General features: G+C 58.0%; 5 protein-coding genes across 26 annotated transcripts; 2 read left to right on the forward strand and 3 right to left on the reverse strand.

Annotated features, from left to right (window-relative positions):
• Positions 1–8,835: 8,835 nt before the first annotated feature.
• NFKBIE (NFKB inhibitor epsilon) lies at positions 8,836–22,277 on the forward strand. Its single transcript, XM_075089163.1, has 6 exons — positions 8,836–9,236; positions 19,807–19,909; positions 20,458–20,689; positions 20,860–20,948; positions 21,219–21,467; positions 21,780–22,277. Exons 1-6 carry the CDS (start codon positions 8,905–8,907, stop codon positions 21,843–21,845), a joined length of 1,071 nt encoding a protein of 356 aa, XP_074945264.1. The 5' UTR covers positions 8,836–8,904; the 3' UTR covers positions 21,846–22,277.
• Positions 22,278–26,685: 4,408 nt separating this feature from the next.
• Positions 26,686–30,789, forward strand: SLC35B2 (solute carrier family 35 member B2). Of its 2 annotated transcripts, XM_075089164.1 has the most exons (4): positions 26,686–26,902; positions 27,005–27,100; positions 27,194–27,354; positions 28,660–30,789. In XM_075089164.1, exons 1-4 carry the CDS (start codon positions 26,746–26,748, stop codon positions 29,596–29,598), a joined length of 1,353 nt encoding a protein of 450 aa, XP_074945265.1. In that variant the 5' UTR covers positions 26,686–26,745; the 3' UTR covers positions 29,599–30,789. The 2 variants fall into 2 exon arrangements, with proteins under 2 accessions (XP_074945265.1, XP_074945266.1); XM_075089165.1 differs by lacking the exon at positions 27,005–27,100.
• A 2,085-nt stretch (positions 30,790–32,874) lies between these two features.
• On the reverse strand, positions 32,875–39,601 carry HSP90AB1 (heat shock protein 90 alpha family class B member 1). Of its 3 annotated transcripts, none has more exons than XR_012659904.1 (12): positions 38,718–38,981; positions 38,339–38,545; positions 37,895–38,054; positions 37,579–37,712; positions 36,755–37,066; positions 36,185–36,350; positions 35,800–35,990; positions 35,370–35,517; positions 34,809–35,077; positions 34,621–34,691; positions 34,027–34,360; positions 32,875–33,499 (listed from the first exon to the last, which is right to left on the reverse strand). XR_012659904.1 is itself a non-coding variant. In XM_075089167.1 (12 exons), the coding sequence occupies exons 2-12, from the start codon at positions 38,865–38,867 to the stop codon at positions 33,390–33,392; spliced, it is 2,181 nt and encodes a 726-aa protein (XP_074945268.1). In that variant the 5' UTR covers positions 39,139–39,601; the 3' UTR covers positions 32,875–33,389. The 3 variants fall into 3 exon arrangements, 2 of the variants coding, with proteins under 2 accessions (XP_074945268.1, XP_074945267.1); XM_075089167.1 differs by lacking the exon at positions 34,621–34,691 and adding an exon at positions 39,139–39,601 and having other exon boundaries at positions 38,718–38,867; XM_075089166.1 differs by lacking the exon at positions 34,621–34,691 and having other exon boundaries at positions 38,718–38,867; positions 38,943–39,007.
• A 634-nt stretch (positions 39,602–40,235) lies between these two features.
• On the reverse strand, positions 40,236–74,087 carry SLC29A1 (solute carrier family 29 member 1 (Augustine blood group)). Of its 9 annotated transcripts, XM_075089169.1 has the most exons (16): positions 73,876–73,994; positions 73,019–73,145; positions 71,259–71,393; positions 67,342–67,507; positions 47,280–47,362; positions 46,713–46,794; positions 46,051–46,217; positions 45,685–45,824; positions 45,342–45,476; positions 45,073–45,170; positions 44,608–44,698; positions 44,388–44,479; positions 44,138–44,246; positions 43,786–43,871; positions 41,855–42,054; positions 40,236–41,219 (listed from the first exon to the last, which is right to left on the reverse strand). In XM_075089169.1, exons 5-16 carry the CDS (start codon positions 47,306–47,308, stop codon positions 41,108–41,110), a joined length of 1,341 nt encoding a protein of 446 aa, XP_074945270.1. In that variant the 5' UTR covers positions 47,309–47,362; positions 67,342–67,507; positions 71,259–71,393; positions 73,019–73,145; positions 73,876–73,994; the 3' UTR covers positions 40,236–41,107. The 9 variants fall into 9 exon arrangements, with proteins under 9 accessions (XP_074945270.1, XP_074945273.1, XP_074945272.1 ...); XM_075089172.1 differs by lacking the exon at positions 67,342–67,507 and having other exon boundaries at positions 73,876–74,087; XM_075089171.1 differs by lacking the exons at positions 73,019–73,145; positions 73,876–73,994 and adding an exon at positions 71,905–72,046.
• A 1,512-nt stretch (positions 74,088–75,599) lies between these two features.
• On the reverse strand, positions 75,600–95,815 carry LOC142055349 (uncharacterized). 11 transcript variants are annotated; one of them, XR_012659905.1, is made up of 33 exons: positions 95,088–95,815; positions 91,822–91,929; positions 90,281–90,436; positions 89,429–89,560; positions 89,121–89,312; positions 88,956–89,039; positions 88,686–88,804; positions 88,417–88,531; positions 88,071–88,142; positions 87,635–87,750; positions 87,312–87,456; positions 86,984–87,090; positions 86,789–86,870; positions 86,505–86,618; positions 86,296–86,427; positions 85,769–86,025; positions 85,444–85,567; positions 85,084–85,278; positions 84,620–84,775; positions 83,818–84,038; positions 83,309–83,486; positions 82,886–83,032; positions 82,258–82,656; positions 81,781–81,900; positions 79,586–80,612; positions 78,579–78,659; positions 78,263–78,349; positions 78,023–78,114; positions 77,728–77,813; positions 77,073–77,139; positions 76,796–76,959; positions 76,360–76,494; positions 75,600–76,166 (listed from the first exon to the last, which is right to left on the reverse strand). XR_012659905.1 is itself a non-coding variant. In XM_075089181.1 (33 exons), the coding sequence occupies exons 1-33, from the start codon at positions 95,514–95,516 to the stop codon at positions 75,931–75,933; spliced, it is 6,336 nt and encodes a 2,111-aa protein (XP_074945282.1). In that variant the 5' UTR covers positions 95,517–95,807; the 3' UTR covers positions 75,600–75,930. The 11 variants fall into 11 exon arrangements, 10 of the variants coding, with proteins under 10 accessions (XP_074945282.1, XP_074945279.1, XP_074945280.1 ...); XM_075089181.1 differs by having other exon boundaries at positions 79,071–80,612; positions 85,084–85,224; positions 95,088–95,807; XM_075089178.1 differs by having other exon boundaries at positions 79,071–80,612; positions 95,088–95,805.
• Between the last annotated feature and the right edge of the window lie 5,673 nt (positions 95,816–101,488).

A 101,488-nucleotide genomic window follows, 5' to 3' on the forward strand; every position in this document is an offset into this window, starting at 1 on the left:
ACTTTTTCCAAGCTCTGCAGCTCAGCCTTGGGGTTGGGATGAGCAGCTTGCTCTTGCCCACTCTGTTGCCTGGGATAGGGAAGGAATGATCTGTAGGCCTGGTGGTCTTGCTCAAGGAGACGCAGCCGAGGGGAATTGCCAGCCACTGCTTTCTATGGGAATAGGTGTGGCAGCCGGGGGTGCTGCTGAAGGAGCTAATCTTCAAAAGAGGCTGGGGATGCGTTTCCTCTCGCCTTTCCCCCGTTTCCATGGGAACAGCAGCAAGCAGGAGCAGCCTGCTCTGAATTTCACTGCCTACCACTCAGTCACCCCCTGCCTAATTGTCTAGGCAGACTTTGGCTCTCGAGGGTTTCAGACCCATCCTCATGTGATGGATCCCATGACTCCAAGGAGAGCTCACCAGTGGCAGAGCAAGGCAAAAAGGCACAAGCCTAGAGCTGCCAGGATTTCTGTAGCAGCACTGTATGCCATTGCACGCACACTAATAGACAGTTGCAAATAGTTTGCATATGTACATGTATTTCTGCATTTTATAGTGCTAGGCACTCCTGGAGGAAGTGACCTCAGCTAGACCAAAAGGGCCCTGGGGGATGAGAACCCTCCAGGAACAGCTCTGGTTTTCTCTCAAAGACAGGAATGTCACCCAAAAAGAGAAAAGCAGAAGGGTGGAGAGGGAAGAAAGGTGATATGAGTTTATGTCTTTATATTTAATAGCCCATGGTGGCTTCTTCTCCAGAGAATTTGACTATTCACTTTTGAATTCATGTTAACTTTGGACTTGTAGATGCTGAGTGCATTCTGTGTCAAGGAGTTCTGCAGCACACCCACAGACTCAAGGAGCAGCTTCCTTTGGTGTGCCCATTTTGGGCTTGTTATCCACTAGGATTAACCTTTGGGAAGCAGGTTGTGCCATCTTTGTGTAGCCACCCACACAGAGCCCTGCAATTTATCCTCCACCACTGATTCAGTAGCTACTGGTGAGCCAGAAGTAGAGGGGGTTTTATCAGGCATCTCGGGCGCTGGGCCTGGTAGCAGGTTTTCTGTGTCTTGGAGACAACACTGCCCCAAACACATCACCACTGTACTATATTTGAGCTGAGAAGTCACAAAGGGGTCCTGTACCCTGCTCTGTCCAAACTGAAGTTGTACAAGTTCTCGGCCACTTTCTGCGGGAGACAGGCACGTGGCAGGTTTTGACCCTCAGATAGGAACCAGAGCGCATGGCTAATAACATGTTACAAGGAACACAGGGACCCCCGAGAATGGGAGAAATAAGGCTATATGATGCATAGGCCTTTTGGAAATTGAAGCAAGACAGCCAATGTCCAAACTGTGTTCTGTGTCACCTTCAGAGTGAGAACCCAGCAGTCCTAATTATAACACACTGCCCAACCACTCAGCCCTCCTTCTCTTGAGGGCAAGAGACAAAAATATCTTTTCTCTAATATGTCCAAATCCCCCTCAGTTTTTCCTGCAGTATTTGGGATGCTCTACTGGAAGATCATGTTGGAGAGCAGGACATCTGGTAGGGGGGCATTTCTGAGGTGAAAAAATGGCTGAAAGAAGCAGGGAGGCTTTTAAGAAGAGATGGCAACTGAAATAGTGGTGGTTCCCTTACTGGGATATCAATAGGTTTGCTCTCCAGATACCCTGTATCTGCCACCCTGCAGAAACACTCATATCTGTCCCAAGCAGACATAAAGCGCTAGGTCATATTAGCAGTATTTGTTCACTTTCCATAATGCATCAAGCCAGAAAAGGTGTCAGACTTCTGCCTCTGGTAATTACAGAAAATAGCCTTTTCATTCCTGTAAGTGTTTTTAGTTGTTACCCGTGCAGTAAATTTGCATTCAATTTCTGGAAAAATTTTGACAGAGGCTGCATTTTAAACCAGTGGCCATAGATACCTATCCTGTGCTGGTATTTGTAGCCTAAATATAAAACTGGATTTTTCAGCATCATGTGTATATATACATATATATGTTATATGTACATATAAAATAACTTGGGTTTAGGTTTATTTTGTCCAATAGGCCAAGTGTGATCAAAACTTAGTCTTTTGTTCCAAAGCAATCAATGATTCCTAGCAGTCTGCTGCTTTTTGTCTCTTAAGAAGATGTATAGCAGAGAATCCCCTTGTGTTAATTTTTTCTAAGCAGGATTTTCTAAGCTTGGAAACTAACGCCTATTAAATTTAGAAATTTCAAGGATATTTTGTGCTGGCTGCCTGAGCCTTCCAGAATGCATCACTCAGTTAAATTGCTTCTCATTAATGCAACAAGGCGAGAGTGGGTGAAGGAACGTGCCTCTTGCTCTAGTTAAACAACATCCCTTTGCCACTGCTGGTCGGCGGTGTTGACTGCGTGAGTGCCGTTTACCTCCACAATCATTGTCCTCAAGAAAATCTGTGCCATTAGTTACGTTTTCCTCTGCTACACTCAGACTTCACGTCTATTGGGAGGAGATCCAGGTGTGCCCTTTTTTATTGTGGGAAGGAAACCCGTAGGGGTCACTAATTTGTGACTGGGGCACTAGTTTCTGTTTAGCATCAATAGACAGGGGTTGACACCTCCATGGGCAGGATGCCAGCGGTCCACAAACACACAAAGTCTGAAACCTCATGAAGTAGGTGGGTTTGTAGCTCCTGCTCTGGGGTGTGTTTCACAGATGGGAATTGCTGTTGTTGGAAACTCTTTGATCCCTGCTCTCATCCTTCCCTTTCCAACAGGCTGCCAGCGTGCTGTTTGCTTATTTTCCATCCAGCCCCATGAGAGTCTATTTCTTCATCAGCACAATTATTTGTGAAGCTCCGCAGAGGTTTCTGGCTTGGATTAAATTGCTTTCCTCTCTGCAGCAGCCCAGCAGGCTACCCAGGGCCCTCCCTCACACCCCACCTAGAAATGAAAAGTGGATTCAGAGCTACCCAGATGCTGTTTGACAGTCCTCAGGACATCTTGTCTGATATAACTCTGGAGCAGCAGCGACCACCCCAAGTGCCTGGAAACTGAGCCAAATCCTCCCTTGGTTCTGCCTGAGCTTTTTGACCCTTCACCCCAGAAAAGAATAAGGCACAGAAACAAAGAGCTCACAGAATTTAGCCTATCCCTAGTTACAGTCCAGGGAGTCACCTCCCTAACAGCGGAAAGTAGGTTTCTGTTGCAATTTGCCTTCCCCACGCTGAGCAGTTGGAGCTGAGACATCCCAGTCTGGGGGAGCATCCCCTCATCACCCAACTCTCCCTACACACCCAGGCAGGTGGGGGAAATGAAGTCGTTCTGGGGAAGGGGCTAAAAGCCCACTGCACAACTGTCTGCATTACTTAGGGGCCGTCAGCCAGGCCGGGGCTGGTGGTAAGGACAATGTGGCTGTGATCCCACTTTGAGGAATGGCTGCAATCCCAACTTCAGTGCATTCAGTGCACCAGGAGCAGCTGTTACCTGGGCAACACAGACTCATTCATCATTTATTCACTGCACCGGGGCTCCTCTGTCCCCAGGAATGGCTACCTGCCCTCTGTGTGCCCTGTGCTCCTGCTCAGCACCTGAATATTTCAGACAGCTTGCTCACCCCTGGCTCCCCTCCCTACCACCCAGAGCCAGCCATCCTGCGCAGCCCTCTCTCCTAACCCCTACCTGGGCTCCTCACTTGCTTTACAGTAGTGTGGCTTCACCAGGCCTGTTCCCAAATCACTCTGATGCAAGCGTGGGGAGACACAAACTCTAATTCAGTCTGGCAGCTGGGAGGTTTAACTCTCCTGAGAGCAGAGCTGAGCTTGCATGAGTAATACCTCTGGCAGCACTGCACAGCTTGTTAGGCACCAGCAGAGTACCCACTCGGAGCACTGTTAGGAGGCTAGTGGGGGGCTGCAGGGCTACAGTGAGAGGCTGGGGTGAAGCAGGAAGCAACTCAAGCAGAAGCAACTCAAAAATGGAAGTTAACCCATCCTCCTTTCTAATGGCCATCAGGTCCAGAGTGCTGATGCTGAAGCCCTGGATGCAGCGTTACCAGCATCTGTCCTGTGCTCTCTGGCAAGGTGAGCTGGAGGACAGTTGGGTGAGTTGAAGTTTTTGTTCTGTCTTGCATAGTGCTTCCAGATAAACTGTACTTAGGGAGTCATGAATAAATGATTGCCCGACGATGGAGCACGGCCTTCCACAGCTATTCCATGGGGCGGGAGGAGTGCTCTTCGTTAAAGTGGCGTGGCCAGACAGAGGTTATCAGAGCTACCCTCTGGAAGTAAGTCTGCCTCTCCACTAGCTATAAAGGGAGCCCCAGGTGACAAGATTTGTCACCTAGGGCACAGTTTCACCATCTATTTAAGCATGGTTTTATTATCAGTTCTCCAAGGCCATCTGCCATCCCCTCCCCATTCATAACCACATCTGCCATCTCCTTTGGGAGAGCTCTGAGCACACACAGCTGCACACACAGAGACACACACGCATAAATAAATGCATACTGAGGCCTTATCAGCCATGCATTTGCCCAGATGCGAGCAGAGAGCATTGCTGCTGCAGCCATTGAGCTGACAGGGGCTACACAGGGAGGATCTAATTTAGAATAAAATTTTGTTAAAATATCTGGGGGTTTTGTTCGTTTTATAAGTTTTATTTTATAAGCTGAGGATTTTTAGTACATCTTTATATTGATCACGTTTTGTTTGTGGAAGTGAAAGCTGTGGCCAAGAGCGGAGTGAGTTAGGTGTATCCCCACTCAAAGAAATAATTAATCCTCCTTTTCCGACTTCCTACACATCATACACACATATACACACAGCAAATGACAGAAGGAGCTAGAAACTGCCCTGTCCACCGTGGACTCTGGACAACAGTGAGAAATGCATGTCCTTCTCAGAGAGGGCATTAGCTGGGCAACTTGCCGACCACCTACCACTATAGTTTTGTCTATACAAATCCGCTCTGCTCCAGGTTGTGTCACCATATTGACACGATGGGTCCCGCAATGTTAGGGAAGTGCACAGCAGAAGGACGAGAGGCATCCAACATGGCCTGCAAGGAGGAAAACTCCAACTGGGAATAAGCCTTTGCTGCAAAAGCAAGCAGGTGCCTGGAGTAGCATCCTTGGAGAGGTTCCAAGCGACCCTGTGATTTCAGCCAGACTTACCACAAGAGGGCAGCCAGCGTTTTCTGTGCCTTTTACCCCAGAAAACGGGTACCCAGGGACGACTCGCTTTGCACTGGTCTGTTAGAAAGCTCAGCCTCGCTTCTGGGCACGCTCCCAGCACACGTGGCTTCTGGGCTGAGCTCCCTGAGCTGGACTGAAGTCCCAGGCAGAGGTCTGGGTTACTGCTGGGGTGCCCAGAGACATCTCTGGGGTGGAAAATGAAGTTGACGCTTACTCAGATGGCAGTCTGGCACCTTTTTGCTGGGCTCGGGACTCCTGCTGCCGGGGACAGAGGGGAAAGGACAGCCTCCTCAGAAACTGGGCAGCCCAGTGCTTGCGTGTGACCAAAGCTGTGCGGTGAACAGTCTGCATGGGGGAAATCCAGCACTGGTCACATTGTCTGGTGTGAATTACTATGGCAATAACTGCTTTTAACAATTTCAGGTAACCTATGTTGCTTAAACGTGGAGGACCACATCTGGCAATCAAAGTGCCATTATTTTTCCTCAGTGCAGGTACAGACTGGGCATAATCTCCCTTTCTCCACCTCTCTTAGCCTCATTTCACTTATCTCACCCATTTAACAGCTTGAGGAACAGTGGAGAAGATGCTGGTGCCAGGCCCAGGCTGCAATTGATGTAGGCAGAGCTTGGGTTCAAGAAGTTGGGTACAGAGACCTGGGATTCACTTAGGAAATTAGAGGGGGCCGTACCTGGGGACAGGATATTATCAGGAACAGTACCGGGGGTCATGGGTTGCCTGGGGAGTCCTTCCCATGTCCATGCTCTGCTCTGATGCTCTTGGTGCCCAACGTGGTAGGAGAGCCTTTCTGAGCCAAGCTTCTTGCCAGAGAGCTTATTTTGAGCAGCTCTGGGTGCCTCCGAGTGGCATGTGTTGACACTGACCTCTAGTGGGAATAGATCCCTGTCTCTATTTTCCCCTGCAATTTTAACCATTTTAAGTGACACATCCTAAAGAGTACTGCAGAAGGCCCAGAATTAGAGTTTCAATTTTAAAATTCTCAAAAGCAAGTCAAACATCAAGATTGGCTTCACATTATATTTAAATTTTTTTACTCCCTCCACCACTTCGTTCCAATTCATTATATATATAATATATATAAAAAATATATGCATGTGCATGTGTATATGTGTATGCTTATGTATATGTAGATGTACAACCCTGTATTTAAAGCCTCTGAAAATAATGTAAGTCCAATACCCACATGGCTAGGCAGAAAAGCTCTCCGACAGGAAGACAGCATGAAATGGAGCCCAAGCCTCGTTGCATGAGCAACAGAAGGCAAATAACAAAGTAGAGTGGCCAAGTTCATCTTGCAGACTTTCCAGCCAAATTGTCTGAAGGGGTAGTAGAAGTACACCCAGCCAGAAGAGACATGGCATGGAGGTGGTGCCTGAGCTGGGTATTAGTGGGTGTAGTTGGAAGGTCAGAGTGCAGAGTGGCTGGGTCTCGGTGCCTGGGTGGCATAGCTGATTTTAATGGGGAGTGCCTGGTCTCCACAGGTCAGCTGCAGCCAACTGCTTCAACACAGCCCTGGGAGAACATGAGCCAGATCAAGAAAGTTCAAGGCTCACCTCAGGGAAGCTGCAAGATCACTAGGTCCAGCTCAGTGCACATAAGCAGCAGAGGAAGGCCACCTCCAGGGGATGCCTGGCAGCCAGATGTGTAGGCAGCTTGCTGTGGACTGGACTGTAGAGTCCCAAGTGGTGGAGCTTGAGTTGCCTCCCTGCAGAGCTGGTCCAGGGCTGATTAGCTCAGGCTCTGTGCTTTGGCTGAACCACTCTTGGACCTGTGCTAGTCCTGGAAGCAGGCTCCACACCTGTGCCACAACTGGAACAGGATGTCACAAGGCAATCAAGGGGTGACTGCCACGTGCTGCAAAGCCAAGCAGCAGCTAGTTCACAGAAAAGTGAAATCTTTGTGCATCACCACACAGGTTTGTGCTGTTTTGATCAACATGGATTTCTCCCAATACCTGATTTCATCCACGCAAACGTCTATAGGAAATCTTTCCATGATGGAGCTGCATCTATAGCACCATCTAGTATGTTACTAAAGAAAACGGCAAAGGCAGTTGGGAAGATATTTGATAGGTAACCTAGCAGCAGTTGGGTACAGAAAGCTGAAAGTGTAAAATTCTGGGTGGGGTTCAGGAACATCAGCTGCAGATGCACATGGAGCTGGGATGCAGCCACCATAAGGGTGTGAGAGGGAGTTACACGAATATATGGCCCAGATCCCTGCCCTGTGTTGGACAGAGCTGATAAGATGTAGGAGAAGCTCCTTTCCCTTAGCAATTGTAGTCTTGCAGCCAGGCAGTGCTAGGGACACAATTGGAGATACAGAAACAGATCCTGAGCGTAGGAGGAAAAACTTGTGACTGGAAGTTGTTGATGCCAACAGACTTCCCCTGCCTGCCTCCTGCTGCCCTCTCACCCCAAAACCTTTCTTCCTGCCTGGTCAGAAGCACTTTTCGTGGGTAACTTGCCTGCAGCAAGTCTGTGGTTAAAGGCCTGGCGGCCAGTGCTGAGGAGTGACGCAAACCCGAAGCGGCAGCTGCAGCGCAGGAGGGGGAAGTCATTGGCGCTTTGCATGTGGTTTGTGTGAACTTGGCCCCATACCCACCACCACGCTCTGCCCAGGTGAGCTCCCTTGCAAATGTGTGGCACCAAGAGATCCTTCCCCTCCTGCTGGGCTGAACTGGAAAGAAGGGTGCCCTGAGGAGGCAGAGAGGCACATCAAGCAATAAAAGCAACAAGTGAAACTGATTTTAAAGGTTCAGAACTATCTAGGTTGTCTTCTGAGGAAAGCCCACTGCTTGGGACACTGGAAAGTAACTAGATAAAGTCTCCACAGATCCATGAGAAACACAACTGGATAGTTTTGATGTTGGAAGGAGAGCACTGAAATGCAGCCTGGTTGGTCATTCAAAGGCTGGGCCTTCGTTTGAACTTCTGTGTTCAGTTTTGATCTCTGTGTCCTGGCTGCTCTTGTGCAAGCCGCGGCAGCTACTTAGGAAGGTGGTGGGAAGTGGCTGGACCGAGTGACTTGCACAGCCAACTGTAGCGACCGCCTGGCCTTTCCCATACAGGCCAGACAAGGCAGGACCGACAAGAAGGTTTCTCAGTGGGTGAGACAGGTTAAACCATGCACACGGGAAAAGCAAAGGTCTTGTTCACACCTATCTCTGCCACCAGTAAGTGACATCCACCATATCATTTCTCATAGAGCCTGCAGCATCGGCAAGCACCTGCACACCGCCTGGGTTGACACGGTCCCTCTCCCACCCCTGGCAAACCTTCCTGCTATTTAAAGAACCCAGACAAACAGGGCAGGGGAGGAGGATGGTCTGGGACACACCGGCAGGTACTGCCCCGGCTTAGGGAAACACGGTGCGGCCACCTTCCCCCGCGCACCCCAGGGTGCCGGCCTTCGCCCACGCGTGGCGTGCCCACGGGTGGGTTTTCTCCCTCCTAGTCCTCCTGCGAACAAAGCGGGCGGGGAGAGGAAGCCCTCCGTTTCGGGGTGCCGGGGCGGGGCGGCGGCGGGGGGAATCCCGGGCAGGCGGAGTCGGGCGCGGCTGAGTCAGTGCGGGCAGGGGCAGGAGGAGGAGGAGGAGGAGGAGGGGCTGCCGCCGCGGCGCCTTAGCCTCCGCGCCGGCCGCCGCTCGCTGGCTTTCCGGCCATGAGCCCGCCGGGGCCGGGGCCGGGGTCCGGGTCGGGGTCGGGGCCGGGGCGGGCGGGCGGCGGGCGCTGAGCGATGTCGCGGGCGGCGGGCGGCGAGTGCCGCAAGGAGGCGGCGGGCTGGGAGGGCGAGGACGGGCAGTGCGACTCGGGCATCGAGTCGCTGCGCTCGCTGCCGGGCGGGAGGGAGACCCCCGCTACCGCCACCGAGGTCTCCCCGGCCGCCGAGACCCTTGCCGAGACCGCCGCCGCCGAGGAGCGGCTCGACTCCAGCTACGGCTCCGGCGCCCTTCCCGAGTCTCTGCCAGGGCTGCCGGCCGCCTGCCGCCCCGAGGAGCCGCCGCCGCCCGAGGGGCTCAGCCGGCAGCAGCTGGAGGCGCTCACCTACCTTTCGGAGGACGGAGACACGTGAGTGACGGCAGCCCCTGCCCTCCCCGGGGGGCGGCTTGCGAGCGCCGGGCCCCCCACCCCACCCCACCCCTCTGGCCCCGGGCTTGGCCTCTGGCTGTGTGCCGGTGGCGCGGAGCCGGAGCCGGGAGATAAGCCGGTCTTTACCTTCAGTGGTCCCTAGCCCTGTCCTGAAAAGCACACGTTCAGCCCGGCTGTGAAGGACTCCTGGATCCCTTGCCCTGAGAGCCTCCCGCCTTGCTTTGCTGCACACGGATGCTTGGCACCCTGGCATGGGTTTGGGTGGGTGACTAGTGGGGCAGCTGAGCCAGCTCCAGCAGAGTGAGCACAGAGAGGTACCTGGGCAACATGGCATAGAACAGGCCCGCTGTAGGAAGCCAACTTCCACTGGCTACAGGGCTGCTAGCAACTATGTGGTGTTTTGGGGCGCAAATCAAGCCCCCCCCCCCCCCCGGCTGTCTCTTCCCCAGAGAATGCAACATTTCCTCCCCGATGGGGAAGGCTCGGCTGCGTGAGATAGTGCGTAAGCAAGACCCGAAATGAGATTGGCTACGCAGGGCAAGACCTTGAGACGGCAGTGTTAGAGCCACAGATGCTGCTCAACTGAGCAACCCAAGAACTCTTTGTTCTCAGGTGGAAATTGCCTTGCTTTGCCAGCCTGCCTGTACAGTTGCAGCTTTCAGCACACTTGTGACGCACGCCCCACTACGCTACGGGGCTGCCCTCCTAAGCCTCTGTGATAGAGATGAGTGTTTCTCTTAATGGGGGGGGGGGGGGCTTCCCACATCTGTAATGCCATCTCAAGGGCAGAGGCATCACACCGGAGGTATTTGGTTTGGCTTCTGGTAACTGCCTTCAGCTAATCACAGCTCTTTCCTGTTGTATGTTCCTTCAATGGAAGGTTTTCACTGTGAGCACACAGGCAGAGCATGAGCAAAGCGTGCCTGCAGCTGAGAAAGGCAAAGCTTTGCCCCAAACCCAGGCTGGAGTTTAATACTGAGTAATGGTGCAAGAGGAAGAGAAACTAAGAGACGCTAACACGAGCAAGTAAATTTCTTCAGTAGTGGGAGCAGCAAGGAGGCTCTGTCCTTGCCTGGCAGAGCACATCTGGTCCTGAGGCTGAAGAACAGCTGGGAGCCAGCCCAAGTGTTTACTTCCCAGTTAGGAAGGAGCCTGTGCATCTGCTAATTAGTTCATTAACGCTCACTGTGGGATCTGCTCTGAGGATTGGCTGGAAGTCTAGCGGCAAGCAAGGTTAGACTACACACAGCCTCCCACATGCCCCAGCTGGGCGTGTGGGTAGTACTTTCTAGTCCTGTCCTATCTACAGGCGCTCTGGGGTTCCTCCGCATGGAGGAGCTTCACTACCTTTACCAACTGTAACACTAGAGCCAAGGTGCCCACAGAGAGAACCAGGGGTCTTTTAAGCAGAGCTGTGGAAGTAATGCCTCAGAAAAGCCCCCTGGACTAGTCCGTTGCAGTGTGCCCAGGGTTCCCTGCTTGCTTTTCTTTAGTGAGTCCAGTAGATGCAGCTGCTTGGAGATGCTTTTGCTGCTTGCGGCTGTCTTGTAAGGTGGCTGAGCTCTCTGCTTGTCAGACTTGCTTGGCCAGAGCCTAACACAAGCATCTCATTAACTAGGGAAACATTAAGCGGTGGTGCCTTGGTTACTGTAGGCAGGAGAGCGCTCCAAATGGTTGCAGTTGCTATTCTGTTTTCTCTCACTCACAGTGCAGTTCAGAACAGGAAATCTGTAAAGAGCGAGGGAGGGTGAAAAAACTCTGCAGATGCTGCAGCTCATACAGCTCCAGGCTGGCCACGTCTGTGCAGGAGCTGGCTTTCCTGGGATCCGCTCCCAGCACTGGGAAAAAACCCTGTTCTTGTGGTTAGAGTGGTGAGGCTGTGGATTTCTGCCTTTGCTATTCCTATCTCTCCTCCTGACCTTGCTGGAGAGGTAGGCGGCATTTATATTTAGAGATGCTGAACATCCACCACTCAGTCAATGCAAATGGGGACTGCTGGGGACTTCGAGGGCACAGCGACTCATTGAACTGCCATCGGTTTTGCATGCAAAAACAAGATGGGGCTGATAGTAATGCTAAAGTCTATGGAGCAATTGCTCATCTGGTGACAGAAGGTCCCCAGAGAAAAGGGATCAGATGGCCACAGGCTTCATCCCTTTCATCCAGCCAGACAAACCCATCCACTTTTTTCATCTCCATCAGTGGCACATTTTCTTGTGTGCCTTGCTTGACTGTCTGCCACAAAACAGCTCCAGGCTGAGAATTAAAATTACACTACCATTGTATTTCAGAAGACTTGGGCAACAACATTTTCCTGTAATTGTAATTCTGAAAATACAAAGAGCTGAGGGGTTTTGGCCAAGTACTTCCTATTTCCCCATATGCCCCGGCTGGTACCGAGTAGAGAGGAGCACTGGGCTCATATAGAGATAGCTGGCAAAAGTCTTGGCTGTCCATCTGCCAGAAGTCTTGGCTGTCTGTAGCTCCCCTGGGCTTGCCCACCCGAGCTGCCTCAAGGTGCATCTGTGAGGGGGCTGTGTTTGTCAGCCTGCTGCTTGGGGAAGTGTATGAGGTGGAGACAGAGGTGAGGAGCATGTGCTTGGGCGATTGGAGCATCAGCAGGATCTTCCTTGAATACCTTCCTGCCTGCCTCTGTGGGAGACGAGCGTTAACGCAGGCAGGGTGAAGCAAGGAGGCTAAAACTGGCTCTTCCCATGCTCAAAATGAGAAGGGGTCCCGCTGCTTGAGGAAGGAAATTGTCCAACAGGGGAGTGTGGGTGTGACAGCCAGTGAAATGTGTGGGTGCCATCTTCCAAGAATCATTTGCCCAAGCATCAGCTCCCTCCACACCTCCTCAGTGCCGCTGGCAGTCCCTCTGCTTTGAGGAAGTCAGAGCTGCAGTAATCAGGCACCGGTACATCAGTCCCCAAGAGAGAACGGCAGAGCTGGCATGGCAGGAGAGGTCAAGGATGAGGAACAAGGTGACAGGCAGAAGATAGTGGGTGCACTTAGGGCAGTGATATGTATCCTGCTTATTCTGCAGCCAGGTAGAGAACAAGCCCTGTGTGCTCAAGCATTCTTCTCTAAGCATCCATGTTTGCCTTGTGAACCAAGCAGTCTCTTCCATGTAAACCAGCTCCTTTTCTGCTGAATTGAGTCCTGATGGGACTAGTCAGCATGGAAGTGAAGAGTGGGGCTTTCCAGCTGCAGACATGGCTAGCTCTGAGCAGGCTGCAGGCAGCTTTATCACTGTGGCCCAACCTCTGGACAAGCTCAGCCTTTGTTAGGATTCACTGAGGGAACTCCCTCCTTCCCTGCCTTGCCAGGCATATGCATGAGTCCAGTGTCCTGGGAAAGGGGTGGGTGTGGGACTAGCTCCTTCGAGGTGGGATGAGGTGTGATGGGATCACCCCTTGTGTACCAGCATAAGGGAAAACCTCCTCATTTGCTTGGACTTATGGCAGTAGTTGGAGGCGCTCACCTACCAGAGCTGGACTCTGCCAACTCTGGAGAGGCAGGGTTGATTCATCAGTGTGAGAAATTAGGCTGAGCTTCCTCTTCCTAGGACTACATATTGTGTCCTAAACTTAAAAACATGTTTCCCTTTCTGCCCATGCTGGCCCTTGGGCCACACAGTTTATGCTGTCAGTACCTGATGTCATGATGATGGGCCCCTGGGGCAGCTGTGCAGTCTTGCTCTGGGCCCTCTGGCTGTGCCGTGCTGGGCTGCGAAAGTCTGGGGGCTGCGCCTCCGCAGGAGGCCGTCTTCTGCACGGGGCTCCATATGCAAAGCAGCGTGGCTACTCTGCGGGGGTGAAGGTCAGGGGTCCCCGGCTCAATCATGGGAGAGATATCTTGGCCTCCTTCAGATGGAAAATGGGACTGAGCAGTTTTGGTTGGGTGCGTGTTTCAAGGAGGGAGGGGAGCGGAGGAAGCCTGACTTCCTCCTTCCACCAGAGACAAGTGCTGCCCTGTCTGCTGATAAGAAATCACGTGTCAGTGAGTTGTGGGCTGAAATGCCTTAACAAGGGCTCAGGGACAGTTAATCGAGTAATAATGGGGCCCCATGGGAGCTGATGTTCTGAGCCTTGCTCTGTGTGATGGTAGCAAAGGGGCCTTCCCTGCTGAGTCCTTGCCTGTGTGGGTAGGCATTGAGCGTGAAGGCTTATCTAGCTGCTTCTAACCATTCACTGGCATGTGCCAGTCGTAACCCTCCCATCTAGTGTAGCCCTGTACTAGAGATCTTTCCTGTGCAGGGGAACAGAGGTTGTCCCCATTGAGGCTGCCTGCTCCGGTGTGGCTGCTTGCTTGGTGCTGCTGAATGGGGTGTTGCTGAACCCCCGTACCTCTGGATCCCAGCACTTGTGCCTGGGGGAATGCTCAGTGTGTGACAGCAACGGGAAACCACCGTGAAAGAAGAAAAAAGAAGCAGAGGACTGGAGAGACACAGTTTTAGAAGAAGGATTAAAGAAGTCCGATGCAGAGAGCACACTTGGTTGCTGGTTGGGCTGGCTGCCCAGCAGTGGGATGGCTATAGTTAATGGGAAGCAGGGATGCCCTTGGTTTTTCCAGGGGGTCTTTGGAAAGCTTCTTGCCCAATTGCCAGTGGAGTTCAAGTCCATCCTGGGTTGCTCCCTAGCACATTGCCATTGTGGAGCACAGAAGAAAATGAGTCCTAATGTGGGGCTGGCCAGGGGGAGCAGGGAACCTGCTGTGTCCAGCTCCCCCTGCCTGGACTCTCAGCTCTTTCTCTGTATATGCTCGGGAGTTTGGTGAGCAGAGGAGGCTTGGTGCCCCTCCAAGCGAGGGCAGGCAGCTCTGCACAGGCTCCTTTAAGATGCTCCAGAAGTTGCTGGCTGCCACAGGGGTCACACATGTACAACTTTAGTGTGAGGTGGGTAAGTCCTGGCAGCCCTCTGAGATTGTGCAGGCAAGAAGAGATGATTTTTTTTTCTCCCCTTGTTTGGATGACTTCAGCCTGGTCTGGAGGAAGTTTCTTCAGACTTTCCGCCTGCACAGGTTTGCCTTGGAGCTGGGGAGAGGCACAGGGGACTTCAGCACAGAGGAAGGGAAAGAATGGCTGGAAATTTCCATGTCCTGGAATGCAGAAGCCTGATGCCTGGCTGTAACAGATGAGTTGAGGTGGGGTGGGCTTCAAGTCCTTGCACCCTGCAGGCAGGCTTGGCTGCTGCTGGGAAAGGGTTGAGCTCAGCTGAGTTAACAAAGTAAGTTTTGATTTTTGTTGGTTTGGGTTTTTTTAATGCAATGTGGATAAAAGACGAGTCAGATGTGACTGTAGGAAGAGATGCTGTGGGGTCTGAGCTATGAGAGTGGTTACTGGGCACCTCTCCGTGAGCTGCACAGGATGTTCTCTGCACCCCAGAGATGGGAAGCCCCTCTGACTGGGGCAGCCCTCAGACAGGGCTGAAGGGAGGCCGCGAGACATCCTAAACCTATGGCTGGTGCTTCATTAAAAGAAAATCATGAGGCAGGAAGGATATGTGTGTGGAGCTGTAAATGATTGTTAGGGTGTGTTGTACTGGCTCTGGCAAAGTCCAGTCACTGTCCTCTTGCAAAAGGGTGCTCTGACCTAAAGATATCTCTGTCTGTCCGGAAACTGTAGAATGTATTTTCCTCTTCATGAGCAAGAATGGGAATTTGCTCCATTTGAAATGGAGTTGCCATGGCCAATGGACCTTTCAGGATGTTTTCTGCTTTTATTGCAATCATTCACCTGGCTTCTTGGCCTGTGTCTGTGAAACAGCTCCATCTGCCTGGGATGGGCTGACCTGCTTTCAGGCTTGGCTCACCCCTGCAGTGATGGTAGTGCAGGACAGACGCCTTGTTTTGCAGGAGGGAGTCCACATGCATCTGATATGTAGCGTTTCTGCAATCTAGGACCCACTGCCTGCTCAGAAATGGAGCACAATGCTCAAACGTTTGGGTGCGGGGTCTAGCCAATGTAAGGCCAGGGGTGCAGTACATGGGTGAATGGGAGCACTTTTACCTCCCCACCTCCTTTTCCCCCACCTCACTGAAAAATGAGGAGCCTGCAGCCCTCTCACAATGCCTCCATTGCCAGTCAGCCTCCAGCAGGCTTGATCCACCAGCACCTGTACCAGACCCTCTACAGAGCACCACAGGAAGGATGGAGGCTGTCTCCCCTGCTTGCCCATCACTTCCCACCCCTCCCTTTGGCCACAGGAGCAGCAGGCTGGGAAGCAGCTGCTGCCCAGGCTGGAGATCAGGGAGGCTGAACCCAATGGCTGAAGGGGCTTTGCCCAGGGAAGGGGAGGAGAAACCTGTCAAACAGGAGACCCAGGAGAGGAGCAGAGGATATAGGGATGAATCCTCAGCTGGCTGGGATCTACTGCTACCCTGGAGCTGCCAGAGGGCAGCTGGCACAGTTTTATGGAGTTGGGCAGCATCACGTTGGTATGCGGGGAAGAAGGGAGCCAGGCTGGGCTGGCAGAAGGCTCCAGGGCAGGACAGAGCTGTGCTTGCTGAGCCTGCTGGCAGAGGTTCATGCTGATGGCTGAGGAAGCGGTTAGCAGTGCAGGTTATGGGGCTGGAACAGGAGAGCACAGTAAGTGTGGAATTCCCCTGCTGTTTTCCTCCTCCCTCGCTCTCCTCTCTTGCTGCTGGGGCCATTTCCTCCCCTGAACAAGTTTCTCTTGTGTGAATTGTTTGCATGATTTCCTACTGCTCTGCTCGGCCAAAATCAGGAGCCAGGAGCAAACTGTTCCTGCTACAGACAGGGACCTTATCTAGAGAGGGAGAAAAATTTGTCAAAGCAAATTCTACTGAACACTGGACCGCTTGTCCTAGGTGCTTCTGGGGTGAGATGGTGAAGGGAGAGGCTGCTTTGAGGACAAGGTGTCTTGCTCCATAGATGGGGCATCTGCATGTAGAATAAAAGGGGCATCAGCCGCTTTTCTACAGGGAGGGAAAAGGGTGGCTGGAGAAATGGTGGGCTTCATCAGTTCTGCTTGTGTGTCAGAGCTGTGTGTCACCCTCAACCGCACTCCTTGCCTCCAGTTGCAGGCATCCTCAGGCACGGACGCTTTTCCTACCAGGCACTTGAGGTCACTCGGAAGCCTGGGAGATGGACAGCACTGTGGAAACGGGTATTCTTCCGTGCCTAAACTAGGACTGCCTTGGGCATGGCAGCGCTGTGTGTTCAGATGCGGTGACATCCCCAGGGTTGGCCCTGACCCTTCTGCTCCAGGATTGTTATCTCTCTGGTGATAGGTAGACCACCCTGTGCCAGGGATACCCTGTGCCTGTGGCACCTTTGCAGTTCAGAGTACTAATGAGTTCCCTTGTGCCAGGATGGAGCTGGTGAGCAAATGGAGAAGCTGAGAATGAGCCTGGTAGTCTGTCCTACTAGGCTGGCCACAATTCCCCTCCCCAGAGGTCCTCCATCCCCTACCCTTTCCAAAAGTCCCTGCTGAGAACCATTCCCGTGGCTGCAGGCAGGAGCATGGGGAGGAGGGAGCAGGGAAGCAGGGTAAGGCAGAGGAAAGGCGTACAGACAGCTGAGGGAAGAGCAAGGGTGCGAGTGTGGCAGGGTGGAGGGCTTGTTCTGGCAAAGGTATGGGGCTGTGGCTGGCTGAGGAGGGGTGGCTGGCAGCCAGTGGGTATCTCTCCGTCACCATGCCCTGGCTCAGCTGTGAGTGCTGCGTGCCAGCGTGCAGCAGCCTGTTGGCAGCTGGACCGCATGGCTGCCATGGCAGAGAGAGAGGTGTGCTTGTAGCCTTGGCGGAAGAAAGCAGAGATTGGCACGATATCTGCACCTCAGGTCTCCTGGGTGTAGGAGGTTTCCCAGGTTAACAGGAGGCAATCCCAATTCCTGGTTGGCATCGCTGCCTGTGGCACAGAGTGCCTCCGTGCGCATGCACTCTTGGTAGGTTTGTCCCAGCCCAGTGGCCTCCCCATGATTCCTCTGAGTAGCTTAAGGCTCTTGCAGCCATTTCAGGAAGTTGAGGGCTGGCAATGAGGAAAGGGGGGAACGAATGCAGAAATGAAAGCACAGGAGGAGGAGGGTGGAGAAGAGGGAGGGGGAGAAAGCAATCCTTCAATATGGGCACATCCCATCTTCAATGTGAAAGTCTGCGCTCCAGCCAGGTAGGGATGGTCACCCCCATCACCTCTGCAGCATAGCTGCCCAAACTTGTTCAGCATCAGCTGAGCCCAGTGTGGCTCCACTGCCTCATTGAGCTGCAAAGCCACCCAAGCCAGGAAGAGCAAGGTGCTGGTGGCGGCAGAGGGCTGCCCTGGGGTTTCCACCTCCCCTGGGTGACTGCCCCACTTGCCCCCCGCGTGACAGTGTGGCATGGCGTGGGTTGTGGCAGGGGGGCTAGGGGGATTCCTGGGGCCGTGGTGGCTGGCTGCGGGGGGCATGACTGCGGGTGCTGCTCTCTCCCCTGGGAGCCCACCAAGACTCTGGAAAGTGAAAGCAGCAGAGGTTTAAAGTTCAAGCTGAATTGCCTTGGAAAGTCCCCTGTCTGTGCAGTCTTATCTCTGCTGTACCTGAAAAAGGCAGATCCTGTGGCCTCCTCCTGTATGTGGCGCCTGGGAGTAGGTCTGGAGAAACAGGGGCTGTCCCTGCAAGTGGGCAAAGGACACCTCGGTGCAGGTGCCTGCCGGAGGGACTGGGGTTCTGGCGCAAAACCCAGCAGGGAATCTCCCTGCCCACATCATACCCGGGCTGGGGCCAGCAAGAGCCTGCCAAGGGGAGGGGTATTCTTCTTGCAGCTGGTCCCCCAGCTCTGCCCCTTGCTCCTGCCCCCAGCTAGCCTGGCTGGGGCCCCTTGGCTGTGCCCATGCCCTGTGGTCCCTGAGGGCTATTGGACCCTGCCCGTGGAGCCACTTGGCCCCAGCTTGCAGCCCCCTCCCCTGCTCCAGGGGGCACCCCATGGCTGTGCAGAGGCAAATGTAGGTGGCCTCTCCTTCCAGCGGGGAATTCCCTGCCACGTAGTGACCTGGGGCTTCCCCAGGGATGCAGCCTCTCCTGTCAGCCTCTCCCCTAGCGGCATGGCAGAGAGGAACCAGCCTTCTTTTGCCACCAAAAATGGGGCTCATCTGAGGGTACCTGGGGTCCCAGGTGCTGGCTTCACCCTCAGGCAGTGCTTGGCAGGAGGCAAAGAAAGGACATTTTGGGGGCTGGCCTCTGGGCTCCTCGGTGCACCTGTGTTGTCCTGCTTCCCCCAGCAAGAAGTCAGCCCCAGCCCTGCTTCTTTGCTGCAATACTTTAGGGCCAGGTCTTGCCTTCCTGCCTGCAGAGGAACGCTGTCCATCCCCCACATGGCAGGTGGCATCCCAAAGCTGGGCTGTCTGGCAAGCAGGTTGTCTTTCCAAGGCTGGCACAGCTCTCACTCTCCATCCCTTGTCCTTGCCTGCCTCCGCCAAGCAGTGTAGGCGGCAAGAGCCCACTTAGAGCCCAGCCTTTGGTTCAAAGCTGATCTCTGGTGGAGATAAAAGCCACCCAGGGGCCCCAGCATGGGTGGCGAGGAGGTAGCAGGAGGCTCAGCATGCTCTGCAGAGCACGAGCTGCTGCTTGCTCCTTGCTGCTGCCTGCCATGGCCGGGGCTGCCCTGCAGCAGGGGGCTGATCCCTCTGCACAGGGGGGCCCCGGGGCACAGCAGGTCGGTGGAGGGGACTGGAAATTCCCCCTCGGCTCTGCCTCCATCGTGCTCTCACTTCTGTTCTGACTGCACCAGGGACCGGCATCAGACACATCTGGAAATAAAACCTCTCCTTAGGCAGCCTGGAGTCCCCCAGCCTGGCCACCCCATGGCCATGGGGGCCATGGTCCTGAGGATGTGGGCTCCCTGCTGGTCACCAAGCTCCAACAGCCACACCTCCAGTGTCCTCCTGCGCCAGTGGGCTGCATGCCAGCCCTGCCGCAGCAGTGCCGAAAGGGAAGGATGTGGGGGAGAGAAGAGGAAATTGGTGTGGGCCAGCAGATCGGCTGGCACGGGGACTGTGCCACGCAGGTGATCTTGGACTGGTGCCAGACTCCTGCCCGGCTTTGGCTGGCTGCCTTTGTGGAGGGGAAAGCAGAAGTGCAATGCACAGCCGGCAGTGGGGAACTGGAATTCCCCAGGCAGCTGCCAGAGCCCATATCTCCCTCCGCAGCCACCAAACCCGGTCCTTGGGCTCTGCAAAATACATGCCAGGCTCTTCAGACCTGCCCCAGTCAGAGGCTCAGCTTTGGGCAGGGCTGGGTCCAAGCTCTACGCATGCTGTGAGGTCCCCTGTGGTGCTTTGTGGGGACAGGACAGTCTGTTCCCTGTGGGGATCAGAGTGAAGGACTGCCCTGGGGAGCCTCAGGCCGTGCTCCTGCCTTGCCCTGCTGCTAAGCTTCCCCAGGGAGAGGGCAAGATGGAGGAGCTCCGAGCTGGTGGGAAGGGGTGGCAGCTCAGGGTGCCAGGGAGGTTATTCCTCCATGCAGCAGTGGAGGGTCTTTGTTCCTGAGCATGGCGCTCGGGACTCATTTTTGGTTTTCTTTTTCTTTTCTCCCCATTCCCTTTATCCCCTTTTGTAGGTTGGTTCACCTGGCCATTATCCACTGTGTCCCAGCTGTGGCACTCTGCTGCATTGCTCAGCTGCCCAGGGAGGTGCTGGAGATCCAAAATGATCTTTTCCAGGTATGCAGATGTGATAGGCAGAAGATGGGAGGAAGGCAGGTGCCACAGGCTGCTCCCTGGATAGATGCCCAGTCCATCTGCCCTTTCCCCAGGACCACCCACCTGATTCCTCCAGAGCGTGGTCAAGGTCCCATGTGAGCAGCCCCTTTTTGGGGAGGAGGAGAAGTATGTAGGAGATACCCTGAGAGAGAGGTGTGACAGCTCCCAGCACCAAAGGGTTGAAGGGGTCCTTTATGAGGCCCCAGGACATTGCAGACATCCCTGGAGGGTGGAGCAGGCTTGAACGTGGCTGTGGTAGATAACCTGGGAGAGTGAGATCTGCCCCCAGGGGTGATGCTTGAGCTGAGGTACGGAGGGGAGCAGCAAACTGTTTGCACACCACCCTCCCAGTGTCAGCCATGCTTAACCCTGGGACAGGGACAGGCTCCTGTGTGGCAGCCTGCCCGTGCAACCAGGCTGGCTCCTGTAGGCTGGCGTGGCTCATCACGCTTGGTGTCCTGCAGGGCATCCCCCCCCTTTTTTAATTTCTGTTCCTACCTCCCCTCTAGACCCCACTCCACCTCGCTGTGTACCTGGAGCAGCCCAGCGTGATCCAGGCACTGATCCACAAGGGAGTCAACCCTGGACTGCAGGACCGCAATGGAAACACACCACTGCACCTGGCCTGTGAGCAGCAGCGCCTGCAGTGCGCCCAGGAGCTGCTGCGGTGCACAGCCCTGACAGAGGGCACAGCCCAGCCTCACGGGCACCACCAGGACCTGCAGCTCCAGAACTGGCAAGGTGAGACCTGGGGGCAGCCTGGTGCAGAGCTGGTGGCCGGGTTGGGGCAGAGACTCTGCGTTGTGTGTGCTGGGATCCGGGAGCACAGCAGAGCAGGCACAGGCTGGTCTTGGTGTGCCTCTGGGTGGTCTGGGCTGACTGTGGCGCTCTCTCCTGCCTCCCCATCCCAGGCTTGGCATGTCTCCACATCAGCACCTTGAAGGGGAACATCCCAATGATGTCTCTGCTGCTGGAGAGTGGTGCCAACATCGATGTTCGGGTAAGGTGTGATATTGGAGTAAGGCTGGGCACAGTGCATGGCTCCCTTGGGCACTCCCTCTGGCCTTGGGGCAGGCACTGCTGTGGGTCTTGGAGGCACTGAATTTTGAGGGAACAGAGAGAAAAGGTCCTTAAGGGGCTGTTGGGTGCTGCGACAGCAGTCAGGGTGGGGACTGCTCCCTCTGCACCCTGTCAAGGGGGTGCAGGTGGGTGCTGCAGGGTCCATTTGAGGGGACCCTGCACCCATGCCTTTGTGGTCTGCGGGTTGCAGGAGGGCACAAGCGGGAAGACCCCATTGCACCTGGCCGTGGAGTGCCACAACCGCAGGGCTGTCCAGTTTCTGCTGCGCAATGGGGCGTATGTGGATGCCCAGATGTACAACGGGTGCACCCCGCTCCATCTGGCCGTGGGCCGCAAGGATGCTGCCATTGCTGCCATCCTCTCACACTCCGGGGCTGACACCCTGCTGAGGAACATGGAGAATGAGACAGCTCAGGACTTGGCTGATGGCAACGACGACGTGAGTTTGCGTGTGGGGAGGCCTGTGCAAGTATGTTGGGGGGTGCAGGAGTCTGATGATTTGGGGGGACCTCTTAGGAGGAGTCCCTAGCCATGCCTGTCCTCCCCTACAGAGTGCAGGTGTTGGCTCTGGGAGTGCATGCAGTGACTGCATGTTGCCTCGAGCCCTAGAGAAAGCCCAGCCAGGGTTTCTCAGCACATCCCCAGGGAGGTGGGAGGCTGCAGGGCTGGGGGGCAGTTCTAGGCCCCTACCCCAGCCCCAGTGGAAACACAATCCTGGATCCTTATGCCTCTGCACCATTGGCCTTTACAGCTCCTCGCCTTGCTGCCCTTCGATGACCTGAAGATCTCGGGGAAGCCTGTTGTGTGTTCTGAATGAGTGGCTGGACTCCTTTGGCCCATCAGGCTGCCTTCTCGCTCTGCGCTGTTGCCCTGCTACCTGCTGGGACCCTGCCTGCCTGCAGTTCAGTGGGAGCAGAGCCACTTTGGGAGACATTATCACCCCCTTCTCCCATTGGAAAAGTTTTGTTAGCCTCAGACTGCCTTCTCAGATGGAAGAAGGTGGCACTACGAACACTACAGAGGGGAGGCTTTTATTATCGGTGCCCTGCAGCAGGACTGACTTTCCCTTCCCTGCTGTGGGTCTGATTTGTGGGGGTCTTGGCTTACACAGCAAAGGAGCAGGAGAGGGCTCCTTTTCACACTGTACGGTGGATGGAGCATCCTCTGGCACCCCCAAACATGTCAGAGTAAGTGTGGGGTGAGGAGAATTAACATACACTCTAATAAACATTTGTTCTTGCTGCGGGCACCTGAGGTCTCGTGTGATCTAACCCACCTCACTCCCCCGCAGCAGCAGGAGGCCGAGCATTACCCTGGGCACCCAGCACTCGTGAGGGCTGCAGGGGCTTCCCCAGCCCACCTGCTCCCTTGGGTCCTGCTCCCTTCCTCGTGCGGCGGAAGGTGAGCAGGAGCCATGGGGGTTCTCCACTTGCAGAGCCTTACCAGTGCTCAGGGCTGAGGCTGGCACTCCGTTCCCATGCTGTCCTGCTGAGTGTCTGGCATTGGGGCTGAAGACTGAGCATAGGAGGTGCCAGAAGACCAGGTCATGGATCCCTGCTTCTGCTATGGTGCCTGGTGTCTCAGTGTCTTACTGTGCCATGATTTCCTCTTCTGCAAAGAGGACAGAAAGATTCTGCCCCATCTCCTGGCTTGGGAGGTTGTTAAAAAACTTAAGTGTCTGGCTCTTCCCTGGGTTTTAGATTCCCCCAGGCTGAAAGTGGAGGAGAGGGCAGGGTTATTTCCAGCTCCCTTCTGTGTTCAGCTCACCACTCTTCCCTGCCCCCTCTCCAAGCCCGAGGAGCACATGCGACACATTAGGGAAGCAGTAAGGAAGGTGCTGTGGGAACAGAGACACCCGAGCATACCTGACCCCTCCTCAGCCAGGGGAAATTCTCCACTTGCTGCCTTGGAGCAGCTGCTATTGTTTGGGGCAAATCCTGGATGGCGCAATCGCCCAAGATGCTCTGGAGTGAGCCATCGTCTTCTTCCTCCCTTCTTGGAAAGACAGATAGCAAGGGAATGCTGCCAGGAAAGCAGCACAGGCTCCCTCCAGGCCCCTCTGGAGCTTGCCTGGTCTCTTCTACAGCCCTGGGCTGGATTGCTCCATTTCTTTTGAATCTTTGCCTCTCACTTTCTGGCAGGGCCTCAACCCTACTGCAGACAAGCCATATTCTTGCTGGTGGGCCTCGGCTAGCACCTTCCAGAAGCAGGTGCCAGGTGGGGCTGCTCTGGTGCCACCTTTACAGGAGACGCATAGCAGTCCTAGGTGGCCCAGAGCGGGAGCAATGTGTGCTGCGAGGCAGAACAGCATGGTGAGGCCAGGGCCGCGGCTGGGTGGGAAGGGGAGGAAAAAGGCAGAAGCAAGAGATCTGCACTTTTTAAAATTTTAAAATATATTTTCTTAAATGTGTGTAAAATATTACAGGGTGGCCACCTGGTGGCTGCAGCCGGCCCTGCAGCCTTGCCAGGGGCCGGAATGGGGTGCAGGGCTGCTGGATGGGGGTGCATGCCTCCTCCTGCCCCCAGCCCGCCGCAGCGCCGGGAGCGGCTGAAGCCGAGCGGCGATGGCGGGTTCGGCGTGCCCGGGACCGGGGCGGCGTGGGCCGCCTTGGGGGGACCGGCGCCTCCTCGGCCCGGTGACTCCCCCCTCTCCCCGACTCAGTACTCTCCGCCCCGGCCTGCGTGTTGCCCCGTCCCGGCCCCTTCCCGGGCGGGGGGCGGCCGGCCCTCTGCCCACCTCCGCTCCCCTCCCCTGCTCGAGCCGGGCCTGGGCCCTCCGCAGCGGCAGGGGGCACTGTGGGGCGTCCGCCGGGGCGGAGGGGGTTGTTCCGCCTCCGCCGGGAGCGAAGAGGAGCCGAACCGAGGGGAGCCGGCCGGGGCCGGGCCGGGCCGGGCCGCAGGTGGGTAGCGGGGCCGGGCCGGTCGTGGAGGCCGGGCCGCAGGTTGGTAGCGGGGCCGGGCCGGGAGGCCGCTGCCGCCGCGCTGCCGGCCCGCTCCCTGCAGACGTGGCCGCCGGGCGGGAAGCGGGGGGCGCGGCGTCCCCGGACCCCGCACGCAGCCGGGCCACGCTTGGGGCCGGTCCCCAGGCGCCCGGAGCCTCGGGGCGGAAAAGCTTCGGAGCGGGAGGCGGGCCCCCCCCCCCCAAGCCTCCCCTCCGCCCGGGGATCCCCGGGCCCGCCGGGCCGTGGCCGCGGCGGGGGGTGCCCCGCGGCCGGGCGGGGGGTCCGGGAGCCCGGTCGGCCCTGGTGGCAGTCCCTGGGCGGCGGCGGTCGGGCCGGGCAGGGGGGGAACTGTTCCTGCCACCTGTCTTTGAGCCGGCTGCGGGGCGGGGCGGGGCGGGGGGGGACGTACGACCCTGGCCTGTTAGCGGGGGGCTTCTGAGCTCGGGCTTGCGTTTGCCCTCAGCCCCCCGAGGTGCGCTGGAGAGCAGTGGTACCGCAGCCAGGAACTGTTTTTTTCAGACCTCTGGCCCAGTACCCAAATTTTGCATCGCAGGCAGAGGGCTGCGGCGCGGGCCCGGCTCTGGAGCAGAGCATTTGGGAGCTGCCCCTCCTGTGGTGAGGGGAACAGTAGCCGAGTCTGTCATCTCGGCTCCCTGGCTGTTCTGCAGGCCCCAGACTAAGGTTCCTTTCATGCCTTGGCGTGCCACCTGCTTGCCATGCGCGGCCCCCCTTTTCTACCTGTAACACTGGCGTCCCTGTTCCTCCCGAGCCTCAGCGGGGAGGGCAGGCCTCTGCCGCACTGAGTCAGCTCTGGGGGCCTGGGAAGTGCTGGGGCAGGATAGAGAGAGCCATTGTCCCTCCGTAGCCTCCTCTTCACGCTCGCTGTGGAGAGCAGAGCTGGTTCTCCTCCCGAGGCGGCGCTGAGGGCGCCGGCGGGGGTAACAGCAGGCGCAGGCGAGCTGAATGGAGCCGGCTGGCTTTCGGTCTCTGTCAAGTTGAAGGGAGACGTGGCCCATGAGTGGAGCAACCGAGCCTGCTATTTACATCTGACTTCTGCAAAAGTGAACAGCATTTTTGCGCCCTCTCCCCGGCAAGAGGGCTATTATCAACCAGGGTTAGTTAATATGAGCTGCATGTGGGCCACCGCAGCCCCAGGTGTCTGCGCCGAGCCCTGTCGTTGCATCCTGCAGTGATGCTCCTGCTGCAGGAGAGGGGATGGGGTGGAGGTGTCAAACTGCCTTTTGTAGGGGGGAGAGTGGGGGGAATAGGAAGCATACACAGAAACCCACCCCGAGCTGTTTGCACTTCTCCCTGGGCTGGGAATTTCTGGGTCCCTTAAGTCATGGAAGGGAGATTTCAGGGTGAAACACAGCCTTGGCTCAGGTCAGGTTGTTGGGCTCTAGGGTCCTGGCCACAGCAACTGAGGATAAGAAAAGCCCCCAAGGTCTTTCCCAAGGGGAGAAGAAGTTGGTGGGGAGGCCTTGTTGTTCATGAACTGGCAGGGGACTTTCTTGCCTTTTAAACTCTAAGTTTGTAAGCCTCCAAGTTTCATGTGAGGGCTACTAGAGGTCACAGCGATATGTGGGGGCCAGGTACACCTCACAGGGCCTAAATCCCTATGACTCGGTGGTTTCTGGGGGGAGGATTAACATCTCTGGCCCTTTCCATCACAGGAGCCCAGAGCTGCTTCTGGTGTGTGTGTATGTGGCCAGCCCCACAGCACCCTCACCTGGCCCCCAAGGCAATCGGGAGGCTTTTCCTACCTGAGAGGCTGAGGCAGGGATGGAGCAAGGACCAAGGAAACCACCTGCCCTAATGCAGGAATCTGCAGCTTGCTGTGCAAGGGGAGGATGCAGGTGACCTTGGGTGTAGGAAGACTTCGCCAGCTTGGTCATTCTGTTGTGTACCTGGCACTCTTGTTCTTTGCATGGCCCCTGAATATCGAAGGTTTGCCTCTGTGAGGGAGGGGACAGTGGAGGGAAGGACTCCTTCAGAGAGTATTAAAGCTGTTCTAAAGCTGTCTAGGTCACCACCTGAGGGCTATAGCTGAAGAATATCAGCTATACCTTATTGGATAGTCCTGGTGAAATCCCAGCTAGTCAGCTGGTAGGAAAGTTTCTTCCCACCCTTGCTCTCTGGCTGTGTCCTGCCAAGCGGGCGAGCCCTGGTAGTTTCCTCTGAGCTGTGGGGAATGCCTTGGCACGAAGCCCTGGTGGGGAGGTGGGGGAGGCTAGCAGCCTGAGCCCTCCCGGAGGGGGAAGCTCTGAACCATTTGCTCTGAGAGGAAGGTTGCTCTAGCCACAGGCTTGAAACATGAGCTGCTAGGTAGGAGTTGCTTTTTTCCATTCAGTGACCTTTTTGTTTTCTATACAGGAGCTGCGCTAAAGTTTAACCTATAAAGGTGAGGTGTGAGGTGCTCCTTACATTTGGAGTAAGGGCGTTGTCAAAACCAGATGGTTACAACAGTGTTCAAACATTCTCTCTGATCCTGGAAATCCAGGTTTCTAAGCCTGCATGTTCCTAAGTCAGAGCAAACACCCTTAACAGAAGCAAACGTAAATGTCTGACACGGGCTCTTGAACTCCAGAGTCCTTTTCCTACTCTGTGTGCTGCCGTCATCGCTGTCAGGGGATCTGGGTGCTGCCTGACAATGGGGAGCAGGTCGGGTGGCACAGGCATGCGGAGTGGAGCTGGCCATATGCCAGTTGCCCACTGCCTGCCTCTTGGTCTCTCTGCAGATTTTGCCTTCCCCTCGTGCTGGCTTCCCTCCCTACCATGGCCACTGGCGAAGAGATCCCCCCTGCCCTGCAGGATTCGTGGGGGGACTTCTGGCTCTTCCGTTTCTTTGTTAATGCTGCTGGCTATGCAAGTATTGTCGTGCCAGGATTCCTCCTCATCCAGTACTTCAAGAGAAGGAATTACCTGGAGACAGGTAAGGGCAGGAGCTTTCCTTCCACATCCTGCCTCCTTGTGAGCTCTCTGCACCCCATTCAGTGCTGACAGGTTGTTTCCCTGACCTGTTTTGTCACACCAGGAGTGAGCTGCTCGCAGAGGTGTACCCCAGAGCTGTCTAGGTGCTATCATGAAACAGATTTCTCGGAGGCCCCTGCGCCAGCAGATGCAGAGGCTAGTAAGGAGGGACGCTTCACCTCTCAAGCTGGTGTGACCTGTGGTGCCCAGGCTGTGGTTAATTCTGTCTCTTATGTTCTATTACCCCCTTCAGGCCGAGGCATTTGCTTTCCTGTCATCAAATCATGTGTGTTTGGCTCTGAGGTGAAGTCTGTACACCAGGAGGATGGCTCCCTGCCACCCCGAGTGGAGCCCACAGAGTCCTCTACAGCCCGACAGGTCTTCAAGCTGCTCTTCTGCGCTGCTGGCCTACAGGTAAGAGCCCTGCACCTCTGTGTGTGGCCATCCCATGCTGGAAGCAGGAGGTGGGCAGCAGGTTTGTAGCCATCAGTTCCTTGAAGACCAAGGATGCAGTGCTGCCTTGATCGGGTCAGGAGGCTGAGACACAGCCTCTCAACCAGGATAGTCTACCACAGCTGCTGTGTCACTTCTAAGGGCTACGGAGGTCCATTTAGTTGGTGTCATTCACATTTGGGACTTCTTGTCTGATCACAGTCCTCTGCAGCCGTGGATAGGGAAAATTCTGTGATTCAGCAGATTGTTAGGGCTGCTTTTGTTCTGGCCATCATGTCAAAGCAGCAGATAGTTTGAGCCTTCTTATCTCCCAGGCTCTCCTCTGGGACACCTTCTGGAGCTGATGCATCCTGCCTTGATGGATTGGATTCAAATACTAGAGAGAAATACTCAATTCAGTTGCAGATAAAGAAGACTTTTAAATCTTAGTTTCCCTAAGTCTTAGCCTTAGTGTCATTAGGAAGGGCAGCTTTTTGGGTCTATGAGGATTAAAAACAGAAATGTGGGTGGGCATTGTGACCGAAAAACCCATGCATCCCACAGCCAGCAGAAGACACCCACTCTCTGGCCCATTATCCTGGCCCATTCAGACTTGTTGTGGGTCACCATCAAGTCCTTCCATCTCTCTGTGCCTCAGTTTCTCAGGAGGGGTGTGCAGTGAGAGGAAGTCTGTGGTATCTCTATGAGGGGCTTGGTACTGTGGCATCAGGGCCGCAGAAGCAGTGGTGGTGACACACAGAGTAGTGCTCATCTCTGGAGGACAATTTCATCTGCTGGGTTTGAAACTAGAATTGGTTTGGATGGAAGAATGGGGCCTAGGGAGTTGGAAGTGAAAACCAGTACAGGGGCCACTGGGAGGACTGCCAGGACCTGCCACAGGGAGCTGGCACCAAAACCGCAGCTGTGTGTCAGTAACGTTCCCTGATCCTGTCCATCTGGTTCAACAGACAGCTTAAAATGTAACCACTTGCTGTACGGCCGGGTTGTTTGCTTTGCAGGCTTCTCTCCCTTTGAAGAGGCTGTTAGTTGAGCAGGTTTTGTCTGGGACAGGATGTTCCTGCCTGTAACCACATGGGACAGTGGGGTCCCTCAGCCGGATGGAGCGGGGGTATGGCCCCGTCTCCCAGTGTCACAGGGAAGCATTGCCATGCAGAGGGTGGGGCAACACCGAGGCAAGCAAGGATCTCCTGGGGTCTGTTCTTCCCGTGGTTGCTTGCTGTTGCCGTTGGGGGTCCTGACTCTCCCTGTGCTCCTCCTGCTTTGCAGGCCTCCTACCTCACGTGGGGTGTCCTCCAGGAGCGTGTGATGACGAGAACGTACGGTGCCACCAAAACGGACCCTGGTGAGAAGTTCAAGGACTCCCAGTTCCTAGTGTTCATGAACCGCATCCTGGCCTTCACAGTGGCTGGTCTGTACTGTGCTCTGACCAAGCAGCCACGCCATGGGGCTCCTATGTACAAATACTCCTTTGCCTCCCTCTCCAACATCCTCAGCAGCTGGTGCCAGTATGAGGCACTCAAATACATCAGCTTCCCCACCCAAGTGCTGGCCAAGGCCTCCAAAGTGATCCCAGTAATGATGATGGGCAAACTGGTGTCACGCAAGAGTTACGAGTACTGGGAGTACCTGACTGCTGCCCTCATCTCCGTGGGTGTCAGTATGTTCCTGCTTTCCAGTGCGCCCAACAGGCATGCGTCCACTGTCACCACTTTCTCAGGCATAGTCCTCCTGGCCGGCTACATAATCTTTGACAGCTTCACCTCCAACTGGCAGGATGCCCTCTTCACCTACAAGATGTCTCCCGTGCAGATGATGTTTGGTGTCAACGTCTTCTCCTGCCTTTTCACGGTGGGCTCGCTCTTGGAGCAGGGTGCCTTGCTGGAGTCATTACGCTTCATGGCCCGCCACTCAGAGTTCACAGCCCATGCTGTGCTGCTCTCGGTGTGCTCCGCCTGTGGCCAGCTCTTCATCTTCTACACCATTAACCAGTTTGGGGCAGCCGTCTTCACCATCATCATGACGCTCCGCCAGGCCTTTGCCATCCTCCTCTCCTGCCTCATCTATGGGCACACAGTCACTGTCGTGGGCGGTCTGGGTGTAGCCGTTGTCTTCATGGCCCTCTTCCTCCGCGTCTATGCCCGCAGCCGCATGAAGAAGCGCAGTAAGAAGCTCCCACCAGGCGAGACCCCTGTACAAAAGGTCTAAGGAGCTGGGGCCATGGCACATAAGCCATGCCTACTGTCCTGCCTCCACTCAGGGGCACTTGCTTGATTTCTCAGAACCTGCTGAGGAGCAGGGTGGGGTATGGATAGGCTGGATCAGTGATGGACTTTTCCACCTGCTTTTCCTAGGGAAGGGGCTGGAACAAGCCCAGGGAATGCTCTGGGCTGCCACAGCTCCAAACCTTTCCATTTGCCTTAATGGGTCAAAGACTTCCAGCCAAGGAACGGGCCTGGGGGCTCACATCCTGAGGGAAAACCAGCATGGGGCTGCTGGTACTCCTGCCCCACCTCTGTCCTGTGGCTTCTCTCCAGTCAGCCATGAGCAAGGGAGCTCTTTTCCCTGGCACCGTCTTGCCTCTGGCTAATGCTCCGCCATATCGGCTACTACTACAGAGCTCAGCAGGAGGAAAGGGCAAACAAAACACTAGCTTTCTTTTTGAAAACACCTCCATGTGAGGCAAGTCCCAAGCTGAGCCCATCCCAAGGTGGGGGCAGCTCTCAGCACCGCTCCCAGGAGGTGCTCCAGGTAGCACAGGCACAGCTAAGGGAAGGACTCCCGATCTGTCCTACCCCAAGCCTGGGATCTGCTCTGGGATGGCACTCTGCAGTGAAAGCTGGTACCTTCCAGTTTGGTTTTTATCAGTTCCTTGCCCCTGCTCTAAGATGCTTTTCTTCAGTTCCCTTGGCCCAGGCTGATTTTTATGCAGAGCCTGAGGCTGGCGGGTACGGTTCCCAGGGCTTGCTGAGCAGTTCTGGGTTGCTTTTTGGTTACATCTGCTGCTGTCACAGGCCAAAGGCTACGCTGCCCAGAAGCCCTGGCATCACCTTGGGGTGTCTCAGTGCCATGGTTCCTGGGCTTTGTAGTTACTATTCAGAGAAGCACAAACAGCCCCTCTTTCGCCTGCCAACTGGAGGTATTGGCCATGGCTTTCCGGAGGCCTGGCCAGAGCCCTGCTGTGCCTGGAGGGCTGGGAGATGGGGCAGAGCCTGCTTCAGCGGTACCTTGTTCCTGCTCCACAGGCAGCAGCGGAGGGAGTGAGTGGGCACCTGCTCCTGGGTTTTACTGGTTAACCCTTTTCTCCTCAACACAACCTGACTGTCAAGCCAGCAGGTTTTGGTACTTTTAAAAGGCATTTTTTTTCTTTTTATTTTATTAAATTGAAACTATGCTGCACATAGTGTCCTGGGGTATATGTTCATTTTTATTGTTTGGGTTTGTTTGTTTTTTCTCCCACCGTGTACCTGGAAGGAGGGGAGAGAGTGCTCAACCCTTCCTGCGTCCCTAGTCTCTGTGAGGCAGAAAAGCTATCTTTCCAAACACAGATGCCTCTACCTTCACCCAGGCAGGTAGCAGCCAGCCAGGGTTGGACCCTGACAGCAGCTGAGAACAAGATCCCTGCACACATGACTGGGGAGCACAGCCAGGTTCAGACCTCTGCTTGGGCAGGTGAAGGAGCTGTTAGCCTGATTTTGGTCTGGCTCCTGGGTTCCCTGAATGGTGCAGTTTGGGCAGCCCTGGTGGCTGTAGCTGCAGCCTGTGTCAATATACAGAGATGGTGCAGAGCCCTGCTGAGCTCCTGCCAGAGCCACCAGTGCTGTAGCAAGGCCCTGGAGGAGCCCATTGTTTATGGGGTGCATCTGCACCAGCTCCACAAGCCCCACAGCAGCACCAGGGGAGGCTTGGGGCATGGATGGTACCTCCCACTAGTACATATGGGAGACCTGGTGAAAAGCCTTGTCTGGGTGATCTGGTCAGGGCAACGTCTGGGGTCAGAGACAGGACCCTGGACTAACAGAGCTCGAGAAAGGGGAGACAGAAAAGACTACAGGAAAAACAGAGGAAGGGGCTAGGGACAGGAGCTGCTTTTCACAGTGCTGAGTTAGCTGAGCCTGCAGGGATAACAGGCCTGGTGCTGAGCACAGGTCAGGCTTCAGAGCACTTGGTTCTCCAGCAATTTTACCTGTGCTGTGTTCATAGCTCTGAGCTCTTGAAAGTGCCTATGCAGCCTCACAGCCCTTCATCTTTCCCCTACAAATTCCCCCAAATGTCTGCCCCTACCACCTGCTGACAGACTGAAAATGGAATGGATTCTTTTTTCCCTTTGGTCAAAAAAACCCCAACTCAGGTTATCTGCCAGGTCAGGAATGGGATCCCTTTTCTAACTAAAGTGTAGATTTAAAGAAAAAATTGGGGACACACACACACCCCAAACATTCTAAGTTGAATTGACTTGACTGATTCATTATTTGACAAAGCCTTCCTATCCAGAGAGAAATCTTACTTTTAAACAATTTTTTTCTCCTGTCTCGGGGAAAGAAAACCACCCTGAAGGCATTTGCTAGCTCAGCTCCAGCACTACCCTAGCAGCCTGCACCCAAACAGCCGCCACACTTGCACCACAATACCCAGCGGCACTTTGATGCACAAGGGACTCCAGCAGGCTCTGCCTCCTCCCTCCCTGTTCAAGATGGATACTGGCTGAAGCCCACTCCATTTTGTGCCTGTGGTTGCTGGCAAGGAGCCAGCAAGAGAACGTGATGTTGCATGTCACTTTCCCCTGCCAGACCCCAGGGGCCACTGTGGCCGAGGGTGACAAACGCTGCTTATGGGGCATGAGCTCAGTGCAAGGGCCAGATGAATCAGAGGTGATGCCCTGGGCTTCTCTGTCATCTGGGACACAGGCAAAAGCCAGGGGGTGGCCAGATACTGCCAAACCCCACAGGGCTGCAGCAGCCCAGAAAGGACAGGCTGAAGGTGGGGGGAAAGGTGGAGTCTAAGAGCACAGAGCAACAGCAGTTTGGCCTAAGAGCTAAAGAGAGCCAGCAGCTGGAATATGGTCCTGAGCTGTCACTCCATCCCACCATGCTGCACTGCAAGAGAACAGGCAGATGGCTCCTGCCGCAGCTCCTGCTGCCCCCAGGGACACTCAGACCAGACCAGCCAGCAGCGGTGCAGGTTCGGGTCCTGGCACAGCTTGCCCAGCTGACACGTGCAGATTGGAAAGGTTCGTTCCCAGGCTGCAGAGCGTGTGGTGCTCTGGGTGGACAACTACTGCCTGCTGGAGATGACCCTGCCCACACAGCAAGTTGTGTTTCTCCGACCCACTTTGTGGTGGGGCAGGGAAGGAGTAGAGATCAGTTAAAGCAGGGCTCTGAAAACCAGTCAAGGCATGGGCGAGACCAGCAGCCCAATACCCTCAGGCACAGGCTGAGGCCCTTTTCTCTGTGTGGTAGGCATGAAACACAAGGGATCCTGCTGTGTAAACCACATTCTTTGATACTTTAATTCCAGTAGAACAAAACAACAGAACAACAACCAAACAATAACCAAGCCAACCAAAATAAAATATCCTACACCCCAGAGGTTCCAGGAGACAGCATCTCAGAGGAAGGGCTCTCCCAGGCCAGTGGAACAAGGGAAGTGTTTGATGCCTACTGGGAACATGGAAGACCCTATGGCAGGGAGACAGGGGAAGCCTGGTGCCTCCTCACCTCCACTCCCCCATCAGCTGTTTCTATGCAAGCAGAAAGACACAGAACAGACAGGCCCCAGGCTGCCTGAATAACTCACTACTGACAAACAGGGAATCACTCCTTCTTGCCCCTGCCAAAAAAAACACCCCAAAACAAAACAAAACAAACCCCACCAATCAAATCCAGAAAAAGACACACCACCAAGGAGTCAGTAGCAGCTGGTGGGCAGATGCCCTCCTAAGCAAGCAGACATGAGGTGGGCAGAGGCCTAGCAGGTGAGGGAAGAGGATTCCTCCTACTTTAGTCTACCTCTTCCATGCGGGATGCATCTTCACCTCCCTCCAGAGCGGGGATTTCATCAGGGACAGCTGCACTGGGCTCCTCTGCAGTCACGTCATCTTCATCAATGCCTGGGAGAGGGGAGGGAAGGAAGAGGTGAGGCCAAGTGACACCAAGTGATCCCAGAGGAACATCTCCCAGAGCAAAGGGTGCCTCCGGCCCAGACTGCAGGACAGGGCTATTAGCATCCAGTACTTATGCCAAGCCACAGCACCTCCTCATTTGCAGTTTTGCCTAAAACAGCCAATTTGGAGAAATAGGTTGGGTGCAAGCACAAGCTATTTCACCAGTAGGTCACACCCCCCATGGCAGACTTTTGACATCACTGTGAAGAAATGAAAAGCCTCACCTTGTCATCTGAGCAGCCTAGTGGTGGCTCCTAGCCTTGTGGAAGACAGGACAGGCCTCTTAGAGCCCTGAGCCCTCCTAAAGCACCTTGGTCTGTCTTTCCACTTGCCCCTAGCCATCTTACACAGTCAGTTCTGCACCTCACACCAGCATGGCTCCCTCACTGGCCTCCCCCCTTGCCCCAAGACAGCTCCACACTAGCCTGCCCAGCTAACCTGCTTCAGGCCTGAGAAACTGCATGGGCACCTACCAAGCCCCAGTTTGATCATCCTGTAGATGCGGTTGGAGTGGGTCTGGGGATCTTCCAGGGAGAAACCAGAGGACAGCAGAGCAGTTTCAAAGAGTAGCACCACTAGGTCTTTGACAGCTTTGTCATTCTTGTCAGCACCAGCCTTCTGTCGGAGCGTTTCCACAATTGGGTGGTCAGGGTTGATTTCGAGGTGCTTCTTGGCCATCATATAACCCATGGTAGAGTTGTCCCGCAGTGCCTGAGCCTTCATGATGCGCTCCATGTTGGCTGTCCAGCCATAAGTGCTGGTGACGATGCAGCAGGGAGATGAGACCAGCCGGTTTGAGATGGTTACCTGCCAATGTAGCCAAGGGTTAGCTGAGCAAGGTCCCTACGCGCCCTGGACTGGGCCCTGCCACAGCACACAGGATACCCCAGGTCTTTGTCCCAGGTTCACCTGGCAACAATCCAAAGCAAGCAGAGATCCTCTAAGCAGCTCCAGGACTGCTACACAGGCCAGTTTCAACAGCTCAGCCAGCACCTCCAGCACCCACTGCACGTTTCCCACACTTACCCTCTCCCAACAAAGCACGTATTTGGGTCAGTACCCCTCACCTGCAGCCTGGCTGCTTAGAGCAAGACGGTGCAGTGCATGCGGGGACCTCCAGTCTCCTTTAGCGGCTCCTCTGCAGGAGATGAGAGGCATGCATTGAGCTGGGGCCCTTGCCTGCATCACAGAGGGTCTAGCCCTCCTCCCTCCAGCCCAGCACACTGCCCCAGGCTGAGCTCCCTGCTCATCTCACCTTCTCAACCTTTTTGTCCAGGATCTCCTTCATGAGTTTGCAGAGGGTCTCGAACTTGGCCTTGCTCTCCTCCATCTTCTTTTTCTCCTCCTCATCCTCGGGCAGCTCCAGCCCCTCCTTGGTGACCGACACTAGGGTCTTGCCATCAAACTCCTTGAGCTGCTGCACGCAGTACTCATCAATGGGCTCTGTCATGTACACCACCTCAAAGCTACGCTTCCACACACGCTCCACAAATGCTGAGTTGGCAACCTGCTCCTTACTCTCCCCTGGGTGTAGAAATGAGATGTCACCAAGATGTAGGAGCTAGTTACAACAGGGCAAACAGCGTCAGTCACTCAGAGCCCCCAGCATAACACTGGCTGCAGCTGGGGCTCTAGACTTGGCAATCTTTCCCCAGCCCCCAGGGGTGGGCTGTGACTCAGCAGGGAGGGCGTGCTGAAGGCAGCAGGACCTACCTAGTAAAATTTGCTTCAAGTTAGGGCTGGTGCTTTAAGTTAGGGCTGGTAGATGGGTAGCCTGGCCTCTGCTTCACTCAGGCACAGAGGAGCTCTGGCTCACCTGTGATGTAGTAGATACTCTTCTGGGTCTCCTTCATACGGGACACATACTCTGAAAGCGAAGTCACCTCATCACCTGACTGGGATGTGTGGTAACGCAGCAGCTCTGAAAGGCGCTTTCGGTTGTTCGAGTCCTCATGGATGCCCAGCTGAGGGCAGAAGAGATGTATGAACTCTCCAGGATGGGACTTGCATGCACTGCACTTGGCCACCCCTGAGGCACAGCCATCTCTGCCCACCCCTTAACTACTTGAGCCCTGGACCTAGGGCAACCAGAGGGGCCAGCTGCTCAAAAAGGCTCTCCGGGGCACTTTCGAGATCCCCTCTACTGTAACAACCCACATAGAGGACACGGAACAGGGATGAGCCTGCTCCTCTAGCAGACAGGTCAGGAGCCCCTCCCTCCTCCAGCTAAAGGGTGCCCAGCTCACCTTCAGATTCTTGGAAAAGGCCTCATAAAATTTCTTGTAGCTCTCTTTGTCCTCTGCCAGCTCGGAGAAGAGCTCCAAGCATTTCTTCACAATGTTTTTGCGGATCACCTTGAGGATCTTGCTCTGCTGGAGCATCTCACGAGAGATGTTCAGAGGCAGGTCCTCTGAGTCCACAACACCCCGGATGAAGTCTGAGTAGGGGAAATGAAAACAGGAGTCAGGTTAGGAGTTCCAAGCTTCATCACAGGAGGAGAAGTACTAAGACACTGACTGCTGGATGCTGACATGAACTAGTGCCTCAGCCAGCCACTTTGTACTGGGAGCAGTACTACAGGCTGTGGAGGTCCCAGCTCCACCTTGGGAGGCTGAGGCAAGGGGTTCTTACTTAGGTACTCAGGGATGAGCTCATCACAGCTGTCCATGATGAAGACACGCCTCACATACAGCTTAATGTTATTCTTCTTCTTCTTGTTCTCAAAGAGGTCAAAAGGGGCACGGCGTGGGATGAAAAGCAAGGCCCTAAATTCCAGCTGCCCTTCCACGGAAAAGTGCTGCGGAGCAGGAAGGAAAAATAGCTGCTGTGGTGCTACCCTTTCCCCCAAGACCTGCTGTGGGCAGGCTGAACTGCTGTTCCTCAGCAATGGGGCCGGTAGGGGGGCACAGCAGGGTCTCTAGCATCCAAGTGGCTGCATTTCCCCCTCCTCAGCCCCACTGCCCCCGATGTGCCAGGGCTCTCCGGCATCCAGCAGGCCTGGACAGAGGAGTCATCTTCTCTGAGGCCCAACACCCTCCTGTCCTGTTTCTGGGCTGGCACTGCCAACCCCACCACCTGCACGGGAGTCGCACCGAGTGGCCTAGCAGCCTTCAGCCCTGTACTGAAGCACAACCATGTGCTGGCTCTGGCTATGGACTGGGAAGTGGCCCTCTGTCTCTCCCAAGGTGGCCCAGCACCCACCTTAACAGCCAGGTGGTCTTCCCAGTCATTAGTGAGGCTCTTGTAGAACTCGCCATACTCCTCCTGGGTGATGTCATCAGGGTTGCGGGTCCAAATAGGTTTGGTCTTGTTCAGTTCCTCCTGGTCAATGTATTTTTCCTTTATTTTCTTGGTCTTTTTCTTCTTGCCTTTGTCTCCTTCCTCCTCATCAGAGCCCACATCCTCGATCTTGGGTTTCTCCTCATCTTTGGATGCTGGCTCTTCCTCTTCCTTCTCATCTTTCTCCTCCTCTGCCTCATCATCACTGATCTCTTTCTCACGTTCCTTCTCCAGCTGTAGAGAAATTGACAAGGAAGAGGCAGGGCCATGAGCTCAGGTTTAGCCCCTGGCAACCATTACCAGGAATCCTTTTGCTCCCAATGAGAGAAATGGGTGTCCTCCTGATGTAACACAAGGCTCAAAAAATGCAACACCTGAAACTAGGGCTTCTCCTGAAACCAGCCCTCAGAGACCCTCCACAGCTCATGCCACCAAAAGCTGTGTCTGAGAAGATGAGACAAGGGGCAGGAAACCCTCCCCCCTCCATGGCTGGCTTAGGGGACCTCCAGCTGCACAGATTAAGTGCCAGAAGAGTGGCTGGATACCCACCCCCTCCAGTAATCCCCAGCCTCAAATCACCCCTGGCCACAGAAGCTGGGAGCACCACTGCTCAATACCAGCAGGCAGGAGCTATGGAAGGGAACAGAAGAGACTGTACTCTGCTCTTTTCTGGGCTCCTGCACCCAACACCATCCACCCCTGCCTCCAGCTTTCCAGTGGGTCTGCACAGTCCTTCCCTTACGTACATAGAGTGTGATGGGGTAGCCAATGAACTGAGAGTGCTTCTTCACCACCTCTTTGACACGCCGCTCCTCCAAGTACTCTGTCTGGTCCTCCTTCAAGTACAGGATCACTTTGGTGCCACGTCCGATGGGCTCATCTACAGTGTGGGGAGAGAAACATTAGCATTTCAAGGCACAGTGTTAAAGGGCAAAGAGCAAGTGGGACCAGCTCCTTGAGCCTTGCTGTTATGTGACATGACAATGCAGCCCAGCCCTAGGGAACACCAGGAAAAGGGGAGCTTCTAGCGGAGAAATAGGCTTGGTTTTGTACAACACGTACCACGGTCAGTCCGGACAGTGAAGGAGCCCCCAGCTGACGACTCCCAAGCATACTGCTCATCATCATTGTGCTTGGTAATAACAACCACTTTCTCGGCCACTAGATAAGCAGAATAGAAACCCACGCCAAACTGCCCGATCATGGAGATGTCTGCGCCAGCCTGTGAAAGCAGAGAAAGCCTAACAGACCAGTGATGAGAGGGGAGATGTCTGCGGCTGATTTGCAGCAGCAAAGAACTGGGTCAGCATGCAGAGAAAAAGGAGCAAGCACCAACTGGCAGCCAGCCCTACACTCAGCTCCCCCCTGCTGCTGGAGAGGTGAGGAAGCACACGCAGATGGGCCAATAGCTCCCACAGCAAAAAATGGCAGCCGGGCTGGGGTTATACCCCAGTGAAAGCCTGTGGCCCAGGACCTAGGGAGCCCATGCAGCCAAAGGCAACCCACCTGCAGGGCTTCCATGAAGGCTTTGGTACCAGACTTGGCAATAGTGCCCAGGTTGTTAATGAGGTCCGCTTTTGTCATCCCAATGCCAGTGTCCACCAGGGTAAGCGTGCGGTCCCGGAGGTTGGGGACTATGTCGATCTTGAGGTCCTTACCGCTGTCGAGCTTGGAGGGATCTGTCAGGCTCTCATAACGGATCTTATCCAGAGCCTAGGGGAGAGGGTGATGCTCGCCACAGCCTCCCTGCCCAAGAGCTGCCTCCCTCCCCGCAAAAGCTTCGCGGGCCGCCCAGGCCCTGGCCTCTCCCCGGGCACCCACGAGGGACATCAGCCTCCCCCGAGCCCCCCGGCAGAGAAAGGAGGCGAGCAAGGCCCCAGCTCACGTCGGAGGCGTTGGAGATGAGCTCCCGCAGGAAGATCTCCTTGTTGGAGTAGAAGGTGTTGATAATGAGTGACATGAGCTGGGCGATCTCCGCCTGGAAGGCGAAAGTCTCCGCATCCTCCTCCCCGTGCTGCTGTACTTCCTCAGGCATCTGCAAGGCAACCACAAGCCCGTTACAGCGGGGGGTAACGGGGGCGCCCGGCCCGGCCCGGCGCAGGATCCTCACCGCGTCGGCGTGAGACACCGGCGAAAGAAGCACACCTCCCCACAGCCCCCCTTTATAGCCACGGACGTCGCACCGCCCGCCGTCTCCATCCGCCTTAAAACGGCTATGTGTACTCCCTCCGCCTCAGGGCCCCCACCACCCCAATGAATACACCTCCCCGCTAGCCCTGCCTACCCCACCCGGCCCTGCCGGATACCGTTGGACGCCGTACAGGCCGGCCCCGTACCGCTCCCCGCCCTGGGCGTCGCGGTAGAACAGCGCGTGGAGCCCATCAGTGTTGCCGTTTAAGGGCGGCGCCATGGCAGAGGCGGGCGCGCAGCCTTCAGCACCATGCCGCTGCTGGGCCCGCTCCCCCCCACCGCCCTTCGCCGCGGCGCTCGGACGGCCGCGGGGACCACGGCCCTCTGAGCGTTGCGGCGAGGGCGGCAGCGGGCCCCGGCGGGGGACTGTTCCCTCGGGCGGCGGCGGCGGAGCACCGTCGCGAGTGGATAGTGGTGCAGTGACTGCTTCCAGAGGTTTCCACAGGGTCCCGGGCGGCGTCCCAGGGCCTGGGCGGGAAACCGGCGACCCTCACAACCCCAGGGGTGCCCCCTTCTCCCAGCTCCGTGCCGCGGTTCCCCCCGAGGCCGAGCGCCGTGTAGCTCTGCCGCCCTGAGGCTGGGCGTAACCGGGGGCCCTGGGGTGCGTAGTGGACAAGATGGCGGGGACGGGCTGTGGGGATCGCGTCTTGCATGCGCTGTGTACAGTGTCTAAGGGCAATATAATAAACCTCATGCCTTATCCTCCTCATTGGGCACACGGGCCTGACCGGTAAACCAAGCCGGGGGTGGGATGAGGGGACGCGGGCACAACTGTTGGCTCTTGGTGCCTGGGGATGCCGAGGCGATGGCTGTGGGGAAGGGTGGTGTGTGGGGTGGAAGCCTGCCGGCGGGGTGGTGCAGTTCCCCCCCAGGAGCAGGAGGTGGCACTCCGGCTGTTCCAAGGAAAGCTCCCAAGTGCATGTGCTGGTCACTGCACCCCAAAATGCGCAGGTGTATCCCCTCCTTCTCAGCGGTGCCGGTGGTCCCTTGGCGTACCCCGAGGGCAACACCCCCTTCCCACACTGGTCGTGTCCCCGTAGCGGAGAGCTGCTGGGCCTGTGTGTGCAGAGGACGCGCACGCCACTTCGCCGCCTGATGCTGGCTACAAGGGAGCCCAGGGATGCTCAGAAAACAACGGTGCCCACTCCCTTCAGCCCTTGCTCCACCACAGCCCTCTCCCCTGTCGTGATGGAGACGCACACATACCCAGAGGGGTGTTTTAGTCTTTTTATAGAAAAATGCAACTCTACTGATATATTTATGCAGATGGGGGCTGGGAAAGCCAAGGGAGAGGTTGGGCTTCCCCTGCAGCACAGGCAGGCAGAGAAGGTAGCTTGGATCGGAAGGGAGCTGCCACCTCTCCTCTTGCACCCCACAGTGGGACCTCCTGTTTAAGAAAATGGAAGAATCACCAGGAAAAAAAAAAAGTAGGGAACAAAGGCAAGGAGAGGGGGAGAAGGTGGGGTGTGGAGACCTCTTCCTCCTCAGCCTAGCCACAGTGTTGGCTCTTTCTGTGGTGGAACACAGATGTCCACCCCCGGGATGCTGCTGGGTAGGGGGATGTGTGCCTAGCAGAGTGGGGATGGCAAGGCTGGCTAGGGCTCTCCTTCCCTTTTCAAGTCTCACCAGGAGGAGAGGTGGTGTGGAATGTTTCCAGGCCCCCTGGAAGGAGAGGAGAGGACAGCAAGTGCCTGGATGCCTTGGGGGCAAGGGCAAGAGAAGAAATAACACTGGATACCGGCCTCCAACTCTGTCAGAGGGGAGGAAGCTGAGAATGGATCTTGGCCTTGAGCTGGGGAAATTACACAGCGTGGGAGGCGGCTGGACTTCTGCGAGATCCCGGGGGTCTTGCGCGCGCACACACACAGACACACAGCGTGGGGAGGGAGAAGGCACATAGGCCTGAAGGCATCACACAGCTGATCGTGGCAGGAGCCAGGCCAACCCTGCAGGAGTGGAACGTCCCTGGGTGGTGTAACGTCTGCCGTGGCAGTGCAGGTGTGAGGTGTGAGCCGAGGTGTCCAGGGCCTCGGGGGAGAATGCAGAGCCATCTCTCAGTGTCCCTACACCCTCCGTGTGCCTCCGCTAGATGAGAATTCGGAACAGAAAGGAGACAGCAGCTCCTAGGGCTAAGCCCAGTGACAGGAAAAAGGCCATGATGGCTCCAGCTGTCTCTGCTTCATGGGCAAGCACTTTCCTAGGGGAGAAACAGGTGTCAGACCCATCCTCAGGAACACATGCCCCATTCCGGGCTGTGTGTTCAACAGATAGATGGGAGGAGGCCACAGAGGAGCCAGAAGTTGTGCTCCTCTGCAGCAGAGGAACAGCAGGAGCAAAACCACCTTGGCTCTGAGAGCCTGCCTCCACATTACAAGCTTGTAAAGAAAGAAAAAGTGCCTCAGGCAGGCTGCCTGGAGGATCCCAGTCCCAGGGACTCCTGCCCCCACACGCTGCAGCCTGCCTGGCTGAGCCCCAGCTGGGGTCCTGTGCTGCCTGTGCTCCTGTGCTGGGCAAGGCGGCTCACCCTGCTGTGGGTGCTATGCCATGCTTTGTTCCCCTCCAGATCCCCACTGCATCCAGCACCTTCCCCAGCATGGCAGATAGGGGAAACTGAGATATCAAGCAATAGCTTCTTCATCTCAGATATGGAGGCACAAGGCTAGCAGATGGGACGCAGGGGTTGCCTTCCCTGAGGTGGTGTGGCGATTCCGCTCTGCGCCTGCATCCCCTTCTCAGATGCCAGAGTTGGGCAGAGCCAGACTCCAGGAGTCTTGCTGGGGCTGGCATCTGGGGGTGTAACCAACCCTTCCCCTGTCCCCAACTCTTACTCACTTGGGCCCGAAGCACATGCAAAGGCTGGCCAGGTAGCCATTGGAGACAGAGAAGAAGATCATGAAGATGATGTACCAGGCGTCATGAGAGAATAAGACAGGCAGGTATTGACGGGGTTGCACATTGCACAGCATGAAAAGAGGGATAAAGACGACACGGAGGGCCACCATCATTGGCAGGAGGCAGCTGTCCTTGCCGGGCTGCGAGAAAAACACAGGTCACTGAGCACCTGAGAAGTAGACTTTCCCCATCCTGCAGCATGCTGGCAGGGGCTATAGAGAGGCTGTCCTTACTGCACCAGGGCTGCAGAGGAGCCACAGGGACGGCAAAGCTGCTGAGAGATTTTCTGTGCTGCAACAAATCTCAGCATCCCCAGCTGCTGCACTAAGGACGTCCTACTAGGTCTGTAAGTCCTATCCCAACCGACTTGGAGAGCAGCAGCACTAGAGCCAAAATACTGAGCTGGGCTTGTGAGTGACTGCTAAGCCCTTGCTGGAAACAGGCTGGCAGGAGAGCCTTGGGTACGCTTACACAATCTACTCCTGCAACAACCACTGTGCAGGACAAGGCTGGCTGAGGTAAATCCCCTCTGGCACCTCAGGGCCTGCAAACTGGGCTTTAACCAGCTCTTCAGCCTCCTACGCCATCCCCCAGCCAAACAGGGCAAGATCCAGCAATCTGGGAAAGGGATTACACTGGGGCTGTTTTGGACAGTGCTGGGAAAGGCACAGACTGAGTTATGGTCTCCTTGGATCCTAACAGAGTCCCTGGCCATGCGAGGCTAGGACAATGAAGGAGGCACTGTCCCACAGTGTTGTCTCTGCAGCTAGGACAGAGGCAGCCCTGGTATGAGTTGTGCCTGGGTCCGTCTGGGGTCCCCTCGATGGAGTACCAGGGTTACAGATGGCAGGGCTCACTGGCCTGGGGGGTCAGGAGAGACCCACAGCTGCCTTGGGAGCTGCCTGGACTGGCGTAGCCATGGGACGCTTCATGAGCACAGGAGAAGCTGAGGTTAGGCCAGCTGCCCTGTGGGAAAACCAGCAAGGGCAGCAGCCTTTCCTGCTTAAGGAGGAGAAAAGGAGTATGCGGGGCCCCAGCCAGGGAAATGAGACCCGATCAGCACACAGTCAGACTTTCCACACAGCCTTGTTTTGGAAATGTCTCCCGCTGGGCCATCCCACCACAGAGGCTGAGGCCTGGACACCAGGCAATGCGGCTCATGGCCAAGGCTGAGGGCAGCCAGGAGAGATGGCTGGGGGAGAAGTGGCTCCAGGCTGTGGGGAAGCCAGGCCTGGACAGACCCCAAGGTGTGTGGTGCTGAGAAGCTTCTCTAAACAAACAGTCAGAACAATACAGGGGGAAATGGCTCTTGGGGGGTGGGTGAAGGGGCAGGAAGAGAGACAGACAGGACAGCCCCCTTCCTCACCCACCCCCTGTGACAGCTCCCATCACTCAGCTCCAGCAGCTCTGAGCTAGGCAGGGTAGATGAAAGCAAGGGGACACGGCAGGGGACAGCTCTGTGACCCACGTAGCTCGGCTCTGCCCCGCTCCCAGGACAAGGAAAGCAGCTGTGTCCTGCACAGAGACCAGAGGTTGCATTTTGGGCTGCCCTGTCTTTCACCCTCTTTCGCTGCCGCCATCCTGCCTGGCTGTTTGCATAGCTGGAGTGAAGGTTTGTTTACAAAGAGGCTGAAATGGAGGAGGCAGCTTGATCCAAGCCATGCTGAAAGAGGGGTGGGAGGAGGACAGGACGACACTGTGGTTCTCAGCTCTGACCCATAAATCTCTGCTTAGAACTTAAAGCCAATGCAGGAGTCGGCTCTGCACCTCCTTCCTGCTCCCAGCCGTGGGTGGCAGCCGCAGTGAGAGTCATGGCCGAGGGGCCTGGGGATGGAGATTGCCTGGGCATTTCCTCCCTGCCCCATGCTTACCCATGTGAAGAGAGCAGTGAGACTCCGTCCCATCCAGTCAAAGACATTAAAGAGCAGGAAGCAGGAGACAGGGATGAAGTATAAATCTGCAGAAGGGGGAGAAGGTCACTGATGAACCCAGGGTGCCCCAGGCCCTCCCGCCAATTGCGCAGAGGCCGTCTTTCAGGTCTAGGTCCTCCTGGTTTCCCACTAAGGGCTGGAATGGTCTCCCAGCCAGGCCAGCGTCCATATCCAAGCCATCATGCTCAGTGGTTTCCTCTTCCCCTCAGGCCCCTCAAGCCCCACTTTCTTTTCTCCTATTTCCCTTGTTCCCAGTTTCCTCATACCCCATCCCATCCCTGGCCACACTTACGCCATCTGTTTTCCTCTCCAAAGACAGTGGACACCTTAGCTGTGATGGAAGGAAAGACGCCGATGGTGACAGTGAAGACAAAGCAGACAGACACAGCCATAACCCAGAGCTAGGCAGATGAAAGAAAGAGGCTGGTACCAAACACAGGGCAAGAGACCAGTGCAGGGCTGGTCTCTCCTCATGCTATCCCACACCTGTGCCCATCCCCTGATACGAGGGGCATGGCAGGGGTAGTTGATAACTCACAGACCTTCTTAAAAATAGCAACAACCGAGGGCGTCTCATCAGGGTTGTGGATAGGGATGATCTTTGAGTTATTCTGCTCCACCCCATTGGGCTCATCTGCAGGGAGAGACACAAACAGGGCATAGCAGACCCCAGAGGGCTGAGATCTAACTTAATCCTTCTGTCTCATTCTTCCTCTCATCTCTTCCTCTTTTTCCTCCCTCTTTCTCCTCTCAGCCCCTCACCTTTCTTAATCAGGTCTCTCTTGGTCTCCAGCTCTGCATTGTACACACGGTACTCTGTCTTGTCCTTCATGGAGTAGTATCGGAAGAAATCCTGCAGAAAGACAGCCACAGAGAACTCATTCATGTGTGATGCAAGAAGGCTGCCAGGAGCTGTGTGGTAATAGCAGATATGGGCAATATCGGCAGATGCAACATGGGCAAAGTATTCCGTCCACTTATGTCCAATACTGATGCTTTCCTGCTCACCCAGGGGCTCCTTTCACAGTACCCCAAGGATACTGGGATATCTGAGGTGGGAAGTATCCCAGAGAGCTCCCTCAGGACAGGGGAGAGCTTGCCCTGACCCAGGAGGTGGAGGCTGGTAGGAGCCAAGGCTGGGCTGCCAGCGGGCCACAGTCCTTGTGCTGTGATGCGCAAAGGTCCCATGTCCCCACACCCTTCCCCACCAAGATGACAGAGTCTCACCAGGCGAGGCAGAAGGATGTAGGAGGAGATTGCCAGCACAATCGCCACACAGGCTGTGGTGAAGTAACCAATGAAGCTCTCTGGTTGCTGGGCGCCAACTGGGAGCACAGGAAGGGAGGAGATGTAGGGAAAAAGGAAGATGACGAGGGCTGAGGGGAGCGAGGCCCTGCTGCCATCTCCCACCAAAACCTACAGCATGACCCCGGCAGTCCCTGTTGCCAGCAGTGCTCTGGGAAGGCCCTGTCACCCACAGGGCTGGAATTACTCACTGGCAATACTGATGATCATCGCCAAAGCAGCAAAGATGCCAGCCAAGCCCTGCCCACTCATGATGGGAGCTGTGTAGCTGGCAGGCAGGAGCCCTGCCAGCCCAAAAAGGCTGCTCTGGAGGATGGCGCCAAAGGCTGCAAAGGGGAAAGATGAGCAGAAATAAGAAAACAACAGCAAGGATGGACTACACCTCCACAGGGAGCCAAGGCCCTCGCCCTGTGAGGGCAAGGCAGGTCCCCCTCCTCCTTGGCTCTCACGCATTGAGGTTCATGCTTTCCTCCCAGAGATATCAGCCCTAGCCATGGGGCTGTACCCCTTCCTTCCCCCTGCTGCCTCACTCACAGTTGATGAAGATGATGCTGATCATGGTAAAGACGAAGAAGGAAAGAGGCTCCATGGTGACCTTCACCATGATCGCAGTGACTAAAAACACCAGCCCAATGGCCACCAGGCTGCCCAAGATGCGGATCTGCTGGGGAATCCTGCAAGAGGGGGTCTCAGTGAGGAAAACCCACCCCCAAAAGCCTGTGGGGCTGAGGCCAAGCTCTCCCATGGGGATCCCAGCCAAACCCCAGCAGAGGAGACTGGTGTTTTGCCCTTGACTTGACTGAATGGGCTGCGGCTTGGCTCAGTGTTGGGGCAGGAGAACGGGCCAGGGCTGGGTGGCCCTATGGGGGCTGGCAGGGGCAAGGATGGGGCAAGGCTCACCGCTGGTGGATGAAGGAGTTGAGGCAGGTGAAGATGAGGAGGGGCAGCATGGAGCAGAGAGTCATGAAGTTGTCAAACATGGTCTGCAGGTAGTTGAAGGACATGGCAGCCTCACTGGTCTGGTTCATCTTTTTCTTTTCCGGGTCCGCAAGCTGATCAATGAAATACTGCAAGAGAAGGAGTCTGGTGGGGCTGAGGTGCTGGAAGGCCTCCCCCCAGCACACTCAGGCCAGCACACTCTTGTCCCCCTCCAGCCCCATGCCCAGGCCTCCTGCCACCTCAGCACCACTCATCCTACCCAGGCTACCCACGCTTTTGTCTCCTGTGTGCAAACACAGGAGCTCTATGCTGTGCCATGCAGCCACACCTAGACCACGGTCCCTAGATGTGACAGGGGGCAATTATTGTCATGGGTTGGATATTAGGAAAAGGTTCTTCACCCAGAGAGTGGTGGAGCACTGGAACAGGCTCCCCACAGAGGTAGACATGGTACCAAGCATGACAATATTCAAGAAGCAGTTGGACAACTCCCTCAGAGATATGGTGTGAATATGGGGTTGTCCTGTACAGGGACAGGAAATGGACTTGATGATCCTTGTGAGTCCCTTCCAACTCAGGACATTCTATGATTCCATGGGTAGCAGCAGGTGGGAAGCCCTCACCTTCCTGGCAGTCATGAAGAAATTCCATGGCAGCAGTGTTCCCAGGCCAAGGATGAAGAAGATCAGCCAGACAGCCTTGTACCTGCAGAGGGGACAGAGCAGTTTGGAGTGGGATGCTGGGCAGGGCAGGACAGTCGCTTCTGACTGTCCCTGACCCCACAGCAGGAAGCACCAGGAGGAGGAGGGAGGACAAAATTTTTTGCCCTGTCCCTGCCCACAGCCCCTGCTAGCCTGGGCTGCTGGAGGAGACATGGTACCACGGAGGGGCCATGGGAGGCCCTCCCTGGGAGAGTGTGAAGGCGGGGGGAGGCTGGCTGCTCCTCAGCATGTGGCACCCAGATGCAGTGTCCATCACCAGAGCTGGGAGGGAGTCATGCTTCCAAGGTGTGTCCCAGTGCCAGCGACTGTTTATAGCCCATTTGCTAGAGAAAAGCTAATGGAGAGAGCATCTCAGGGAAGGGACAGCTTGGTAGCCCAGTGAGCTTGCAAAAGAGGGGGTCCCCTGTCCTCCCTCACCTCCTGGTATCCTGGATGTGCCCCCACCCCTACACCAGAGCCCACCATTACCTATCTTGCGGCCCATCTCTTGCTGTCATCTTGTGTGGCAAGAGTCAGCACAGGTCCCAGTAAGTCTCGTGGCTGCTCTCCGTCTGGAAAGCAAACAGAGGGTTTTATGGGGAAGTGAGGGACACGGGACAGGCAGGGGCATAATGATCCGGCCATGCCATGGGGTAAGTGCTCCACAGTACCAGGAGCCTAACAGAGCAGACAAATGGTGGATAGCACAGCGCAGCAGCTTGGGAAACCTGTGGCTCAGAGTCATTCAGTCAAGGGCCGTGACACACGGCTTTATTCTGCTGGCCAGGGGATATCAAGCCTTCCCTCCAAAAGGGAAGCCACTTTCCTGAGAAGCCCAGGCTGCTCGACACCGGCTGTTCAGCTGCTCCACAGCAGACTCTTAAGGGATTTGTGAGCCTGCAGCATTCTGCCCACAATCCTGGGACTGTGAGCAAAGCATATGTGCACCAGGCTATGTCCACCCCCCCCCCACCTCCCTCCAACACCCAGAGCACAGCAGCACAAAAGACACATTTAATTCAGCAGCCTCTCTAGCCAGAACTACACAAACCCCCCATTTCCAATTCCCACTTCCCTGAGGTTCTCACAGCCCTTTCCTGGGTCACCTTGGAAAGCCAAGGGCATCCCTAGCACTGCTGTCCCCTCCCCGGTGCCTACCGCTCTTTCACCTCCATCACCACCTGCCCTGCTCCTGCCACCACCCTGGCATTGCTCTCCCCGCAGACAGCCCAAGACACAGCCCCAGGACCCCTGAGAAAGGACCTTCCCTCCCCAGTCCCCTCCCTGTTTCTGGGGCAGAGCAGATTAGCCGCCTCAGAGAAGCCGCAGGCCTGCCTTGTCCTTTTCCAGTCCGTGTGGTGCAGCATGAGGTGCTCCAGCACCTCTCCTAGGGCTTCATCTGCAGCGGAGCTCCTGGCACTGAGCCCCCGGCCCCCTCGGGGCATGCCCCTCAGCCGCCTGCACTGCTGCTGGCTACAGCATCCCTGCCTGCACCCTGCCAGGTAGGGCGTGGGAGGAGGCAGGCAGAAAGCAGCATGCTGGGATCTGTAGTCCCTGCCAGCTCCGGCGTGTGTTAAAGGCAGCAGAGCCCGGCCCTTGTCGTAGGTGCCCACGTGATTCTGGGCACAGCTCGCCTCCTCCCGCAGTGTGGTCCTGCAGGTTGGGGAGCCTACAGCTAGTATGGAGCTGAAACATAGGTGGTAGGATGTGGAGAAGGATTTGGGAGGTCTCTCGGCTGCTTGGAAAAGTCAGAGCAGACTGACAGGTATGTCTGTATGAGACCCAGAGCCCCACCGACCTGGCAGGTGCCACCCCATGATGCCAGAGCAGTCTGCAGTGCTGCTCCTCTGCTTCCCATGCAGACAGATCAGGGTATGACAGCTCCTGCCTCACCCTTGTGAGCCACCTGGGCTTCCAGAGAAAACATCCCAAAATCCCCTCCCAGCAGCCTGCCAGTGGTTCCGTGGAAGGAGAACACCCCAAACCCTGACCTGGGATCGGCAGGGAGATCTGTAAGCACAGCTACCACCCCCCTCACACACAGAAAACCCGCCGGGGCCACTGCTTGTCCCCAGGCAAACAAATCTCTCCCCATAGCAGGCGAGAGAAGCCCAGTTCCCCCAGCAGGTCCCCAGCAAGCCCTCAACACGCTGCCCCTTGCCCAACCAAGCCCCCAGCCCCCCTCCTAGCCCCCCACAAGGTCACATTGGTGTCCCAAGAAACAGGAGCAGGGACTGACCCCACAGACATACCTGGGGAGGACAGAGCCAGGGAAAGTCCCTGTGTTCAGCTTTTTTTAAGGCAGTACTGTGCCCCCCTTCTGCACCCCCCTGCGCTTGGGGGTGAGTGTCAGGCTCAAGTCACGGGGATTGGGGCCATGTGGGTCCAGTGGCATCCAAGGTGTCGGGTACCACAGCTGGCACACAGCCCGGGTCCTGCTGCCCAGGCACCCAGGGAAGGGAGGAAGGGAAGAGTGTCATGGAGGAGGTGGCAGGAGCCAGGGGCAACAGGGAGGAGGCGAGGGAGATAGGGGCTCAGGGGGTGCCAGGGCAGGGTGCTGCATGCTGCTCCGCCGTGCTGCTTTCCTGGCCACCTCCTGCCTCTGTCCGGAGAGTGCCCACATCAGGCTCAGGAGCCTGAGCTCCTCGGCAGGTGCTGCCTGGCTGCCCAGACACAGCCTCCTGCCTGCTCTGTTTGTTTTCTGTCTCACTTCACTAAGTGCCTCCTAATTTTTTCCACAAAGAGCCAGTGCCTGCCAAGGGGCACACAGGTCAGCACTCATTACTACAGGAAATGGTCACATGAAACAGAAAAGGTCACATGAACCAACACCAGCAACAGGTGGGAACCCTGCTCCCATCCAGCGAGAGCAGCCCTACCGTAAGGGACTGGGGTCAGAAGCCACCCACCAGCCACTGGGCTGGCGCAGCACAGCTCTAACCACCTCCCGTAGGAGTCTCCTGATGTTTAGCCCAGCTACCAGCTCGCTGGCTGCACAGCCTGGGGGATAGGGGAAAGGAGGAGCGATGCTGGGGGCCTTGGCATAAGGACATCCATTTTGTTCCTGGGGGCAGAGCAGTCCATCTCATCCCCTTGGAAGCTACGTGTAAGCGGAAGGAGCAAGACAAGAAGGAGTGGCCTTAAACCACAGCCTAGCACCTCTGAACAGGTACAAACAAGAGATGGCACAATTTTAATTGCCCATTTGTGCCACACAAAGGCCTTGACAGACGCTAAGTGACACCTGCGGTATTGGGCCATGCGTTGTCCCATTGCCAGCCAAGCCCTGGGAGCCCACGGCAGGGCAAGCATCACCAAAACTGCCTAACCTCTGCAGAAAAACTTGCACTGCAGGACAGCCACGCCTGCAGGCAGCCATTTGTCACCAGGCTTCAGAGGTCTCCCTACCTCTCTCTTCCCATGCATTGCCTTTTCTCCCGCTTCTGCTGCCTTCACGGAAGGCAAGCACAGTGCATGCTTGGCTTTACACTCAAGAGCAATTTCACGGTGCCGGGTAGGCAAGCTATTGGTTTCTACCCAGAAACACCAGCTCTTTAAAGAAAAGCCGTTTACGCCACACCAAGCCATAGCACTGTCCTTGCAGTCCCTAGACAGGGAGCTGACAGCAGGGTCAAATGTTGAGCACCCTGCTTCCTCCTGCCACCACTTGTAGGGGATCACTTTGCAGGGATAAGGTCAGCACTTCCTCTGAGCATGGCCAAGAGCCTCACGAGGCTTCACCCCATCCCCTACATCCGCTCGCCACCCTAGGTGACACCAGAGCCCTCCTGACAAGAAGGCTGATCTGGGAGCCCACCAAGGTTTACCTGCGGGCAGGGAACAAGCCCAGCACAGGTGTGCAAGACACATGAAGCCTTCGTGGCCGTGACTCAGCTGGAGGATGGGAAATGCTCTGAGACCGCCCATTTCATGAAATTTCATGTGTGTGCCTGAACTCTAACCACACTACTTGCAGGTCCTCCTACCTTGTGCCAGGGTCTGGGGAACCAGTCTTCTGGGCAGTGGCCTGCCCACCTCCACCTTCAGCCAACAGCTGTGAGGACACGTGCTTGTATTTCACAAGATGTATGTGTGTGTGATCGTGCACCATCACCGCGGCACCGGGTCAAACACGAGCCCTCCCAAAATAAGGGCAGGTACTCTGGGTCAAATCAGAGGCTGCTCTGGCTCAAAAGCCCGTCTCCATCAGAGGGCAAAAGCAGATACTAAGAAAGTGTAAGAGTACTAAGTCCCCAACTGCTCCCCCAGCCTCCAAGCTGGGAGGAATATGCTGTTCTTGTGTTTTGTAGCCCACGGTAGGTTTCGCTTCTGTGAAATCCCTGCTTCCGCTCTTAACTTGGGAGCCTCTGAGTGACGGCAGCATCCCTCCCCGCACGCAGACGCTCACTGTTGTCGTCAAAGGGTGGATGAACATTGGGGTGGCTTTACCATGTCAGCCACAGCTCTACAGGCCTGGATTGTATCCACCCTACAGCACGTTTTCCAAACAGAGAAATTCTAGCTCACTTAGTCATCCAGGCATGGCTCCACGCCTTCAGTTGTCCGTGTTGTTTTCCATCCAACCTTCCCCAGCTCCCCTCGACCCTTCCAGAGATGCTGGGGCTGGGAGCACACAGGGACTGCGAGGGGGTGAGCAGTGAATTTGAAGAGCAGCTCAAGGCTCTCCTGCTTTGTTCCTGCTTTGTCACTCACAAAGATGATTTGATGTGTTTTTATGGACACTGAGCTATCCAAAACAGCCCCAGGCCTTGCTGCAAGCAGCCTGCTCACTGTGTAATCTTGTTCGCAGCTCTGGGGCTTCTGCCCCCACACCCTGCTCATCTATCACTTGATATTTATCTAAACTGAATTTCATCTGCCCACCACCCAGTGTTGTAATGGTTGTCTGCACTCTTCCTAGCTGGCACTTGCCCTAAGAACCTGAGTAATCCAATCACCTCAGCAAGCCCCGTCATCTCATTGCTCATTCCCTTTTCCAGGTCACTCGTGAACACATTGAAAAAACACAGGACCCAATGCAGCGATCTCTTTCCACCACAAAAACTGACCACTGACTCCTACACCCTCCTTCCTGTTTTGGTACCAATTACAGAGCCATGCAAGGACATTTCCTCTTGACCAGCCAGTTCCCTTAAAAACTGGGCTGAAAGCCCTGGCTGAATGTTTTTTGGGAAGTGGCACAGGCGCCATGAGCCCAGAGTCCCTACAAAGCGCTGCCCCAGCTTGGGGGCCCCTCGGCAGGAGCCTCCCCAGCCGCCCACGGACTCCATCACTGTGCAGACACCCAGGACATGCAGCAGATTTACCAGTCAGCTTTTCCCTGAAGTTCCCTCCAGCCCTTCTTAGAACTGAACGTCACATCTTTCCCCCCGCCCAGTCCCTGGGGCCGGGACAGTTGCAAATAAATGACTAGAGGCCACACGTGACAGCAAGCTGGTTCACCCTCCCTTTCCTTTTGGTAGACATCGCCTTGCCCTATCGACCTGTTGCCATTTAGCTTTGCTTTCTAGCCTTTCTTCTGCGGATGCTCTGAGGAACCCCACAAAAGAAAGCAGAATAAACTGCTCAGGCTCTTCTGGAGCAGACAGAGAGGCAAAAACTTCACCTGACTTTTCTGCTATGGCCTCTTTTCTCCAGTCCCCCGTCCCTCCAACGGACTGTGGCAGGCTTCCTACCCCTGATGTACTTTGCAAGCAGTTTTCATCAGAGCTGACAGTACTTCCTATTACTCCTGTTCTTCTCCTTTCTGAGCCCTGCTTCTCTGCAAACAGGCCTGCTGCACCATCCGCTCCCCCCAGCACTGCTTGTGCCTGCGTCCTGAGGAGGGAGCTTGGCAAGGCAGTTAGATGGGAGCATTTCTGCCTCCACCCTTGCCTCACTGCATGCAAACCCCTCTGTATTGCCAGGGCTTGGCAGGTAGAAAAAACCTCCTGCGAGGCAGCCCATGCAGCACCCTCACCCCACAGATGTTTCCACACTGTGAGCAGCAGCTATGCCTCCTCAGGACCTCCTCGGAAAGCATCCCAGCCCTGGGCACCATTTCTGACCCTGAGCCCACTTCACATTGCTCCCTCCACTCCTCCATTGGCAAAAGAAGAGGCAGCTCTACACCCCCTCGACCTTCAGGCTTGTGGCACTCGCAGCCACCGTGCAAACTCCTCACAGAGCAGGAGCTATGGAGGCCGTCCCTGCTCCCAGCACTGACTATTATCTCGGCTGCCAGGCGCATGTGGGAGCATTCAGCCCTGTCGCGTGTTTGCATGTTTTGAACTGCACACACCAGTCAGCTGCAAAGTCCCTTATCTGGACAGTTCAAGGAGCCCTGAGAGGCTCCCCAGGGGGCCCTCTTACTTACCAGGCAGGTAAGTAAAGTGACCAGTCTGGGCAGCAAATTCCCCAGGGCCTGGTGGGACTTCAGCACTGTGTCTGAAGGACTTACCTACCACCAGGGAGAGGGGAACAGGCAGTGATGGGGCAGAGCCAGCCATAAAAATCCCCCAGGCAATGCAGCTGGGACTCTTCCACCCACCACCGAGTCCCACGAGGCTGTGGGAATCCATCTGCCCACTGGGGCTTCTGAGTGGGTTTCCAGCCCTGACATACACAGGCCAAATACCAACAAGGGGTCCCTAGCAATGGCAGCCCCATGATGAATGCATACACCTCTCTCCCCAGCATGTAGTGAGTGCCCAAGCTCGGGCACGCCTGGTCCCCAGGCCAGAGAAAACCCCTCCAGACACCCATGCAACCCCCTGGAGCAGATGGATGCTCCTGCTCAGCACCCCATCAGACGCTGCTGGGGGACATTTTAAAATCACAGCAAGAAGCTTACCAGAAGGGCAGGTTGGTCGCAGACCCTTGCTCCTGGTCACTTCAGGCCACAGGACTGTGGGGACAGCACAGCCTTGGGAGAGGCAGGAGAAGCCCTGCAAATATTGGAGTAGGAGCTAAGGGGGAACATCATTTCTGATGAGGCATCAGAGGGAAAGTGATAAGCTGCTCTCAGGAGCCTCTTTGCAGAGACAGGATTCGTAGGGGCTTTTCTGACAAGCTGGTTTCCCTGATGGCACCTGCTCAGGCCGCTGTCCCCAGAGGAAAAGACCATCCCCTCCAAGCCACAACCCTGACCTGCTTTTCAGCAGGCTGGGTAAAGAGGTAGGTTTTTCCACAGCTAGGTTCAGGCTCCATTTGTAGGAAGTTTAGAAAGAAAAAGACTCTTTCTCCCAAGGGCAGAGGGGTGGATTTGCTCAGGGCTCCACTCAAGACAGCTGCAAAAACCTCCAAAAAGAGGCAGAAACCACCTCCAGGACCTGGGTGGTGCCTCCAGGCAGCTCTCAACACCTCCAGGAGCTGCCTGGAGGTTAGGAGGAGAGCAGGGATGACCCACTACAGGCAGGCACAGAGGTTCACACCACCTGGCCATGGCTTTGCTACGAGTTCAGGGAGAGCCCAGGGGTGCCTAACGCCAGACCTTCCTCCTTGCCCAGCATCCTCTCCAGCCAGCAGTCCCCCGCAGCCCATGTCCTCAGGGCTGGTCCGAGCCCCCCGGGGGTGACAGCATAGCCTGCAGAAGGGCTGCCTGGTTCTGCCCAGGGGCCGTGGCGCAGGGGGTGCTGCGGGAAGGGGAGCTCCCCCAAGGTCGGCCAGAGCGCTGTGGCTGGAAGAGGCACAATGGGAGGAAGCCACATTTCCGCTTCTCAATGGAGAAAACCCTACAAGACCCCTGGGGAGAACAACCAGACACCATTAATGTAAAAATCAGCTGGGAGTACAAGGAGTGGCCAGAGGCAGCTCTGAGTTGGGAACAAATCCTCCTTCCATGGAGGAGCCTGGGGCTTGGTGCACCAGTGGTACAGGCCACCACATACCAGGACAGCCATGCACGGAGGCCAGAGGCCATCCCAACCATGCCACAGTACAAGGCACAGTGCTGGCTCCTGCCTGGCTGCAGCACAGCTCTCCTACAGGCAGGTGACACTCCTCATTTCCACCCAGCCAGGTGGAAGGAGGGATGCTCCCTGATGGGCTGGGACAGTGCTTAGGTAAGACCCCCCGGGGCATGGCTGCCAGATGCATCTCCTCTGTGTTAGTAGGTTCCCCTCAGTCATGCTCTGGCTTGCTCAAGAGGAATCCCCATCTGTACAGATGGTATCTCAGCTGGCCACACCTTGGGCAGCAGCAACAACATGTTGGAGAGATGGGCTGAGCCCTTGGGACCAGGTCCCCCTTTCCCTCTCATGTCTGCAGCTGACAGGAGCAGAGGTGAGACCCATAAAGAGGAAGCACAGGGCAAGATGGGATGAGACCAAAACAGCCTGTGGCCAGACAAGTCTGAAGGTAAGGATTCAGTGAATGCACAAGAAGAAACCCGGATGGGCCAGGCTGGGAGAGTCTCCCATGGACAGGGAATGAAAAAGAGGAGCAAGATGAGTTTCTCCATACACTGTCATACCTACCAGCAAAACGTGGCTACTCCAAGGTCACTGCTCAGGGAGCAGCACTGGAGTGGAAGAGCAGGACTGCAGGAGGCCACCTGCCCATCGGTGGCCCCCAGGGTGCTGGGATGGAGAGTGGAGAGGATTCCTCCTTCATTGCTTCATGTTCCTGGCCCCAGGACTGAACTCAAAGCTGGCAGACCTGGGAAGGAGTCAGGCCAAGAACAACACAAGGGAGCTGACGATGGAGCAACCTGCGGTGAGGGGCTGGGGGAGAAGGATGGGGACAGTTTACATTGCAGCCTGGAGGTCCTCAAAACAGCCCTGCAGTGAGGGGCAAGGCAGGGAGGCTGTGAAATCACTGGAAAGCTCAAAAGCCCTCTAAATCCTTCCCCAAGCTATGTGTGGAGCCACCAGCAGAGGAGGCTTGGAGGGGACAGATCAACCCCAAACATGCTCCCCCACCCCAAATGCCTCTCTGCACTTTATGGGGGCTCCTCTCCCACAGGAGGGCCCAAGCCCAGGGGTCACTCGCTCATCCCTGAAACAGGGCTGCCTCTGAAAGGGCAGAAAAAGCTGGCAGTCAGTCAGCAGCGAGAGCACCTGCCCAAAGCAGCCCCCTGCCAGCTGCCACCCCACTGCCTCCCACAGCCCAGGGCACATTTTCCAACCAGGGGAGAGGCTCTGTTCTTCCTGCCTAGGGTCCCTCCCGTACTGAGCCAGTGCCAGATGCAAATGTGCAGAGCTGGCAGCAGGCAGGACAGGACCCTCAGCCAGCAAGAGCTGCCCACACCCAGCACGAGCTGCTGAACCACACGCACCTGGGCTGTGCTGCCCCCTTGCCTGAGCTCCTGGAGCAAGTGGGAGAGTATCCCTGGGGCTGGAGGGAGCAAGCCTCACCCCAGCACCCAGAGGACTTGGCAGAGGGGCTGCAGCAGGATGCCAGCCTTGCCAGGGGGCTGGCACAGGGGCAGAGCTCATTTGGCACCACACAGCAGTTTTTTTGAGGCTGGTCCAGGCTGCACAGCTGCTTCCGATTTAGTAGGAGGTTGGAGGAGTGAAAGCAGAGCCAGAACAACATGATCTTCCCCCAGCTCCCAAAACTTGGAGGGACGATTCCTCCCTGCTGACCAGCAGCCCCCTGGCAGAAGCTGGGACAGACATGGCGGGGCCAACCACTGCCAGGCCTGTGGCGGGACAAGGTTGGCTCCATCTTCCGCATGTCAGCTGTGCCTGGTGACCAGGACAGAAATACAAGGGCTATTTTGGGTCCCCACAGACCAAGTGGCCTTTTCCTTGTAGACCAGCTCAGGAACAGGGGCCCTGGCTGACCACTGCTTTTGGCATGAAATGTCCACAGCCCTACTGGGAAAGGGGATGGCGAGCAGGGAAGCAGATTTTGGCACCACTGTGGTCCCACACTGTTCCTCTGCCAGCTGCCTGTCCTGCCAAGATCCTGCTTGCTGCTCAGACAGCCACAGCATCTTGCAAACCCCAAACTGGCTTCAGCTGCTAAGTGCAGCCATTTCACAATGAACAGGGGCATGGTGGCTCTGCTCCAGGAGACGGGGCACATCTGTCACTCCCCCACCCCCACACACCCTTTGTCCCCACCAAGGGGCAACCCATGATCCCTAGAAACAAAAGGAGGGACAAGGGATGGATGTCCTGGCTGGGTCTGCTCCCTCCACATGGACCACACCCAAAGCCAGTCACTTCCAAAGTTGCAGCCAGCTCTGAGCAGCAGGGCAAAGTCGTCTCCACAAGTCCTAGGAATCTGGGGCACTCCAGGAGCCTGCATGGTTCCCAGCTCATTTTACATTAGGCTGAGGGGAAGATGCTGCCTGCTGAGAGTCAGGTTTGCCATGTCCCAGCTCTGTGGCAGCTCCAGAAAAGCCATGTGGGCAGCGCACGGCTTGTGGACTGAGGAATGGAAAGCCAAGGTGGCAGCACACCATCAGTGGTGTGGAGCAAGCAAAGGACTTGGCGTGAACGCCCAGGGCAGAAACACCACCTCTGGCACGCATTTCCCTCCTCCCTGAACAACTCAGCTTCCCCAAACACTCTGGCAGGACTAAGGTCTTACATGTGGAGCCAGAGCAAGGCTCAAGGTGGACACCTCCTTTAGAGGGAATAAGTCAGAGCCCAAACCTTCCGCTCTCACCACTGGCCTTGGCTAACCCGCAGCAAACAGGAAACCTTTATGTGAGTAGGATCAGGAAGGGAAAGCCAACAAGAGGCGGGGAGCTCAAAACCCAGCAAAGCAGACTCTCCCTCATGACTGACAATAGTAAGCCTGGCCAGAAGTCAGGAAAGGCAAGTCACATCCCTTCCAAATCCCAACCTGCAGCGCTGCCGCATCCATGGAACCAGCTGCCACATGGTGTGCCACAGCTGGTGTGCCGAGGTCCCAGGCTGCCTCGGACCTTGACCATCCTCAGGGATGCCTCAGGTAGGTGTGGAGAGCCCCACCTGAGAGCCCCTGAGTGCTCTGCTTGTGCTGAAACAGTGCTTTGGAGAGGCTGGCATTGACTTGCAGGCTCTGCTGACGTCCCAGCCTCCCCCGCATTAATTTGGGAAGCAGAGGAGATGAGGGTAGCTCTGAGACTCCCTGCTGGGAGACCTAAGGGTACCATAGCCTCTGTTGGAGTGGGTTGGCTATCCAGCAAGGTGTCCTGCTGGAGCTTGCCCAAGTGCCTGAACACGCTGGGATGCCAATGCACTCCCACGGCAATGCCAGGCGATAGGGAGCCCAGGGGCTAACCCCTGCTACAGCAATCCCTTTCTGGCACAACATATCCCCCTCCCAGCCATGGGGGAAGGAAGGGAGAGACAGCTGGCTATGGATGACTTGTGTTTATCGACAGCCAGGCAATTTACTGCTGTTGGGTTTTTTTCTGGTCGAAGGGTCCTCTTTTGGAGCAAGCCCAGCTGTAGAGCCCAGGAAGGGGAAGTCAGGGCCCTACAGCAGCTTCCTCCACCCCCTGTGAGGCACAGCTCCTGCCCCCGATTGCCCGTGCACCCCGCACCCGCTGCCTCCAGGGTAACAGCCCAGTCTGGGAACATGCTGGCAGATCAATTCCCTGATGTGGTTCACCACACAGTCACACCAGCCTTGTATTGCCATGAGGAAAGGGTGTGAAAACGGGAAGAAGAAGCTGCAGGGGAAGGTGGATTCCTTCTTAATAGCTTGGTTGTGTTGCCTCGGTCTGCCTCCTCCCATGGTTAATGGCTAACACTCCAGCTCTCGTCAGGATGGCCAGGAGATCCACCCAACCCTGCCGCCCTCAGCCACAGCCCAACACCTACAAACCCTGAAGAGCTGAAAGCACTGTGCTCCCCATGTGTACCCCGCAGCAGCAGGCTCCCTGAGGGGGCAGAGGTCCCATCCAGAGCAAATACCATCGGGGAGCTCATCCACAGCACCAAGGGAGGATATCCCAGGCAAAAAAATGGAATTGCCTCCAGCTTGGTCCTGAGGCCTGGAAAAAACAAGGTCTGTCAAAGGCAGGGCAGGCAGGGCAGGCAGCTCCTTCAACCCTGAGCCCCTGGCTAGAACCAAGAAGGGAGCTGTGCCACCAGCCCCTTCTGCCTCCCCAAGGCCTTCTCCAGGGGTAATCCCCAAGCTTAAAAAGAGGGAGCTCCTTTCACAAGGGTTTACCACAAGAAAACCTGTAGCAGAACTCCAACAGGGCTGCCCACCCCAAAGCCCTCACCGTCTTTGAGCTCCTCCAGGCGTGCCAACCCTCAGCCACAGGTGTAAGTCGGCTCCCTGTCCCCACGTGGCGTTGGTGCGTGGCTGTGCTAGGCGTGATGAACCAGGCAGGTGTGAGGACCACGCTCGGAGCTGCAGCATGGGCAAGAGCAGGAGAAGCCAAGCAGGACAGCCCAGGCGGGATGCCCCTCTCCCTCTCAGCCTGGCAGGAGGCTGGGACTATTTCAGTGGCAGTCCAGGGGTGCTGATACACATTCGGCTTGCCCTCGACACAGCAAGGCTGATGATCCAGTTCTCCTGCTGTGACTCAGCCTTGGTACGTGGCTGCAGTGGGCTGCTCGCCTGGTGGGAGGATGACTGCATGACCCTCCAGTCCCACTGCTGCTCCCAACCCAGCGCATCCCAGTCTTGCTCTTCCCCACCTCCAGCCCCTGCCTGCCTTCTCCCTCTGTGGCTTCCTGGTCCACTCACTCCATGAATTTCCAGCTGGAAATTTCACAGTGAGGTGCTTTCCCATCAGACAAGTCGTAAATGAAATTAGCTAACACAAATCCCACTGGCAGTGGTGTGGTAGGAAGAAGGCGAGAAGGCTCTGCAGAAATCTGCCTGATTTCCTGCTGGCTTCTAATGCATGAACCAGCAGGCAAGAAATAGTCTTTGCTCCCCTCTGGCCTCAAAAAAACCCAGTCTCCTGGACATGAAGCCTGACTGTGCTCACCCATGGCTTAACTAAGAGGCTGAAAGAAAGCCTCAAGCACTGCAACTGGAATGCCAGGCTCACCAGTTTCTGTCACGGATGGTGCATGACAGCCACACATACCCCGTGCTTTGAGCTTCCCCTTTCTTGGGGATCAGTGAGACCAGGGAAGAACCTGCTCCAAGCCCAAGCAGGACAAAAATGTCACAACAGTGACATTCTTCACACCACCAGCATCATCAATGAAGTTACAAAGGGCTAGCACTACCCCTACACAACAGCTTCCTTAGTCTCATAGGAGCAACAACCCTCGTACATGTTCCTCACGCAGCACCACAGCTCCTCTCCCACACGGGGACCCCAGAGCCCATGTACAGCCAAACCCCGTCCACATCTGCGAAGTCTGGAGTGGGAGATGGGGTGGAGTGCTGCACTGCAGCCTCAGCTGGGTGCAGTGGGGTCCCTCCAGACCACATGTCGTGCTGTAATCAAACCCACCCAGTGTCTACCCCTACTCCACATGCTTCTTTCCCCATCCCACATCGTGCACGCTGCTAACCTAGAAAGCACTTAGTCTTTATCGCACTGCTTAATCAAACCCTAATAGCTGTGTGGCTGTTAAAACCCTGACTCCTGCCCATCTGCAAATGCCTGTAGCTTGCTCTGCACAGTGCTTTGCGCCTGAGCTGCTGGCATACGAGTACGAATTAGCACAGAGATGCAACCCCAAAAGCTAGCAGTCCTGCAGCCCCAGTCACAGGGCAGAGCTAGGTGCTGTGGGGGCTCAGGAAGGCGCGGGAGGTGAGTGGAGTTTGCACTGTGGGTTTGGTACTGAGCTGGCAAGGACAGCAAGCAAACAGCACTCTGCTGATAAAAGTGGGTGTTGCAGTTTTCTTAACACTTGCCAAGGACCTGGATGTTACTCTGGACGAAAACAACCAAGATCTACAGCTGTCCTAGAGAAAGTACTGGAGGCTGCTTGTTGGCTTCACAAAGCCCATGCCTGGTGCCTTCCCATCTGGACAGCACAGGCAGGTGCTCCTGGGCTCCCCCTGGCCCGACAGGCTCGTCCCCAGCCCTGCCCCTGCCAGCAGAGCTGGGAGAGGAGCCAGGCAGAGTGAGGAGGTGCAGCACAGGAATGGGTGCCTTGTCCTCCATGCCCTGGCTTTCCCCCAGACCACAACAAGAAGGGAGACAGGTCAGGCCAGGGCAAGAACAAAGCCCGTGGCTCATCTTCAAAGAGGAAGAGGCTCAGTAATACCTCCCAGCCCAAGATAATGAGAGCAGGGATGCCATGATGGGGAAACAATGCCAGTAGTTAATTACACAGCTTGGGGAGGAAGGGAGAAGAGGGATGACTGCAGGACAGCGGTGCCACACCACCCTGTGTGCTGGCACTACATTTGCTGGTTCAGGCTGGAGTGAATTTCTTCATCCTCTTCATTCCAGGTACCTGGTACAGCATAGGCCCTCGCATCTCATCTGTGCTAGCTGAGCGGGAACAGCCATTCCGCAAACCATCTTGTGGGGCCTATGTTACAGCCCTCAGTGCCATAAAGAAAGCACCCCTGCTCTGTGAAGACCACCTCAGTGAGCCAAGAGCAAGCCTACCTGTCCTTTCCAGGAACAAAAGGCAACAGCAGGAGCACTCCAGAGGGCGCACATGTGGTGTCCATACTGCAATGGCACTATCAATGGCCCATGAGCCACACTCAGACAATGACTGAACCCAAGAGAAAAGCATCCCTGCCTAGTCACATCCTGAGATAGCTTTGTAGTGAAGGCAGGCTCAAGAGAGCCCGAGCCTGTCTGGTCTCTTGCAGGGGCTGACGAGCGGAAACGATGCCACCAATCCGGGATGTGGTGCAGGAGGGGAGTGAGATTTCCCATGTCGGCATTCACAATAGTCCCTCAATTGTGTCCGCTCACAACAGGCAACTGAGGGGCCATTGGGCTGCTTCCTGCTTCGGAGCAGCTGAGAAGCACATCCAGCTGTGGCCAACAGCTGCATTAATTCCTCCTGCAGCCCCTAGCCCTGGGGAATCTACTAGGCTCAAGGATACAGGCTCACTTGTCTGTGATCCCACAGCCCTAGGGCTTGGCCGCTGCTGCCTTCCCACACAGCCCGCAGCTCCACAGCCTCTTCCTGAGAGGCAGATGGGAGTGGTGGTGACTACAGGCAGGGACTGTGTTGGTCTGGCAGTATTAGCACCTAGCAGGGGTGAGAGGCTCAGATCTAACTAGAAGCTCAGAATTAAATATAGGAGTGGGGAGGACAGCACAAAACGGCTCCTCGTGGAGCTCTCAGCAGTCCTGCTTGGACCGTGCTCTCTGTTAATGCAGCTGGTTTGCCCAGGAGTGGAAAGAAACGCTTACTGAAATCTTCCATAACATCCCACAGCCAAATCGGAGCATTTTCTTGAGCAGGACCTGGAGCAACCCCGGCCCAGCGGCTTTACTGCCAGCCAAGGGGGCTCTGCCCTGCTGCTTCAGAGCAGCACATGGTGCCCAGCCCACGCACCTTCCAGCGGGTGCTCACAACGTGCTGTGGCGCAGCAGCAGCCGCTGTCGTGCGCGCACATGTGTCCCCAGCAGAGATGCACATCCCTGCAGCCGGAGGACCGCTGCACAAACCCCTCGGTGAAGTCCTCCATCCCAGGCATCAGAGCATCACTGCGCTTTGCATCCCCCAAACCCCAGGCTGGCTGCTCTGCTTTAGGGGATTTGGAGTTGTCGTGCGAGGCAGGGAGAAAGAAACCACATTCCCCCTCCCCCCCACTCCCCTCACCCCCATTCCCAAAATGCAGCATCTGTGCATCGCCCCGAGCCGAGACCCACACGCCGCCCCCCACCGCCGCGGCGCCGGATCCCGAGCTTGCAAACACCCCCAGCCCCCACCGAGGCTCCTTGCAGCGTTTCAAAGCTGCCGGGTGCGTGGGGAACCCACTAGCAGCTTTTCAAAGCTGGTAGGAGCCTCGGTGGGAGCCGGGAGGGGTGGAGGGTCGCAAGCTCAGCGACTGTGAGCCAAAAGGTTAAATATGGGGGGCCCCGCTGCCCCCCGCTCCTTGCAGGCTCCGGCGCCTTCTGTCCCCCATGCAGACGGGAAACCAGCTCCTTCCCCCCGCGCTTCGCAAACTCCTCCTCTTCTTTTTGCCGCCTTCAGCGCCACGCGGTTCCCGCGTGGGGGAGGCGGCGGCTTTTCCCTTCTCCCCCGCCGCGCCCCGGGGAGAAAACGCGTAAGGGGCGCCGCGACCCCCCGCGGGCAGCGGTACCCACCGCACGGGGGAACCCACCTGCGCCGCGCTCCTCCACGCCGCGCCGCGCCGCGCCGCTCGCTGCTCCCGCCCCTCTCTGGGCTTGTCCGCCCCTGGCTCCCCCCCTTTCCGAGCTTCCCCACGCCCCGCAGCCGGCGAGGAAACCCCTGCTCTAAAGGGAGCTATACGTTACATTACGGCTCTAAATAGAGCGTGAATTGGGTCCATCGCTTGTCCCCCACCCTGCATCCTAATTCAGACAAAAACCCTCTCTGCTGGCCGTCACCACTTATGGGTGTAAATATACACACTCACCCCCCATATATATATATGGGGGGGTGTGTGTGTGTATGTATATAAAACTACGTTGGGATGCAGAGAGGATTGAAGACAGCTTTTTGCACTGCGCATTCATGGTGGTGCTACCCAGGAAGGCAGACAATGCGCAGACCCCTCTGAGATTTAGCAATTCCCCTGTATCCAGAGGATATAATTACCGCCTATATCCAGTATCCAAAGGGCAGGTGTGGACTCTAAACTGTTTATTTTCAGGCTACCCATCTCCAGGCTCCCAGCTCTCCAGAACAGATATCTACTCTGCTGTGATAAAAGCCTGTTGTTTTGCTTAAGCACGAAGGCGCAGCAGGACTCAGGGTACTTTGTCCTGCAGCAAACGGGAGTGCAGCTGAATTCAACCTCACATCCAGGTGGTTAAACGGTCTGTAGCAACCATTTTTATGTAGCTTCATGTTTCAGGGTACTTCTGCGGGGAGTACAGGGCCCTGCTCAGCTCTCTCCATTCACCTACACCATGCAGAGGCAGACGGGGCACCAGGAAGTCCCTGCAGCAGCTTTGACTACGAAAGCACTTGCTCCATTAATAAACAGCCTCAGAAAATTCTCTGCAGACAGTGACCGTTTGGGTTAGAAATTAAAACCAGAAGTTAAAACATCCCCAAATGCTCTGGCAGATTCCCATGCTCGCTATCTCTCAGTGAGATGATCTCTGTCACACATCTCCCTGCAGAATCCAAGCACTGAGCTTCTATTTTAAGACAGCCCTGCAAAACATTGCCATGTAAGCAGATGTCCCCAAAGTCTGAGAAAAAGGCAGGGGGGACAGGGATGAGACAGGTGCCAGTGCTTTTTGAGACACAATGATGACACTGAGGAGCGTCACCCTCAGGAAGCAACTTCTTCGCCGTCCTGCTTGGTAACAGCCTTTGCCACTGAACCTCTCTGTCCTGGTGGTAGATACTCGTGGTTACGGGTTTCTGGGCTCAGATAGCAGGGTGCACTGACAACATGAAGTGAGCAGCAGACAATGCTGTCAGATAATAAGACAGGAGGCTCTTCTCTTAAATCACAGAATCATATCAGATCAAATTAAATGTAAAAGCTTCCATCTCCAATTAAGCTCCTGGTGCATCTCCCAGGCAATGATGGATCCAAGCTGCAGGCCTGCTTTTCTTCAGCCTACTTTGCCTAAGCCTTTCCGATCTGGAAGGTTGTCTTCTGGGTGAGCTGCAACACAGACAAAACCTCCTCTCCCCCTCTCTCTCCCTCTCCTCTTCCTTCCCTCCTTCTACCCCAGCATAAAGGTAAAAACAGGAACTAAGATCACTTCAAATTAGGCAGAGGAAAAAAAGCAAAACAGAAGAGCAAGGTCGCCTGCTTTGGGATGTCTCACGCCACCTCCTCTCTAGGTTTGAGATGTGCCGTGCTGTCACCTGTGGAGCCCTATGAGCCCCCATGGAAGTCCCCAGGACATCGATGCCGTAGTGCCTCAGGCCCCATGTTTCCCCTTGAGATGTCCACACTTGCTGCTCAGCAGCATTGATCTAAAATTTGAGCATCGCTACTATTTTATTTTTCTATATAAGCTCCAACTTTACCACACGCTAAAAGCTGCAGGAACCAATCCCCCAGGGACTCCCAGGCACTGGGTCTAGACCAGCGATGCCCAGCTGAACCACCACCATACTTCCAGAAGCCAGGACAAGGCTCTCAACACCATTAAGGGCCTCAGACCCCATCAGGAGGAGAAACACCACAAAATTTACCTTGGGCTGCATATTCCAGGAAGTCTCCACTTCAGGATGGGGTGGGTGTAGCTGCTGCCTCATCCCAGGCTTTCAGCAGTGGGGTGTGTAGCACTTACCATCCCCAAAGTACGGGATTAAATGTTCTCTAATTCACCGCTCTGGTCCTGTCTGCACAGCCACTCCCGAGCACTACAGCAGGCACATGGGGTTTGAAATCCATTAGTGCTGGAACAGCGTTGCAGCCACTGGTGACCGCAGGCAGACGGGAGGCCAGTAGCATACCCGAGGGGAGGCAAGGAGAAAGGCAGCTTCTAGCTCCTAAGTACAGTGCAGGCCTCTGGCTGCTTCTCCGCATGTAGACCTGCACTCCCACCCGCTACTGACTTGCAGGACAGGCTCTAATGATGCCTTCCGTCATGCAAGCAGGAGACCAGGAACGAGTAAGACACCGTGGAGTCCAAAAAGCCAAGGCTGGGAGAGAGTATCCATTAAAATCCAGCCCTGGCTGGTGCAGGACAGAGGAGATTTCACCAAAGGGTCTCATCCTGGGAGACGGCCTTCAGCCCCCTGGGGAGCACATCCACCCTCAAGAGTGATGCACAGTCCTTGGGCTGCACGATACCAATGCCAGTGTGTGGTCTCAGGGGGACGACACCTCCTCTGTGAGGGAAGGTGTCAAGTCACAAGGCCGGTGACAACTCACTCATCACCCCGCAAACAGAAGCCCTTGCTGAAGGGCCAAGCTGCCGCCTTGCTTCATCTTGATGGGGTGTGTTACCTTTGCAGAGCCCTCTGCTCCCAAGTGACTCCCATGTTATTGTGTTGGCTTTTGTGAGTATAACAACAAGCCTCCCAGAAGAACAAACAGCTACGGAAACAGTTTCTGATCCAAACTGGAAACAGCTGGTGCTTTGCCCAGCATTGGTACCAGGCCCACCACTGTACAACACCAGTATAACACAGAGCTAGGTCTTTCTCCCCTGTGTAATTTGGGCAAGGCGAAAAGGCAGCCTCGAGGAAAGCCTGGGGGCTTGTTTCTTTTCCACCCTCTGCATCCCCAAAGCAGCAGCACAGTGCCAAAATATGCTGCTTCTGTTGGCAGATTGCTTCCCCAGAGCAAAGGGAGAAGGCAGAGCCCTGCTTTCCCGGAGGAAGACAGCCAGCAAAGCCTCTCCCTTACATAAGGCTTGGAGCTCCACGGGCATGCTCCCAGGACATGTTGATGGGGCTCAAGCCGCCCAGCCCTTTGAGTTTTCTTTCTGAAACCTCAAATATGCGCTGCAGGCATTGCGACACTGTCACCTGGAGCCCAAGTTGTACACTCTGCTCAAAACTTGTGTGTAATATGTAGACCAAACAGGTGAAACATTCTCCCTTTAGAGACGCTTGCTGCCAAACCTTTCACAAAAGCTTTTCTTTTCCCACCCCTTGTAGCAATTCCCTGCTTCAGCTAAAGCAATGAAATCCAAAAAGGGAAAGCAAATAAACAGCTGGTTTGGAAAGCAACAGCAAAAGGGAGATTTATTCCAGGCTGTGGGTAATGCATCATATGAGCTGAAGGAATATTTTCCATGCTTTCTGGGCAATACTCGAGTTTTAGGGCCTGAGGAGCTAGACAGCATTTGCAGGCACTTAGTATCTGCGGGAGGGCTGAGGTCGGGGGGCTGCATGCCATCCAGCTCCCCCTTCCATTGCAAAACTGCCCTTCCCTTTGCAAGCATGACCCACAGTGACAGCATTTCCCTCCACTGGGCACTGCCCACCCCATCCCCAAGGAAGGCACAGGTGGCTCAGCTCAGAGAGCCTCTGCACTGGCCCTCAGCACTGCTGAGCCGAGAAACAGAGAGCCAGTGTGCTTAAAAGGCCAAGCCGGCAGGCAGGAGTGGGGTGGCAAGCAGATTAGTAGCTGTATCCAATTCTCTGCACGTGTGACAAGGCAGCAGAGCATAGCCGGATTGGGTAAGGGACATTTTAATCAGTCACATGGAGGGAAACACAGAAGATGCTGGACCTCTGTCAAGTGCCAGCAGGTTATTAACCTGTTAGCCAAGGGGGTGTGGGGGTGTGTAACGAACACTCCAGGCTCCTGGGAATCGAGTTATAATGAGACTGCAATGATCCTGGATGCTTTGATAGTCAACAAAGCATCTCAGCCTGTTGCTGACATCAGCAAATGGCTCAGGGACCATTTTAGTTTGGTGTTCCCTCACCAGCTCTGGCTGACCCTGGAGCAGGGTCCTGACTGCACAGCTGCTGGCAGACCCTTTTTGAGGTGGAAGTTCTCCGGTCATTGCTTGTGGGGCTCATGATGGTGACCCCCTGGGATCTCAGTGCCCTGCCCTGCACTTTGGGATGAGAGGTGGCAGGGCAGAGATGATGCTCACCTGGTGGCCTGAGCCTGGCTGGGGCGAGGTGGGGAAGGAGTGGGCTGCAATCCCCTCCCGAGCTCTGCCTATGGCACGGCAATCCAGCTGGGCACGTCACCACTCACAGGGACCCACGCAGATCTCCAGTGCCCCGCCGTCCCTCTGCTTCCTCACACAGCCCAACCTGCCGGGATAAAGTCAGGCAGGTGTCTGCGACTTCGTCACTAGTGAGTTGAGGGCAGCAGGAGCTTGCTGCCAGCACAGGAGCAGCTCTGGGTGAAAACCTGCAAGGAGACGCAGGGGAGAGGGAGGTACTCACTGGCTGATGGGCCCCACTGCCTCCCCACGCTCAGCATCCCCCTTGCTGGTAACACCGAGATGCAACAGGGTGACACCACTACCCACAAAGCACTCATAGCTCCAGTGAGCAAATGGCCCAGAGATGCGGCAGGGAAAGGCCTCAGCCCCAGTGCCTCCAGCCCAATGGCAGGGCCGTGGATATTTTCCAGCTGGTTAAGCAGAAACAAACCCCATTGTCCACCAGGCGGGCACAGCTCAGCAAGGGGTCTGGGGTGCCCACAGGGCTCCCGGGGGCTGGCATGGGCAGGGTGGTCCAGTCAAGCTCCAGCCACTCACACTGCAAGAAGGGAGGGCCTGGTGCCCCGTGGTGCAGCAGCATCTCTGGGACATGGGGCATCTCCCAGCTGGCAGGCTGGGGGGGAACAAACCCTTCTACCCAAGCCACTGCTGAGAGTGTCCCGTCCCCATCACCTCCTGGGCATGCTCCTTCCCGCAGCAATCCCTCCCTCCTCCATCCCCATCCCTCTGACTCCCCCCACCCCACACTGTGCACATCTTCCCTCCCTCCCTGCACCACTGCTGCCCTCTCCCCAGCTCCAAGTGCCCATTTACTTACTCTTACAAGCGCTTGCTGCCTAATGACACCAGTTAGCCCTTGAGTTGGTAGGTGGCTACTTACTGAGTGACAACTGTGCAGCCACCAGCCAAGGGTGAAAAGTTACCCCTGCAACAGGCAGTTTCCACCTGCCAGGGGCCAAGCTGAGACCTGGGTAAACTCAAGACATACAGTGCAGGCTCCCACTCGTACTGGAGGAGCCCGGGTTAACCCCTGGCACAGTGGTGGGCAGGAACACCCTGTGGCATTGAGAAATGGCAGCCTCAGGGCACGGGCCACTCAGAGCACCCAGTGTCACCCTGTCATGGTCTCACACCGGGTGTCCTTGGCAGAGGATGGAGCTGGCATGGGTGGAGGAAGCCACACTATAGTCAAGGTCATCCGGCCCATTGAACCAGTACTGGGGGCACATCCCACTTTTTGGCTGGCAGCACCAACCTCCCGCGATGGAGCCGAACCATTGAGGAAGGAGCTGGCTGGCACTCAGCCACTCTCGTAAACCACAGGGGAGCTGCGGGCAGCTGGGAATGACGGAATCTGGCAGTTGAAAGGGGGATGGCAGCTGCTGTGTGGTACCACTCCCATCCATGCTCCAGCAGAGCCAGGTACCCAGTGGCTCCCTAGATCTCCAAGTTCCATCTAAAAGGCAGAAGAAGCCTTTCTGGAGGATGGCTGCATCCTACCCTAAAAGGGATAGCCTGAAGCCATGGCTCCCCATCAGCCTTCCCAAGGCAGCTTGGTGGCAGTGGGCAGAGCCACGTTCTGGCTCTCAGGAAGTGCTGCGGCAGCCGGAGGCTGCCCACCCTGCATGGCAGGCCAGGGGCAAGATGTACGCTTGCTCTCCCAGCCAGCCCCCTCCCCAGGCGCCTCTGTGGCCAGCAGCACCACAGGGGCCATGGCACGTGGCCACCTGCAGAGACAAGGGCTCCAAACACAGCCCCAGGAGCTGTCACGGCTGTGCTGGCCCTGATCAGTGCCCAGCCCAACAGTTGCTGGCTGGCATGGAGGAATTCAGCTCTGTGCAAACGTCTGGCACGGCTGACTAAATCCTGTTTGGAGACTAAGCCCATCCCGTCATGCTTTGCCCCGTGGGCAAATCGGCAGTGGAGCTGTGGCTGAATGCTCCCAAACATCCCGCAGGGAGGTCTCCAGGAGGGCCCTTTCCCACAGCTTCCAACAGTACTAGCTGTTCATCATTTCCCCTCCTCACCAGTCATGCTTCCACTGGTTCCCAGGCCAAAATGCAGCCCCCAGGCCACCTGGCTGAGTGAAACCACGAGACATCAAAGGAAGGGCAGGCCAAACCCATGACGATCAGCCTGGCTGCCAGACATCACCCAAGTGACTGCCCTCCTTCTCTCAGCCCCTCTGCAAAACCGAACATCCACCGGTGGGCAGAGGATGCACTAACACTGCCTGGGGAGGAGGAAACCCTCGCGGGGGGCGAGGGGTGTCCTGCTCACCTCACGCTTGGGGCTGGGGGACGCTGCTGGGAGCCTGCAGTGCCCCACATTTATGCTGCCAGGGTGGGTCCTGGCAGAGTTTGTCTGTCCGCAGAGGGGAAGCACCTGCTTCTAGCCACTGCCCGCTCTTGCTGCAAAGCTGCCTGACCCCGAGAGGGTCTGTGCTGGGGGGTGTGCTGTGGCTGTGCTGGGGGCTCTGCTGGGGACCCCCCGGCGCAGCGGCAGACCACCCACACGCTCACAGCCGCGAGGCGGCGGGCCGGTGCTGCCCCCTGCTGGCGGCAACCCGGCGCAGCCCCCCCCCCCCCCCCCCCCCCCGCGGCGGGCACGTGGGGGGCTGAGGGCCCCCGGGTGGGCGGCCGGCAGCTGCGGGCCCCCCTCCCGTGACCGGGGAGCCCACGGGGAAGGGCTTAGCAGGCCTATAAGCTTAAGTGGCTCCGCGGCATTTGGGAGGGAGGGTGGGAAAGCGGCGGGGGTAGCACAGCAGTAGTGTGCTCCCGAAAGTGGGGAGCTGATGGCTGGTAGGAGAGGATCTGGCCTTTCTGAGACAGGAAGCATCCCAAGCCACCCCTCGAGCAGGGGCTAGTGAAGGGTGGGCAAGGGCCCGAGCGCTGGGACCCCAGGCCCACCGTGAGGATGAGGAGGCAGTGGGCTGGAGCAGGGAGATGGGGGTATCGCTGACACTGGGAGCTGTGTGGGCAATGTGGGACCAGGCACCCCAAAGTGTGGGCAGCAATTTGGAGGGCTTGTGGTGTGTGCTGTGCTAACACATGGCTATGCCGCAGAGTTAACCCATGGCTGGGGATGGGCAACAGCCAGAAAATGTGGGGTGTAAGCAGGGAAGGCTCAGGGTAGAAGCTCCAGCTCTTGGATTGAAGGCAGTGAAAAGGAGCAGGGCAGCATTTGCCTGTAGTAAGTAATATACCATGCAGAAGAGCAGCGGTGTTAGGACGCAGATTTCAGGGTCCTGCTGTCACGCAGGATGGATCATATGAGGACGCAACACACTGACAGTCTCCCTGAGCATGACACTTATCCTGCGGGGCAGAGAAAGGGGTCCTGGCTGGTCCCCTGTGAGCCTTGAGTCTCGCAGGGATGGGATGGGACAGGTAACAGCATGAGGCACACCTCCTTGGTGTATCCCACTTCTCAGAAAGAGCTTGCCTGCTTCTCCCCGCTGCCCTGGACTATAAGGCAGCCAGGAGCATCTTTGCGCCTCTGCCAAGTGCCATAGGGACAAAAGGGGATCCTGGCACTACCCTCCCAGGGGCTCATGGCCTGAGGCTGACTCCACACACCCATACTCAGCTGGTGGGGACTCAGTCAGTCTCCGGGGAAACACAGCCTGCTCTGCTAACACTGCGACCCAGACTCAGTAAATCTCCTGTCTGACAAGCCAGAAGGGGAAAGTCAGCCCTGACAGCAGCTGTGGCTGGCTTCCCATGAAGAACCCCCTTCTGAGGAGAAGCTGCAGGGATCAGCTCTTTCCTGCCTTCTCCACTCTCCCTGCAGGACCTGCCATCTCCAGCGGATGCAAGCAGGTGGGAAAGCCTCACCTGGCTTTCAGTAGTGCTGCGTCCTGGGATGGCAGAGCTGGGAAGCTTCATGGCAGGGCTCAGCTGCTGCACGGTGCCCAGCAGCGCTGGTGCTGGCTCTCCTTTGTAGATGTAATCACGGAGGTGCTGGGATCCCTGCAAAAATCCAGGCTTCTCGAAATGCAAAATAGCTCCACAAAAGCCTGGCTTCCCAGTAAACCCCAGAGTGGCTCATTGCTGCCAGCAGCTCAGGTCAGAGCTGCCTGCTCTGATGCAGTACAAACTGCCCTGCCGCTGCTGCCCGCATCTCTGGTCCCACTGCTCTGCTCCCAGTACCGCCCAGCTTGCCTTTAGGGATGCTCCAGTCAGTCCTGGCAGGGAGCAAGGGCTTCTTATATGCCTGTGCATGCGACAGCTGGTGCAATGCAAGCAGACCAGCAGCAGCACTTGGCCTTGCTCCTTCAGTGCATCCTCCATCATCTTTCCTGAACAGGCCTGGGGACACTGACAGATGCTTTTCACTATCTCCTACCACCCAGCTGTGCCAGCTTGCCTCACTCCCTACCTTTCCATATATATCACGGCCCCACCAGAGCCCATTTTCCCCCTGAGGCAGCACCAGGGCATGGGAGGAATAGGAACAGTGGCGCAGACCCTCTTCTCTCACCTCTTGTGTGAGACCTTCACCAGAGCAGCAGAGCAGCCCTGACCTTGAGAGGCACCACGGCTGCCAGGGCAAGGGCCATGCCATGAACCTGCGCTGCCTGTACCTTCCTCTCTCGCTCTCCCCTGCACGCGAGGTCAGGCTCCTGCAAACAAGCCTCAGGCTAAGCCTCAGGCCCCAGGGGCACCCGGGATCTCTGCTCTGGGCCAAATCACGCTGAGGGCAGCTGGGGAATGGAGCCTAGGGAGGAAAGAGCTAGATGGGTAATAGTGCAAGGGCGGAGGGCGGGCTCCCAGCTCTCAGCAGTCAGCCTACAAATAGAAAGGGTCATGGGAGAGTGCCCGGCTATGGGGACAAAGGGTCTGAGACAGGGCTATAGAAGAAGCCTCAGCTGCTTCTTAGAGGCGAGGGGTGGTACAGCCCCAGGACCTCCAGGAACAGGGAGGGCTCCCTGGCATGCCCCCTGGAGTGTGGGCACCCCAGGGGGCTGTACAGGAACATATGGGACTGGCGGGGCAGGGAGACAGCCAGCACTCAGGGACGGCTAGGACTGACACAAGAAACTGACAGGGGCTGGCAGAGGGGCCCATGCCGGTCCTGGGGTGACAACCCTATGGGAAAGGTAACTAAACACCTTACTCAGTTAGCTGGTGCCAGGGGAGCGTAAGTGGGAGACATTTGCTGCCCCATATGTCCTGGTGCCAGCCATATCTCCCCTGACAGGTTCCCTGCCCAGCCCCATGGGGGGTCCTGGAGGAGGAGGGGAAGGTAGCAGCACCCAGCATAGGCAGGAGTGCAGGTGCAAGCACACTGGGGTCAAAGCACCCGTTGGTGTCACCTCCCAGCACCCCAACCCCAGCTGACCTGCACCGCCACGGGACAGGTACCTGGGCTTCCCTGGAGCACAACTGCCACTGCTGCCGGGATCCCTGCTCTGCCCCAGCTCCCACCCACTCCCGTGGCAGCTGGCACCAGCCCTTAACCCGGTGCCCTGTTTACAGCCTGGGGCAGCAGCCCCCAGCCCTCCAGCCACCACATTCCCGCTCCTGGGGTGGAGCACCCCTCTGCAGCTCCTGCCCGGACCGGGGTGCCCCGGGGCACTCCCACGCTTGCTTACATGTGTTTTCCAGAGCCGGCAGGCTTCTTCCCGCGGTGCTGCCGATTGACATGGCAGGATCCCGCACCGTTCTGCAGAGCGCTGCCGGCAATGCCTGCCTGGGGCTTGCCAGGTCCTAGCGCGCTGCCTGCCACGTCAAGGACACAGGGCAGATGGGTGCAGGACAGCCCTCAGCCCCAGCCCAGGGCCGACCCCGGTGCCACCAGCACTGCAGCCTGCTGCTCCCACCCCTGTCTAACCCTGCCTCGCACCCCGCTCTGCCCCCGGGCCCCCCAGCTGCAGCACCCACATCTGCAAGAGGGATGCTGCTGGGGTCGCTCCGCTGCTGCAGCTCTGGCACAGGGATGTTCCATACTCTGGCTTTTCCCAGTGCCTCCCCTCCTCCTCCTGGAGCAGATGGCTGCCCTTCCTGCCCCTGTGCCCTCCTGGGGGGACCCTGCCCGGGAGGGGGGCATTGCTGTGCTGTGAGTTTGCCCAGGCAAGAAGGACAGGGTGCTGACAGGCAGCCCTGCAACTGCCGCTCCGCCCTTTCACTCCCCTCCTGCAGTGGGGCCAGGCTCCAAACCCTCCTTGCAGCCACGGGACTGGAAAGCCCTGGGTCCTGGATGGGGTCCCAGACTTCTGTCCCCTGGGCTGGGGGAGCGAGGCAGTGGGTGATGGCTCCAGGAGCTCAGCACAGGCCCCTGGCTGGTGGGTGACCTTGCAGCAGGACTGCCGTGCTGCCAAAATGGGGAGCAAGTCCTTGGCTCGGCAAAGGGGGTCTTGGAGCCAGACCCCCTCCCTGGGACCCAGGGGAACAAGGCACAGCAGGGACAGCACTTGCTCTACTCACCCCCCTGCCTGCACCTTGCCCTTACCTTGAGGGCTCAGCTCTCCTGGTGCCAGCTGATGCTGCCTGGTGCCAAGCGGGGTCAGGGTTTCCTGTGGCGGTGGGACCAGGGTGAGGAGCCTCTGCTGCCCCACAGGCTCTGCAGCCGGAGTGGGTTTGAGAGTCCTGGCGCTGGCTGGGGCCAGTTGAGCACAGCTCCCGCTGGCTCAGCAGGTGGAGGCTGCATGCACAGGATTAGCCGGTGGGGGAAGTGGCTTCTGCCATAAGAACTGCAAGCAGGATTCGTCAGCAGGTCGCAGAGGGGCCGAGCGCCAGCACGGGGAAGGAGAGAGGGGAGACTGTGGGCAGGCAGCCACCCCGGAGGGACAATGCAGCCCATGGAAGTGGTACAGCCCTAGGCACCAAGAGCAGTGCTGTGGGTGCCAGCATCATCCCTGGGATAGGGGCACCTCTCTGGTGGCATATGTCTCCCCACACTGCTGTGCTGGACTCAGGCCATGGCAGGACACTTGCTGACCACCCACCCCACCACAGGTCTGCATCAGCCCCCTGGGGCCAGCCCTCAGCATAGCGCCCTGCACCCGCTGTCTCCTCCACCGGGCCCCTCAGCTGCTCAGGAATGAGCTGGCGCCTGCCCACCAGTTGCTCTCCTGGTATGTGTGGCCAGAGCCATGAATGCCATGCCTTGGCCTCCTCCACAGCCAGCCGGGGCTGGCCTCCTCCCAGGGCATCCCCCACCAGCCCCAGCTGCCCTCTTGCCTCTTCCCATTAAGGCAGCACAAGCAGCTGAGCTTTGGTGCCGGATGAAAACAGGTGCTTCAGCCAAGAGCGAAGGAGCCAAGCACAGGGTGGGGGGGGCACAGGGGGAGCACAAAAAGCGCACCCTTCCCCAGCATTTCCTCCTGTCCCCTCCGTGGGAGCATGGAGAAAGCCCTGCTGCAGGTTACATTCGTGTGCCCACCTCCACCTTGCTGCCTGTCCCCAGCCCCAGGGACACCATGGGGAGGAGAAGGGGCAGCAGGAGCAGTCCTGTGCCTACATTTCTCCTCTCCCAGCCCTTGCTGCAGAGCTGGGCTGCAGCCAGCACTTCTATTTTAAGCCCCACAGTGCAGATGAGGAGGTGAGGGGTGTGCATGGCCAAGCCTTGCAGCCTGCTGGGGAGATGCCTTGCTACTTATCACCCCAGAAACTTCCCCTTCTGCCCCTGGGACTGGTGCATGCTTGGGCAGTCTGAACCAGCTGCTTTTTCCCCTTCACAGCACAGACAGGAACCAGGGCAGCTGAGCTGGCATAGCCCAGTGAAGTTACTACAAAATGTCTGTGATGCAGGAAGCCCTGAGGGTCCAGCCACTCGCTCCGGCCACCTCCATGGCACGCATTATCTGCCAGCAGTGACATGGGTTGGTGGCAATCCTGCAAGAGAGGAAGGGCAGGCCTGGCAGGGATGTGTGGGTAGGAGGATTTGCTCTGCAGGCAGTGGCTTCCCTGCCGAATGCTGGCAGAAGGGAAAAGGGGCCCAGGTGCCCCATGGGATTAGGTGGGTTAGGTGCAGGCACGAAGGAACCACAGGAGAAAGTATCCTTGTGAAAGGTACCAGCTAGCTCAGGCTTCTCCCTGGGCAGGACTGAAACCCACTGCAGAGGCCTCTCCTCATCTGAAGCTTTCCCCACCCTCAGCAGGGACCACACCTTGCAGAGCCTCTCTCCTCTTGCACCGGGGTGTGCTGCTGGAGTAAGAAACTCCCAGACTAAGTGTCTGTTTGTTTTTTAATAAAAACAACCACCACCACCCCCCAGCTTGTGCTGCATGTCAGCAAGACGCCTAGGGAGCTGGCAGCACCCAGGGAGAGCACCCAGGGTATGGGCAGGAGGGGTGCCCAGTGCCGGGCTGAGGCCGGGGGCAGCGGTGGCTGGGGCACAGTGCAGCCCTGGGGCCAGCTGGAGTGGAGCCGCTTGCTGCAGCCTGTCTTGCCTGGGGAGGCAGTGGGCAGTGAGCTGGTGCTGGGAGCAGAGACTGGACCAGGATGGCACCTGAGAGGAGGATGAAGGGCAGGCTGGGGTTTTTCTCCCCCCTCAGCTAGGTCTCACTCCTTCTTCCCAAAGAACTTCTTGAAGACAGATTTGTTCTTGGGACGAGGAGGATTGGGGCTCTTCTCCCCCAGTGTGTCCCGTGGGCTCCCTGGCCGGGCCACAAAGGAGTGGCAGCGTGCCCGCGGCATGGCCGGAGTTTGCTCCCCAATGTACAGCGTGACAGAGTAGCTGCTCCCAGCCTCCACTGGCTCCTTGGGTACAGCCACCGGGGTGATCTTCTGGTAAGTGGCTGCAAAAGGGAGCAGTCAGCAGGGAGGGCAGGGTGCCAGCAGGTGCTGCCAGCCCCCCGAACCCTCCCAGCCCAGGGTGCAGGCATGTGGGACCAGGCAGGCGCTGCAGCTGCATCGCACCTGCCGAGGTGCCTGTGGGGATAGGGGCAGTGGTGCCACCTCCTGGCAGTGACAGTGAAACCAGGGCGGTACCTGAGGTGAAGGAGTAGGACCTCCTCTTGTTGGCCACCAGCCCGTAGTTGTCTTCTTGGCAGCTGTTGTCCCACAGCCCAGGGGACCCCCTGGGTGACCACTGCTGCTCCCTGTGCCTGGGACCACGAGCATCCTCTGAAGCAGGATAGAGACATGTCACAAGGCAAGGCTACCACAGAACACCCTGTGTCAGCCCCAAAGAGCACAGGGAAATGCATGGTTACCCCAGTATCCCAGGAAGTGAAGGAAAGTGACTAGTCCTTCCCCCAACCCCATTTGTGGGCAAGGGGCCCTGGGAGTCCTGGCCCAGAACCCACCGAGTTCAAGACTGACTGACAGCAGCCTCCAGCATCCCCCAGGCAGCTCCCTTGCACCTCTCTGGGCTGGGGAGAGGAGTCAGGGGGACAGCAGGAGCTCAGCCAGGCAGGAAAGTCACCTGCTGCTGCAACAGCCCCATCAGCCGGGCCATCCTGGCTGCCTAGAGGCTGCTGTGGCCGGGCACTTGAGCAGGGTAGCACCACGATCTCCTGGCTCTTGGTGGTCATGACCTGATGATGTCCCTGGAGGTGGGAGCTCCCAGGGCTGGGGACCTTGCTGAAACTGGAAAAGTATCAGAGGTTTAGTGAACCAGACTAGCTCACCGATGGCTTGCTGGAGCTGCACAGACCAGCAAGTATGGGAGAGAGCTGGCTGGCCAGATCCTGGTTACTCACCACCCAGCACCGCCGGTGCCCTCGACATGTTGTGCCGCTGCCTGGAAGTAATCCACTTCGGGGAAACCTGGGGGCACAGCAAACATCCTGCTGGGTGCTCGAGGCACACAGGACTCTCCTGTGGAGCCAGGCCCACCTCCAGCTGGCCGAGCTGCCCAGATGCCTGTGCTGCAGGGCTGGCCCCTTCAACCTCCTGCTGTAGTGCCTGCTCTTTGTCCTCCCAACCAGACTAGGATTTCATGGCAGGGCCTGAGCCCTCTCAGCTATGGAAACAGCAGCAGGAAGACCTCAGTATTACAGATCTCCTCGCCTGGAGGGCTGGCAAGGGCTTTCCAGGCCCTGCAGAGGAGGTGGAGGAAGACCGAGGTGTAATTATAATTTCCCTGACACTGGCTTTTTACTGCTGAGGCTCCACTGACGTCAGTTGTGCTATTCCTGATTTATAACTGTGTATGTGGTGTGAAAACAAACCCTCCAAATCCTGCCTGGAAGAGAACTGATGTTCCCAAGGCAGGTTAGGAGGATGCATAAATCAGACACAATGCTGTGCTGCTTCTTTTCTGACCCCCTGTGTATCAGAGGGCTCAGTAAAGGCTGCATGCTCGTGGTAGCTGCATATAGCTAGACCCCCGCTCCACCAGCAAGGGCCGCTCACCTGAGTTTTGCTGCAGTTTGGAGACCCATTCATTCATGAGGCTCTGGGAAGGGGCCCTCAGAAGGTACTCAGAGCCATCCCGCAGCCTGGGGGAGAGGGGAGAACAAGTCAGCAACAAGACATATATGGGTATAGATACCACAGCCCCCACCAGCCTGGGAAAGAAGAAAAGCAGGTGAGAAAGAAAGTAGGAAATCTTTATCCAGACACAGACCAAGCTGGCCCTGGCCAGCATGGACACATTAGGGAGGGCTATGGCTATGAGACCCCAGCTGCCCTGGGTTGGGTGACTCACTGTAGCCTGAAGCAGTTGGTCTTTTTGGTGTATTCAGCATCTGGGGTGCAGACTGCCCCGGAGAGGTTCAGGGGAAGGGCCACCACAGAGCTCTGTAGCACAGGGAACAGCAAGAGCAGCAGCTAGGTTAGCAGGTGCTGCCCTTCCCTGCCACAGGGTCAAGGACACCCCACCGCCAGCGCCCTGCGGTGCCCCCCTTGCTCCCGTGGCGCTGTGCCACCCGGCTCTCCCCCACCTCACCTTGAGGCTGTCCCTGCGGTCCTGGTAGAAGCACAGCGTCTGCCTCATCAGCACAGCGTGGAAGAGGCCCCAGGCACGGCAGTTGGCCTGTGGGATGCAAGCAGGGGACAGCTCTGATGCCAACGGATTTGGGAGAAGACAAGCAGTCCCCTGACACTCAAAATGTTCCCAGCCACAGTGGGCTCTGCCCTCACAGCATGGCCAGCAGCACTACAATGGCAGTGCCAGAAGCATCCCTGGCTTCGCTCCTGCTGCAAAACCTGGACCCACATCCCAGCATGCCAGTCCCGAAGGAGCCCTGCAGCCATGCCCATACCTTCCTTCCTCCTGTCTGCAACACATGCTTCCTTTCCAGTGTCCCCTCCATCATCTGAAACTCCATTTTACTGGGGGGGGCCTGCAAGGGGACAGGGAGTGAGTGAAGCAGCACCGGGGCCGGTGGTGCCAGCTCAGCCCCTGGGCATGCAGGGTCCATTTAACCCATCCCTGACTGGCAATGCCAGTGTGGGAATGGGACAACGGGAACAATTTTCTGGCCTGGGCAGGGGCTGGGCTGCTTGTAGGTTTTGGGGTAAAGTGCTGCTTTGCTAAGGCTGAAGGCTGGTGGGGCAGTGCTATGCTGCAGTGACCCCCAGATTCAGCACCTAGGTCTTCTCCATCCCTGCAGATGGAGCAAAGGGGCCACCCGAGTCAGGGAGGCCCCAAACACAGGTAATATTTGCTGGAGCAGGTAACCCTGCTGCTGCCTGGGGTGACCCCTGACCCCCTGCCTGACCCTGAGGGAGAGCCCCTTGCCCACAGCTCTCACCTTGCTACTTTCTCTCTCCTCTTTCCCATGCCTCCGCTGATCCCATGCGCCTGGGCTGTCCAAGGGGGCTGCGGACATTGGCTCCTCCGTGCGGGGGGATGCCCCGTGCCTGCTTAGGCTGCCACCACTGCTGTGCCCCACGCTGGGGCTCTTCTCTCCCACTGGGCTGTGGAGGAGCCGGGCGGCGGCAGGAAGTGTGAACTTGGCCACCAGCATGTTGTTGGCCGCCGAGACAACTAGGGGCCCGCTGGTGGTGGTGTTGGGGCTGGGTTGGCTGCCTGCCCTGCTCCCTGGCCCATGGCGGGCACGGCTGCCTGCTGGTGGGCTAGGTGCCCGCCACTCACCCACCCCATCCCAAATGGCCTGGAGCTCCTCCTCCTCTTCCTCAAACTGCCCATGGGCAGGGTGGCAAGCATCGCTGGCACCTGACACAGGGCTGGGGGGCTGGGGGGACCCCAGCGCCCACTCGAAGACAGAGAGCTGCATGGGGGCAGTGGGGGAAGCTGGGGACCCACCGGGCTGGCTGCTGCCAGCTGGCTGCTGTGTGCGGGCAGTGCTGGGGGCAGCTCCTGCCCTGCTTGGGATGCCAGCTGGGGATGGCCTGGGTTCCAGCCGAGCAGCGTCGTGATGCCTGGCCCTGCCGCTGGTGCCAGGGCTGCTGTCCTGGCCCAGCCGGATGGCCAGCTCATCCCCCTCCCGGCCAACCTGCTTATGCAGCATGCCAACACGGGCTGGCCGGCTTGCCCTGAAGTCCAGGAGGTCTTCACCAACACTGCCAGGGTGCCGAGGGCTCCAGTGCTCCTCCCCAGTATGGCATGCCTTTTGCTGGCTGTAGCTGGGGTTGAAGCTCACCTCTTCAAACCACGTTCCTTGCTCGCTCTTGGGGTACGTCCCCAGCTGCTTGCCAGGCCCCTGGGGACTGTGCCCATCCACATCTGCCTCCTCCTGCCATCCAGTCCCATGCATGCCTGTGGGTTCCCATGGCCTCAGCCCCCTACCCTGCCTCTGCTCCTGCTCCTCTGCCTCCTCCTGCTGCACCACAGCCCCTTGGTGGCACCCCAGGACCGCTGCATCCCGGGGCAGCTCCAGGCTGAGCACAGAGCCCAGGGCAAGGTGGGGGCACGTGGTTTTCAGGTCAGGGAGGCAGGGGTCCCGGGGGGCCGCCCCACACTCTGCATCGATGTCCCGCACCAGCGGGTTCCTGACATAGAGCAGCAGCTCCCCGAGCTGGGGGCCAGCAGCGGGCGCCCCTGGCCCCCCCTTCCTCCGGCCGCACTTCTGCGGCCACGTGTTGCTGGGGCCATGGTGCTCCTCAGGTGCAGGCTGCAGGGAGCTGGCACCCATGATGCCCTGCAGTGTCAGCAGCCGGGCCTGCTCAGCCCTCGCCTGCTCCCGCCGCTGCAGGCTGTTGAAGAGGGAGCCGGCCCCAGCCTTGGGCAGGGTGTGGGAGGCAGCTGATGTCCCGCCACTGCATGCCAGAGGGTGACGGGCAACAGTGGGCAGCCGCTTCACGCTGGGGGCCTTCCCAGCCTCCATCTGCACCTGGAGACACAGAAACAGAGAGAGGAGTGACCCCCATGGCCAGAGCTTCCACCACCCTGCACTGACTGCCCCTGCTCCCTGCTGCGCCTGGGCAAGCAGTAAGCCTGGGGGGGCAGGACAGCTGAAAACGCTCGTCAGTGGCACATGCAGAGCTGGGAGCAGCTCGGCTTCACCTCACCTCAGCCCCCCACGGGCTGCTCCCACCTCAGCGCGCACAGGGAAGAGACAGGCAGGGGAACCTCCGCCCATGATGGACTACCCCAGGTACGGCGCAGCAGGGGGTGCCTGTGCCATATGGCTCTCCCCCCACTCCCTGCACCACTGCCCTCCAAGCCACCATTTTTGGGTGGCTATGGAGACAGCAGTCACTGCTGCCTGTCCCTGCCACCCCTGCATGCCCCCAGGCAGCAGAGCAGGCGAATGCAAGGGCAGGGGCTGAGCATAGCTCCTTCCCCTTCCCTTCCTGCAGGCCCTCTCTCCAGCCTAGCTGCAGCCCCTCTCCTGGGTTTCTGGGGCCACAAGGATTAATGCGAAGGGCTTTGCCTGCAGGACCCAGAGGAGCATCTCCCTTTAGGCTGGAAGGAGCCCCTTACCCCCAAAACCATCCTGGTAGCCTGGCAGCCCCTCACCCTGCCTCAAGCCTTCTGGCTTCTCAGGCCCCCTGCCACCTCCCTTGGGATGCCCAGCAGGGAGCCCACCCATGGCTGCCCTCAGGGCTCCTTGCACACAGCACTTTGTGCAGGGCCTAGAGCAATGAATGGATGGAAGCCCTGGCAAAATGCTGAGCCCCCAGCCCAGGGGTTACAAGCCATGCACCCTGGAGCATGCCCCCCCCAACACATGCACCCTCACATGGCCCCATGCAGCTTGTCCCCCTTCAGTTGGCTGCATGAGGGACTGCCGCTGTCCCCCAGCAACAGCTTACCGTGCCACCTGCGACAACAAAACCACTTACCCGGGGGGCCAAACTGCAGCCAGCCCCATCCAAGCCCCCTCCTTGCATGCCCCAGCACCCACACTCTGGAGCCCATGGCACTGGGAGGGTTTCCCCTCTCCCAGGGGACCACCACCGGCAGGGCACGGTGGCACAGCCAGGCGGGTCAGTAGCAGGCGGGTTCACGCCATGCAGCCACTCTGCCCGGCATGCAGCCTCCCCCGGGGACGTTACCTCTTCCACCAGCTGGCGAGGCGGCTTTCTCTTTCTCTTTAAACTACCCCAAGTGTTTCCTAAAAGCCCCTGGCAACGCTTCCAAAAGGTTTTACAGCCTGAGGGTTTAGTGGTGGGGAGCTGAGCAGGGGGAAAAGAGAGACACAGAGAAAGTTGAGGGCACAGTGGGTGAGGAGACACAGCAGCAGAGCGCAGGCAAAGGGGGTGGCACAAACTGGTCCTCAGCCCTCGGGCATCTCTTGGCATCAGCACAGCCAAAGGTCCCTCTACTGAGACTGACACAGCCCAACAGCTCTCTTGGAAACGGCCCAGGGAGTCCCAGCGTGGGTGCCATGCTGCAGCCCTCAAAGCCTCCTGGTCTGCATGGGGGCACAGCTCCAGGGAGCTTCCCTGGCTGCACAGCAGTGGCTGGCCCTGGGATGGGCGCTGGGTGCTCATCCATGGTTCTGCCAAAGCTGCCTACCGTCCCCCACATACCATCCGCAGCGCCTCCTCCCCCGGCTGCTCACTGCTGGCCGCTGGCTGTGCCGCCTTCTTCTCGCCCTTCTTGCTGATGCTGAGGATGAGGTTGACTGTCCCCCCCAGCCTGCTGGGGCCTCGTGGTGGCAGAAGCAGCGTGGAGGTCTCAGCGGGATCCCAGGCGACAGCCTCCTCGGGGGGTCCCACACTGTGGGGTGTTGAGCTGCTGGGCTCCCCCCAGCTCCGCTCCGCTTCTGATGGGGCATCTAAGAGGGGTGATGCCAGTGGGGAGATGGCCGTTCCCACCGGCAGCCATGGCTCTGATCTTTGCATGGGCTTGAGGAGGGAGCAGGGCGTGAACTCCGCTGGGCTGTGGATGCTCTCCAGCTGGGGCTGAGCACATGGGGCACCCTGCTCCTGGGATGCGAGACAAGAGAGGGAACATGGAGGAATGGTTGCCAGGGCCTGCCACTTTCTCAGGACAATCTTCCCTTTGCCCTCCTTGAACCGCAGGGAGTCCCAGAGGTATTAGCACACATTTCTCCCCTACTTCCGCACTGCCCGCTCTGTCCAGTGCCTCTGCTACTACCCTCAGCCTCGAGGCTGATCCTGTTCCCCAACAGTCTCAACATGGCTGAGTACTCACTTGGCCGGTGGGGGACGTGCCTGAGGGGCTCTCCAGGTCCCTTCTGTCCTCCTGCTTGCTCCCTGGGTCCCGCTGGTGCCTCTGTGCTCGCCAGCGCACCAGCACCCAACCCAGCATGCTCTGCAGCTCCTCCAAGCGCTCCTTTATCTGAGGGGAGGAGAGATGCTGGGCAGCCTGCAAGGACCCCCGGCCTAGGGACACTGGCCCTACCAGGACACTTGACTACGGAGCAGTCTAGGAGGTTTTGGGGAGCGGGATACAGGCTGTCACATCACCTCAAGTCCCAGCACCCATTGTGGGTGAAACCCCTTCCTGCCCTGAGCAGCCCTGGGGAGAGCACCTTGCTCTCTCCTCCAGGACTGTCCCCAGAGGGTTTTAGGGGGTGCTGAGGGTTTCCCCCAACCCCATTTCCCCTGTTCTTACTGTTGCACTCAGGTAGTGCTCCTCAGACACCAGCTGCTGCCCCGATGCTGCAAGCACCTCAAATTCCTTGAGCTTCCCTTCAATCCTCCTCTCCAGCTCCTCACATGGAGTCTCTGGGAGGCCATGGCCACTTGGGCTTTCAGAGAAGATCTGAGCCCGCGTGTCCTCTGTCCAGGAGCTGCGGGCACATGAAAGACAGGATGAGGAGCGACCCAGCACCTCCTCAGCCCTGCAAGCGCCACGGAAGCCATTCCCATGCTCAGGGATAGCTGGAAGCAGCTCACTGGATTAGAGGCAAATCTAGTGGGGCAGGGCAAGATGCCATGGGACTGCCCCACAGCAGGCAGCCCTGGCGCAGCCCTTTTTTCCAGGCTCCCCATGGTCTTGCCCAGCTACAGCTCTGGCACTGCCCACATACTTGCCAGCAGCCCACGCTCCGGCAATGCCATGCTCTCACCAGCTCCCCCACAACCACTGCAGAGGCAACCCGACAGCTCATTGCCACTTACATCATGGCTAAGTAATCCTTGAAGAACTGCCGCAGCTGGTCAGCCTGCTGCACGTGGGCCCGGGTCTCCTGCAGCAGCTCCTGCAGCCCTGCCCAGGCCCACAGCGTCTTCTGCACCTCCCGGCTGACAGGGCACAGCCGGGCAGGGCAGAGCTCTTGCAAGCGGGCAGCTGCCCTCTCCAGCTCTTCCAGCTGCCTCTGCAGGGTCTCTGACACCACACGCTAAAGATCGCAAGGCAGAAAAAGTTTAGGATGTGTCCAATCCCTCTGCACCCAGGCTGGACTCCCCTGTGTTCTAGGATGCAGGGACGGAGGGGAGGATGCAGGGACGGAGGGGAGGATGCAGGGACGGAGGGGAGGATGCAGGGACGGAGGGGAGGATGCAGGGACGGAGGGGAGGATGCAGGGACGGAGGGGAGGATGCAGGGACGGAGGCTGCAGTAAGCAGGCAGAGCCACCCTCAGTGGGGAGGATGGGCAGAGTGGAGGGCTGCCTGGTCTCCCCACTCTGCTCGCGTGAGTCACCTCCCCGCTGGTGGGAAGATGAGCGAGGTGCTGGCAGCCAGGCACTGGCACTTGGAAGCTGATGCAAGCTCTCTCCCTTTGCCTGGCCCACGCTTGCAAAGAGGAGTGGAGTGGGGCAGGGCTCGCTCCGCTGGAAAATTCCAGCCCGACCTGACACGGCTTGCCAAGGCTTACGACACCTGGGCCCCCAGGGGCCAGCACCTCCCTGGGATGACCCTAGCCAGCTGGGACACCTCCTCACCATGGGCACGGCCAGACATGGTGCTCCCTGGGTCTCACCTCCATCTCCTGCTGCCGGCTCAGCAAGCCCTGCAGCTCCTGGAGGTCCTTCTCGCTCTTCACTGTGGTGAAGCTGCTCTCTGCTTGGGCAGTGTCACGAGCCAGTGCCTCAGCTCTGCATCGAAGGGCCTCCAGCTGCGAGGACACTTCTGCCACCTGAATGCATGTTGGGGGGGAAGAGAGACGAGCCCCAGTATGGGACCCCACGTGCCACCACTTGCCCCATGGCCCCAGTCCACCTCAGCCTGGGGGCACCCTGCCATGCACCTGCAAAATGGCAGGGAGCACCAGCCATGGTAGGGACAGGGATACCAGCCTCGCACAGTGCAGTCCCCATGTATCCCAACACCCTTGTGTCCCACCGGGACCAGCCGAGGCACATGCCCTGTCCCAACTAGCCAGCATGTCCAGCTGCAGGTGGACCACACAGCTGCATCCCCAGCGCCCGTGCCTGCATTCCTTACCAGGCGCTCCAGGCTCTCCGTCTCCGCTGCCACCTCCATGACCCGCTCCCGCTCCTTTGCTGCATCATTCAGCATCTCCACAGCCTCCTGCAGCTCTCCCAAGGGGAGGCTCATGTCCTCGTTGCTCAGCAGCTGCCTGGCCTGGGCCGAGGGCAGGGGAAAAGACCCTGGCGAGCCGCAACACCCGCTCCCTGGCTGAAGCCAACAGAAACGCTGGGCATGAGGGAGATTGGGAGTGACCCCCGAGGCAGCTGGACCAGAGGGGAGCACCCAAAGGGTCCCCCTGCCAGCCACAGACCAACCCTTGGGCCAGTCCCAGCTGCTGGGCGATCCTGAGGGACACCTGGCCCTGCTGCTCACCGCTGCAGGTCCCTGCTGGCTCCGCGCCTCCTCCTTTTGCAGATCCTGCAGGAACTCAGACAGCACCAGGGAGTCACGCAGGTCTGCCACCCGGCGCCACAGGGCTGCCTGCACGCGTGCCAACCTGTAGGGGCAGCTGCCTGTCATATGTGCCTGCACCCTCCACACCTCCTCAGGGCGAGCATCCTCCTCACCACACCTCCTCTGTGCAAGCATCTTTCTCTCCACACCTCCTCAGGTGCCTCCTCACACCTCCTCGGGGTGAGCATCCTCCTCCCTGCTCACCCCGGGGACCAAAGAGGAGGAATCTTCCCCCAGGACTCACTTCTCTTCCACCATCTCCACCTTCCTCTGCATCTTCCTTGCCCCCTCATGCTCGGCAGGTGGCTCGCCCACTGCCTCTTCCCTCAGTGCCTGGAGCTTGAGGCTGCATAGTAGGAGCTGCTTCTCCAGCTGGCCTGTCTCCTCCAGATCCTTGCGCAGCTCCGCTGGGCTTCTCATGGTGGCTGGCTCTGAGAGTGACCCAGCCACAGCTTGCAGCCACTGCTCAGCCCGGTCCAGCTCCCCCACCAGCCTCAGTGCCTGTGGGGAGAGCGAGTAGCCCATCAGCCTAGCTCTGAGCCACCTAGGACGGGCAGGAGCTCACACCGCCACCCCACTGTGGGCACCCAGGGCCCTGACAGCTCAGGCAGCACAGCTGGAGCAGTGCATGGGCTGCGAGGCCAGCTGGAGATGTTGATGCCAACACTGCAGGTCCCTTCCCCGTGGGTGCTGGTGTCACTTGCTGAGCCCCAGCAAGTTGCTGCGACTGGGGCACGCCCCTGTGCCCACCCCAGCCCTGCCTCCACATACCTTATCAATTTCCTGCAGCACGGCACCGTTCTCCTGGTGCTTTCTGTGCAGGTCCTCCCACAGCTCCCCCAGCTCCCGCAGCATGGCTTCCACCTGTGGGCTCCCCGGGGACCCTCCCGGTGCCGGCCCCTCCTGGGAGGCAGGGAGGGTGGTTAGGACAGGCCCTGCCTACTGTACCCCTGCCCGACTCCACACCCAGAGGGGCTCACCAGGAGCACAGCCCTAGCACTGGAGCTGGGATCCAGGGGCTCCCGCTGCGTCCGTGCTGCCTCCAGGCTCTCCACATCCCCGGGACCCATGCTCTCCTTGTGCAGGGACACAGTCTAGCAAGGAGCAGGGAGACATGGTGCATTAGTGCTCAGTCCAGGGATGGGCGTGAGGGCACAAGCATGCATGCCTATGAGCAGTGGGATGGGGTCAGGGAAGGAGTCCCCCTTGACACTAGCTCCCCTGGCCAGGCTGGGAGCAAAGGGTGCTCCTGGAAAGACATTACTGCATTCATTGCTTGACGCACGTCCTGCACCTGGGTCTCCAGCTGCCGTGTCCCCCACTCAGCCTCTGCCTCTCTCCTCCTCCTGCAGAGAGGCAGACAGTCAGGACTGCCATTGCCCCACTTGCACAGTGGACCCCTATCCCTGTCCCCTCCAACTCCATCCAACTCCCCACAGCCACCTCCTCTAGCTGGTACCTTTTGCTGTCCCCGCCACGAGAGGGCTGCCCCACTGCTATGGAGCCAGGGATGATCTCCTCCCCTCTCTCGTGCTCCACCATCTTCCCCAGCACGTCCTTCAGCACCTACAACACAAAGGCTCCCATTCCTCCCTTGCCAACCTAAAGTGTGCATTGCTTTGCCCCAAGCCTCGGACTTAACACCTTCCATAAGCCAAGGGGGTAGGTCACAGGTGTGCTCAGCTCTGGCTTTGCCCAACACCTGAAACCCTTTCCCACATGCTCCCTCAACTTCCCAAGGTGGAGGCACTGGAGATGCCTGGAGGAAAGCAGATGCCTGTGCTCACCATGCTCCCGGGGCCTCTTGTCCGTTTGTCTCCTGCTTCCTTCCCCACAGCTCCACGCACACTATCATCTCGTTGGGACTCAGCACTCGGAGCCACAGTGTTGCCCCCTGGGGAATTGCTCACCAGTACTGGAGACTTCTCTGTCCTGGGAAAGGGGCGCAAGGGAGGCCCAGGGGAGCAGAGGATGAAGACAGACCTTAAGTGGAGCTGGTGCGCCAGTGACAGCCTGCCAGGGGCTAACCCAGGTCTTTCCCCAAGCTTCTGGCTCCAGCACTGCAGGGTCAGGGTTGGGGCCCTGGGGCTCCTGCCTGGCTGTGCCCTACCTCAGCGACTGCTGAAGCAGTGCCCAGCTCTCCTTGACATCTCGATGCTTGGGGGCAACTTGGGCTGCCAGGCTGGGCTGCAGGCTGAGGAGCTGGGACACGGTCACATCGAGCATCTGGAGGAAAAGGAGCAGCAGGGGAATGATGACAGGGCTGGCAAGGGACAAGCCACTGCAGCCGTGGTGTGAGTGCATGATGGCAACCCACCACCAGCCCTGTGGGAGCAGGAGAGGTGGTAGGTTACAAGCCCGGTCCCTGCTGCCCCTGGGGAGGCTCCCCTATTCATCACACAGCCCCGGTCACCCCACGCAGCCGTAGCGTGCCCACTGAGCCCCCAGGCCTGCCAGTGCCAGCACTGACCCAGGAAGGCCCACAAGTCCCCCTCTGCCAGGATGCTCCATGGGGCTCAGAGGACAAGGCAGAGCCTCACACTTACCATCACCTGGCTGGCTATGTCCCTGACGTCTCGGTCCCGGCCTGGCTCACCCACACTGCAGACATTCTTCTGCTGTAGGAGGAAGCTGCAGTCAGCAGTGGGAGGAGGACAGGGCCCTGCTCTCAGCTCCAGCAGAAAGGGACACTGCAAAGCTGAGCTTACTGCTTTGGCTCCCCATTTAACATCAAGCTCCATCCCCCCAGCTCTCCCCCTGAGCCCCAGACTGAGGGTGCTGGGACCACAGCAGCCCCCACACAGGAGACAAGGGCGAGGTACTGCCTACCCAGTTTCACTCTGGCCATGAAATAGCCTTGCACCAGGCTGACCCTGGCTCCAGTGCTGGTACCTTGGCATGGATGGCCCTGAGCAGGGTATCTGCTTGCTGGAGGAAGGCAGCTACCTCCAGGGCCAGCTGCAGAGCATCGTGGTGCTCCTTCAGGGTCCCCTGCAGTCGCAGCCACCTGCGTGGGTGGAAGGGGAGAGGTAAAGGGCAGCCTGTGCCCCTCTGGGAAGCCATTGCAGAGGTGGGGTGATGGGAGGCAGGCAGGAGGTTGGGGGGTCCTGCTTCCCAGCCTGTCGCCTCCCCCCTGCTCAGCCTGTGTGTCCTCCACTCACGCTTTGTTGAGGTGCTTGCGCCGGGCTGAGATGTTCCTGCTCTCACTTTTGCCTTGTTTCTCCAGTTTCTGGGCCAGACTGTTCAGCTCCTCGTGCAGACTCTGGAACTGCTGCTCCTCCTGGCCCAAGCAGAGAGACAGACATCGGTGTCCACCGGCCATCCCTCCTGCCCCCCTCCCAGGTACCTGCATCATACCCCAGCCTCAGGACTCCAGGGCTCGTGGGGTCTGGGGTTACTGGCATGCCAGTGGCCCCCCAGCAGCCTCTCACCTGCTTCAAGTCAAGGATGCGGCGGGTGAGCTGGATCTTGTCTGGGCTTTCCTGCAGGAGGGCTCCCAGGGAGGGCTTCTCCTCCTGGGCCAAGGGAGGGTGTGAGAAGGCAGGGGGGCAGCCAGGCTGTCCCTCTCCCTGAACCACACTCCCTGCAACCCACACCTTGTGTCTGATCCATGCCTCCAGCTGCTCAGCTTTCCTGTTGAAGTCCTGCAGGCTCCGCAGTCCCCCCAGGGCTTTGCTCTGGCTGGCGGCCGTCTGCTTCAAGAGCTGCCACTGGTCCCGCAGGGCCAGCAGCTGCCTCCGCACCCCTTCGGCACTGGGGCTCACCTGCCACATCAGCTGCTCGCCCATCTGCGGGGCCAAGGGTCCCACTCAGTGTCAGGGGCTCCCAGGTACCCACTCACTGCAAAGAGCCCAAGGACACGGGTGCTGCAGGGAATGGGAGCCGTGCCGCCGACCAGCCTCACCTGGTTGAGCTTTATCAGTGTGTTCTCAAAATCCTTCATGTCCCGCTGCAGGGTCTGAGCCACCTCCTCCCAGTCCTGGAGGTCGCAGCCATCCTTCAGGTCCCGCAGCTTGCCTCGCACCCAGCCCTCTGCCTGCAAGGTGGCAAGAGCCACATAGCTCGGCGCCTCTGCCAGAGCCCCAAGGACTTCAGGGACCCAAGCCCAAACGCCCCAGAGTCACAACAGGGACCAGAGGGCACCCTTTCAGCTGACAACCCATTTGCTCTAAGCAAGAACAGGCCAGCAAAGGGGCTCAAGATGGCGACACTGGTGATGGGGGTGGGAAGGTCAGTAGCGTCTTGCTTCTTTTCACATCTGCCTGCCCCAGCCTGGCAGGAAAAGCCAGGCAGGCCAGGCTGAGAGTCTCTGTGTGGGACATCTCTGCATGAAGCATCTCCTCTCCCTGCGCTTGGCTCCCCTGTGCAAGCACCCATGCACTCTCTCCAGCATGGTGTGGAAGCTGCCCTGCCCCCTGTCCCCCCCCTCCCCCCCGCATACACCATCCCCATTCCCACGCTGCTGGGAAGAGACAGGGGCTGGGAGGAGGAGAAGGAGGATGGGGGACGGGAGGAGCGTGCGCATGTGGGGAGGAAGCAGGACCTTGGTGCGGGCTGACCCCCTCTCCCTGGGGCCAACAGCCAGGGAGAGGCGGCCAAACATGATCTCATGCCACAACCATGGCTTTGCTCGGGGCCGGGACTTCAGCCCTCCCTGCTGCACACCCCACCCCGCAGCTCACATGAAGAGCTGCCGGTGGCCCCCCTGCCCTGCTCCCCATGCAGCCCCTCGGGCGGGCACCCCAGCTGGCCTCACCTGCAGCATCTCCCGGTTGAACTGGGCTACCAGAGGACTCAGGTCAAGGAGGGGGGACGGTCCCATGCTGCTTCGCCCAGCACATCTCGGTGCCGCTGTGGGCTCCTTGCCCTTGGGGCTCTCTTTCCGGGGTGATGAGGCCGGGGATCCTGCCAGCTGGGGTGGGCAGAGGTGGAGGGTCAGTGTGCCACCCCAGGGAGCTCTCTCCATCACCTCCCAGGAGTGTTTCAGAAACACAGATAAAGTATGCCAACCTGCCTCATACCCAATCCCACTGCTTCACTGATGTATTTGGGGTTCTCTCCCAGCACCCCAAGGCACAGCTCCCCTCCACGAAGGCTGCGCCAGTGGCTTTCACAGCCCTGGCAGGGTGTTGCCAGGCTGTCCCTCAGCCCTGGGTCGCTGCCAGCTGGCAGGCAGGCACCCAGCACCTGGGCTGGTCCCTGCACCCACTTTGGAGGTAGATGCGGCACTTGCTGCTGCTCCAGCCTGAGGCTGCGCATCCCTGTGACCGGCATGTGTGTCTGTGGCGTCCATTTGGTGTCATCCTAGTGGACACTGCCAGGGGATGGGATGGGATGGCCATGGGGCAGGTCCCCAATGAGTTCAGCCTGCCACTCCTTCAGGGACACTCAGAGACCCCCATCCCAAGTGAGGAGCAGTAGGGGACAGGAAGCACAGCATCTCTCCTGGGGCTCAGCCTTGCAGGCGGCTGGTGCTGACGAAATGCTGTCAGGGCTCCAGCTCTGCCAGGGGTGATGGCAAAGGTCAGCCAGCAAAAGCGCTGGCCCCCCTCCAAGCTCAGCCCTGGGCCCAGCTGCACACAGCCCAGGGGATGGCACAGCTGCCCGGGCACTTGATTCCCACCCTGCTGCCCAGGGACAAGGGCCTGACCATACACTAACTAGCAGCAAAAAGGAACCTGAGCATTTTCAGGAGACCTGAAGGCGCAGGGCTTGCTGCCTCCTCTCACCAGGCAAAAATTGCTGCCGGGGCCAACCCAGGGCTCCCTCACCAAGGGGGCTGAGTGCGAGCTACCCTGTGGGGTCCCAGCTGCCCCCGAGCCCACCAGGGCACAATCTCCTGGAAGCCTGTTGAGCAGCGGGTTTCAGGCAACTGTTCCAGGCTCTCTAAGCACTCTGGCACGTGCTGCCCCACTGACAGCATGGGAGTCGCTTTTCAAAGCCTTTCTGCCTAACCACAAGAACTAGAGAAATCCTCTGCCTTTTTTTTTTTTTTTTTAAATAGCAACCAAGATTCTCAGGCCCTCCTGCGACTCCAGGATCTTCAGTCTCTTGACATGGCCAGGGCTGGAGGAACCCATAATCCAGCTCCCTTGGAAGTGATAAAATCTCTGGGTGCTGGCCTGGGACCTATCCCCTTGCCCCGTCACTCCCAGCTTGTCCCCTTGCTCATTTAAAGCAGCAGGGCTCCATCCACATCCGTACCCCAGCAGACCACCAGCAGCTGCCCTCGTTTGCTCAGCCCCAAGCTGCGTCCCTGGCCCAGACCCTCTAAACGACAATGGCAGAGGGACATACCGCATAGAAGGGGGAATGTCTGTCCACTGGAGAGCAGAAACCACCAGTCCGGGGACTCCCGGCCTCCTGTGGCTCATCCTCCACATCTACTTCCTTCCTGAGGAAGACCTAGAGACAGGAAGGTGCAGCCGTGAGCCTGGAAGCGCTCAACTGTCACAGCAGCTGAGGGAATGGAGGAGCATGCGCCTGCCTCTCCCTGCCCTGGGCCAGAGGAAGCTGCCGGCAGTACCCAGACACCACTTGGCTGGACTCTTGCCCATCCCTCCTTATGCATCCAGGCCAGGCTCCTCCAGGCAGCATCTGCAGCTCCTGCCACATGTTCAGCAAGTAGCAAGAGCTCCTAAGCTTGCTTTGCTCAGCACCTTCTCCACTTTAGCTCCTTACACACACACTCTTTTTTTTTTCCCTTGAATTGACTCCAAAGCCAGCAGAAACCTATTCCATGGTCACCACCGGCCCCATGTCATCTAAGGGTGTTCAGGATCAGCCCCCCTGCCCATCTCCAGGACAGCAGGGCAAAGGTACAAGGGCACAGGAGGACCACAACCCCACCAGCATGAACCTGATGCCTGCCTCTCAGCTGCGATCCCTGATCTCAGCCTGTCTGGGAGGCAAGAGTTAAGGGGGTGGCTGACTCGCAGGGAAGGGCTCCCGTGGGATGGGGGCAAGGGTGGGAACAGGAGAAGCTGCAGGAAAGAAGTCCAGGAGCCACGGCCAGGCACAGAGAGGAAGTCCAGGATTAACTCCACGTTACCTTATCCTTAACAGAGCCTGGCCCCAGCAGGAGAGGTGCGTGGGATTGCTTGGATCATGCACAAGGGCAGTCACCCTCTTCTATGGATGGATCTTTTCTTGGGCCATCAGATATAGCAGGCCAATTTAGGGACCTCCCACTCCCTCCCCAGGACCACCTTGCTGTCTCTGTAGCAGCCATCGAAGCATGCACAGGACAGCACAAGGTGGTAGGCAACATGTCCTGCCCTGACACCCCCTCCCTGGTCTTCTCTCAGGCTGCAGCAAACAGGGCGGTAGATCAGCCAGAGCCGGACCCAGCCCACCAACGCTCAGACCACTCCAGAGTGGGGACGGTGTCCAAAGGCAACCAACCCAGGCAACTCCCTCACTGCACAGAAAGTGGCTTCCTACCATCTCTGGGGGACTGAAGAAGAGTCCTGACACAGATGGCATCCCCCAGTGCTACAGCTGCTGCCACCAGAAAGGCTCGGAACCCCACAAACAGCCTAACAACCCTATAACCCCTGGGAGACCGGCACCACTGGACCTTTCCAGGGGGCTGCGGAGCCTGGCTGGTGGCTGCAGAGGACAGAACACTGCACCATGCCATAGCATCCCATCCTGAGCAGGAAGAGCAGGCAGGGAGCGAGGCCGAGTCATGGCTCGGCAGGCACAGTGAGAGTTCAGTGTGTCTGGCAGAAGGGTGACAGCAGCTGCGGGAAGCACAGCTCTGAAGGAGGAGAAGGCACCCCTCTGCCCAACTGCGGGGCTGAGATGTTTGGATGCCCGATTAGGGAACAGCAGAGAGCTAAATATGAAGTGCTGACAGGGCATAAGACTTAATGAAGCCCCTCTTCTAGGCAGCAGCATCCCATGCTGGCTGCAGCCCATAAGCCCCCCATAGGGCTCAGCTGTGGGAGACAAGCCTGCAGGTGACACGGGAGCTTTATTTAAAGCCCTTGTCTCATGATCTGTCAGCCACAGGAAAACAGGGCTGCCGGCACAAGAATGACTTCATCCTTCCCGCAGAGCTGCTCCACCGGGACTGCCCCCCCCGCCCCGAGCTGGGTCCTCACTCTGGCAAAACAACACTCTTGCAGCAACCCAAGGCTGGGAGAAGGAGCCACACCTTCCTCAGTATCCGTGAGATGCTGTGCTAACCGCTCCACAGCAGGACCCCAGGCTTTGTGACATAAGCAAAGCCACACGTGAAACGAGTGCATCGGCCTCAGCTGCCTCCCCTGTGAGTGCTTCTTTCCCTCATTAAAAGCAAAATTAACGCAGCACATGCGCTTGCTGGATTCCTGTAGAAGAGTAGGTGCCAGTGACTTCCTACAGGCAAGATTAGCGAGGCCAGTCCCTCCCGGGTGCACTGTGCTTATGCTGGAGGAGTCCCCCATTCCTATAGGGCACAAGAGGAGGGCAGAGCTGGGGAGCACACCTGAGAAAGCCCTAACATGCCCGGCCCAGGGGAGAGTGTTCCCTTTGCTCCTCTGGCTGCTGTCCCACTTAATGCATGCTTTCCCCTGAGACTGGGCTCTCCCTCCCAAAGCTCCATCTTGCAGCCTGCCCCCCCCTTCCAGCTCCACCCCCCCAGGCTGGACAGGCAGGAGGGGCCGATACTGGCAGCCTCCAAGAGTCCCGCACCACACCACCATGCTGAGCACGTGTCCCTACCTTATATGAAAGAGGGGAGCCCTTGCGCCAATGCCCCTTGGGCTGCGCAGACTCGGGCTGCCCAGCAAGGAGCTGCCTGCATGCCGGCGGAAGCGGCAGCTCTTGTGAGGCCATGCCTGGCCTTTATTGGCAATGAAGACAAGGGTTTTGGCAGTAGGCTGCGTGACTCTCCCTAGCGCTATCCCGCCGGGAAACCAGCTGTTGCAGGTCAGGGTTAAATCCCAAGGAGTTCCTGCTTGCTCTTGCCAGTGATGGCGAGGTCTCTGAGCTGCCTTCTGCCCCATCCCAGCCACACATGAGGTCTCCTGGGCTCTGGCACTGATAGATTCAGACCTCCACGCCTGCTAGCACTAAAACTTGGAGGGCAGGGTGGCGGGAGCCCTGGGTCCTGTTCTTAGCCTTGTCCTGGCTCTGCCTAGCTGTGTGGCCCTTCATGAGTCACTTCCCTTCTCCCGGCCTCGGTTTCCCCTCCAGTAAACGGGAGAGCAAGTTCCCAGCTCCCCGCATACAATTGCATCATCGCGGGCATGCCAAGAGCTGAGCCCTCCAGCTTGGGCTCTGGGGCAGAACTCTTCTGGTTCGTCTTAGCCCCAGGGAAACGTCATCTCCAGCTCACCCACAAAGACCCCCTGGCCTGACGGTAGAGAGAAGTGCGTGGGGGGAGAGGCGGGAGGAGAAGCGGCTACCCCAGGAGCCCTGCAGCGAGCACTGCCTGGTGGGCTTGGGTACAAGACAGCAGGATCCCCTGCCGGGGCGCAGCCTCCCCAGGACCTACCCATCCCTTGGCAGCCAGGAACGGGGAACCGCAGGGAAGACGGGGAGAGAGCAGGGCGCAGGGTACGGGGAGCGCTTACCTTGAACTGAGTTTTCCCTGGCCTGCTGTTGTTGTTGTTGTGGTTCCTCTCGCCACCGGTCCCGGCAGGGTCCCCAGGTCCTCCTGCGTCCCCCGCGCCAGCCTCTCCGTGCCAGTTGGACAGGGTGATCTTCTTAATGGAGCGGGCGAGGGAGTTGCGGTTCAGCCGCTCCTCGTCGGTGCCCCCTTCCTCGCCGGGGCTGGGGCTGCGGGGCTGGCCCCCGGGGGCGGCGGGGCTGGCCCGGGCTTGGGCCAGGTAGAGGGAGATGCGCTCGTTGAGGCTGCGGCGGAGGCCGCGGTGGTTGTCCAGAGCGGAGGCGAGGGCGATGCCGGGGCAGGGGTCCCCGGGGAAGTCGGCGGCACACTTGGGCAGCGAGAGCTTGGTGCTGATGGTGAAGGGCTGCACCTTCCTCGCCGTGCTGCCGGACATCCTCGCCGTCCCCGTCGCCGGCGGCGGGCAGGGGGGCAGCCGGGGGGCCCGAGCCGGTCACCGTGGGGCGAGACAGCAGAGCGAGGCCCCCGCTGCCCGGGAGCGCCGGTGATGGAGACCGCCCGGGCGGCGCCGGCTCCTTCCCCGGGGCGGGCGGCGGCGGCGGCGGCGGGGCCGCCCCTTCCCTTCCCGCGGGGCCGCTCAGCGGGGCGGCCCCGCGGCGGGGGGCAGCGGAGCGGGGGGCGGCCCGGCTCCCATGGCCGGAGCGGCGAGGCGCGGGCGGCCGTCCGGCCTCGGCTGCCTGGGAGGACCCTCCGCCCCCGCCGGGGCGCGTCCCCTCCGCTGCCCGAGTCCCTCCTCCCGCGGCGGGCAGGGGAGGCGGGGGAGAGGCGCCGCGCCCTGCCCCGCCCCTGTCCTTCCCTTCCCTTCTTTCCCCGGCCGGCTTCAGTCGTCCACCTTCTTGCGCAGGTTGAGGAGGCAGAGCAGGCAGGTGAGCAGGGCCTGGCGGCTCTCCCGGGAGCGCAGCCGGCGCCCCAGGCGGCGGAGCGGCGGCAGGAGGCGCTTGCGGGCCAGCGGCAGCAGGCGGGCGAGCAGGGCGCGCAGCAGCGGGGCGGCCAGCGGCGGGGCGGGCATGCTGCCCCCCAGCCTACACCGTCAGACCCCGGCGCCCTCCGCTCCCCCCCAGCCGAGGTGCTTTGGCGGATCGGGGAGGGGGGTGCCCAGGAGCTCCTCAGGCTTCGGAGCTTCCGACCAGAGCGGAACGCGGGAGCCCGAGCGCCGTGCTCGGGGGTCTGTACCCCTCTGGGAGCGGGGGGCTGCTTGGGGGAGGGTCCGGGGAGAAACACTGGAGAGGACCGCTCTCCTTCCCACCTCTTCCCCTGGTCGCTCTTACCCTTCTTGGGATCCTTCCTGCTCGGGGACAGTGCTCTGCCCTTTCTGCCAGAGGAGCCTGTACTGCTCAGCTCCCCACACGTGGACCCGCCACCAGCCCCAAATAGCAGGAATGTCTCCACAGCAGGGGATAACAGAAGACTCAGCTGTCCATTTAAATGTCCCCTCCTCCCAGGCCAGACACATGCTCTCTGTAAGTGATACTGCACCTGAGCGCAGGACCCCATTTGTCGGGTTGGCAGTGCCGGGGGAAGAAGGGGGGCAAGGGAGGAACATCTGTGCACCACAGAAATGTGGGCTGTCAGGATGGGGTCCCGTTTCACTATAAGGTTTCGCCGAAGCCCCTGAGCAGGCAGCTGGGTCCAAAATATGCTTGCCTGTCATTCTCTGCCAGCGCCAGCAATTGCCACCCTGGTCCCACAAGGGCCAGGAATGCAGACCAGGCCATCCGCCAAGGAGAGCAGGCAAGGGATGCCCCAAGGCACAAAGCACAGAGGATTAGATGGGCACTCCCCTGGGGAGTGATCACAGCCAGAGCTGTGATGGGGCTCCACCCGGGGCTCCAGAGCAGGCTGGTAACCAGTGTCCCATGCTTTCCAGCTGTGCTCCCAAGCTGAGCTAACTTGGGGCAAGCAGCCAGGGCCGTGCAGACCAGGGGAGCCCAGGCTAGCCAGGGTGAGGGCATGGACAGGGAGGCCCATGGCTCATGTCTGTGCTCTTCCGCTTCCCTCCTGTGCCTAACCTTTGTTTTGCTCCTGGTGGCTGGCTGGCTTGCTTCATTTCCTCCCCTTGTTGTTCCCTTCAAAAACCCTGCCAAGGTCCTACTCCTGGCTCCTGCTCAAGCAGAATTTAGGAGAATGAACAGACACAGGGGACTGAAAGCTACTGCTATGTCTCCCAGCCTGCCTGATGCAAGCTGTCCCTTGCCCAGCGAGTCCCATCCAAGGGCGGTTAGTTCAGCCAGAGTGACCTTTCCCAGTCCTGCGGATTCCTCTCAGGGACCCGGCCGCGGCTGAGATGAGGAAAGCGGGCTGGCCGTGCCTCAGCGCACAGACACCATGGCCAAAACCAGAAACAGCTTGCCAGCGGCTCAGCTCCAGGCCTGGGAGCTGCAAGGACCAGGACTGACATCAGCCCCTTGGGACTGGCCTTCTGGAGCCTCCCAGGCTCCAGGTCTGCTGTGGTCAGAAGGCTCCAATGCAGGGGCACCATGCTGTGTGCTGCTCCTGGCCCTGTGCTGGCAGCATTATGGGGAGTGGGGAAGAGCCCAGGCAAAGGAAGCAGGAGCCAAAGCTTTGCTGCAGCTGCATCAGAGTTTATGCTTCCCTAGAAGGGAGCTTTTCACCTCGGGGAGGCAGCGGGTACTGCGCTTGGCCAGATCCTGAGACTCCTGGGTTCACTGTGCTGTGGCTCTCCCCAGATAAGTTGCTGCCTCACTTGGTGCCTCGGTTTCCCAGCAGTACAAGCCCAGTGGAAATATCCCCCTGCTGTGCAGAGGGCACTTGCAGCGTCCTGCCTCTAAGTGGGCTGGGGACCAGTGGGATGATAAGTGCAGTGCCCCTGGTCAGCAGTAGTGATGGAGGAGAGCAGAGATCTTATTCCCCAGAGTGCCTTACCTATTCCTAGGAAAAGCCCTGCCTGAGCCAGGGAAACCACCCATCCTACCCTACCTGCCGGGGGAATTCTGTCCTCGGGTCCCATGGGGAAAGGGAGGTGCCGGCCACGTGCAGAGGTGTTGCAGCATATTCCTGGGAGTGTTCCTGAGCATTAAGTGGCAGAGATACGCAAGGAGGGAATGGAAGATCTCCTGGGAACAAAGGGGCTTCAGTGTGTGTACTGCAGAAACCTGTTCCTTCCCAGGGAGCAAGTGCAGGTAACAGCAGATGTTATTCTCCTGTGAGAGCCACGTGCTTGCAACATCCCATCACTGGACAGAAAGCAGGGCAGGGCTTGTTTGCCAAGCTTCTGGGACTTTTAAAGAGGCAGATTTTTGTCTTTGTCAAAATGCAGAGATGTTGCCAAGCCCCTTTCCCCATTTGGAAGGTCAGGGGCTTTAGCCTCCTTTCATAGCTGGGCAAAAGCACAGCCCAGGGAGGTGGAGGGACTCAACCCTGCTGCTCTGGTGAGTCAAGCACAGAGCTGGGAAGAGAATGCAACCTCAAAAGAAAACGAAATCCCACCAGTATCTACTTCCAAACCCAAGATTTAGGGCACTGGAATCCAGTACCCGTGTTTTCCTGGGCCAAGGCATGTAGAGCCTTGCTGCAACCTATCTGATCCACAAAGGAATTTCAGCTCCTGCAGTCACTGCACTGTCTCTCAACAATTTTTGTTGTTTACCCTTCATCCCTCTTCACCGAGGGACTCAAAATCCCTCACCAGGTGACTGCCTCCTTTTTTGCCAGATACAAATCAAGGCCGGTTCCTTTCAGACATCAATTTTTTTAATTGTACCAATTGCACAAGCAAGTATCCTTTATTTAGTTGACAGGGAGGCCTGGAATCTACTTCCCGAGCCCAAACAGGGACTGTGTACCTCTCCATAGCACTTATTTCTCTCTGGTGGTCAGTTAGCAGCTGGACATCAGCAAACAAGGAGCAGGAGATGCCCCTGGGTGGCACGAGGCAGGCATGGGGTCCTGGGAAGCCTGCAGACGGAGCACTACTGGTGATGGGAGAGCAGGGCTGGAAGCAGCCCAGCTGCAGGGGCTGTCCTCAGGATGGTGGCAGGACCATGCAGAGCTGCCCTCTTTCTTGTCTTCTTCCTGCCAGCCTAAAACCCTGGGGATTGAGCTTGCCCAAAGCCCAGCCTCTTCTATCTTGCTGCTGAGCAGGGGTGAGCTCACAGCCCACATGTCTTCTAGGCAGATCCTAGGGCTGGAGTCAACCAGTGCCTCCAACTCCTCTGGAGAGGACAACCTGCTGGGTGGCCACCTTGGACGAGGCATGGTTGGAGGGTCAGGGGTGTGGGATGTGCCAGCCTTTAGGCAGGACACAGCTGTGTTGCCTCCTGGCACAACCCCTCTTGGTCACCGCTGCCCGTCGGCAGAGGGGAGGCCAGCTGAGCAGCCCTGTGCCCCATCAGCTGACAGGCAAAGCTGGCATGGGCTTTGGGAGGGGACCAGATCCCTGGCCTTTGCCCCATGAGCAACCTGCCAGCACCCAGCCTGCTTCCAGGACAGCACTTCTGCTTTGCAGGAGGGCGAGACCCTCGTGCCACCACAGGGGACAGAGCAACCATGGGCACCCGCCAGGGCTTAAAGTGACTGTTCCACAGTTAAGGCTCCAGAGAATTTAGCAGGGAGCAGGGATGCTGGGAAGAAGGGCACAGCCCTCAGGCATCTGTTCACAAGGTGTGCGAGATTTGCTGCAAATCTTGCTCTGGGCATAGCACTGGGAGCTAACAGAAATGGGGGTGTGGTGAAGATGAGAGGCAGACAGGAGTCCTTTCTCTGAGGAGACCTCACCCTTCTGGCGAGGACCAAAGAGGGTATTGGTGGTGGGGACACCAGTGGCACCCAAGTGCCACAGGAAGAATGTGGGCCATTCCTGCTGGGGAGGGATGCAAGTGCTATAAATAGTTTGTTTAACGCACCATGGACAGGCCCTGGAAAATCCCAGCCCATGCACATTCCCCATTTGCTGGCACTGAGATGGCAGCTGTTGAAAAAGGCCGAATCCAGCAGCTGCTGCCTGGTGCTTTCAGCCCCCATCCCACACCCCTGGTGCTCCTGCTCCCCTCATGGGGTGCCAGAGCCCACAGCATCCCTTGGCATGGGCACTGAGGCTCACCAAGGAGGTGCCAGCTCTGTGCTGGTGTTGGCACTGCTCCCGGGGCTGGCAGTGGCTGCAAGATGCTCCCAGCACCCAGCTGCTGGTGCTGGAGGGACAAGGATGATAAGGAGGGGGCCGTCCTCCCTGACAGCCCTTGCAGCAGTGGGGACACCACTGAGCCTAGCTGGGAGCCGAGAGACCATGGCTGGCAGCAGCTGCTTCCCACACACGTGCCCTCTGCTGTGGCTCTCCCCACCCCCAACTCAGGCTGCTGGGCTGGGCCGTGGCCCCCCACCCACCGGCTCTGCTCACACAAAGGCCCCTTGTGCCCACGGGACTGACATTCCTGCGGCTGCGGGCCCAGGGCAGAGTGAAGCGCAGCCAGGGGGGAGATAGGGCTGGAGCCTGGCTGCCGGGGCAGCTGGTGGGACCAGGTGGGGCCAGGCTGTGGTCCTGCCCCCTCCTGTGCCTGGAGGATGGACACGAGCAGCTGGTGGGAGAGGGGGGACCCACGGGGTGAGCAGGCAGCTCCAGGCTGCGGGAGGAAGGGGCACAGGGCATGGGGTGCAGGAGGGGATGCTACAGTACTGGGAAGCAAAAGCAGCAGTGCTGTGCATCCACGGGTGCTGCCTGCCCACCTTGTGCATTCCCACCCAATGCAGACCTGTGGGATGGGTGTGGGAAAGGCAGGACTGGGCACCGGCTCTTGCTGGCTGGTGCCCGTGGCAAGACAAACCCCATGCTAAGAGCAGTCTTGGCCATATCGAGCCCCCCGCCGCTTTTGCTCCTCACCTTACACTGGCATTTAAGGACTCTGCTGGGCCTCCTCCTTGTCCCCCTTTGCAAGGAAGGGGACGAGCCAGGCTACTCTTTGTGGCATTAGCTGGCAGCTGGGGACCCCCTGCCTGCTGGCTCCCTGCTGATACTGGCCTGCCAGGTGCTGGGGCCAGTGAGGGAAGGGATCTGCCAGCTGGTGCCTAGAGGGAGGGAGGGGGCTTCTGGTAAGGCTATGTGGGGGGCACCTGTCATCCCAAAGCCAGGGTGTCACCCTGCCCTACAATTGGGCCTGTGTGTGCACGACAAGGCCCTGCAGCTGGGACAGCAATGACAGCTCTGCATGCTTGTCCCTCTGTCCTATCCCAACCCCCCCACCTTGAGCACTTGTTTCTCAGGGGCTTTGGGGTTGCACAGGGGAGCCAAGGGTGCCAAGCCCTGAGGTACCCCCACCCCACAGGGAGCAGCTCAGCTCACAGGTAGCCATGAGCTAGGTGCAGGTAGCCCACCTCCATCCAGGCCTGGGGAGCCTC

This window comes from Phalacrocorax aristotelis, chromosome 3 (genome assembly GCF_949628215.1).
Source record: "Phalacrocorax aristotelis chromosome 3, bGulAri2.1, whole genome shotgun sequence".
Classification (NCBI taxonomy): Eukaryota; Metazoa; Chordata; class Aves; order Suliformes; family Phalacrocoracidae; genus Phalacrocorax; species Phalacrocorax aristotelis.

Bases quoted from the DNA above. Each gene is read 5' to 3' on its own strand.
- NFKBIE (XM_075089163.1), top strand. From the start codon at position 8,905: ATGTCGCGGGCGGCGGGCGGCGAGTGCCGCAAGGAGGCGGCGGGCTGG. The intron at 9,237-19,806 runs GTGAGTGACGGC...CCCCTTTTGTAG, and splicing joins CTTTCGGAGGACGGAGACAC to GTTGGTTCACCTGGCCATTA. The intron at 21,468-21,779 runs GTGAGTTTGCGT...TGGCCTTTACAG, and splicing joins TGGCTGATGGCAACGACGAC to CTCCTCGCCTTGCTGCCCTT.
- LOC142055349 (XM_075089178.1), bottom strand. From the start codon at position 95,516: ATGTCCGGCAGCACGGCGAGGAAGGTGCAGCCCTTCACCATCAGCACC. The intron at 86,619-86,788 runs GTAATGTCTTTC...GCTCCTTGCTAG, and splicing joins TGCGTCAAGCAATGAATGCA to ACTGTGTCCCTGCACAAGGA. The intron at 78,115-78,262 runs GTGAGGTGGGGG...CCTGTGCTACAG, and splicing joins ACCGCAGGGACAGCCTCAAG to AGCTCTGTGGTGGCCCTTCC.
- SLC29A1 (XM_075089172.1), bottom strand. From the start codon at position 47,308: ATGACAGCAAGAGATGGGCCGCAAGATAG. The intron at 46,795-47,279 runs GTAATGGTGGGC...TCCCCTCTGCAG, and splicing joins AGAGATGGGCCGCAAGATAG to GTACAAGGCTGTCTGGCTGA. The intron at 45,171-45,341 runs GTGAGTAATTCC...CTGTGCTCCCAG, and splicing joins GATGATCATCAGTATTGCCA to TTGGCGCCCAGCAACCAGAG.
- HSP90AB1 (XM_075089167.1), bottom strand. From the start codon at position 38,867: ATGCCTGAGGAAGTACAGCAGCACGGGGAGGAGGATGCGGAGACTTTC. The intron at 37,713-37,894 runs GTACGTGTTGTA...CCCACACTGTAG, and splicing joins CACTGTCCGGACTGACCGTG to ATGAGCCCATCGGACGTGGC. The intron at 35,078-35,369 runs GTGAGCCAGAGC...TTCTACACCCAG, and splicing joins GAGTATCTACTACATCACAG to GGGAGAGTAAGGAGCAGGTT.
- SLC35B2 (XM_075089164.1), top strand. From the start codon at position 26,746: ATGGCCACTGGCGAAGAGATCCCCCCTGCCCTGCAGGATTCGTGGGGG. The intron at 26,903-27,004 runs GTAAGGGCAGGA...TTGTCACACCAG, and splicing joins AAGGAATTACCTGGAGACAG to GAGTGAGCTGCTCGCAGAGG. The intron at 27,355-28,659 runs GTAAGAGCCCTG...CCTGCTTTGCAG, and splicing joins TCTGCGCTGCTGGCCTACAG to GCCTCCTACCTCACGTGGGG.